The sequence below is a fragment of the Oncorhynchus clarkii genome, chromosome 12 (genome assembly GCF_045791955.1).
Source record: "Oncorhynchus clarkii lewisi isolate Uvic-CL-2024 chromosome 12, UVic_Ocla_1.0, whole genome shotgun sequence".
Lineage (NCBI taxonomy): Eukaryota > Metazoa > Chordata > Actinopteri > Salmoniformes > Salmonidae > Oncorhynchus > Oncorhynchus clarkii.
This window is the reverse complement of record NC_092158.1, coordinates 26,699,792-26,843,660: the sequence shown is the minus strand read 5'-3', so window position 1 is coordinate 26,843,660 and position 143,869 is coordinate 26,699,792. Positions and strand designations below refer to the sequence as shown.

At 41.7% G+C, this 143,869-nt stretch overlaps 8 protein-coding genes across 16 annotated transcripts; 5 read left to right on the top strand and 3 right to left on the bottom strand.

Moving 5' to 3' along the window:
* Nucleotides 1-3,543: 3,543 nt before the first annotated feature.
* On the bottom strand, nt 3,544-5,621 carry LOC139421951 (vacuolar ATPase assembly factor VMA21). The gene is made up of 3 exons (XM_071173089.1): nt 5,460-5,621; nt 4,857-4,966; nt 3,544-4,620 (listed from the first exon to the last, which is right to left on the bottom strand). The coding sequence occupies exons 1-3, from the start codon at nt 5,519-5,521 to the stop codon at nt 4,475-4,477; spliced, it is 318 nt and encodes a 105-aa protein (XP_071029190.1). The 5' UTR covers nt 5,522-5,621; the 3' UTR covers nt 3,544-4,474.
* Nucleotides 5,622-8,594: 2,973 nt separating this feature from the next.
* LOC139422423 (melatonin receptor 1C) lies at nt 8,595-11,763 on the bottom strand. Its single transcript, XM_071173607.1, is given in 5 exon segments — nt 8,595-8,878; nt 8,881-9,045; nt 9,048-9,355; nt 9,357-9,397; nt 11,446-11,763. Coding segments are annotated over 5 exon segments (1,116 nt in total).
* Nucleotides 11,764-23,147: 11,384 nt separating this feature from the next.
* LOC139422937 (uncharacterized) lies at nt 23,148-28,757 on the top strand. Its single transcript, XM_071174429.1, has 6 exons — nt 23,148-23,548; nt 23,750-23,905; nt 23,986-24,084; nt 24,198-24,268; nt 26,187-26,317; nt 26,434-28,757. The coding sequence occupies exons 1-6, from the start codon at nt 23,344-23,346 to the stop codon at nt 26,666-26,668; spliced, it is 897 nt and encodes a 298-aa protein (XP_071030530.1). The 5' UTR covers nt 23,148-23,343; the 3' UTR covers nt 26,669-28,757.
* Nucleotides 28,758-31,604: 2,847 nt separating this feature from the next.
* On the top strand, nt 31,605-36,730 carry LOC139422936 (non-POU domain-containing octamer-binding protein-like). The gene is made up of 10 exons (XM_071174427.1): nt 31,605-31,716; nt 32,394-32,520; nt 32,610-32,803; nt 34,090-34,391; nt 34,501-34,596; nt 34,738-34,934; nt 35,163-35,350; nt 35,569-35,590; nt 35,701-35,801; nt 35,997-36,730. The coding sequence occupies exons 2-10, from the start codon at nt 32,394-32,396 to the stop codon at nt 36,099-36,101; spliced, it is 1,332 nt and encodes a 443-aa protein (XP_071030528.1). The 5' UTR covers nt 31,605-31,716; the 3' UTR covers nt 36,102-36,730.
* A 4,149-nt stretch (nt 36,731-40,879) lies between these two features.
* Nucleotides 40,880-61,903, top strand: LOC139422934 (apoptosis inducing factor mitochondrion associated 1). 7 transcript variants are annotated; one of them, XM_071174419.1, is made up of 22 exons: nt 40,927-41,154; nt 42,234-42,364; nt 43,353-43,461; nt 43,572-43,598; nt 47,898-47,960; nt 48,095-48,145; nt 48,248-48,322; nt 48,438-48,476; nt 48,585-48,650; nt 48,760-48,831; nt 49,294-49,442; nt 49,613-49,743; nt 49,830-49,920; nt 50,291-50,375; nt 50,492-50,568; nt 52,765-52,873; nt 56,673-56,780; nt 56,956-57,185; nt 57,423-57,565; nt 57,658-57,782; nt 58,397-58,590; nt 58,712-60,546. In XM_071174419.1, exons 1-22 carry the CDS (start codon nt 41,067-41,069, stop codon nt 58,781-58,783), a joined length of 2,235 nt encoding a protein of 744 aa, XP_071030520.1. In that variant the 5' UTR covers nt 40,927-41,066; the 3' UTR covers nt 58,784-60,546. The 7 variants fall into 7 exon arrangements, with proteins under 7 accessions (XP_071030526.1, XP_071030520.1, XP_071030521.1 ...); XM_071174420.1 differs by lacking the exon at nt 48,438-48,476 and having other exon boundaries at nt 58,712-60,545; XM_071174422.1 differs by lacking the exons at nt 47,898-47,960; nt 48,095-48,145 and having other exon boundaries at nt 58,712-60,545.
* LOC139422935 (glycine receptor, alpha 4b) lies at nt 61,590-70,847 on the top strand. The gene is made up of 10 exons (XM_071174426.1): nt 61,590-61,648; nt 62,735-62,862; nt 67,560-67,627; nt 67,721-67,944; nt 68,141-68,223; nt 68,430-68,567; nt 68,657-68,871; nt 69,077-69,235; nt 69,734-69,844; nt 70,119-70,847. Exons 1-10 carry the CDS (start codon nt 61,590-61,592, stop codon nt 70,386-70,388), a joined length of 1,455 nt encoding a protein of 484 aa, XP_071030527.1. The 3' UTR covers nt 70,389-70,847.
* A 2,398-nt stretch (nt 70,848-73,245) lies between these two features.
* Nucleotides 73,246-106,245, bottom strand: LOC139422949 (dystrophin-related protein 2-like). Of its 2 annotated transcripts, none has more exons than XM_071174448.1 (24): nt 106,126-106,237; nt 105,784-105,919; nt 85,490-85,670; nt 83,627-83,783; nt 82,374-82,482; nt 81,944-82,197; nt 81,483-81,629; nt 81,198-81,276; nt 80,995-81,055; nt 80,551-80,612; nt 80,382-80,456; nt 80,051-80,273; nt 78,859-78,944; nt 78,599-78,756; nt 77,232-77,398; nt 77,030-77,141; nt 76,797-76,933; nt 76,621-76,686; nt 74,949-74,996; nt 74,692-74,823; nt 74,251-74,485; nt 74,008-74,131; nt 73,798-73,896; nt 73,246-73,600 (listed from the first exon to the last, which is right to left on the bottom strand). In XM_071174448.1, exons 1-24 carry the CDS (start codon nt 106,126-106,128, stop codon nt 73,581-73,583), a joined length of 2,871 nt encoding a protein of 956 aa, XP_071030549.1. In that variant the 5' UTR covers nt 106,129-106,237; the 3' UTR covers nt 73,246-73,580. The 2 variants fall into 2 exon arrangements, with proteins under 2 accessions (XP_071030549.1, XP_071030548.1); XM_071174447.1 differs by having other exon boundaries at nt 73,466-73,600; nt 105,784-105,858; nt 106,126-106,245.
* An 8,527-nt stretch (nt 106,246-114,772) lies between these two features.
* Nucleotides 114,773-125,164, top strand: LOC139422950 (FMR1-interacting protein NUFIP2-like). 2 transcript variants are annotated; one of them, XM_071174450.1, is made up of 4 exons: nt 114,773-114,986; nt 116,564-118,231; nt 119,500-119,532; nt 119,694-125,164. In XM_071174450.1, the coding sequence occupies exons 1-4, from the start codon at nt 114,845-114,847 to the stop codon at nt 119,744-119,746; spliced, it is 1,896 nt and encodes a 631-aa protein (XP_071030551.1). In that variant the 5' UTR covers nt 114,773-114,844; the 3' UTR covers nt 119,747-125,164. The 2 variants fall into 2 exon arrangements, with proteins under 2 accessions (XP_071030551.1, XP_071030552.1); XM_071174451.1 differs by having other exon boundaries at nt 114,784-115,113; nt 119,694-125,159.
* Nucleotides 125,165-143,869: the final 18,705 nt, after the last annotated feature.

Sequence of the window (143,869 nt, the reverse complement as noted above, 5' to 3'; positions counted from 1 at the left end):
TTTCAATAAGCATTTTTCTAAGGCTGGCCATGCTTTCCACCTGGCTACCCCTACCCCGGTCAACAGCCCTGCACTCCCCACAGCAACTTGTCCAAGCCTCCCCCATTGCTCCTTCACCCAAATCCAGATAGCTGATGTTCTGAAAGAGCTGCAAAATCGGGACCCCTACAAATCAGCCGGACTAGACAATCTGGACCCTCTCTTTCTAAAGTTATCTGCCGAAATTGTTACAACACCTATTACTAGCCTGTTCAACCTCTCTTTTGTATCGTCTGAGATTCCCAAAGATTGGAAAGCTGCCGCGATCATCCCCCTCTTCAAAGGGGGAGAAACTCTAGACCCAAACTGCTACAGACATATATCTATCCTACCATGCCTTTCTAAGGCCCTCGAAAGCCAAGTTAACAAACAGATTACCGACCATTTCGAATTCCACCGTACCTTCTCCGCTATAAAATCTGGTTTCAGAGCTGGTCATGGGTGCACCTCAGTCACGCTCAAGGTCCTAAACGATATCATAACCGGCATCGATAAGAGACAGTACTGTGCAGCCGTATTCATCGACCTGGCCAAGGCTTTCGACTCTGTCAATCACCTCATTCTTGTCGGCAGACTCAACAGCCTTGGTTTCTCAAATGACTGCCTCGCCTGGTTCACCAACTACTTCTCTGATAGAGTTCAGTGTGTCAAATTGAAGGGCCTGTTGTCCGGACCTCTGGCAGTCTCTATGGGGGTGCCACAGTGTTCAATTCTTGGGTGGACTCTCTTCTCTGTATACATCAATGATGTCGCTCTTGCTGCTGGTGTTTCTCTGATCCATCTCTACTCAGACGACAGCATTCTGTATATTTCTGGCCCTTCTTTGGACTCTGTGTTAACTAACCTCCAGACGAGCTTCAATGCCATACAACTCTCCTTCCGTGGCCTCCAACTGCCCTTAATGCAAGTAAAACTAAATGCATGCTCTTTAACCGATCGCTGGCCACACCATCCTGCCCGTCCAGCATCACTACTCTGGATGGTTCTGACTTAGAATATGTGGACAACTACAAATACCTAGGTGTCTGGTTAGACTGTAAACTCTCCTTCCAGACTCACATTAAGCTTCTCCAATCCAAAATTAAATCTAGAATCGGCTTCCTATTTCGCAACAAAGCCTCCTTCACTCATGCTGCCAAACATACCCTCGTAAAACTGACCATCCTACCGATCCTCGACTTTGGCGATGTCATTTACAAAATAGCCTCCAACACGCTACTCAACAAATTGGATGCAGTCTATCACAGTGCCATCCATTTTGTCACCAAAGCCCCATATACTACCCACCACTGCGACCTGTACACTCTCGTTGGCTGGCCCTCACTTCATACTCATCACCAAACCCACTGGCTCCAGGTCATCTACAAGTCTTTGCTAGGTAAAGCCCCGCCTTATCTCAGCTCACTGGTCACCATAGTAGCACCCACCCATAGCACGCACTCCAGCAGGTATATTTCACTGGTCACCCCCAAAGCCAATTCCTCCTTTGGCCGCCTTTCCTTCCAGTTCTCTGCTGCAAATGACTGGAACGAACTGCAAAAATTCCTGAAGCTGGAGACTCATATCTCCCTCACTAACTTTAAGCACCAGATGTCAGAGCAGCTCACAGTTAACTGCACCCATCTGTAAGTAGCCCATTCAACTACCTCATCCCCATACTGTATTTATTAATTAATCTTGCTCCTTTGTACCCCAGTATCTCTACTTGCACATTCATCTTCTGCACATCTACCATTCCAGTGTTTAATTGGTATATTGTAATTACTTCACCACCATGGCCTATTTAGTGCCTTACCTCCCTTATCATACCTTATTTGCACACAATGTATTTAGACTTTTTCTACTGTATTATTGACTGTATGTTTGTTTATTCCATGTGTATCTCTGTGTTGTTGTATGTGTCGAACTGCTTTGCAATATCTTGGCCAGGTCGCAGTTGTAAATGAGAACTTGTTCAAAACTAGCCTACCTGGTTAAATAAAGGTGAAATAAATAATATATTAAAAAAAAATTATATGCTGCTGCTACTCTGTTATTATCTATGCATAGTCACTTTAATAACCCTACCTACATGTACATATTACCTCAATTACCTCGACTAACCGTTGCTCCCGCACATTGACTCTATACCCTGTATATAGCCTCGCTATTGTTATTTTACTGTTGCTCTTTAACTATTTGATACTTTTATTTCTAACATTTGTATTTTCTTAAAACTGCATTGTTGGTTAAGGGCTTGTATAAGTAAGCATTTCACCTGTTGTATTCGGCGCATGTGACAAATAAATATGCAAACAGGTTTTTTCCATCACATTCACCACAAATACCAAAGGTATGAATTCTGTTGTGTGCATGTTTTGTTAATCATCTGTATAATTACATTTTTGGGGATAAACAGACTTCACCCTCCCTACATCTCTGATGAATATGACAGGAAACTTGTTCAATCACCATGCACTGCAAAATCATTCTGGCTGTGGATACGGAGAACATCAACACATTAACATCAACACGCCAGAGGATATACCCATTGGACTTGGGGCTCTGCCGGGAGTCTACCTCATATTTCGATTTTTAAATGCTGCTTTGCCATTAAAATCATATACACTGAGAACTAAAATATTGTGTTATTGTTGTTATTCATATTATTATAATTAATAATAACAGGGGAGTTGGGGGTGAGGGGGGTAGTTTAAAAATTAACCCTGAAAGGTTTTTCAAAAGGTTATTTGAGAATCCATTAAAAGGGGTTCTTTGAAGAACCTATAGGGGTTCCCCCACAGTTTCAATTTGAAGAACCCATAAAGGATACTCCAGGAACCGTTTCATTTCTGAGTGTAGGGTGTTGGGACTGCTGTTGGGACTCTGCTGCTGGGACAGCTTTATGCAGGCCCTAACAGTTTGTGGGCAGCGTTATAGTGCAATTAATGTATTGTTTAGTGTTGTGCAGTGGCTTTGCTGGCATGCATCCCAACTTGTTTGTTGTTGTTGTTTGCCCCACCACACTAAAATCACCACTGCTCCAATCCTGACCTGAAACACATGGCTGTCAGTCTTGCTGTGACAAGTTGGTTTCAGAAAAGGTTTGTGTTGTTCGTGTAAGTGCAGTATGTCTACCAAGTACTATTTATTATATGTTCATTACATTTATCTGACGTCTTACATAAATTCAGCCTGAGTTAAATCTGAGGTTTAATGCTAGTTGTGCCTTTTTGTAGGATGCATAGTTTTTATTTGAGGGAATGGTTAGATTTCTAAATCATTGGGCATTTAAGCAGAGCATTACAAAGTTACTAGGCCAATCAGTGGCCTTGGTTTCCATATTTCCTCCATCAGAAGCCAGACATGTTCTCAAGGTTTCCATGATTGTCTTTACTTTCCATGTTTTTAAACTCTTGGTTTGCTGCCTGTCATTAAGTCAAGACCTTCATTCTTTCTTGTTTTTCCAGTAAGTATTTGCTGTGTGAATTGAAAAGATTTTTGTTATAATTCTTGAACCACAAATCAGAGATGAATGCTTTATTGAACAACCCGTTGTTTTCCCCCAATGACTATTCAATTTCATCCAATTGTCAAACCCTGACAGCACACGTTCATGGTGTCAGTTTGAATGTATTTTTTGTTGAGACAAGCTTACAGAAAGAGACCCAGGGTGGAGGTCTCTGCAAGCATGATCAATAAAAACGCCATCATGGGTATTTCACTTATCATTATGAATTGTATCAAATTGGGTGAAAACAAACATTGTCACATGTTGTATTCTGTCAAAAAGAGCCTTGGGAGTTCAACAAACTAGAATGTGCATATCACATTTGAAGGAATCAGTGAGAAAAAAAACATGCATTCTAAAGTTTAAAAAAAAACAGATGAAGTGAAGATAGATTTGTGGTATATGACATTAAGACTTATCATCAGCCATCTATTTGATCCATTATTTTTTATTTTGATACAATCTAACCTCCGATGATGCGAAGCCACAGGTGTTCATATTAGGTTGATACCTACAGATGTTTATCAAGTATTTAGATTCAAAACAATGACTGAATGATGATTGATTACCTTAATGGCATATGGTAATACACCAAAATATAATCCTCTTCCCTTCCCTAAGAAAACCTATCAAAACATGCTTTTGACTCATCCCCAAAGCCCTGTTACCAGGTTAGATTTAATAGGGCCCCATGTCTTAAAAATAGTTGTCCCTAATTTTTTAACTGCTGAAACTGGACAAACTCATTGAGCAATTGCTGCATATTCTTATGTCTGAACACCACATTGCATACTTTCGTGTCTCTCCAAGCATATAAATCCTGAACATCAACCATCCACTATTGCACTGCATCAGTGGGCTCTAGGCTGTAGCCTCACTGTCTTCTCTGTGTGTGGTGGTAGTGATGTGGTCACACTCTTCTGGTCCACACACAGCCTGATCCTCCTAGTCCTGCTTTCCTTCTCTTGTCTGATGTGAGCCGGTGCCCTCATTCCATGCAACATACACAAAGAGGGCCAAGACCACATGGACAGCTATCACTGCCACGATGGCAGCATAGAAATAACTGTCATTGCTGGAATACCCAGAAGCTGAGGAAGCAAGAGAGAAAAAAAATGTTCTTGTATATGACATTAAAACAATATAGGCCTATGGAAAAGCCATCATGATGGCAGAAATGGATGTCTTTAGTAAATGACACCAAAAACAGACATTTTACATACAAATATTCCACTAAACAAAAACAATGTGGCTCCTGCTGTGCATAATTACATTTTTCATTTTTGGTGGGCAAGCGGTGGGCTACACCCTTAGCTATCAAATTTACCTTCAAAAATATATGATTTTGATGTAAAATATAATCCTATTGGCAGGGTTATCATCATGACCGTGAAAAACAGCAATGTCTTCAGTACAGACACCAATGATCCATCATTCCTGAAAGAGAATGAAACAAAGAAAACACCTTTTGTTTTAATTTAGATGATTTGGTGACCACATTTCACAAATCTAACACTTTACTTGTTAGATTCATAAACTGTTTCTTATACAAGGAAACAAAACGGAAATGTATAAGCAAAAAATGTAACTGTGTCAAGTATAATTGCATCATATGCATAACCCCATTATTAATGTGCATGTATAACTGTAGAGTAATTTAGCTAGTTGGTTAACCCTGGACAGAGAGCGCAGTTAGCTATATTTCTTGTCTGGTGATGACTTTGTAGGTGGTCAAATACTATATGCCCATGGTGAGGTACAGTAGCTAACAACAATGCATGTAACCTTGCAGCTACATGCAAGTAGATATAGTATTGCATACATCAAGTTCACAAGCTGGGCTAGCAAGATATCTAGCTAGCTAGCAATCCATCCCGTTAGCTAGCAAGGCTCCAGTTTCACAACCTTTTGCCTATCCGTAATAACTTACCCTCTGAAATCTGGAACAGGACCTGGCATTGAGTTCAAAGATTGCTTATTATAGTTATCCATTTTTGGTTTAACTGAATGGCACAGGCAATATTTTCTAGAAAGGATTACTATGTCGATGGCTCTTGCAGTGTGGCGATGAAAACATAAGACTTCCTGGTAACATCACATGACGTATACATTTTAAAGGAACACGGTATACAGTTGACCAAGTCGAAGGTGCTGACGTTTTTATTTATTTAACTAGGCAAGTCAGTTAAGAACAAATTCTTATTTATAATGACGGCCTACCCCGGCCAAAATCTAACCCAGACGACACTGGGCCAATTGTGCGCCACCCTATGGGACTCCCAATCACAGCCGGTTGTAACACAGCCTGGAATCAAACCAGGATCTGTAGTGACACCTCAAGCACTGAGATGCAGTGCCTTAGACCACTGCAGCACTCGGGAGCCCATGACATGGTATATATTTTTATTTGTGCAGTGTCAATCAGTGTTTTTTGTACCATGTCTATGTTTTTAACAGGAGCATTTTATTCACCAATGTTGTTACTGATGAGGATATTTTTTTTACTATCTCTACAGATGTACTCACTTATTGTGGCTACTTCGCGTGATGTATTGTTTTCTCTACCTTCTTGCTGTTGTCTGTGCCGAGTAATGTTTGTACCATGTTTTGTGCCGCTACCATTGCTGTGTTGATATGTGTTGCTGCCATGCTATGTTGTTGTCTTAGGTCTCTCTTTATGTAGTGTTGTGGTGTCTCTCTTGTCGTGATGTGTGTTTTGTTCTATATTTTTATTTTTAATACCAGTCCCCCTCCCCGCAGTAGGCCTTTTGGTAGGCTGTCTTGGTAAATAAGAATTTGTTCTTAATTAACTGACTTGCCTAATTAAATAAATGACCTGATGCTTAAAATGTCACTTCATAGCCATTCTCCCAGATAAATACATATTCGTGAAATTGTATACAGTAATACTAATTTTAAGACATGAAAAGCATGCTGATCAATGGAAATATGAGTCTATGTAATTGCATTATCTTACCACTAGAGGGTAACATACTATTAGAATCGGCACTAAACTAACGTGACAGACCACGAGGCCAACCTGTTTTACTTTGGTTTTACCAATGGGCGCCTGTGACGTGAATGGGCAAAAGTGGTAAGGGAGGAGCGCCCTTCTCAAATCGAACAGTAATCTGCGTCGCTCCGTCATGTTGTCAACAAGCCAGCATCGTACAGAAACCTATATTTAATATAAATATGTATATATATATTCTCTTCAAAACAGCACCCACTGTTAGTCATCTAGTGTATATAACTGGTTTTTCCTACCAAACTGCAATCTGTAATTTCACATCCGTTTATAAAAAGTCACACATCTCAACCACTTTGCATGCCCCTCAAACTTGGATTTTGTTTTGAACAAAACTTTTTTTTTAAAGTTTGGGTAATGTCACTAATCACCATGATTTTTTTCTCACTATTGTGCAGTACAGTCTTCACTGTATTTTTTTAATATTTTTAACTGAGTAGTAAGGTAAAGGATCCTCAATCCATCAATATGTGTTGCATTTCTTTCTACCAATGTTGATTGACCAGTGCAAGAATCTCTTCATATATGATTGGCCTTGTATAGGAAGTGATTTATATTTTGCTCTTATCATATATTTTAGACTCAGAGGTACTGTATGCAATTACAATAAGGTTTGGTTGCTTTCAATTGCCTTGGCAAAAAAACAGGTGCACCCAGGTCACCATGCAGTTTGACTATTAGAATAAGTACATGACTTGCACTGACTGAGGCAGCAGAACACATGTCTGAAATAAATCAACTTACATCCTTACAGCGAGTGCCCTTTGCCAAAGTATGGAGAGTGAAGTGATTACACAGCTCATAAAGCCACGTATATTGATCAACCAGGTACCCAATGAAAATAAAAACTATTCTTGAAGGGACAAACCATCCAAAGGCAGGCCGGACTTCCAAAACTGGGGCCCAGGGTCACCTACCTACATTTTGGGGGGTAGGGAATACTGCTAGCTTGCTGCAATTCTACACATTTTGCCATGGAGTAGATATTTTTTTTCTTCAGTTTTATAGCTGAAGGGAGGATGGTAAATGTGATCAGCATAACATACCAATACCAATTGACATACCTTTGTATGCCTCCGTCTGTATACCTGTAGACAGAAAGTGAGCAGTTCAGTCATTTGCACCCAATGCAGCTAGCCTTCAATATATTCTTATAGCCTACAGTACATATTCTTACATCTTTGTTGATTGATATCCATTGAATTGTGTACATTTCCTATTTTAGAAAGAATTGCACAAATATGAAAATATACATGGTACTGTATAAAATAAAATAATATAAATTAAGATCATACAAGGGACAAACCTTAACTAAACATTTTAAAGATCTCCTCAATTTAAGGTAAGTGCCTGCACCTGCTGTCCTTTCAAATCGAAATGTTTCAGTTAGGCAGTTAGGTTCCTGCAAAAAAAAAAAAAAAAAAAAAAAAAAAAAAAAACATTAACTAAGGAGGTTCCTCGATGAACCCCCAAAAAAGGGAATAACCTTTTGGGGGCCATTTTCAGTGCCATAAAAGTACTCGGTGCATGTTGAATGTTTAGCAGGACAGGAACATGGTCCAATTTACGCACTTATCAATAGAACACGTGGACATCCCTACTCCCTCTGATCTGGCAGACTCACTAAACACAAATGCATCGTATGTAAATTATGAGTTTTGGAGTGTACCTCTGGCTATCTGTAAATTTTAAAAACAATAAAAGCTGCTTTGCTTAATATAAGGAATTTTAAATTATTTCTACTTTTACATTTTATACTTAAGTATATTTTAGAAATTACATTTACTTTTGATACTTAAGTATATTTAGAATCAAATACTTAAACTTTTACTCAAGTAGTATTTTACTGGGTGACTTTCACTTTTACCTGAGTAACTTTCTATTAAAACAAATCTATACTTTTACTCAAGTATGACAATTTCCCACCACTGTACACAGGTTAAATGTTTAATTTTTTTTAACACATTTATAATTTGATCAAACACATTTCTTGCTCCATTTCATAGTATTTTAAAGGAGTAAGTGAACAGTCATTTGCTATTCACCTACAGGTTCACCCTCGGCCTGATTGCTGTTTGACACTACATGTGACTGTTTACTTGTTCTTATAAATCCCTCAGTCCCACACCTGGAGCCTTCCACAAAAACTGTTAGAGCGGTGCACAGCCACAGGAAGATGCGCTGGTATTCCTTACGAAAGTTCTGATTGAGTAGCCCGTAGATGACAGCATTGAGATACCCTTCCGGGTCAGTGGCCACTGCCAGGTCAATAAAGCTGAGTGGTCCCCAGCACACAGCAAACAATAGGAACACAACATAGTCAAGAAGTTGTGAAGGTCGCTGGGCTTTAGTTTCTGCTTGTCATTTGGTTTCACCCTTTGTTTCACCTGGATGACTAACACCCAGATCCTCAGGTAGCAGTAACAGACCACCGAGAGGGGCACCAGGAAGTGGATGAGCACCACAGAGATGGTGTAGTAGGAGCTGCAGTCTGGGCGAAGGTGCAGGAGTAGATGCATGGGTCGTACTGCAGTGAGCCCACAAAGACGTTGTGCACCGTGACCATGGCAGTGAGCAGCCAGGTGATGCCCAGGTAGCAGCAGGTGTTCCTGGTGCTGAACAGGCGGTTATAGTGCAGGCTGTGACAAATGTAGCAGTAGCGGTTGATGGCAATGACCATGATGTTGAAGATGGAGCCAATGACACTGAGGCCCATGATTAAGCCTCTGAGCTGGCAGTGCACGCCCCCAACTGTCCAGTCATTGTGGAAGATGGCCAGGAGAGCCAGGAGGTTAGGCCACCACCATGTCTGCCACCGACAGACTCACCAAAGATATTCCCTACAAGAGACAATACAATCATTTTAGTAGTCAAACTTACTGAATACAAAACATGCTTCCATATTAAATACACTATATATACACACACAAATGTATGTGGACACCTCTTCAAATTAGTGGATTTGGCTATTTCAGCCACACCCATTGCTGACAGGTGTATAAAATCGAGTACACAGCCATGCAATCAAACAAACATTAACAGTAGAATGAAAGTCACTGAGCTCTTCAGTAAGGCCAACGTGGCACCATCATAGGATAAAACCTTTCCAACAAGTCAGTTCGTCAAATTTCTGCCCTCCTGCTGGGGGGGCATTAAGGTCCATGTGCTTATTGATTGTGACCCGCGGATGCCTTGTTCATCTTGCCCGGGCAGAGACTGAAGTGTGAGTGTTACGGTTTTCTTCCTGGGAAGGAGAGGAGGACCAAAATGCAGCGTGGTTATGGTTGAACATCTTTAATAAAGATGATAACGTGAACAATAATCATATACAAAATAAGAAACCGTGGAAAAACCTAAACAATCCTAACTGGTGCAAAACACAGAGACAGGAACAACCACCCACAAAATACCAAAAGAATATGGCTGCCTAAATATGGTTCCCAATCAGAGACAACGATAAACACCTGCCTCTGATTGAGAATCACTCTAGGCAACCATAGACTTACCTAGAATACTACACTGAACACAACCCCATCAATCTACAAAACCCCTAGACAAGACAAACACATAATCACCCATGTCACACCCTGGCCTAACCACAAATATAAAGAAAACACAGAATACTAAGGCCAGGGCGTGACAGTACCCCCCCCCCCCCCCAAAGGTGCGGACTCCCGGCCGCACACCTAAACCCATAGGGGAGGGTCTGGGTGGGCGTCTGTCCACGGTGGCGGCTCTGGCGCGGGACGTGGAACCCACTCCAACATAGTCTTAGTCCGCTTTCTTAGCGTCCTTAGAGTGGCGACCCTCGCCACCGACCTTGGCCTAAGAACCCTAACAGAGGGCCCCACTGGACTGAGGGGCAGCTCCGGACTGAGAGGAAGCTCAGGCAGGTTGACGGCTCTGGCGGATCCCAGCTGAATGGAGGTTCTGGCGGATCCCGGCGGCTCCGGACAGGCGGGAGACTCTGGCGGCTCCGGACAGGCGGGAGACTCTGGCGGCTCCGGACAGGCGGGAGACGCTGGCGGCTCCGGACAGGCGGGAGACGCTGGCGGCTCCGGACAGGCGGGAGACGCTGGAGGCTCCGGACAGGCGGGAGACGCTGGAGGCTCCGGACAGGCGGGAGGCTCCGGACAGGCGGGAGGCTCCGGACAGGCGGGAGGCTCCGGACAGGCGGGAGGCTCCGGACAGGCGGGAGGCTCCGGAAAGGCGGGAGGCTCCGGACAGGCGGGAGGCTCCGGCGGCTCCGGACAGGCGGGAGATTCTGGCGGCTCCGGACAGGCGGGAGACTCTGGCGGCTCCGGACAGGCGGGAGACTCTGGCGGCTCCGGACAGGCGGGAGACTCTATTAGCGCTGGAGAGGAGGGAGGCTCTGGCAGCGCTGGACAGGCGAAGCGCACTGTAGGCCTGGTGCGTGGTGCTGGCACTGGGCCGAGGACACGCACCTCAGGGCGAGTGCGGGGAGCTGCCACCGGAGGACTGATGCGTGGAGGTGGTACTGGATAGACCGGACCGTGCAGGCGCACTGGAGCTCTTGAGCACCGAGCCTGCCCAACCTTACCTGGTTGAATGCTCCCGGTCGCCCTGCCAGTGCGGCGAGATGGAATAGCCCGCACTGGGCTGTGCAGGCGAACCGGAGACACCATGCGTAAGGCTGGTGCCATGTACACCGGCCCAAGGAGATGCACTGGAGACCAGATGCGTAGAGCCGGTTTCATGGCACCTGGCTCGATGCCCACTCTAGCCCGGCCGATACGAGGAGTTGGTATGTACCGCACCAGGCTATGCACCCGCACTGGGGACACCGTGCGCTCCACAGCATAACACGGTGCCTGCCCGGTCTCGCTAGCCCCCCGGTAAGCACAGGAAGTTGGCGCAGGTCTCATACCTGGCTTCGCCATACTCCCTGTGTGCCCCCCCCAATAAATTTTCGGGGCTGACTCTCTGGCTTCCATCCACGCCGCCGTGCTGCCTCCTCATACCAGCGCCTCTCCAGCTCCTCTTTGGGGCGGCAATATTCTATTGGCTGAACCCAGGGTCCTTTACCGTCCAATTCGTCCCCCCATGTCCATTCCTCTTTGCGCAGCTCCTGCTGCCGCTGCCTGTCCCCATGCCGCTTGGTCCTGTTGTGGTGGGAGATTCTGTTACGGTTTTCTTCCTGGGAAGGAGAGGAGAACCAAAATGCCGCATGGTTATGGTTGAACATCTTTAATAAAGATGATAACGTGAACAATAATCATATACAAAATAAGAAAATGTGGGGAAAAAAAATAAAAATAAAAAAAACAGTCCTAACTGGTGCAAAACACAGAGACAGGAACAATCACCCACGAAATACCCAAAGAATATGGCTGCCTAAATATGGTTCCTGATCAGAGACAACGATAAACACCTGCCTCTGATTGAGAACCACTCTAGGCAACCATAGACTTACCTAGAATACTACACTGAACACAACCCTATCAATCTACAAAACCCCTAGACAAGACAAACACATAATCACCCATGTCACACCCTGGCCTAACCACAAATATAAAGAAAACATAGAATACAAAGGCCAGGGCGTGACAGTGAGCTTGTTTTTCACAGTTATTTTTACATTTTGTTCACGCCCACATGAATATTCATTCTATTTTTTTTATTTTAAAGCATTGTAAACTTTATTTTTGGTCCAGTGGATGGTCGGTCTGTGGCCATGACTGTCTGTGAGTGGTTGCATTTCTCCACCCTTATCCCTTGACTGTTTACAGGAACAATGGTGAGGTGTTTGCTCTGTCCCTGTACTATAGATTACCCTTTAACCTTTGTAGCCTTCTGCCTGGTGTGTTAACTTGTCTAAAGTATGATATCTTTAAAGCTATTGTTTTATTTGTATTTATTTGTATTTTTTTTTTATTTTCTAGTTGAGTTTATTATTTATATTGCTTTGTGTTGTCTTGTCTGTGTGTGTGTGTGTGTGTGTGTGTGTGTGTGTGTGTGTGTGTGTGTGTGTGTGTGTGTGTGTGTGTGTGTGTGTGTGTGTGTGTGTGTGTGTGTGTGTGTGTGAAACTTAATAAACAGAGTTAAAAATTAAAAATTAAAAAAAATTCTGCCCTCCTGAAGCTGCCTTGGTCAACTGTAAGTCCTGTTATTCTGAAGGGGAAATGTCTATGAGCAACAATGGCTCAGCCGCAAAGTGGTAGGCCACACAATCTCACAGAACGGGACCTCCAAGTGCTGAAGCGCGCAGCTCGTAAAAATCTGTCTGTCCTTGGTTGCATCCGTCTGTCCTTGGTTGCAACATTCACTACAGAGTTCCAAACTGCCTCTGGAAGCAACTTCAGCACAATAACTGTTCGTCGGGGGCATCATGAAATAGGTTTCCATGGCCGAGCAGCCACACACAAGCCTCAGATCACCATGTGCAATGCCAAGCATCGGCTGAAGTGATGTAAAGCTCGTTGCCATTGGACTCTGGTGTGATAAATCATGCTTCACCATCTGGTAGTCCGATGGACGAATCTGGGTTAGGCGGATGGCAGGAGAATGTTACCTGCCCCAAATCATAGTGCCAACTGTAAAGTTTGGTGGAGGAGGAATAATGGTCTGGGGTTGTTTTTCAAAGGGTCTGGCTAGGTCCCTTAGTTCCAGTGAAGGGAAATCTTAACGCTACAGCATACAATGACATTCTAGACAATTCTGTGCTTCCAACTTTGTGGCAACAGTTTGGGGAAGGCCCTTTCTTGTTTCAGCATTACAATTCCCCTGTGCACAAAGTGAGGTCCATACAGAAATGGTTTGTTGAGATCGGTGGGGAAGAACTTGACTGACCTGCACAAGCCCTGACTACAACCCTAACGAACACCTTTGGGATGAATTGGATTGCCGACTGCGAGCCAGGTCTAATCACCCAACATCAGTTCCCGACCACACTAATGCTTGTGGCTGAATGGAAGCAAGTCCCCGCAGCAATGTTCCAACATCTAGTGGAAAGCCTTCCCAGAAGAGTGGAGGCTATTATAGCAGCAAAGGGGGGACCAACTACATATTAATGCCCATGATTTTGGAATGAGATGTTTGATAGTGTCCACATACTTTTGGTCATGTAGTGTATGTCTGAGTGTTTCAGTGCATACTAATCTCACGGCCAGCCAGTTCCTACATACTATCCAGAGACACACGTCCAGAGTATGTGAGCAGAGTTGAGTCGTGGAGCTGCTCACATCCATGTCCTTTCTTCTCCACTAAAAACCGCTCCACGCTCACAGAATAACTACTGCTCCAAATTCGCTCCATTCATTAAAATCACAATTGAACCAACACCCATCTATTTTTGTGACTACCTGGACCTACCATTTGGGTTTGAAGTATTGACACCAAACCATTTGCTTGAATGAAAGTATTTTAATAAACATTAAAATATTAATGTAAGAAGCGCTCATCATTTCAAATAGGCTACATGCCATATTAAACAGCATATAAACACTTTAAAATAGGTCAGGAACTAGACAGGGAGCCTGAGAAGGAACATAAATTAACTATTTAGGCTATGTTATTTCAAGGCTATAACCTACAAAGAAATACAATGTGAAGCATTTGCGAGTGCCATTACGCGCTCAACATTTAAACATTTAGTTGTATTAAATCATTAGTCTATCAATTGCGCGTATAGGCTGTGACTTACTTAGAAATAAATACAAAATAAATGAAATTAGGCTCAGTGCACTTGAATACATTTCTTTGAAACACCAGTTTGGCCAGAGTCTGTGGCTTCAGGCTCATGCGATGGTACCTTGAGAGAGAATATCCTCTCCATGTTTGCAGAGCCACTGGGGATACTAAACACCCGTTTGGCCACTCTTGCCAGGATGGTCAGGGATTCAGAGTATTTTTTTCCTCTATAGGTAGGCCTAAATGTTTTTAAATAACCCAATCAACACAAAAAAAAGCTCCTTGAAAGTTGAAATATGCCAGGCCTATTGGGCCAAAATCAAGTATGACCTGTTGTATAAACAATAGAACAAAAATGTAGGAAACTTTTAAGAGATCTGATTTTTTGTTTACAAATACTTTGCTACAATGACCATTAATTAGCTACCCACCTCATTCCTTACTTATAGCATATGCATGCATGAAGTACACCATCTTGCTTTCCGGATATGTGTCTTTTCAGATTCCACAATGATTCTTTCATTGTTTCTTTATAAAAATATTTAGTGAACTCCATGACAGTAGCTAAAGCAAGAGGCTATGAAGTGAGTGCTATGGAAGAGAAGTTGGAGAAGGGCAAGAAAGCCGATGCTCCAGCCTTTGGGAATTTTTAGCAACAAAATACAATATAATCACTTTTTCCCGAGGGGCCTTGCCTGTTTTGCATTTTATTTTGTCATTAATATGTGTCACATATCAGTTTGCAATGAGTAAGGCAGCTCCAAAATGCAGGTGTTTCATCCTAGCTCAGTGCTTTCTATGGTGGTGGGACAAGCCAGTAGAAAATACGGAACATTGCGCCATGATTTGTCTCAGTATTCTGCCACTCATGGGGACACTACGTCACCACCAAGTCTAAGGGTAGAGCTCGAAAATTCAAGCCCCTTTGGTGCTGCAATTAGAAGTACCCATCCAAGGCTCGAGGTCATTGGCCACAGATAAAATGACATCAAATCACATTATATCTACAGTAGCTTTGATTGGATTGATCATGTCAACATCATACATTCAAAATCTTAGCTAGCAGTCATCATGAATCAAGTCAACAATCTATTGGGAAACCCTTTTTAATCCTTGTCAAATGAAAATAGTAATTATAGATAAAGAGTATTGGTGCTCATCGGCTATTGGACATAAACATTACAAAACAAGTTGGAAATCGCAAATTCAACAATAAGTGGTTTGGAAGGAATCAGTGGCTAACTTCAAGCATTGCAAAGCAATCATTAGCCTGCTATTCAGTGGAGTGTCTGTGGTCCCAAGTCTAAGATTAAAGATCTGTTTTCCTAGTTTAAATTATAAACATTCAACATTGGCCATGCTGTCAATGAAACATGATTTGTGCCGTGCTCAAAACAACTGTTAACTCGAAATGGCAAGATCTGACTAGTAAGTTCAAGACAACTGGGAACTCTGGAAAAATGAGCAACGACTGGGAAATTATGTTTTGAACTTTCATCCAATTGTAAATCGGGAACTCGGGCCTCTTTATAGAGCTACAACCTGAAGATGACTGACGTCATTATGATTGAAATATATATATTTTTTTTTCGTTCCCAGTTGTCTTGAAAGCACCATAAATCCAGTGATTGGACTTTAATGACAAAATTTGCCCACAAAGGACCGCCGCACCACCTTTCTGTTCAAATGAGCACAGCACGACAAGGTGAGTCCAACAATGTTTTGTATGCTGCTGCACAAATTATGTAATATACCGGGGAGATATGTATACTGTAGCTAAGAAAGTAATACTAAGTGTATGTTGTGTAGTCAGCTGTTAGTAGCCCATGTGCCTCACCCTCATAACTTAGCCTACTGCTCTGACTTGGTGATGCAAATGTAGCCTATAGCCTGTTTTAGAGAAATGTCATTGAATATTGTAAGAGCTTTAATTGTTTGCTTATATGCCCCCTTTTTATCCTACGGTTCTGACTTGGTGTACAGGGAGAACACTGTAAGAATGGCCCAAGTTCTGAATTCTGTAGCTGTACATTTCAAAAGTGCTGAACAAATAGTTATATTGACTACATCTGTCCTAGGTCGCTCATTAATTTATTAATCTAAATTACGGATTGCCTCTTATCCGCTTGTTGTCCCCTTATGCCATAGTTTGTACATCTCAATTGTCAGTAGAAACCACATTGGTTTAAGCAAGACAGCCATATATTTTTTAAATGCAGTAAATGAGGCTGAATGAACTGTTTCGCTGCCAAACAAAGCTCCGCTGATAGCCAGGTGTAACAGTGGTATAGAGCAATTCATGTATTGTTTAGTGTTGTGTCTATGCTGGCATGCATCACACTTTTTTTTTTGCCCCACCAAGATTTAAATGCTAAAATCGCCACTTCAAGTGTCTGAGACGCATCAGCAAAATAATGTTCTGCTGTGGACTCAATATGTCACCATTTGATTTATGGAGCTTGAGTCCTCCTGACAGGAGTAGAGTCTGTGTACAGCATCTCTCCCTCTGATGACCAAAACCAAGCCAGAGAAACACACACCTCAATTAAGGAATTGTCTGGACTCTGAGGAAATGATCCTCCTAAAGTTAAACCAAAGGCAAAATCCTGGTATTTATTCACATGAAGTGAGAAACACTAGCTTGTGCATTCATTATGAATGATTTCACATGCAAAAATGCACCTTACTTTTGATTTATTTTTACATCTCAAACTGACTTGTTTAGGTTCTGCACAGCTGTTCAGTAGCTTGTTCATAGAATAATAGACAGATGGATTACTACAGCCTTGAACTCACATAATGTCTATATATTTTTCATTGAAGCTGTATCCCAGTCACAGGGAAACAAACAGAACATGTCATGTTAATAAATCTAACTTCTCATCGACAAGCCTGGAGTGATACTGGATCCAAATATTCGTATATAATCTTCACTCAAGAGGGTATCTTGTGATAAAATGTATGGGCAAATACAGTCTTTCATCCTCATGCAATACAATTATCTTATTGATGCTAAGTTGCAGCATGTAAATTTGTTTTAATCGCATACAAACATTAGTAGTGGCAACATCTATCACATCCATCTTGAAAATGTGAGATACTAAGCAAACAAAGAATGAGTTCTCTATCCAGGCTGCAGATAGTGATGAGATGATATACAATATGAAATAGATCAAATGCTAAAATGAACATTCTCCAAGGCAGAAATCCATTGAGATGTTAAGTGATCATGGGGACTAGTTCTGAAACCGCTGCTGTGTTCTGGAACTTTCCATTTTTTTTAAACCTTTATTTAACTAGGCAAGTCAGTTAAGAACAAATTCTTATTTTCAATGACAGCCTGTCAGTGGGTTAACAGCCTGTTCAGGGGCAGAACAACAGCTCAGGGGTTTGAACTTGCAACCTTCTGGTTACTAGTCCAACACTCTAACCACTAGGCTACCGTGCCGAACTTGTTTTCTGGGGCCACGGAATACATTGCACTGGGAGTGGGAACATGATGGGCGGTAGTGCAGGTATAGTATAGGGGCCAACAAGCTGGAGAAACTGGCCAAATCTGGAAAAGGCAGATTAAGCTTTTGATAGGATGCCCTGGTCCAGGGATAGCCACATAAAATTCAAGATACACTACATGACCAAATGTATATGGACATCATTGAACATCATGGGAATTAATATCGAGTTGGTCCCCCCTTTGATGCTATAACAGCCTCCACTCTTCTGTGAAGAAGGCTTTCCACTATATGATGGAACATTGCTGCAGGGACTTGCTTCCATTCAGCCACAAGAGCATTAGTGAGGTCGGACACTGATGTTGGGCGATTAAGACTGGCTCGCAGTCGCCATTCCAATTCATTCCAAAGATGTTCGATGGGTTGAGGTCCGTACAGACAAACCATTTCTGTAGGGACCTCACTTTGTGCACGGGGGCATTGTCATGCTTAAACAGGAAAGGGCCTTCCCCAAACTGTTGCTACAAAGTTGGAAGCACATAATCATGAAAAACAGCCCCGGACCGTTATTCCTTCTCAACCAAACTTTACAGTTGGCAATATGCATTGGGGCAGGTAGCTTCTCCTGGCATCCGCTAAACTCAGATTCGTCCATCAGACTGCCAGATGGTGAAGCGTGATTCATCCAGTGGAGGTCAGTGACAGTTAAAATGGAGGACAATTTTTTTTCTATTACAGCATACTGGATGATATTGGATGACTCATTCATATTCCATTCACCCAGTTCAATGTAACAGCGAGAGGTTTAGGCTACTACATGATATAAAAATGTTCCATATACTCATCATGAGGTTGCTACAACCTAGCCTATGAATGAAAGTTTACAAAGTAGGTGCACACAGGTCGAGAGAAACATTTGAGGTGAAAGACAGTGACACATGGACAGACAGTGACACATTAAATAGTTGCAAATAAGAGTTTATATTGAACAAATTCAGGTATGTTTATTCATGTTTTGTTAAGAAACGCTTTTCAACAGAATCGGCAGAATAAATACACCCTGATCACGCGTAAACAAAGTTCACTTTTATTGCAGACATATTGCATTCCTTCTCTCCTCCTCTCACCTTGTGGACTTCAATGCACAACACATCAGCTGTATGTGACCTGGCGAAAAAAACTTTCCAAGCCAAACCATATCATAACCACTACACACAGCCTTTCATCGTTTGTCACCATATTAGCTAAAGTAACGTCATAGTCAACATACATATAACTAACTCGTTAGTAAACTCACTAGAATCATGCAGTTTAGCTCTAACACCGGCAGGCCCCGGTGGCAATAAATGAGTAAAACCAAAAGCTTACCTGTTGTGTTGGATAGTCATAGCCAGCTAGCTAACATAGCATCCCTCTATTTGAGCAGGGTGTTTGAGTAGGCTAAACTAGCTAGCTGCATTTGCTAGCTAAGTAAGTGAAACTGAAAGCAAAAAAATTAAAAAAGAATTTAAAAAAATAAACTTTCTTCTCTTTCATTTTGGAAGAAATTACTTTTTTCAAAATGGTTAATCTAGTGCCCTGACATACATGGCTTTGAGGTGGGCCTCCATACCCATAAGTTATCACTCTTTGTGGATGACTTTATCTTATTTTTTTATTTTTTATTTTTTATTTTTTATTTTTACCCCTTTTTCTCCCCAATTTCGTGGTATCCAATTGTTGTAGTAGCTACTATCTTGTCTCATCGCTACAACTCCCGTACGGGCTCGGGAGATCCGATACACAACCCAACCAGCCGCACTGCTTCTTAACACAGCGCGCATCCAACCCGGAAGCCAGCCGCACCAATGTGTCGGAGGCTACACCGTGCACCCGGCCCGCCACAGGAGTCGCTGGTGCGCGATGAGACAAGGACATCCCTACCGACCAAGCCCTCCCTAACCCGGACGACGCTAGGCCAATTGTGCGTCGCCCCACGGACCTAACCCGGACTCCCTCTCTCACTTGCAGATCCTTCTACAGTGTTATAGTTCTTTCTCTGGATATAAGGTCAATTTTGATAAAAATCGAAATCTTACTGTTGTCTGTCTTTGACCACCATACCATCAAGCATAAGTTTCCTTTTAGATGGTCGCCTATGGGCTTCACATATTTGGGCATAATGGTGGATGGTAACATGAAGAACCTTTATAAACTCAATCTGGCCAGCTGGTTGCAAAAGGTCGAGGGTGACCTGTGTAAATGGATGGACTTGCCTCTCACTCTACTGGGTATAATCAATGCAATTAAAATGAATGTCCTGCCCAGATTTCTATATCTGTTTCAATCTTTCCCCATCCCTGTTCCTGCAGCATTCTTTTCCTCTCTCGACAAGCAGACCATACGGTTTGACAATGGTCCATCTCCCTCATGGTTGAACATTGAAAAGTTTGAGGTAAATGATGACACTGGGGCAGAATTGTTTTGCAAATGGGACAGGAAATCTATAAAACCCATCACAGACAACCCTTTAATCATACATTCTGTCCTGGCATGGTGCAAACTGCCTGAGCTGTTCAGACGAGGGGGATTCCTTTCCCCTAAAACCCCTTTATGGAACAATAGATTGATCCCTATGTTTTTGCAGAATAGTAACTTTAGACCATGGTCTGATAAGGGTACCACTCTTCTGGAACATTGTTATGAGGAGGGAGTTCTTATGTCTTTTGATCAGCTGAAACAGAAATACCACTTGCCTAACAGGGACTTCTTTAGCTACCTACAACTGCAAAACTGTATTAGGGTGACTCTCAAGGGACAATGGAACCTACCTAAGATGTCACCTATTGAGCAACTATGCCACGCAGACCAACCACTGTTCAAGACCATTTCCCGTGTTTACGATGCTCTTATGTCAGGACTAAGACTGCCTGAGCTAGATAAACCACAATTTAGATGGGGAAAAAGATCTGGGTATTAATCTTGATGAGGGTCTATGTAGTGACCTATGCAGGGATGGTGTTACATCCACATTGAACTCCAGATACAGACTGATCCAGTTTAATTTCCTCCATCAGCTCTATATCACCCCATCTAGACTGCACAAGTTCAACCCTGATATCTCCTCCCTATGTTTAAGATGTGGCTCAGATGAAGGAACATTGCTCCATTCCACTTGGCAGTGTTCAAAACTACACGGTTTCTGGCAGGGGGTATGCGATACCATATCCTCAATTCACGGGGTTGCATTCCCTTTAGACCCGGAGGTCTGTCTATTGGGTAACTTTACCAAACTCCAATCTTAGGCAAAGCCATACTATAAAGCTAACAGAAATATTGTTAGCGATTGCCAAGAAATGCATTGCCTTGAAATGGAAATCGGATTCCCCCTGCCAGTTGCAATGTGGCTATCGGAAGTTAATAGTTGTATCCCACTGGAGAAAATCACTTACTGCTTGAGGAATAAGTTTGAGACATTTTACAGAATTTGGCAACCTTTTGACTATATGGAGAATCTCCCCTCACATCATATTGATTGAATCTCTATATAATCCTCACATAATGTTTCACACGTAATGTATAATATGTAGTTTACGGCAGGTGACCATCTGATTCAATGTCTCATTATTAATATTTTATTCTTTATTATGACTTATTTACTGTATGTTTGTATATATAATTATTATTATTTGTTTTCTAAATTTACGCTTGTCTGTTACTGTCACTTTGTCAATTTGTTGTCTAATATCTTTTCACTTTTGTTATGAATGTTCTTAATCGGAAAATGCAAAAATAAAATATTCAAAATAAAAATTGTTCAACTATTGCCTTTCTGTCTCTTTGAGTAAAGTACTTACCAGCTTTTATGCACTGTAGTGCTAGCTAGCTGTAGCATATGCTTTCAATACTAGATTCATTCTCTGATCCTTTAATTGGGTGGACAGTTCATTTCTCAGAACAAGAACAAACTGACGAGTTTCAGAAGAAAGTTCTTTGTTTCTGGCCATTTTGAGCCTGTAATCTAACCCACAAATGCTGATGCTCCAGATACTCAACTAGTCTAAAGAAAGCCAGTTTAATTGCTTCTTTTATCAGACAACAGTTTTCAGCTGTGCTAGCATAATTGCAAAAGTGTTTTCTAATGATAAATTAACCTTTTAAAATTATAAACTTGGATTAGCTAACACAACGTGCCATTGGAACACAGGAGTGATGGTTTCTGATAATGGGCCTCTGTAAGCTTATGTAGATATTCCATTAAAAATCTGCAATTTCCAGCTACAATAGTCATTTACAACATACACAATGTCTACACTGTATTTCTGATCAATTTGATGTTATTTTAATGGACAAAAATGTGCTTTTCTTTCAAAAACAAGGACATTTCTAAGTGACCCCAAACTCTTGAACGGCAGTATTTATATTATGACACTGTCTTTTTCTCTGAAAATCATTGTAACGTGGTTAACCTCAAAAATCTAAATGAAAATTATTCAAATCTAACAGTTAAAATTCAATCAGAGAGCGCCCTTAGATCAGGGGAAAAGGCTGCACCTGACCGTTGCACTTGAATCATTCCCATGGTGAATGGCTATGCCCGCTATAATATGAAACCACACACATTCTAGAGACTTTGATATGACTGGCCCAATTTATATGGTGAAAACAATGTGTGGGGAGGTAGAGGCACAGAAACTCACATCAATACCTTTGTCAGATAACACTGTGAAATTAAGAATGTATGATATAGCTAGCAATCAAGAGGAAAGTCTGACTGAACGACTCAAAAACTCCCCACCTTATGCTCTCCAAATGGACGTATTTCTGTCTGTAATATAAAGCCCTTTTGTGGGGGAAAACTCATTTTGATTGACTGGGCCTGACACCCCAGTGAGTGGGCCTGGCTGCTAAGTGGGTGGGCCTGTGCCCTCCAAGGCCCACCCATGGATGCACCTCTGCCCAGTCATGTGAAATCTATAGATTTGGACCTAATTTATTTATTTCAATTAACTGATTTCCTTCTATGAACCGTAACTTAGTAAAAATCTTTGAAATTGTTGTATGTTGCGTTTCTATTTTTGTTCAGTATATTTAAGTATGCATTAAGGTGTCTTTAATAGAATACACATGGCAAAAACCAATGTAGACATTAATAAATGCATTTCTATAGATTCCAAAATATTTTTTACAATGATGGGGGTGCAAAGATGGAGTCATGGTGGTTTCAAAACAGCACCAACTGTCAGTTTTCTAAGATATATATAAGTAATTGGTTGGAACCAAAAAATATAAAAACATTTTCCTTAAAGCATCATTTTGAAAACTACTAATGTTACTGTCCCCACTACAACAACAAAAATATGTAAATAAACATATTTTTTGTCCTTGAAACATTCTAGAATTCCATTCATTCCAATGGAAGACTACTTTTCTGAGGAATGCCAATTTGGCGCCTTCAAAGCCTCTCCATGGCCAAAACATAGCATCCGCAATCCAGGGTTAATATGTCATTGATTGGAACGCGTCATCTGACTACGGAGCCTTGGTCGGGGTGCGCTGGCTTGTAAAGCAGGCGCACCCGTAGAATTACATAAACAGTGAGAAGCGCAGTTACTTAACACGATTTTTTCCCCATTCATTCATACTGAGGATACAGTTGAGTCCCACCTTCTTCGCAACAAAACCATTAGGGTTGTGCAACTCCGATGCTTGGTCGTTTTCGATTTATTTCATTTGAACGTTGTCTAGGGCCTACAGGAAGGCACATAACGAGACGAAACATGGAGAGAAGCAGCGGGACAACTTCTACAAAAAGAAAAGCTTCCTCATCTGAGACAAGTCTTCCAGACTGCAAAAAGATGAAATCGAAGGATAGTGGCAAGACTAGCGCAAATAAAGCTCTGAACAAGAGTAAGTCACGGTTTTGAGTAGGTACAACGTGGCTGCATAGAAAATGGCCGTGCTCTAGAGCATCAAAACGACTATCAACAAATCACTTTTCATCATAAATAACGACTCATTATTAGTCAGTCACAATTTAACCACGATACATTGCGGATTTGATCCTCTTGTACACGGCCAATGGTAAAAAATTATTTTACTTTCCCACAGAAAAGTCTAAAATAGAGAAGGACTCGAGCAAGAAAAAACACACATTCTTGGGTAGCTCAGAAGTTTCTCTAAGTTCTAAAGATGCAAGCCAGAAGATGATCCGGGATGGATGCCAAGAGGTTTCAAAGAATGACAAAGGACAACTTGTTTTTAAAGGTATGCCTACATATGCAACTCTGTTTTAACACACGGACATTCATTTCACAGAAGGCTCATTGACAAGTAATTTTTCTTAGACTTCCCACAGTTCCAACCTAACATGTCACCAAAAGAAGTACTTCAAGCTGGCAGCTTTGGTGGTACCTACTTCAGACCAATATACTCAAGTGTCACAAGTGAGTAGCCTATCCCACACGCATCTATAATCATTACTTTGGATGTTATGACGTAATTACTAATGTAGGTTAAGCACTTTACTAATCACACTTTTTTGTTTCTTTCATCATAGAACACAATTGCAAAGATGAATGGAATGAGCTCCCTGAGGATTGGCTGAAAGGTTTGAACATTCCCACACAGGTGATTATACGAAACCAAACCTACTCTACACACTGACTGTGTTTAGGCCTACCAAACTAAATGATAATGATAAAACACCTATGAACACATTCATTGTAATAGAGACACCCAAACAAGACTGAACAATTCAAGCTGATTGGTATAATGCAAAAATAAAGCATTATAAGACTTGCCATAAGCATGCCCACCAATGTTGTTATGATCTCATAATGATCCTGACGAAGTTAGACATTTTGAGTCATTTGGAAATTTGCTGAAATATATGCACCGATATTTTCCTTGCCAAAAAAACAAACCGATACCGATATCCGATATTTAACATTTTAGCTGCCTTTTTAAGCATTCTAGTACAGTTAAATAGTTAACACACACACATGGACGCAGCGCTCTAAGGCACTGCATCTCAGTGCAGGAGGCTTCACTACAGTCCCTGGTTTGAATCCAGGCTGTATCACATCCAGCCATGATTGGGAGTCCCATAGGGCGGCGCACAATTGGCCCAGCGTCGTCCGTGGTAGGCCATCATTGTAAATAAGAATTCTTAACTGACTTGCCTAGTTAAATAAGGGTTTGCACACTGACCAAAAAGTTATTTTGTTGGCATTTACCAGTAAAACATAATCAAAACCTATTTCTTTCACTTACTTGCTGTGCTGTTTCGTTGTTTATTTATTCAGTCGTTTCAGTCTGAACCAGTATTTCTATGGAACGCCGTTTGGGCCTTTGTGTGTCAAAAAGACACAAGTCAAATAACACTATTTGACTAATCAGGACCTGAATATGACTGCACGTCACATAATTTAACGTGTTCATACATTTTTGACGTAGTTATTACACATTGATTACACTATCACTCGTATTTCATATGTCACAACAATTCATCGATACATATGCTATGATGCTGGTGAAGTTGTCTTGCGCACCTACAGTGCTGGTCATTAACAAAAAAGCTAGGTAGCTCATGGATGCAAGCAATGTTCTTCCCCAAAAACATTAGCAAAACAACAATCTGTTTCAGTAGCTATAGTTAGCTGGCTAACTATATAGCTAGCTGTCATCATCTAAAATAACCCTAATTTATAAGACAGTTCTTATTTGATTAATGGTGGTCGGACCCATATGTGTGAAGCTAGCCACAATAAGGATTAGCCACAATAGTGGACTTTGCATCACTGTCAATGACATACTTTTATTTTGAAGGCTAACTGGAATAGATCATGCTAAACGAGGTTGGAATGTTATATAAAATCCAAAATAGTTTGAAATCACACTGGATGTATTATACTTTAGAATTGCATTGAGGGCATACTTATTTCACTGTACAGCCTTCCCTATGGATTGTGGATGAATGACATGGGGTATCAGTCTACTCCGTGACACCCAGAAAACATTAGCGTATTACTGTGTAACTCCGGTAGGTCAAAATCTGAAAAATAGTGCACTTGGTAGTGTGTCCCGGTGCTCGACCAGTCGCGAAAAATCCAACATCACCCACGACAGAGAACGGTTGATTGTCAAGGGCAATGAATTCCATTATCTTGGCTTTAATGGATTTCACCTTTGAGTTGTCTCGCTGAAATTTTCTTACTCTTTCAAATGACTGCCCGACTTGTTGACTGCTCGATCCACACAGCAGACATTGTGGGCTAGGTTAGGAATGCTGTGTTGCAAATAATTTTACGTGGCATCATTACGCCATGTACCTACGTTATATAGGCATGCACGTCAGCTTTGACATCGGTTTTCCACATCGGCATTAAACTAGACATCGGGCCGATACCAATGTTGGCATTTTTAGCTAATATCGTCCGATTCTGATATGTCCACCGATATATCGTGCATCCCTACTAATAAGACATTACAAAGCCAGGCTCACACTGCTTATAATAAATAATGCATTATGTGTTTCCCCATACAGGTGGCCTCATCAACATACAGAGAAAGTGTAAACACATACAAAGTGAAGTGTGGAGGTAGTCTAGAAATGTGGGAAAGCAGTGGATGGATTGTAACCCAGGATCCCTATGGGTGGTTTCAGTGGTACTGCAGGTATTTGCAGAATATATACAGTACATTCAGACTGGGTATAACAAGGCTCCTTTCTAGTCTCTTACATTAGTGTCTTCTTCCTCAGAATCTTACTCTGAAATGTAAATTCCCTACAGGTTTTACCATGGTCGGCGTACTAAGGATGATGAGCGTCAGATCGGGCGATGGTCAAAGTGTGCTGGGGTAAAAGGCCGGTGGAGAAATAATCTGATAACCAAAGTAGTCCGGTCAGGCTGTGGCTTTGACAACCCAACAATCTCTCCTGTGGTCAGACAGACATTACAGCACTGGGGGTACCGACTGACCAAGGAGGACTACAAGGAGGGTGCCAAGAGGGTTAAGCCAAAATAACCGTGCACCCTGCTTGTATTCATTATACTGGTACAGTAGGGAGGCTGGTGGGTGGAGCTATAGGACGGGCTCATTGTAATGGCTGGAAGGAATTTAAATGGAACATTAACAAACAGATCAAACATAAGGAAACGACATTTGATTCCATTTATTTAATTCCAGCCATAACAATGATCCCATCCTCCTATAGCTCCTTCCACCAGTCTACACTGGGGTACAGAAATAAGTGCATGAGTTTGACTGTTTTATTTGCAAACGTGTGTTTGTGGTATTTTTGATACTGTAAATGCAATGTTTAACTTTAATTCGACTTTAAAAAAAAATAGAGATACCTAACTCCCTTTCTTGGAGCTTCTGTCTAATTGTTATTTTCATGCGTCTTTCACCTCTTATGAAGTGGGTATTGTGCGCTGCAAAAAGAATATGAGCTCACCAGCTTGTAGTCCTAAAACCCAGAAATGAGTTACCTCTGGTTTGTTCAGCCATCTCTAAGGGAAGAAAGTATAGGGTTTTGGAATAAAAGCTAAAAAATAAGGTCTGAGGATAACTGACTGAGCATGCTTTTGCGGCACAGTCGATAGCGCGCCGGGCTCAAAGGTCGAGGGTTCAAGACCTGCTCCCTGCTGTTTCATTACATTGGCGATGTTATACATTTTGTTCCGTGATATAATAGCAGTTATGTAAAAAGTACATTTGATTTGAGTTAACATACAAATCCTTTATGAATTATGCAGCGATTTTTAGCATGAAAATCTTGGTGGGGCAAACAATTTAAAAAATGTTTTAATGCATGCCAGCAAAGCCACTACACAACATTAAACAATACATTCATTGCACTATAACGGTGACAAACAGTGCCCACAAACTGGTAGGGCCTACTTTAAGCTGTCTCAACAACAGTCCCAACACCTTACCACTGGGACCTGTTTCAGAAAGCAGGTTTAAACCTGAACTCTGGGTGGACTAATTCTGAGCTCTCAAACTCTGCGTTTTTGGTTTCTGAACAGGTGATAACAATTAGTTAAATCAACTGAATTAAGTTAACCCAGAGTAAAGCATGTGCATGAGGAGATTAAAAGCCCTCATCAATGGAACGCAGATAACATGATTAATCATGGCAACAGGAGATAAAAGGGCTCGAACCTCCTACTTCTCCCTAGTGGAGTTAGAAATATTAATGAATGCGTATGAGTATACACTACCATTAAGTTTAGGGTCACTTAGAAATGTCCTTGTTTTTGAAAGATAAGGAAAAAAATTGTCCAATTTGATCAGAAATAGTATAGACATTGTTAATGTTGTAAATGACTATTGTAGCTGGAAATGGCAGATTTTTTATGGAATATCTACGTAGGCGTACAGAGGCCCATTATCATCAACCATCACTCCTGTGTTCCAATGGCATGTTGTGTAAGCTAATCCAAGTTTATCATTTTAAAGGCTAATTGATCATTAGAAAACCCTTTTGCAATTACATTAGCACAGCTGAAAACTTGTCCTGATTAAAGAAGCAATACAACTGGCCTTCTTTAGACTAGTTGAGTATCTGGAGCATCATCATTTGTGGGTTCGATTACAGGCTCAAAATGGCTAGAAACAAAGAACTTTCTTCTGAAACTCGTCAGTCTATTCTTGTTCCTTGAAATAAAGGCTATTTCATGCGAGAAATTGCCAAGAAACTGAAGATCTCGTACGTTGTACGACTCCCTTCACAGAACAGCGCAAATGTGTGAGTCGTAAAATGTGCGAGTCATGTACAAACCCAGGCCACTTTGCTTCCACAATGCTGATGATGTGGGCTGCTATGATCTTCACAGTGCAGAACAGTAATTAGCTACAGTAACTATTGTAAAGTATCTTTCATTTGGAATGCTGAAGGCTACTATTTAGGCCTACCTGCACATTAATGCTGTGGAAATACTTCCTATTCACATAATCTCCTTCAGTTACTGAAGGAGCTGTGATAGGAATATGAGTGCCATCTATGCAACTAATCACACCTGGAAACCCAAAAATGTATCAAATTAAGTGATTAGTGCTTCAAGTCTCAAAGCTTCATACTAAATAAATAAATGAATGCTGAGACTGACCTGCAATTCTGTGGAATTCTTTGAGTCTTATGGGTCTGTGACTTCGGAACACCACAAAAGTGTACAGTAAACGTTATCATATATTTGCAAAAAAACAAAGTGCAACACAAATCATTTGTTTCCCAAACTGAGAGCATGTATACGATGTGTCATATGAACGATATAAGGGCTGAAAATATTGTGAAGATGAATGATCTATCTGCATTGTGTCCCATCCACCACCACCCTCTTTTACGCTACTGCTACTCTCTGTTCATCATATATGCATATTCACTTTAACCATATCTATATGTACATACTACCTCAATCAGCCTGACTAACCGGTGTCTGTATGTAGCCTTACTACTGTATATGTATACAGATAATCATCAGGGAATGATTAAACATCCAAGCGGGGTCTGATTACCCTCTCCCAAAGGAGATTTCTGTGGAGTATTTGTGCTTCAATATCAACTGGCTCTTCAAGAAAAGGACACGCCATGTCTGACACCTCCTTCAGTCTGCAGGCTTTAGCTAAAGAAGAGGAGAAACTCTGGGTTAGTTGAAGAAAACCTGCCAGCCAGCAGGTTAGCTTCACAGAGTATGTTGCCATAGTAACTGACTCAGAGTTATGCTGAACTGGCTTTGTCAAACCGAAAACCCAGAGTTTCCATCAACTCTGGGTCAACTAACTCTCACTAAACCCGCTTTCTGAAACTGGGCCCTGGCTATCAGCAAAGCCTTGTTTGGCAGCGAAACAGTTCCTTCAGCCTAATTTACTGCCTTTAAAAAAATATAGCTGATATTGCTGACTTGCTTAAACAAAAGTGGTTTCTACTGACAATTGAGCTGTACAAACTATGGCATAAGGAGACAACGAGTGGATAAGAGGCCATCTGTTATTTTGTTTAAGACAATGAGTGGGCTAGGACGGACGTAGTCAATGTAACTATTTGTTCAGCACTTTTGAAATGTCCAGCGACAGAATTGAACATGGGCCGTTATTACCATATTCTCCCTGTACACCAAGTCAGAACCATATGACAAATAAAGGGGGTATATAAGCAGGCAATGAAAGCTCTTACAATATTTGATGGTGACATTTCTCTAAACAGGCTATAGGCTACATGTGCACCGCCAAGTGAGAACAGTAGGCGAAATTAAGAGGGGAAAATGTACCAAATATTTAGGGTGAGGGACAACAGCTTACTACACAACATACACTTAATATTACTTCCTTAGCTACAGTATACATATCTCCCAGGTAAATTACATAATTTATGCAGCAGCATAAAGACATTTTTAGGCTTGCCTTGTTGTGATGTGCTCACTTGAACAGGGAGGTGGTGCGGCGGTCCTTCGTGGGCAAATTTTGTCAAACTTTGTCATCAAAGTCTGGCATTCTCTGGATTTATGGTGCTTTCAAGACAACTGGAAACTTGGAAAAAAACAAGATTGAATCATGATGATGTCAGTGATCTTTAGGTTGGAGCTCTTGAAAGAGGCCAGAATTCCCGACTTGGATGACCGTTCAAAACGTATTATCCCAGCCGGAGCTCTTTTTTTTCTTCAGAATTTCCAGTTGTCTTGAACTCACTGAAGTCAGATTTCTCAGTTCCCGAGTTTCCACTTGTTTTGAGCATGGCAGATGTCATGCTGGATTGACAGCATGGCCAATGTTGAATATTTATCCTTTTAAGCTTGGAAAAGAGACCTTAAACCCAGACTTGGGACCACACCCTGAATAGCAGATCAAGTTTGTATGTGGCTTTATTAACTCAATTATTATTATTATTATTTTTTTTTACATTGTTTGCAAACTGATATGTGGCATGTATTAATGCCAAAATAACATGCAAAACAGGTGTAAGAGCAAAATTGCAAGATGATGTTATAATGTTGTAATTGCATCAAATGGTTGTTTTGAATAAGGGGTTGTTAGAACGCTCATCTGTGTGTGTTCTACTGAGGATGGGACTCTGGAAGATTTACGATGTCTTTGGGTGATACTGCATTCCAGAGCATGAGTTAATGTTTCTGTTCTATAAGGTACCAGGGAGAGATGACTCCAGGGCCATACCTTGGTCTCTACACAAGGTTCATGTCTTTGTCATTCAACCAGAGACGACTAATTTTCATGTTAATTGTTTTTACAGCAGATACTGTCTGCTGTGAATTATAAGTATCTTTCATACAAATCTTAACCCATTCCATACATCGGTTGTTTGTCATGTAGACAGGAGGAGGATGGACTTCGCTATAAAATGTCATGGCTCATACCAGCTCGTTGAGTTCTCAGTGATCACCTCCAGGGGTGATTACCGACCAGCTCCATTAGTGCAGTAATGAAATAATAACGTTTGATTAATTTGAAGAAATCTAAAAGTCTCTCCTTTTAATTACAATAATTCCACCAGACAGGCTATCAAAAATATATATTTTTTAAAAGGTATGTGCTTTATGTGCTTTTTTATAACATCAATCTGTCCAAATTCACAAAAAAGTGACTTTAGCTGATGAAGATTATCTCATAGGACAAAACGTATAAAGTCTGCTAAGCCTGTGTTTACCACATTCCTTATTATGGGTGTTTATCACAAAACCCCATTCATTTCCCTCAGTCTTTTTCCAACAAACCATGGCGGAGTTATTTGTACCTACAAAAGACACAGTTACTATTTATCTTACCCTTTAGCGTCGTACAAACTATAAACGTCATTTCCAGACAAAATCAAAGAACGTTCAAATACAATATGCACCAATCAGATTGTTTAGATATCTTGTTCTCTATATAATTGACGGCAATTGTTCCAATCACTGCATGTCTTCACGATATCCGCCTCCTCTCTGTCAGCAAATCTACTTTCTCATGCGTTATCAAGGTTGTTTGTGAAATCCATTCTCTGTTCTTTGTATAGAGCGATTTTCCCTGCTACGTGCGTTGGAATCGTGTTGACCCAAACATTCATTTTGGTAAAGGTATGAAGTAATGGTTGGATATATAAAAATTGTGCTTTCATCTGAGAAGTATCTTATATTAGTTAGCAATATGTTGGATTAATTTGCTAGAAAAAAACGAGTGTGCTAGCTAGCTATTGTTAGCTAGGAGTGAGGGTGATTAGCTTAGCTAGCTGGAGTTGTTGCTAGCCCGCTTCCCAAATGTATAAGGTAGCTAGCCGCTAGCTATCGGTAGTTATCGAACGTGTGCTACTACGTTTTAGTTCGTTAACTGATTGTTTCAACATCGATGTTCGTTTGCTAGCTGCCAATGCACGCCTTGAACTAGTTAGCTAGCTAATTAGGTGGCTTTCAAATTCGGCTAGTTAGCGTTAACGCGTTAGGTAGTCGCTTTACTCTATCTTGACAACTTAACTAGCCAGCGATGTCGCATTTCATTACTAAGCCGATAGTAACGTTCTCTCAAAACGCCACTCTTTACCATATACTATTTGCTTGTTAAACGTTAATCAAAAATATTTTAGACGGTGAAATTATCAGTTAACGTTATATAACTAACTGAACACTTACATTAGCTAGCTAACGTTATATCGTTCATCTGGCTTTGGAATCTTTATTTTATTTCATAACTAGTTAACCCGATTATGTTTTCTATAATTAATGTAGTGACTGTGTTAATGACTGTCCTTTTTTATTAGATGCAAGGAAACTGGGGCCCCCGTGGTGAACAGCAGAATCATGGCCCATCTAGACACCAGATGGAAAGTCAGAAAAAACCTGGCGATAACAGCAATGGACAGCATGCAGATGAGCAGGAGAGCCCAAGTAAGATGGGATTCATTGCCTCCTGAGCCCTGTATTGGAAGGAAATTAAATCCTCCTGTATTAGATTATAATATTTTGCTTCTCTGTAGATGCTGGGATAACCATAGATCTACAGAACTTCAGGAAACCTGGAGAGAAGACTTACACTCAGCGTAGCCGTCTCTTTGTGGGAAATTTACCAACTGGTGTTACGGAGGCGGAGGTGGAGAAGTTGTTTTCCAAGTATGGCAAGGCAGCTGAGATTTTCATCAACAAGGACAGGGGGTTTGGATTCATTAGACTGGTAAGTTGCTAGTGTAGTGGATGACCAAGTGTATCTACTGCCTTACTGAGATGTATAAATGCTGTCGCCCCTTTAGGCTTTAGAATTGCCTTGGCATTTCCAGGTCAGTGGTATTGACAGTGCCTCGTGTGAGTTGTTACGTTGAGAAGGGTTGTGAGTTCGCACCCTGGTCAGGTGGAATTTCCACTCTGTCGCAGCAGCATATTCAAGTGATGGAAGTTATATTCCTCAATCCTAAATTATATGGAAAACAGACTGGCTGGCTGACCTCACACATGATTTGCGCAACGAGGTGGCTGGAAGGTGTACTTTATGACTCTGAACGGTCAGATAACTAGCAACAATGGGGAATCTTGGCTTCGTTTCAGAACATATCTTATTGATACCATGGAATGTTTTGACTGTCATGTCCGTGCTAATATGGCTAAAATTTGCTAACTAACAACTCTAATGATCTATGTGAGACAAGCGCACATTGTGCAAATGTTTTTGTTTTCAATGAACATTTGGAGACAAAATAGTTTACATGTTGTCAATAGTCTAAAGGCGTCCGCATGCTTCCCAGCCGAAACAGTTAGGAAGAGTTTGTGCATATTTTATGACAACATTTTGTGACCTTTTAGACTTCGGTGAGGGTTTTTTACGCTGTTCGGGCACGCACACTTTTTTTTCTGGAGGCAAGCCAAAGTCTACACACCTTTGTTGTTGTTGTTTGGTCAGTGGTAGAGATGCTTCAATAGTCTTTGTCATTCAACCAGAGATGACTCATTTTCATGTTAATTTTTTCATTGAGAAATACTGCAAACAGATGTGAAATTGCATGACTAAAATCTCATCTTAGATGCAGCTGTCTAAGGCACTCTGTGCTAGAAGTGTCACTACAGACCCTGGTTCGATCCCAGGCTGTACAATTGGCCCAGCGTCGTCTGGGTTAAGGGAGGGTTTGTCCGGGGCAGGCTGTCATTTTAAATAAGAATGAGTTCTTAACTGACTTGCCTAGTTAAATGAAATATCTGACGTTTGAGGAAGTGTATGCTGGCTATGTCATGTCAAAATAGACAAACGGTGCTATTGTAGCGTTTTTTTTCTAGTTTTCAAGCCAAGGTCTTTTAAGGCAGTATGCAAGCTGAGTTCGGTTGGGTGCCAGTCAAACTAATGCATGCTGATGCCTTAAGCCAACCCTGTCTGTTTTGCCCTAAGTGTTGGTTTTTGTTGCTCAATAGCCAACCTTTCTATTTTTGTGATACATTTGGAAATGTTCTAATTTTATAATTTTCTACCAACAGGAGACAAAAACAGTGGCTGAGATTGCTAAAGCCGAACTTGATGAAACCTCATTCAGAGGCAGACAGTTGCGAGTGCGGTTTGCGACACATGGTGCTGCTCTAGCTGTGAAGAATTTGCCACAGTTCATTTCCAATGAGCTCCTGGAAGAGGCTTTCTCCTTCTTTGGCCAGATTGAAAGGGCCATAGTTATAGTGGATGATAGAGGGAGACCCACAGGAAAGGGGATTGTGGAATACACAGCCAAGCCTGCAGCAAGGAAGGCTCTGGATAGGTGTGCAGATGGAGCCTTTCTATTGACTGCGTAAGTATTATGCTGGAAATGTATTAAAACATGTTGATGTTACAAATGCATTTGTTGTGAGGTTTTCAAAATGGCAGAAGTCGTCATGCTGATTGTTTTCTGCTTTCAGATTCCCCAGGCCAGTAACAGTCGAACCAATGGAGCAGTTTGATGAAGATGAGGGACTGCCGGAGAGGATTGTAAACAAAAACCAAGTTTTTCACAAGTGGGTAATACTTTCTCAGAATGCATTGGTCAGAACTGTGTGTACAACAATCTCACACTTTGCTGCTGAAAATAGGTACAATCCATAACTTGAAAATGTTGCGTACTGAGCTGTTTCTCTTATGTAAAATCTCTCCGCCAGGGAGCGGGAGCATCCACCAAGGTTTGCTCAGCCAGGGACATTTGAGTATGAGTATGCCATGCGCTGGAAGGCCCTTTTGGAGATGGAGAAGCAGCAGTATGAGCAGGTCGACAGGAACATAAAGGAGGCTCAGGAGAAGCTGGAACAGGAGATGGAGGCAGCCAGACATGAGCACCAGGTTGTCCTGATGAGACAAGGTATGCATGTATGGTCTCGGTCCACTCTAAACACTCATATCAATACAAAGTTTAGGATACCGATGAACACAACGTGGTGTCTTATGGGAAAAGTGTCCTACCACCAGATTTAGCCTAGAGGTCAATCGCATATCACACCGCTTGAATGTAGTCCTGTTAGCAATTGATTCATATGTTTTAGGTCTTTTGACTGGGTTACTAACAAATGGGATGTTCATCTCATTATAGACCTTCTGAGGCGTCAGGAGGAGCTGAGGAGAATGGAGGAGCTCCATAACCAGGAGATGCAGAAGCGGAAGCAGATGGAATTACGTCAGGAAGAGGAGCATCGCAGGAGGGAGGAGGAGATGAGGATGCACACTGAGGAGAGGATGAGGAGGCAGCAGGAAGGCTTCAAGGGGAACTTCCCTGGAAATGTGAGTCTTTGCTTCTTGACACTACTTAAATGCACAGAAATGAAAGTTGTCTAAAATGTTTCTAATTGTTTTGTTTGTGGTTACTGGTAGTCAGCGATCGGAAAAAGGACAAGTATTCTCTAAAAAACAATTTTGGTTGGGTATTCTGAAAGCTGTTAAATGTATCTGATTTTAAGAAATACCTTTAATGTGTTTTATCTTTTTTTTTGTGGGAGCAGGAGATGCGGATGCACATGCAAGGTAAGTTTTCCATTAGCGGTCAGATCTTCACTGAGTTATCAAGGGCACCATGTTATCTAGTAGATATTGCATTGGTTTGCAGATGTGCTGTCTGTCTTGGTTTGGTGTAGGTCAAGGAATGAACAGAAACTCAATGGGTGGTGTTGAAGGAAAGCCCAGCGGGCCCAACCCTGGAGCTGCCAACATGCCTGCTGAGAACCCCCCCTTAATGGTAATATAAGAGACTACTTAGAATAACAAACCATATATTTGCATACCAAGATGAACTAATTTATTGTGCCAAAGAGAACATAAACAAAAATGTATTTGATCATTTCACCTCTGGTGTCATGTAAATATACCGCTGCAACAGACTTGCTTTCATTTGTGGTTGTCACTCATGTTATGTATTTTCTGTTTTCTCCAGCAGGGGGCAGGAAATGACACCATGCCCGTAGGAGGCCAACCTGGCTTCGCAAGAGGCCCTGGCCAAGGCCCTGCTGACTTTGCCAACAAGCGTCGCAGGTTCTAAAATGGTCAATTACACTTTTTTACTTTTCAAACTGTACTATATTTTAAGTCATACATGGATTATTACATTTTATGTACTGTGAAAAATTGTATGGGTTCTTTTTTTTTAAGTGTCAAGTTGGCATTTTCGTATTTCAGATGAATACTGCTTCTGTATAGACTTTCTTTTTATTCCTCAAAACTAGTGGTGTAGTGGAGGGTAAACGCAAATGCATTGCAAATGTGTGGAGTGTTGCTTTTTTCACCTTGACCGGCGATCAGTTTACCCACCTATTTTTATACCACTACACCACTCCTCAAAACAATGTACTTTTATATAGCAATAGTACATTTGTCACGCTCATTCTCTCTCTAAGCCTTTCTGAACAGCTTTAAATAAAATCTTAATTCCATGTAGGGTTTTTTGGTACTTTGTCATGTTTCAATGTTCATGTTAACTGTGTTAGAATGTTATCCTTTTAAAAGGCTGGTTCAGCGACTGTATAGAAGACATGCATAAGAGGATAATGTAGTTACAAGTATGATTTGAAGACTTGGTCTTTAAAGCATTTAGATTTTTACTAAAGCACTGCTACACATCAATGAAAATCATATGATATAAAAATAGTATAAAGGTATTTGAGTGATGCATACCATTGTTCCTATTGTCTAATGTACAAGTTGGTGTACTGTAAAATAGGGTGTTACTCTTATTGCCATTTTACTCAAGTGTTTGTCTAACAGTTAAACTTTTTGCTAGTCTACAACTCACCACATTGACAAACTGCGCTTGACATTTATTTACAGATCAAAACAAAAGGGTAATTCCCTATTGATTTGACATTCTTCAGGTCTTTCAGTAATACCTTTCTTTTATAGTTGCCGTTAAATGGGGGGGGGGGGGGCAAGCTACGAGGTATTCCATGTTTCCAAAGGCAGCAGGAATGTGGCAAGACATCAGGCTTGAACCCGCAGCATGCTGCTTAGTGCAGACCTTAATTTAGCCATGAGACAGTCTCACGTTAGCTTGACGTGTAGACTTAGCCTGCATGTTAACTACAAGCAACCATCCAAGATCTCAAAGTAGGGATATATCCTAATTGAAGCTTGGACCACATTGGTCTATCTGTAGAGAAAGGGGAACTAATAGAACACTAATATTCTGTATATTTGAGAACTTTAGTTAAGTGTTTCTACCCATCGATGCAATACAAGGTGATCGATTTTGAAATGAGGTAATGCATCAGCAGTTTCTCTTGTCATTGTAGAACGTGAGTTATTTAGAACTTGACAGAAATGTCCAGATCCAGACCATGTCAGCTAATGTTTTTAGCCTGTTGATTTTGCTGTAATGTTTGAGTCATGCATTAGACATTAGCCAACAAGAGGGGACAGTGCATATGGCCATAGACTGCCACATCTATTTCATGAGTGAAAAAGTTTGGGAAGCTCCACAGTAAGCCACTTAAAGGACAACACTAACTCACTGTCAAGTGTTACTTCAAAAGTACTCGTGGATAATACTAGGATGTGTAACCTTTAACTAGTCAAGAACAAATGCTTATTTACAATGACGGCCAAACCTGGGTGACGCTGGGCCAATTGTGCGCCGCCCTATGGGACTCCCAATCACGGCCGGATGTGGAACAGCCTGTATTCAAACCAGGGACTGTAATGATGCCTTTTGCACTGGGATGCAGTGCCTTAGACCCTGTGCCACTCGGGAGCCCATCTCTAAGATGCTGCTGAATGAAAATGTCAGCATGCAGGAAAATATCAGATGTACAATTGTAAACACAATCACATTTTGCCCAAAACCAATTGTCTACTTTGCATTGTTGAAGATGGAGCAAAAAGCTACCGTATTCTGTTGGCTCCATGACCATATTCCGGGAATATCCATTCCAAGTGCAGGGAATAGGTTTTGACCATTACCAATCAGTGATGGACATCATTTTGAAGTACAGTGACTTGTGAAAGTGTCTTCACCACCCTTGGCATTTTTCCTATTTTGTTTCCTTACAACCTGGAATTAAAATAGATTTTGGGGGGTTTGTATCATTTGATTTACACAACATGCCTACCACTTTGAAGATGCAAAATATTTGTGAAACAAGAAATTGGACAGAAAAACAACTTGAGCGTGCGTAACTATAAGTCAATACTTTGTTGAAGAGACACCTTTGCAGCAATTACAGCTGCAAGTCTCTTGGGGTTTGTCTCTTTAAGCTTGGCACATCTAGCCACTGGGATTTTTGCCCATTCTTCAAGGCAAAACTTCCAGCTCCTTCAAGTTGTATAGGTTCTGCTGGTGTACAGCAATCTTTAAGTCATACCACAGATTCTCAATTGGATTGAGGTCTGGGCTTTGACTAGGCCATTCCAAGACATTTAAATGTTTCCCCTTAAACCACTCAAAGGTGTTGCTTTATCAGTAAGTTTAGGGTTATTGTCCTGCTGGAAGGTGAACCTTCGTCTCAAATCTCTGGAAGACAAACCGGTTTCCCTCAAGAATTTCCCTGTATTTAGCACCATCCATCATTCTGACCAATTTCCCAGTCCCTGCTGATGAAAAACATCCCCACAGCATGATGCTGCCACCACCATGCTTCACTGTGGGGATGGTGATGAGAGGTGTTGGGTTTGTGCCAGACATTTTCCTTGATGGCCAAAAAGCTCTATTTTAGTCTCCCACGTGCCTTTTGGCGAACACCAAACGTGTTTGCTTATTTTTCTCTTTAAGCAATGGCATTTTTTCTGGCCACTCTTCCATAAAGCCCAGCTCTGTGGAGTGTACGACTTAAAGCGTCCCTATGGACAGATACTCCAATCTCCACTGTGGAGCTTTGCAGCTCCTTCTTGGTTATCTTTAGTCTCTGTTGCCTCTCTGATTAATGCCCTTCTTGGCAGGTTTGTTCTGGTGCCATATTCTTTCCATTTTTTAATAATGGATTTAATGGTGCTCCATGGGATATGTTTTATAACTCAACCCTGATCCGTACTTCTCCACAACTTTGTCCCTGACCTGTTTGGAGAGCTCCTTGGTCTTCATGGTGCCCCTTGAGTAGTGGTGTTACATACTGTGAGGCCTTTCAGAACAGGTGTATTTTTACTGAGATCATGTGACACTTAGATTGCACACAGGTGGACTTTATTGAACTAATAATGTTACTACTGAAGATAATTGGTTACACTATATCTTATTTAGGGGCTTCATAGCATAGGGGGTGAACCACATATTTTTGCGCACCACTTTTCTGTTTTTTATAATTATTTTAAACAAGTTATTTTTCATTTTACTTCACCAATTTGGACAATTTTCTATGTCCATTACATGAAATCCAAATAAAAATCCACAATGCAGATGAGACACAGATTAGCCAGCTAGATGAAGAATAATGGAAAGGTAAATTCTTCAGAGATACAATTTACTGATAAATAGATGTCATTGGATAGTTCTCCCCCACTATTCTTATGCCAGAGTAAAACTGGCTAATAGATTGAGACAGCTCGTTGTATCCTCAGGAAACACTGTGGAACTCATCTGTACACTATCCTGCAAGGTGAAGTGATGTTTTTACACATTATTGTAATGAAACAGCAAGGAGCAGGTCTCGAACCCTCGACCTTCGAGCCCGAGTTCCGGCGCGTTATCGACTGTGCTGCGAAAGCATACTCGTGTGGCACAGTATAAATCGCGTTAATAAAACCAGGGTCGTTACAAAGAGCGCGTCCCTTCGACGTCCCTCCAGCTAGCTTGCGTCTTACAGGAACGCGCTCACCAGCCAAGCACACGCACTGTCGTGGATGCAAGGTCCGATCACTTCTGACACCAGTATAATGAAACAGCAGGGGAGCAGGTATCGAACCCTCGACCTTCTAGCCCGAGGTCCGGCGCGATATCGACTGTGCCACAAAAGCATGCTCGTCAATTTCCGCGCTTATAAACCCAGGGTCGTTACACTATGTTAATTCAAACTGTTGAAAATAAATTGCTATTAGCTACCAAAAAGTTCAGATCCAGAACCTCACTAGGATGCTCCACATTTGTCAAATGTGCCTGATCTGATCAGGCTGATGGCGTTTAAAGTCAGTGTCCACATTGCTGACAGATTGAGAAGCATCATGATGATAAGAAAATATGTTGCCCAGGTACACATCTCGTAAAGTGACAACAGAGTTTAAAAAAAGTTAAGTAAGTATATAGGCTAGAGTGTATTCTGCCATTTTTCCCCTCTTGCTATCTATCTTGCCAGCTACAGAGCTAACTGGGCAGTTTGTTAGCTAGGTCGAACCGGAATGTACTCAGAAATGTCAGGAATTATAATTTACTTGTAAACTCGAGAACGGTCTGCAGGAACAGCGAGAAGAACAATGGTGGTAAATAGTAAAGCCATAATATTATTATTATGCGCGAATTAATATACACATCCAGTTTGAAATCCCGCCATGACAATATTTTTCTTGAATATTGTTCCAAACAATGTAATAAATAAATGGCACCAACTGATTTTTCAGTGACAGTTATGCTTCTCCAGCTCTGGTTTTAGAATACACTGGGGGTTTTAGCACCAGATCTCAAAGTTTTAAACCATATTTGCTGTAATCATTATTTTGTACAATCTATTTATTAGAGCAAGCCTACTTTCTCAGTCTTGAGCACACCAACTGCGTAAAATTGAAACCAGAGAAATTGTTGATATGCTCGAACACATGAGTGTGAGCCAATGTGCATCGAAAGAACATGCACACATAAAGTAAACCACCAAATGAAATGGTGAGATGGGCGGGCATTGCGTGATGACAAAAAACGCTTTTGAATCAGATGACCTAAAAAAAAAAAATCTGTCTGGCCTTGTAGCTAGTACTAGCCGTTCTAATTATACTTCAGAGGTACTAGCTGTTTGAGTCTCTGGCAAAAGCGAGCCAACGACATTGTTGTACAGATCTAGCTTGTAGCTAGCGGTTTCTCTGTCGTGAACTCGAAATGTGGACGTGTAAAAACCTGTGGAAGAAGTTAGCCCCACTCGCCAGATCCTCTTCAACTTTGTGCCGGCAAAATGCAAGGGGAGTATGTAAGTAACGTTAGCAGCTTGGTGAGCCCTGGATAGCATGTGCAACTTTGAAACGGTGCAGTGGTTAGCCGGTTTCACTGTACACTACACCCCAAGTCAAACATGAACTACTTCAGTCTGATAACTTTGCTAGGGTAGCTAGTCAGTAACGTTAATGTGCAGTAAAATGCACTAACTACAGATGCGGCTAGTTAGCTAGCTAACGTTAATTAAGTGTCATAGGTAGCTAGCTAGCTAACTAGACATACATTTAACGTTGGCTAGCTAGTTACTAACGTTAGATTAGTTAGCAACATTTCGCATGGTGGGTAATGAAACACACAGGTATGTCTGCTAACTAGGATGAAATATTCTCGCGTTTAAACCGACGTGGCCCTCCCTGTCTTATCATAACTGTTGTGGCGCAACCTCCCCATGGCCATGTATTCCGCCAAGGTCGTTGCTAGAAAGCATGTCCACCGTGGCTACGTGGTGGGCACCGTCATCTCAACTTCATTGGACCATCGTGACATATTTTCTGTAGGAAAAAAAGTTCACATCTAGCTCAGCTGGCTTACTGAACTTGAAACGTCAGTAATTTGTTTCTCACATTTTGGGCAATTTTCAAATGTTTGAAGAAATTATATAACTTGGGGGAAGCTTGGCTTGTCTCGGTCTCGGGTGCAAATACACACCGCTTATTTCAGACTGTTTATAATGTCAAACTGGATCATCCATCAGGTGTATATGTATTTTAGGAAGTATTAGTATGATTGAGCCATGCATCATTATCAGCCAGTCAGGTTTTCTTTGCAGATAAGGTCTTATTGAGATGGTGAGACAAAGAACAGATTCAACTGATATGTTAAACTACCTTTATGAAATCACCAGAATGATTGACTAGTGTCATAACTTGTCACATGCAGGCTATTTCTGTTTACTTTATAACCATTAATCCACTGAAAAGTAATGTACTATTTGAGTTAGCCTAATGGAAAACACTACAGCAGGAGTCCTCAACTCTAGTCCTGGACAGCTACTATATGTTCAGGCTTTTGCTCCAGCCCAGCTTACTTAACACACACCTTGATTCATTTCAGTGTTGAACAATGAGAGAAGACTGCCACTGGTTCCACAGGCCCACATGTCCTCAGGAACTCCAGGGAGTGGAGGGGACAACAACTTGTACTACCTCCTAGTGGGAGCAACCTGTGTAGGGGGAGGATTTTATGTAAGTAATAAGTGTCCTGCCCATTTCTTTCAGTAATGCACACTAGTTTCAGTGCATTATTATTTTGTCTAATCACAATGTGAATGCAAAGGATTTTGATTGTAGTACTGTGAATCATGCTTTGTTGTGAAAGTGTACTGTCACGTGCACCTGCTTAGTGCTATAGGCTAGCTTTAAAAAAACAAGTAGGGCAAATATATTGGACACCATAGGTTGTTGACCTTTGTAGCTGATGACCGTTTTAGTTCAGTCAAAATGTCATCAGGGCTTCAAACTGTAAGGTGCTATTTCAAGTCTGGTCTGCATTTGATGTCTTCTGACTTTTGGCCAGAACTGTGTGGGTCACCCTATTAATGATTATGTATGGACTTTATTCAATGGAATTGAACAGTTGTTGTCATTGCCCTCTTGCCTCATTCACCCATTCATTACATGTCTTTTGACAGAGGCCTTTAAATACTGTGTGTTGGACCTTCTGGTTTTAAACTTGGCAAATGTAGTCATTTAAGATTCAACTGAGTTGGAGGGTCAAAAAGGGGCCTAGGTAGTCGGGCCTGTCAGCATGACTGGATTTTAGATAACATTTTAGATGCCCCCATTTTGGCGAAGTAGATTAAAAAAACAAAATATTTAATTAAAAAAATGTTTTTGCTAGTTTCCTGCAATTCTATGCATTTTGCTATGGCTAATGCTGTTATTTTGCTCAAACATAATAACAAAATCAATACTGCTAAATGTATGGTTTTTGTCATTTTCACTTCTCCCTGACTGTCTAGCTTTTATTTTGGTGATTTGTTAGTTCTCAATGATTATATTTAAAAAAACAAATACTGCGTGTTTTTCCATCCTGAAAGCAAATGTATTTTTACACTGTTTGGACATGGGTATCTTGAACAAAAAAAACGTTTAGGCGTCCTGCCCAATGATTTCAATGGCAGAAAAATCCCAGAAAAGAGGTTTAAAGATGTAATGTTTTGTAACTTCACAGGCTTACCGCACCATCAAAGGAGACAAAGAGCGATATCAGGAACGAATTAATGAAATTGCTTCCAGACCAAATAAGGTAGTGCCAGAACAACCAATCACAGAGGCCCCAGGTGAGAAGGTTTGATTCATAACACACATTGGCAGTCTAAAGTCACATTTGCATTTTTTGGTCTTTACATTTAAACAAAATTACTCGTGTGGTGTACATCTTGTCTTTCAGGCGAACAAGCTGCTGAAACTCCACAAGGTGAGAATTTTTAGTTGCTTGTCGATAACAATCCTGTCCCCAACCCTTATGTCATACATGTAGTCTCTCTGTTTTATGTAACAATGTGCATGATGGTATAACATTAGTGGTCAGGTGAGAATCATAAAAGGCTAAATTATGTTGCATAGTTCAGATTAAAGCAAAATTATTCTTCAATTTGACCCGGTGCGTTCTAGCTAGGCATTGAGCCTTTTTTTACGAGAAATTTTATAAACCCTTGTTCAAAACCTGGAATAAAGGATTATTTGTGGACTTTTCTTAAGAGGAAAAACATGTAAGCCTAGTTATACAGTGCATTTGGAAAGTATTCAGACCCCTTCACTTTTTCAAAATTTTGATACCATACAGCCTTATTCTAAAATGGATTCAATTGTGTCCCCCCCACACACACAAGCTACACATAATAATACCCCATAATGACAAAGCAAAAACGGGTTTTTAGAAATGTTTGCGCATTTTGATATATATATATATATATAAAGATTTTACATAAGTATTCAGATCCTTAATTCAGTACCTTTTTGGCAGCGATTACAGCCTCAAGTCTTTGGTATAAAGCTACAAGCTTGGCACACCTGTATTTGTGGAGTTTCTCCCATTCTCTGCAGATCCTCTCAAGCTCTGTCAGGTTGGATGGGGAGCGTTGCTGCACAGCTATTTTCAGGTCTCTCTAGACATGTTCGATAGGGTTTGGGCTCTGGCTAGGGCACTCAAGGACATACAGAGATTTGTCCCGAAGCCACTCCTGAGTTGTCTTGGCTGTGTGCTAAGTGTCGTTGTCTTGTTTGAAGGTGAACCTTTGCCCCAGTCTGAGGTCCTGAGCACTCGAAAGCAGGTTTTCATCCAGGATCTCTCTGTTCATCTTTCCCTCAATCCTGAATATTCAGTCGTGGTTACATCAGACCAGAGAATCTTGTTTCTCATGGTCTGAGTGTCCTTTAGGTGCCTTTTGGCAAACTCCGAAGTGGGCTGTCATGTGTCTTCCGTCTGGCCACTCTACCTTAAAGGCGTGATTGGTGGAGTGCTGCAGAGATTGTCGTCCTTCTGGAAGGTTCTCAACAGAGGAGCTCTGTCTGTCAGTACCATCGGGTTCTTGTTCACCCCCCTGACCAAGGTCCTTCTCCCATGATTGCTCGGTTTGGCCGGGCAGACAGCTCTAGGAAGAGTCTTGGTGGTTCCAAACTTCTTCCATTTAAGAATGCTGGAGGACACTTTGTTCTTGGGGATCTTCAATGCTGCAGAAATGTTTTGGTACCTTCCCCAGATATGTGCCTCAACACAATCCTGTCTCTGATGTCTACTGTCAATTTCTTCCACCTCATGGCTTGGTTTTTGCTCTGAGATACACTGTCAACTGTGGGACCAGATATAGACAGGTGTGTGCCTTTTTTCCAAATCATGTCACCACAGGTGGACTCCAAGTTGTAGAAACATCTTAAGGATAACACAACAGTGGCAAGCCTGATCACTGTCAACGATGAGACAGCCTATAGGGAGGAGGTCAAAGACCTATCAGTGTGGTGCCAGGCCAACAACCTCTCCCTCAATGTGAGCAAGACAAAGGAGATAATCGTGGACTACAGGAAAAGGAGGGGCGAACAAACCCCCATTAACATCGATGGGGCTGAAGTGGAGCGGGTCGAGAGTTTCAAGTTCTTTGGTGTCCCCATCACCAACAAATTATCATGGTGCAAACACACCAAGGCAGTTGTGAAGAGGGCACGACAACACCTTTTCCCCCTCAGGAGACTGAAAAGATTTAGCATGGGTCTCCAGATCCCAAAAAGTTGTACAGCTGCACCATCGCAAGCATCCTGACCGGTTGCATCACCGCCTGGTATGGCAACTGCTCGGTATCTTGACCGTAAGGCGCTACAGAGGGTAGTGCGAACGGCCCAGTACAACACTGGGGTCAAGCTTCCTGCCATCTAGGACCTATATACCAGGTGGTGTCAGGAAGGCCCCAAAAATTGTCAGACTCCAGTCACCCAAGTCATAGACTTCTCTCTGCTACCGCACGGCAAGCGGTACCGGAATGCCAGGTGTTGGTCCAAAAGGCCCCTTAACAGCTTCTACCCCCAAGCTATAAGTCTGCAGAACAGCTAATCAAATGGCCACCCCCCCTTTGTTTTTACACTGCTGTTACTCGCTGTTTACCATGTATGCATAGTCACTTTACCCCCACCTACATTTACAAACTATCTCGATTAACCTGTGCCCCTGCACATTTACTCTGTACCGGGCTCCCTGTATATAGCCTTGTTAATGTTATGTAGTTCTACTGTTACTTTTTATTTTATTTATTCAATATTTTCTTAACTATTTCTTGAACTTCACTGTTGGTTAAGGGCTTGTAAAGTAAGCATTTCACCTGTTGTATTTGGCGCATGTGACAAATAACATTTGATTTGAGGATCAATGGCAACTGGATGCACCTGAGCTCAATTTAGAGTCTCATGGCAAAGGGTCTGCATACTTATGTAAATAAGGTATTTCTGTTTTTCATTTTGAATACATGAGCTACATGAGCTAACAACCTGTTATCGCTTTGTCTTTATGGGTATTGTGTGTAGATTGATGAGAACATATTCTAAAATTGAATAAATACAATAAGGCTGTAACGTAACAAAATGTGTAAAATGTCAAGGGGACTGAATACTTTCCGAATGTACTGTATATTTCATATTTAGATGTTTATTGTCAAACTCTGGAAAAGCACCACTAGGGGGCATGGATTCTTATGTTGGATATTGTTTTAATTTACATGGATGGTTCGGTTTTTATTTGTGACTTTTCAGATTTTAAAGTTTGGTGGGCAGAGCAAGATTTCACTGAAAACATGAATACTCTATAAAGCAGTTACCCCTGGCATCACACCAATGTCACTTCTGTTTGCAACACTAATTTGGCTGTTATTAATAGTTTGTAAATTGTGTTCAAAGTAAAGCTAACACATGAAAACCTATAGTTTTGTCTACCAACCTACCATGCTTCTGCTTTCCATTTGTTCAACCTCGTCATTGTCTATCATCTTGCACTTACCAGGCTGCCTTTAGCTTTGCTGAGCTTGATCCTTTAAGTTTGGTAAATTATATGTCCCTTAACTGTTGCAGCAGGGTAGAAGGCCTTTAGCTATACATATATGTGTTGAGTTTGCATGTGATCTCTCACCATGAAGAGACCTCTGTGCAGGGTTCGGTCTCTGAGCCTATAGCGGCTGAGAGCGAGGAGAGCTCTGAGCCTATAGCGGCTGAGAGCGAGGAGAGCTCTGAGCCTATAGCGGCTGAGAGCGAGGTGTCACTTTCAGCTATGGAGGAGAGCTCCCCACCTCCAGAGGAACCCGCTCCCTGTGAAACAACGGAACTATCTACAAGTTCTATAGAATAGATAGCTATTTATATACTTATATTCCTCCGTCACGTCTGGAACTTCCAAACGCATTCACACCCCATTATGTGTATAGCGATGCTTAAGTTCAGAGACTGAGAACTAGTAGTTGCCTGTCCTGAGTGCTGCATGGGGACGGTTTCTGGTCAAACATCTTCTATCTGTGGCATGTGACAATTTCTCTGTTTTAACGCCCTCTTCAAGTGGCTCACCTCCCGTCAGCACATTTCCCTGTTGTCTACTTTGTTCCTATTCTGCAAATGTTTTTGTCTTCTCAAACTTGGATCAACTGTCTGGGTGCAATGTGTACTCATCCAATCTTGTTTTGTGACAACACATGTGTTCTGGAACTACACTCACATGCCCCACCATACCATGTCCTTGAATGTAATGTGTACTATTTCAAACGTATAGCTAGGATGTGGTAATTGGTTGGGACATGTTGGTGGGGGCATCGTCATTGGAGTTTGTTGGTTGACAATACCTAGCCCACAGGTCCATGATTATGAATGGATCTACTGCTGTCTCACATTTTCTGTGTCAATCAAACTTTAATAAGTTTGATTTGAATAGTTTACCATCTTGACTAACACCACAGCCTTTCCAATCTCTGCTTCTTTTCCCGTAATAACTACTAGATGTTATGTGAATGTTCTGTTTTTTATTTTTATTACATATTGTTGTGTGTTATTGCATTATGTTTTGCCTTAATGTTCTGGTTGTGTTAATTGAAGGAGGCAGATCCCACCTTTACAGTTTACTCCTCTATGAAGTCCGTTAAGCTGCCTACGTCATATCAACTGGAGAAGAGCTAAAACCAGTGCAGCACATTTTCAAGCGTTGTGTTTTTGTACCACTCCCCTTAACCTTTACGGTCATGCCTACTAACAGAGATTGCACCTGTTACGGAAGATGCTCCTGTGGAAACTCCGGAAGTAACCCCTATTGTTGAAGGTGAGGGTGATGGCTTAAAGTTGCTAGAAGAATACTCCCCATTTTAGTCAAATCAATGCTTGGCCTGTAAGTATCATAGACCCCCAGAACTTTTTTAAAGAATGTTGGTCAAATACACAAAGTGTCCCCTGAAGTTGCTGCAGTGGAACAAGAGGATCCTCCCACCACACCAGAGGCTGAGATTGGTAAGGCATGGTTGCATGGATGAAGAAAGCAGGCCTTCCACTCCTGTAGGTTTTTGATGTGGAGTTCACCCATAATCATGGACTATGGATTACCCTCAACAGCACCTGAATCGGTGGTAGAACCAGCTCCTGAAGAATCAGTAGGGACGCCTGATGCTGATCCAGTAGTTAAGAGTGGTAAGATCTGACTTCCTGGAATAAATCATTGTTCATTTTTATTTTAGTTGAAATAGAGTTAATAATAATAATTTAGGACCCATGCTAACAGAAGCAGCACTTGTATCTGTCTCAGAAGAAGCAGTGGAGCAGCCAAGTGCACAGGCTCTGATTGGTAAGAGCTTTGGCCAATGAAGATGAAGTCTTTATTTATTTTTTGTGAAGTCACTACTAGCATAATGAATAAGCCGTTACATTTTTAAAATGCCATTGTGCTAAACAGAACCTTCAGTGGAACCGTCCCCCGTAGAGGTTACAGAAGAGCCTCCTGCTCCCATTGTGAAGAGTGGTAAGCACTCAGACCAGTGTATGGGAAAATGATCCCATATTTTTCAATGATCAAAATAGATTTTTCAGATTTTTTTCCCAATTGCCTAACGCTTCGGTTATACTAACAGAACCAACACCAGTAGCAGGAAGCCTTCCTGCAGAAACAGCGGAGCCGCAAACTACGACAGAGACAGAGAGTGGTAAGACCTGAGTCCAACCTCTGCTGGAGTGGGGGGGGGGCAGACAGACAACACAGCACTATGGGTTTTTCTGTAAACACGATATGGTTACTTCCAACACATCTCCTTTTTATTTCTTTATTCATTTTCTGTTTATGGTTACGTTTTCATTTTCTCCTTCCCCGTTAAGGTTACTCGTTGTCTATGTTTGGGTCCTGTTTATGCTAAGTGATAAAGCTCTCACATGGATGGATAACAATTTAACTTTTTTTGTTTTTCCTTAACTCCATTTGAATCTCCTTTCCTTTTTAAGGTTACTTGTGCAATGGTCATTGTACGGCTAAATGATAATCTCCTACACATGGTTCTGGTGTTTTTAGACTTGAGGTTTTCTATTGTACAGCAGGATGGAGCATGCTTGGGGTCTACCTCTGAGTCCACAGTATCAGACCAGGCAGTGATTTTACCTATTTGCTGTCCCAGCTGCGGAACCTGCAACTGTTGCACCTGCTGAGGTCCCTGCACCTACCCCTGTAGAGTTTCCCTCACACGCCCCCTACCTCTTGATTGGCGGAGGCACGGCCTCCTTCGCTGCAGCACGCTCCATCAGGGCCAGGGACCCAGGAGCCAGGGTTAGTGGGCCTCTCTGTTGTTGATCTATGGAGTGACCAAGAACTTAGCAAGCTGTGTTATGATAGCAGGCTCATTATGGTATACGTTTTGCAGAGTAATTGCAGTCCTACCTCATGTTGATTTCTTTAGACCATAACTAATCTATTTTTCTTTTGATATCTGTCCACAGGTGTTGATTATCACTGATGAACCAGACCTTCCATACATGAGGCCTCCTCTCTCCAAGGAGCTGTGGTTCTCTGATGACCCCAGTGTGGTTGACACCCTGCGCTTCAAACAGTGGAATGGCAAGGAGAGGAGGTGTGTGTGTGTGCTCACATGTTAACAGAACACAATCAACATGTGCAATATTCTTGTATTAATGCATGTTTATTTCTGGTTTTCAGCATCTACTTCCAGCCTCCCTCATTCTATGTTAGTCCTCAGGATTTGGAGAAAGTGGAGAATGGAGGAGTGGCTGTGCTCACTGGGAAAAAGGTTGGTGCTTGTTTGTTTTTATAGCATTCTGGTCTTGAGCTATATTCTATATAATTGAAGAATTTGCTTACATTTCATTAGTTATACTATCTTTTCCAAACTTATTCCGATTTAGTAAAAGGATTTATCAAACCTTCTTGGAGATTGCAATGGACAGCACTCCAAGGATAATCTTTAATAATTAAATTATTGGTGAATGATTTATTGGTGAATAAATTATTAAACCGTATCCTTAGAGTGCTGTCCATTTCACTCAATGTATTTTACTAATGCGAATCCAGCACCCAACCTCCATGAAGAATAATCTGTGAGTGATGAGCATGTTGTCCTAATATCACATTTTTATCAAACCTTCCCTAATCTTCTTCAGGTGGTGCACATGGACGTGAGGGGCAACAAAGTGACACTGAGTGACGACACAGAGATCTCCTATGATAAGTGCCTGATTGCCACAGGTAAACCATGGTGAAAATCCAGTTTATTGAGCGCATCCTGTTTAGCTTCTGACTTGGGTGCGATATTCACAACAGGCTAGGACTGAGCAGTAATTAATATGAGCTTTTTTCTTAAGGTGGAATCCCAAGGAATCTGCAAGTGATTGAGCGAGCTGGAGAAGAGGTGACAAAGAGGACTACACTGTTTAGAAAGGTAAACACATTGCCTAAAGAATCAATGTTTTAAAAGGTGTGGGCAGAAGCCACAAGATGATGATTCATTAATTTGGTGTTTGGTACCATTGACATGACAACAAAACATGCTGAAGCTAGGTCCTTTACAATGTTAGGAAAGGGCAATTATTTTAGTCATCTTCAGGGACTTCCAAGTCATAACTTAGACATGTTCCATCTGTAAGGAGAGCCACCAGGGAGAGCCTTTGTGCTTGATTGATGCGATCTTGTGTTAATGCATCACAAGCCTGGGGGCTCTATTTTTCGGACTGGAGTTAAGGTGGCGCTAGTGTCAAACGCACGTTAGTTTTTCCATGACGAAATTGCAAACAGTTGCGCTGGCATTTTCCAGCCTTCACGCCAGGTTTGGCAATTTACCTGTCTTATATTAGCTCAGTTGGGCAGGGTGAAAATATGAGCGGTGTCCTTAAGTGCTAATTTCAGGCAGTACTGATGGGGATATTTAAGACCTACCAAATGCTGTTTTTTTATTGATAACGCAGTTGGTTATGGCATGAATTTTGACCTCAAACGCAGCCTATCTAGCCAAGAAGCACACTGCCCATATGAACATGGAACAAGAGTAGGCTAATGTGCTTTTGGTGCCTCTGTATACTTTGTATTTAGAAATACAAAGTAGTCAAGACTGTCGATAAAGGGTTTGGCTTCTGAGACAGCTTGGAAATAAATCTTCATCATCAAAGCTTTCTTAAAATATCAAGTTTGAGAGGAGTAAAACTGAGCTGACATTACCTTTTTATCTATGCATTGTAGGCAGGCCCACATTATTTTAGTCATGTAGGTCCCGTTTTGGACGTGCGTAAAACCCCCTCCATGATGCAGGCTACATGTCTATGCCTGTCATGAAACGAGAGATGAGAACCTTGGTGAATACCGGTGAACCTCGTATTTAGAAGTTATCTGTAACCTGTAAAAAGGGCTTGTTTCCCGTTTCATACGTTAAAAACCCAAGCCCTCCCTTAGGCCTGCTATAATGAAGGCTGGTTCAACAGCAATGCCTGTATTTTTTACCTGTTGATTTTATGATATCTTTACATTTATTGTTTAAAAAAACAACATATTGCTTTTTCATTTAATTTTATTACAACCAAACTTGTTAGAATAATTGACCTTCCTGGTTTTATGTTGACCATGTCCATAGCGCTCTTGTAATGCAACTTCTGGAGATCTGACCTGTAAGATGGTTCCGATTATGGTCATTAAAAAAACAGGTATATTTGGGAGCAGTATAATGACATTATCCTTTGCTATTTATATTGGATCTTTGTCCAGCTACTGTGAAAAGGATAAGTGTTAAACTCTCTATAGTCTGTCATTTTAATATTATATGCCCACAAGGAGAAATGATGGTGCCTGTAAGTGACAGCCTATTTAAAACAGGTTGTTTTGTTTAGAACTTGTTTAGAATTATTCCTTCTCTATTTAGGCCTTTATCAATAATGAATTTACAGTAGGCCTAGCCCCTATATCAGTGTGAATGTAATTTACAGTAGGCCCGGCCCCTGTATCAGTGTGAATGTAATTTACAGTAGGCCCGGCCCCTGTATCAGTGTGAATGTAATTTACAGTAGGCCCGGCCCCTGTATCAGTAATTTACAGTAGGCCCGGCCCCTGTATCAGTGTGAATGTAATTTACAGTAGGCCCGGCCCCTGTATCAGTGTGAATGCTATTGAAGCCATGCAATTACTTAGAACAATGGACTGTAAATGGGTTCAAGTTAACCTATTTATCAAAGATGGGTCTACATTTAACAAACTATAACGGACTAACATTGGAGTTGATTCCAAGGCAATACAGAACTTGAAGCAACCACGTATCGCCACACCCACAAATAGTTTTATTCATCAAAACCTAGCCCTTTCGCGCCAACGCCAGCAAGTGCACCGATAACTGTGATGGTGAAATTAGTAAAAATATTTCTGACACCCCTGAACCTATAGCGCTACCCTGCACTTCGATTTACCATTGCGTTAGGTTTGTTACAATGGAGCCCTGAGTTATGTCATGTACTTCCTGTTTTGCGTAAAACTATAGTGATGTCGATCATTCAAAATAAAATGGTTTAAGATAAGTGCCAGCAAGTATGTTTTTTTGACAGGGAATACTTGTAGTTACTTGCTATCATTGACAGGGAATACTTGATATCATCCCTAGGTTGAAGATTTCAAAGCTTTGGATAAGGTCTCCAGAGACACCAAATCCATCACCATCATTGGAGGAGGTTTCTTGGGGAGTGAGCTGGCCTGTGCCCTGGGCAGGAGATGTAAGTTAAGTAGGGCTGACCCCATTTTGTCCACTGCTCGATTGTTTGGTTGATAGGCTATTGGTCGACCAAGATTTCATAGTGTACAAGGCACCTGTCACAGTGGACTTATCCATTGGGGAGACCGTGGAGATGGCACAATCCATCAGTCTCATACATGTGAAACTAAAATTGTATATGGTGGTTATATTATGTGAGAATGTTGGTGCAACACAAATAAAATATAATTTTATAACAAATGCGCTTTCTCCTGCGTTGGATAGTGGTCGCTGTCCGCAATTCTGAAACACATTAGTGCGCTGTTGAATTGGCGCCATTTCCTAGACCATGTTTCTATGTGCATAATAACAAAGTTAACCAGCATATTGATGTTGAGGACAATGCAGCAGCAGAGTTGGGAGATGAGAAAACAGCCCTTGTCTTAAGAAAAGTGAGGAGAGAGGAAAACACAATTTAATTAGTTTTATAATCAATTGCCTAACTGTTAAATGTGCCGTGTTTTACAAATCATTTCTATATACAGTATTCCTACCCCTTTTTCCACATTGTTACTTTACAGCCTTGTTCTAAAATTGATTAAATATTTGTTTTCTCATTACAATACCTCATAATGACAAAGCAAAAACAGGTTTTTAGAAATGTTGCAAATGTCAAAAATAAATAAATATTTAAATATCATATTGAGACCCTTTGCTATAAGACTCGAAATTGAGCTCAGGTGCATCCTGTTTCCATTGATCACCCTTGAAATGTTTCTACAACTTGATTGGAGTCCACCAGCAATACATTTAATTGATTGGACATGATTTGGACAGGCACAGACCTGTCCCTCAGTTGACCATGAATGTCAAAACAAAAACGAAGTCATGAGGTCGAAGAAATTGTCCGTAAAGCGCGGAGATGGGATTGTGTCGAGGCACAGATCTGGGGAGGTAACAAAAAATGTCTACAGTGTTGAAGGTCCCCAAGAACACAGTGACCTCCTCCATTCTTAAATGGAAGAAATTTGGAACCACCAAGACTCTTCCTATAGCTGGCCACCCAGCCAAACTGAGCAATCGAGGGAGAAGGGCCTTGGTCAGAGAGGTGATTAAGACGTTCCTCTGTGGAGATTGGAGACCCTTCCAGAAGGACAACCATCTCTGCAGCACTCAACCAGTCATGTCTTTATGGTAGTGGCCAGACTGAAGCCACTCCTCAGTAAAAGGTCTGATGAAACCAAGATTGAACCTTTGGCCTGAATGCAAAGCGTTATGTCTGGAGGAAAGCTGGCACCATCCCTACGGTCAAGCATGGTGCTGTGGGGATGTTTTGCAGGGACTGGGAGACTAGTCAGGATCGAGGGACAGATGAACGGAGTACAGACATCCTTGATGAAAACCTACTCCAGAGCGCTCAGGACCTCAGACTGTGGCAAAGGTTCACCTTCCACGAGGACAATGACCCTAAGCACACAGCCAAGACAACAAAGGAGTGGCTTTGGGACAAGTCTCTGAATGTCCTTGAGTGGCCCAGCTAAGAGCCCGGACTTGAACCCGATCGAACATCTCTGGAGAGACCTGAAAATAGCTGTGCAGCAAGCTCCCCATCCAACCTGATAGCGCTTGAGAGGATCTGCAGAGAAGAATGGGAGAAACTCCCCAAATACAGGTGTGCCAAGCTTTCGGTATTATATGGGGTGGCAGGTAGCCTAGTGGTTAGAGCACTGGGCCAGTAACCGAAAGGTTGCTAGATCGAATCCCTGAGCTGACAAGGTAAAAATCTGTCATTCTGAACAATGCAGTTAACCCACTGTTCCTAGGCCGTCATTGTAAATAATAATTTGTTCTTTAACTGACTTGCCTGGTTAAATAAAGGTTAAAAAAAACATATTAAAAAAACAAGACTCGAGGCTGTAATCATGTCCAAAGGTGCTTCAACAAAGTACTGAGTGGTCTGAATACGTAAGGAAATGTGATATTTCAGTTTTAGTATTTTTTTTAAGTAAATGTGCAAGTGTTTTTAAACCTGTAAACCTGTTTTTGCTTTGTCATTATGAGGTGTGTAGATTGATGAAGAAATAAAACGATTTAATACATTTTAGAATAAGGCTGTAACAAAATGTCAAAAGTAAAGGGGTCTGAATACTTCCTGAATGCCCTGTATCTACAGAAATAAGACGCATCCTGTTTGGGTGCTTGTTTATAATAGCCTACTGATTCCGTGAGCACCAAGCCTCATGCAACAATTTCACAAATGTGGCTGTTTTTTAAATTTTGCTATGCTGTAATAAAGGCTTTATACTTTTTTTCGTTGGACCATGGTATTATTGTTATTTAGTGTTTACGCTGTTCCAAATGGTCAAATTATGTTTATTATGATAACCCTCCTTTTTCCTTGATCTCCTTATTGTTATTATTACTATTATGATGATCAATAAGTAATGTTATTACTAGGTTTACTAGCATTGTATTCCATCATCGAGCTATAGCCTAAGAGCGCGTCTTGTTTAGTCTTAATAGCTTTATTTTATTTTTTCATTTCAGCTTTATTTAACCAGGTAGGCAAGTTGAGAACAAGTTCTCATTTGCAACTGCGACCTGGCCAAGATAAAGCATAGCAGTTCGACACATACAACAACACAGAGTTACACATGGAATGAACAAAACATAGTCAATAATACAGTAGGGAAAAAAGTATATATACAGTGAGTGCAAATAAGGTCAAATAAGGGAGTTAAGGCAAAAATAGGCCATGGCGGCGAAGTAATTACAATATGGCAATTAAACACCTTTCAATACTTTTATATAGGCTACTGAATCAATCATTAATTTGTTCATGTCATCACACAGCATCGGAGTCATTCATGATATGAAATGAAATCAAGCATTTTGTTTAAAAATAAAATAACAAAGCAACCATTGAATAATTAGCATGAACAATAAATAGGCCTAAACCGTTCCATTTCGGAAATTGCGTTAACAGATGAATGTGACTGTTTTTAGTATTTTCTGTTATAAAGGCTTTATAAAATGCAAAACTAAAATTACAACAGACTCTCAAGTACACTTACAATTTTTGTGTTTATGTGGTTCCAAACGGTCAGGAAAAAATATTGTAATCTAACAGCACTTGTTTCGTGCACGTAATATCCACGCAGCTCTTGCTCCATACCTTCTTTTTCTTGATATCCAGTATTTTCCACAACTAGTAAAATGTTTTCCACTCTTCAGACTTCCCCTTTACCTCCTGAGCAACCAGTAAACATTCCCCGTTGCGAGTTTATTTGTCACGTCCTCTGCATCCATTTTGTTGTTACGGTGTTCAGAGTTTGTTTATAACCAATTTATTGATGTGCTAATAATATTCTATTGGTCACGTGCATTCGATAGGGAATGTTTGTCAAAGACAAATGAGAGATTTCAGTAACACGACAGTACAAGGCACACAGTTGATGTTTTGTGGTGGTCGCTGCAGCAGGGAGGACAGAGAGAGAACGGATGCTAGTCACACAGTCCCTCGCCGTCTTTAAAAAAAAAATTTAACACAGCAAGTCTGTGCCAGGCCAGGCACATTCAAATAAATGTTGGTCGAACTCCCTCTTCATTTGTGTGACTTAATTATTTCATCAACAGTTCACTTAAAGTATCAGACAAGCTCAGTGCATATAGTTGATTTGATTAAAACACATAGGATGTGTCTATGGCCCAAATTTTCAAACATGTGTTTTTCCAATTAATTTGACACTATTACTGAACCAACATTCACCACAGTGAAATGCCCCTTTTTTGTAATGTGTCTCTGTCCATCCTTCTCCCAGCTGCTGATTCTGACCTGGAGGTAATCCAGATGTTCCCTGAGAAGGGCAACATGGGAAAGGTGCTGCCGGAGTATCTAAGCAACTGGACAACAGCCAAAGTCAAGAGCGGTAAGAAGGGGAAACCTCTTTAATCTCTATTACTTGTATGTTTCACTAATGGACTGTATATGGCAGTTTCTTCTCCCCTGTGGAAATGACTGAGGCAGCCATTGCCAACCTTGCCTGGTTGATACTTCTTTTAAGTAAGTTATTTATACCGAAATTCATCTTTCACCTTTTACAGAGGGAGTGGCGGTCATCACAGAAGCGTTGGTAAAAGCTGTGAGCTTCAAAGATGGTAAAGTGGAGATCAAACTGAAGGATGGTCGTGTGGTGAAGACGGACCATATTGTTGCAGCTGTTGGGCTGGAGCCCAGCGTAGAGCTGGCCAAGTCAGCAGGTCTAGAGGTAGACTCTGACTTTGGGGGCTTTCGGGTCAACGCAGAACTGCAGGCTAGGTCCAATATATGGGTGGTAAGTGCAAATTCAAGTGGTTGTCTTCGGCTCCTACTTCATTTTCTTCTGAAAGGTCAATTCTCAGTAAAGAAGAGCTCCCCCATTGAAAGATTGAGAACATCTCATAAGATATGCATCCTTTACTCTCATTCTCAAGCACAAGGAAACTATAAATTAAAAAGTGTGGTCATTTATTACCGATGTATCATGACTATGTAGGCCACTGTTGTGATCCTTTGTGTCCTCTGTTTACAGGCAGGTGATGCAGCGTGCTTCTATGACATCAGACTGGGCCGCAGGCGAGTGGAGCACCATGACCATGCAGTCGTGAGTGGCCGGCTGGCCGGAGAGAACATGACGGGAGCCAATAAGCCCTACTGGCATCAGTCCATGTTCTGGTACGAGTCATATCATTCAGTTTCCTTGTCACTAGTCGTCAGTGGCTCCCTCTCCTCTAACCTTGTATCTCATGTCCTATTTTGTCCCACAGGAGTGACCTGGGGCCTGATGTAGGCTATGAGGCCATTGGGATAGTAGACAGTAGCCTTCCAACGGTTGGAGTATTTGCCAAAGCCACTGCTAAGGACACCCCCAAAGCTGCCACAGAGAAGTCAGGTATAACCATCCACATTATACTGATTTACAGTCAACATAATTGTCAGATTCCAGCCACCCAAGTTATAGACTGTTTTCTCTGCTACTACACTGCAAGTGGTACCGATGCACCAAGTCTGGAACCAACAGAACCCTGAAGAGCTTCTACCCCCAAGCCATAAGACAGCTAAATAGTTAGTTAAATAGCTACCCGGACTATCTGCATTGACCCTTTTTGCATTAACTCTTTTGACTCATAACATACGTTGTTGCTACTGTTTATTATCTATCCTGTTGCCTAGTCACTTTACACCTACCTATATGTACATATCTACCTCTTACCTTGCACAATGACTCGGTACTATTACCCTGTGTATATAGCCAAGTTATCGTTGCTCATTGTGTAATCATTCCTCGCGGTATCATTTTTTAATTTTTTCATCTCTGCATTGTTGGGAAGGGCCTGTAAGTAAGCATTTCACTGTTAGTCTACACCTGTTGTTTACAAAGCATGTGCCGACAACTATTTGATTCTACAGAAGGACCTCTGTTTTACAAATCAACTCAACTTTTAAACCCCCCCCCCCAACAATTGTTTTAAAGACATAGACTGAGCGTCTTTCCTATCCCGATAGGAACTGGAATCCGTTCGGAGAGTGAGACTGAGGGGACGGCCAGTAGCCCTGTAGCCTCCTCCACCCCTGAACCCCCTCCAGTACTCGAGCAGAAGGACAACTACGGGAAAGGAGTGATCTTCTATCTGCGAGACAAAGTGGTGGTGGGCATTATCCTGTGGAACGTGTTCAACAGAATGCCCGTTGCAAGGAAGGTGTGAACTGTCACAAATATCAGAGGATACATATTTTCTCTGTTCTTTAACCCGCTCCATGTCACTTAAGTGATGTTGAACGCAGTTAAATATAGACTGCTTTGCATTCTTGTCTTTGCAGATCATCAAAGATGGAGAGGAACATGCCGATCTGAATGAAGTGGCTAAGCTCTTCAACATTCACGACGACTGAGTCTTCTCTCCTCTGGGGAGGCTGAGCCTATGCTGGGAGAGACGTGTGCTGTCACTACTCATAAAGGCTTTGAACTTTCACAGTCATCGCCAGGCTTTGGCAGACCCCACTATGATGGTGCACTTGAAAAGGGAGAATCTCTGGACACAAATCTACTCTGTACATTTTAATGTCGCTGGAATATTGTCATGTTTGTAATTTCTATCACATGCATGTTTTTTTCTTGTTTTCTATTCAAGATAGTGAGTAGAAATATTCCCAATGTCGATCAGTCTAATCATTCTATATAGAATGAATGCCGCCCCCATATCTCCAGATCTATTCTGTTGCGTTTTGTGATCAAGGTGAAATTGTCCATCCCGGGAATACAGGTGACGGTGTGCAAGCCTGACAACATACTGGTACATAGAGGTTGTTTTTCAGTGTGATCAGAGCAGCTCCTATTGTTAAAGGCTGCAATAAACATGTTTTTAAATTGAAATTATCCTACCATTTGCATTTTTATTTCCTAAGATGTTATCACTCCGTTAGGAGAACTGGTTCTGATATGGACTGTAAGCACTAAAGTCCCTTGATACATTTCCAAGAGAACTTGTATTATAACATGGTTTCACATTGTTTAAATGTTGGTAATTAAATCACACAAGCTCAAATATGGAGTCTCTTATGCAGTGGCTTACCATGTTGAGACTGTTTTGTTTAACAAAAGATCCATTCCCAACAGTCACTGCTCACCTGCCTGCACTGCTCCCACAGACTGTTCCTGTCCTGGGAGCTCTCAGGTTAGTGCCATGGCTCTCCTCAGAGTGGATGGGAACAGGCAGTCCTGCTCCAAGGGCGCCTGACCTGTGGGCTACAGCATACAGAACCACTCACTGGGAAAGTAGGTCTGCAGTATAACTTTATACTCTACAGAAGGCTGCCACATTAAAATTAAAGCTGGCCTACTTAACCACTATGGAACTGGAACTGTTTTTACATGCAGAAAACTTGCATGATTTTAAATAAAAAAAAATTCTCTCCCAATCTGCTGACACTGGCTCTTAAACACCTCCCTGTGGGAAGGCGGGAAAGTTTTTACAGATGTGAAGGAACTGTCTTAACACGTGTGAGGTACAGCTAGCATCGCTTTTGCTAAGATAGTCTGCCATAGGCGTAATTATTAAAGTAATGTGTGAAATGTATTGCCGCTTTATGTCTGACTGTTACTACTGAGTTCCTCCAAAGGTGTGATAATTTATCTAGGTGTTGAAAGAGACAAGTAATTAACCTGTGAACAGAAAACGTATCCCTTCGAGGGATAGTTTAATTAACTAGTCGAGAGAACTTCTCATGAGAAAGAAATATACAAAATGTCTTTCCCTTTTGTATTGTACACTTTGAAAGTACTTTCCTTTTGATAACAATGTTGTGCCCTTTATTCTTTAATTTGTCTGCTTAACTGCCTTGAGTGCCCCTCTTCATTCTTGAATATTTCAAAATCCTTTTACCAATTAATGTTTATTTAATACATTCTTGAAATTAATTATTTTAATAATGGAGGTAGACTTGTATCTAGAAATATACTTAATAAAAATATAAATGCAATAATTTCAAAGATTTTACTGAGTTACAGTTCATATAAGGAAATCAGTCAATTGAAATAAATGAATTAGGCCCTAATCTATGGATTTCACATGACTGGGCAGGGATGCAGCCATTGGTGGACCTTGGAGGGCATAGGCCCACCCACTGGGGAGCCAGGCACAGCCAATCAGAAGGAGTGTTTCCCCATAAAAGGGTTTTATTACAGACACAAATACTCCTCAGAAATACCCCCCATGTGGTCTGCGGTTGTGAGGCCGTTTGTACGTATTGCCAAATTCTCTAAAATGACGTTGGAGGGGGCTTATGGTAGAGAAATTAACATTCAATTCTCTAGCAACAGCTCTTGTTGACATTCCTTCAGTCAGCATGCCAATTACACGCTCCCTTAACTTAAGATCTGTGGCATTGTGTTGTGTGGAAAAACTGCACCTCTTAAAGTGGCAATTTATTGTCCCCCAGCACAAGGTGCACCTATGTAATGGCCATGCTGTTTAATCAGCTTCTTGATATGCCACACCTATCAAGGTCGATGGATTATCTTGGCAAAGGAGAAATGCTCACTAACAGGGATGTAAACAAATTTGTGCACAACATTTGAGAGAAATATGCGCATATGGAACATTTCTGGGATTTATTTTTTCAGCTCATGAAACATGGGACCAACACTACATGTTGCGTTTAAATTTTGTTCAGTGAATATATATTTGGGGAATGTATGTCCATGTTCTCTGTTACTGTGTTTTTCTTTTTAGGTGAAAAAAGGTATTTATTTAATAGAAAATGCCTTGACTGTGGATCCAAACTGTTTATGAAAGTCTAAAGCCATCATAAGATTAAGTCTCAAAATATTGGAACTTTAAAGACTCACTGACTAAAAAATTTATAAAAAAGAGGTCTCAAATGCTGCCGTCTCTTTAAATATTCCTGCTGTAATTCCTGGAGCATGCATTTGGCTATGAAAAAGACATAAAGCTTGTGGGTCTTCAACACAAAAAAATCACATGGCAAAACTTCCCCAGACCTTGAATTATAGACCAGCATCATCTTGGATGTTACACCTGCAGAGAGCCGGAGGCTCAGAGGGCTCAATATGGATTTGTCTGGGTAGAGGAGCAACACCATGTTTCTCAGCCTAGATTCACAGACTCTTCACTGAGTTATATGCCTCTAAACATTTCTTCATCCATTTGTATTTTATACATAGAGCTGTTAGCAGAGAATGATTTCACTAGTCCTGTGGATGGTATGGGTTTCCTCGGTCTGCTTTCTACAATGCAGGTAAGATACATAATTGTCTTGCCTTTTGGCTTAGTAAGTACTTATTGTTTTATTATAGCCTGTGGTTGTTTGAGTAAAACTGAAAGGAGACTAAGAAAAATGAAAATTTTGTTTCAATGTGCATTTGTGCAAACTGAAGAAATAGAGATCTGCTACTTTTGAAGTGAGAAGTTGTTCCATGGGAAATGTACAATGTTTTCCCAAATATATGAAAATCACAGAGAAATAAAATCATTTTTTTCACCTTGAAAGGTTCATATGTTCTACAATATATTATTTTTTTAAATGTGCCTAAAAATAATACATGTATAATAGATATTAAATTGATTTTGATGTGCTAATCATGTTTTACATTGCATTTTGTAAAATAATTACCAATAACTGTAGGATATTTATTTGGACTGTATACTAAAAGGTATATGACGTAGTTATTCCTCCAAATTTTGCAGACTTTTACCCTGTATTAAATATTTATTCATAAACAACTCTACATTTAGCTTAACAAATTTATACGATTCTGCTGTTAGTCTAATGCATTGGGACTAGACCGTAGAAGTCCTACACTTAAAGTAGGATCATCTATGAAAGAAAACCGCTGATAGAGGGAGAAAGGTGATTTGGAATGTTGGGAAAGACACAGTGGAGAGATGATTTTGTCCAGGGATTAGATATACGCAGTCTACATAAAGGAGAAAGCTACATGACCTGTGTGTGTACTAAAATCAATATAAATGATCACACCAACTCAAATACCATCTCTTAATTGTAATACATTAATATTCCAATTTTATTACAAAAAATAGTCACTACTTTACTGCTTGTGGCTGATTACAAAGAAATAGTAATTACAAAAAGCATATATCGTCCCTACCATTCTTATTCCCACCTTATATTTTCAAAGAAATATGTTTTTGCAGCATCTCACTTGTTGAGCAGAGTATGTAACTCTTCACCTTTTATGAATCAAATTATTTCTATCACATCCATTTATTATGACTGTCTGAAACTGTAGTTGCCCATCAGTTCCAGATAATACTACTCCTGACATTCCTCTCACAGTTTGCTCCTCTTCCTCCCCTCTGGCAGGCCTGGGTCCTGTAAGGAGATGAAGCTACCTAGCAGGGTAGGGAAGGCCCCTTCCCCATCTGACTTTCTGGATAAACTCATGGGAAGGACATCTGGGTATGACGCCCGCATTAGACCCAACTTCAAAGGTATAATGCAGTACATTGTAGATTATAAAACAATACATATACAGTTATACACATTATGATACAGTACAGTAAAGCCTAAACAGGTGGCTGTAGTACAGTAGCTTTAAATAATATATTTAAGATACAATTGGATATAAATCTGAAAGATTTCCACTTTCATATTATAATGATTTATTTTGATACTTAAAGCCGGAATTACTCAGAGCATTTGTTTTTGGTTAGAAAAGTGTCATTTTGCGTGTATGTTAACACACAGACCTTGGGCTCTATTAAATCCGCATCGCAGAAGTTCAGCCTTAAAGTGTGATTGAAATGTAAAGGCAATATTCCCGCTTTAGCGGAGACTGCATTCACAGTATATGCTGCATGTCAGCTCAATCGGAAATTACCTTAAAATGTTATCTCGGGATCAGAATGAATAGAGCCCCTAGTTCAGTCTGTTTCTCCACAGCCAGCGAAGCCAGCAGATTCCCTCTGACATAGTTCCTCTTTATTTCTCAAGGGTCAAATCTCATCATATATATTTTATACTTGCTGCACATCACTGAAATATGCCAGTGAATGCAATGCAAAGTAACTCCATGCTGATTGTCTATAAATACACAAATTTAATTAAAGTAGAATCAATAAATTATACCCTCTTAGGAAATTAGATTATTAAATATTTATGATGTCAGTAGTTGAGAGATGCAATGTACTAATGGGAGCATATTGGAAACGACAACCATTTTATCCTGGATGTTTGTGATTACTCAATCTAATACAAGACAGCTTGCCACATTATAAACTGTGTAAACACATCCACCGCTGTGCAGTCAATCATCTCTAAAATGAAAGGCCACCACCTTCTCCCTACATCCCTACTCAAAACCTGCTCATCAATCCTGCTTATGTTTCTCATCACCCTGATCAACAAGTCCCTGCTGACTGGAGAGGTACAGTACCACCAATCTTCAAAACAGCTGCAGTCACCCCGTTACTGAAGAAACCCAACCTTGACCAGCACATCCTATCCAACTACAGGCCCATCTTCAACCTCCCCTTCCTATCAAAAGTACTGGAGAAAGTGGTTGCAAACCAACTTCAATCTCATCTGTCCTCTAATCAGTTGTAAAAGTTTTTCCAATCTGACTTCTGGCCCTTGCACAGCACCGGAACAGCTCTGATTAAAGTTACTAATGACCTGCTGATGGCTGCTGATTCTGGATCTCCTAGCATCCTCCTCCTCTTACATCTCAGTGCTGCTTTTGACTCTGTACACCACATCATCCTCCTGTGGCATCTCAGAGAACACACTGCTGTCTCTGGAACAGCTCTGAACTGGTTCTCCTCTGACCTCTTCCAATAGGTTATACCATCACTCTCCCAGACAGATGCATAGAAATTCATCCACGCCTTCTTCTCTCAGAATGACTACGGCAATGCGCTGTTTGGGGGCTTCCTAGCCAAATCACTACAGGGGATCCAACTAATCCAGAACAGTGCTGCCCAGGGTCCTGACCAGGACCAAGAAGTCAGACCATATCACCCCGATCCTGGTCCAACTCCACTGACTACCGGTCAACTACAGGATTGACTTCAAAATGGTCATGCTTGTATTTAAAGCCCAGCGACCTCATCTCAATCAGCGAGCCACCTTGCACTCTCTGCTCCAGCCACTCCCTACTGCTTCAAGTCCTCAAGACACGTCTCCGAACTATGGGGGACCGACCCTTCTGGTCCCTTGCCCCTCGCCTATTGAATGCTCTCCCTGGCCATCTGAGAGTTGCACCATCACTCTGAACTTTTAAAACGGGCCTTAAAACCTGAATTAAAGACTGAATTTTTGATAGTCCTAGTCCCAATGTAAAATGTATTTAGCACCCAGCACACTATTCCTGTTTTATCTGCCTTGATTCTAAATGCATGTTGTTTTTATTGTATATATACAGTATACAGTATCAAAAATAACTCTAATGAAAAGCTTTATACAAATGTATTATTATTATACTGAACAAAAATATAAACGCAACAATTTCAAAAATGTTATAGTTACAATTCATATAAGGAATTCAGTCAATTGAAATTAATTAATTATTTAGCCCCTAATCGATGGATTTCACATGAATGGGCAGGGGCACAGCCATAGGTGGGCCTGGGAGGGCATAGGCCCATTCACTTGGGAGCCAGGCCCACCCACTGGGGAGCCAGGCCCAGCCAATCAGAATGAGTTTTTCCCCCACAAAAGGGCTTTATTAACAACAGAAATACTCCTCAGTTTCATCAGCTGTCCGAGTGGCTGGTCTCAGACGATCCTGCAGGTGAACAAGCTGGATGTAGAGGTCCTGGGCTGGCGTGGTTACACGTGGTCTGCAGTTGTGAGGCCAGTTGAACGTACTGCCAAATTCTCTAAAATGACATTGGGGATGAGGTAGGTAGATTGGGTGGGCTATTTACAGATGTGCTATGTACAGCTGCAGCGATCGGTCAGCTGCTCAGATAGCTGATGTTTAAAGTTAGTGAGGGAAATATAAGTCTCCAGCTACAGCGAGTTTTGCAATTCGTTCCAGTCATTGGCAGCAGAGAACTGGAAGGAAAGGCGGCCAAATGAGGTGTTGCTTTACCTAGCATAGACTTATAGATGACCTGGAGCCAGTGGGTCTGGCGACGAATATGTAGCGAGGGCCAGCTGACTAGAGCATACAGGTCGCAGTGGTGGGTGGTATAAGGGGCTTTGGTGACAAAACGGATGGCACTGTGATAACTGGATGCAGTGCCATCCATCTTTCTGAGAAGTCGAGGATCGGTAGGATAGTCAGTTTTACGAGGGTGGCGTCAGTGAAGGAGGCTTTGTTGCAAAATAGGAAGCCGATTCTAGATTTAATTTAGGATTGGAGATGTTTAATACGAGTCTGGAAGGAGAGTTTACAGTCTAGCCAGACACCTAGTTATTTGTAGTTGTCCACATATTCTAAGTCAGAACCGTTGAAAAGCATGCATTTGGTTTTATTAGCGTTTAAGAGCAGTTGGAGGCCACTGAAGGAGAATTGTATGGCATTGAAGCTTGTTTGGAGGTTAGTTAACACAGTGTCCAAAGAAGGGCTAGATGTATACAGAATGGTGTCGTCTACGTAGAGGTGGATCAGGGAATCACCCGCAAGAGCAACATTGTTGATATATACAGAGAAAATAGTCGGCCCAAGAATTGAACCCTGTGGTACCCCCATAGAGACTGCCAGAGGTACGGACAACAGGCCCTCCGATTTGACACACTTAACGCTGTCTGAGAAGTAGTTGGTGAACCAAGCGAGGCAGTCATTTGAGAAACCAAGGCTGTTGAGTCTGCCGATAAGAATACGGCGATTGACAGAGTCGAAAGCCCCGGCCAGGTCGATGAAGACAGCTGCACAGTACTGTCTTATCGATCGCGGTTATGATTTATTTTAGTACCTTGAGCGTGGCTGAGGTGCACCCGTGACCAGCTCGAAAATCGGATTGCACAGCGGAGATGGTACGGTGCGATTCGAAATGGTCAGTGATCTGTTTATTAATTTTGCTTTCGAAGACTTGGATGGATATAGGATGGATATAGGTCTATAGCAGTTTTGGTCTAGAGTGTCACCTCCTTTGAAGAGGGGGATGACCGCGGCAGCTTTCCAATCTTTAGGGATCTCGGACGATACGAAAGAGAGGTTGAACAGATTGGTAATGGGGGTTGCAACAATGGCGGAGGATAATTTTAGAAAGAGAGGGTCCAGATTGTCTAGCCCAGCTGATTTGTACGGGTCCAGGTTTTGCAGCTCTTTCAGAACATCTGCTATCTGGATTTGGCTGAAGGAGAAGCTAGGGAGGCTTGGGCAAGTAACTGCGGGGGGGGGGTGAGCTGTTGGCTGGGGTTGTGGTAGCCAGGAGGAAAGCATGGCCAGACATAGGGAATTGCTTATTGAAATTCTCGATTATCGTGGATTTATTGTTGTTGACAGTGTTACCTGGCCTCAGTGCAGTGGGCATCTGGGAGGAGGTGCTCTTATTCTCCATGGACTTTTTGGAGTTAGAGCTACAGGATGCAAATTTCTGTTTGAAAAAGCTAGCCTTTGCTTTCCTGACTGACTGCGTGTATTGGTTCCTGACTTCCCTAAAAAGTTGCATATCGCGGGGACTAATCGATGCTAGTGCAGTCTGCCACAGGTGGCCTTTTATTATCCCCAGGTTCTTGATATGCCACACCTATCATGTGGATGGGTTATCTTGGCAAATGAGAAATGCTCACTAACAGGGATGTAAACAAATTTGTGCACAAAATTTGAGAAAAATTAGCTTTTTGTGCTTATGGAAAATGTCTGGGATATTTTATTTCACCTCATGAAACATGGGACCAACACTTTACATGTTGCGTTTATATTTTTGTTCAGTATATACAGTAAAATAGTTCTTATTCCATTGTGGGCTGGAATACAATATTATCCCGTCATTAAATAGACCTGACAATGTTTTCAGATCCGTTTTTATTTGCCACAGATGCTCTGCCACAGATATTTTCCTTGAAATATGAATAAATATGTATGAATGATGAATGAACATGTACTGTATGAGTAATGCATTTTACAGTACAGGTTAAGCAATGAAAAAATTGTCTGTTTCAGAAAATAGTATAGTGAAACACATTAAATTATAATGCAGTATAGATGAGTAGCTGTGTCTCATGGACTATTTTTCAGGTCCTCCTGTGAATGTCACCATCAACCTGTTCATCAACAGCTTTGGGTCCATCACAGAAACCACTATGGTGAGGGCTTTTTCTTCTCATCCACCTTTCCTCCAAACAGCGGCTGTTCGCTCACTTTAATAGACTGTCTCTTTTCTACTATAACTACCATAGGACTATCGGCTTAATGTGTTTCTACGGCAACAATGGAATGACCCACGACTGGCCTATAAGGAGTACCCTGATGACTCTCTGGACCTGGATCCTTCCATGTTGGACTCCATCTGGAAACCTGACCTTTTCTTTGCCAATGAAAAAGGGGCAAACTTTCACGAAGTCACCACAGACAACAAACTGCTGCGGATATTCCAAAATGGGAATGTCCTCTACAGTATCAGGTGACCGGTGTCTCTAAAACAGTAGTGTCTCCTCATAATGATATATAAGAGTACAATTGTGTTATTTATAACATGTGATCAGTAACAATAATTATCAACGCTCAATTTGAGGCCACAAGTAATATTAGTGTACAAAGCTCCCCATACCTGTCTTCTATTCACCCTCTCACTATGTGCTTCTGGTTCTGTGAGTCAGGTTAACTCTGATCCTGTCCTGCCCTATGGATCTGATGAACTTCCCTATGGACATTCAGACATGCTCTATGCAGCTGGAAAGCTGTGAGTTTTCTATTACCTCTTTTTTTAATCCATTCTTTGCACTCGGCTAGTTTCACTTCCTGGTGCCTCTTTTCCCCCATTCTCTACACTTGACTAGACAGGCTTTTGATGTTGACAACTTTATAAATAAACTTGCCTCTCCCTCTGTAGCAGGCTAGATCATGAATAAAAGAAACCCGTGTTCTCCCTTCTCCTCTGTGCTCTAGTTGGCTACACCATGAATGACCTGTGTTTCCAGTGGCTGGACATTGGCCCTGTGCAGGTGGCTGATGACCTGATGCTTCCTCAGTTTGTGTTGAAGGAGGAGAAAGACTTGGGCTACTGCACCAAACACTACAACACAGGTAGATTCTGGGCTCTCAATGGAATGTTATTGCCACAGTTTGCTTAATGACAATGTCTTCATCTGTAACCATCTGGCATCTGCTGGCAGGTAAATTCGCCTGCATCGAGGTAAAGTTCCACCTGGAGAGACAGATGGGTTACTACCTGATCCAGATGTACATCCCCAGCCTGCTAACTGTCATCCTCTCCTGGGTATCCTTCTGGATCAACATGGATGCGGCCCCAGCTAGAGTGGGCCTTGGTATCACCACAGTGCTCACCATGACAACACAAAGCTCTGGGTCCAGGGCATCCTTGCCTAAGGTAAGAGAGGAAATGTTTGATATTTTATTTTGCTCAGGTGTTCTAGCTGGACAAGCTACATACATTCAATCAAAATTGATTTCAAAAGATGATTTAATTCAGAAAATGCCAGTTATCAGTTTTCTACTTAATACCTAACCATCACAGGTTATTTCAGTTGTTTACCTGCATGTTGAAGTTCTAACACGTATTAATCTGTTTGTAGGTGTCTTATGTGAAGGCCATTGATATCTGGATGGCTGTGTGTCTTCTTTTTGTGTTTGCTGCACTGCTCGAGTATGCAGCAGTGAACTTTGTCTCACGACAGCACAAAGAGTTCTTCAGACTGAGGAAAAAGATCAAAGAACAACAGCGGCAGAGAACTGTGAGTACGAGACCCTGTGCAGCCCACTCCCTCAGGCTGCTGTCACCTGCTATTCCCTCTATGCCCTGTTATGCAGCAGCAACACAGTTCAGCTGGCTGTTGTATCATGCTGGGAGATCCACAGATCTGTTCTAAATTCAAGTCATTTTCTTCCTTCTTCTAGCCATTATTGCTCTACTCAACAGCTTGGCTTTCCGTTTCACTTTGGACCTCAACATAAACAAGTAACCCAAAAGTTAGCCTTCCACTGTATTATGAAAATTCCCAATACTTTTCCCTGACACCTCCATCTAGATCAGTTCCAGGGACCAGGTAGTCTACTGTTTTACCTAAGTCTCATCTTATTTTGAAACCTTTACACATTCAGTTGGTATTTCTCAGACTCTGTTAACATACTTGAATGTCATCAGTAATGTGTCACTGCTTGTTGTTTGTTTAGATTGAATCACAGTATTCCCGTATGCCTGCTAAACCTCCATGTTGCTCTGGCTCTATCAGCAGGGAAGTGGAACTGGTGAGAGCAGCAAAGTGAAAGGTAACAACGTGCCAGGCAACAACACCTGCCAGGGGACCTTGTCTGGCCCTCAGCAGTGCAGTGTCTGTGCCAGGGTAAAAACTCCTACTTTTCTCACATTGACTGGAGTCTAGTTTAATGGGGATAGTCCACTGTTTGTTCACTTAGAAAAACAAAATGGTAGATCTCACAGTGATACAGTTGTCATCGCTATCTGTTTAATCTCTCTCATGTGAAATGTATTCATCACAAAATCCTTTTTTACTTTGCCACACTTGAATAATTATAATACGGCAATAAATGTGGAGAAAATGTTTCAGGTTGAGGGTGACAGACATATTTGACCCTTTTCCTTGTGTTCTTTCCTAGGAGCAGGAACTGGCAGAGCAGAGTCAGGCCTATTTTCTCCATAGTTATGGAGCAGCAGAAGATGCACCACCAGAGATGGACGCCCCAATCTTTCAGGCCTTACCTCCTGGGTTTCCACTGTATGACATCCGCAGGCGGTTTGTAGATCGGGCAAAAAGGATTGACACTATATCCAGGGCTGTGTTCCCTCTGACTTTCCTTTGCTTCAATGTTTTCTATTGGCTCACGTACAAAGTGCTACGGAATGAAGCCATCCGAGCTACTCTGTGACAAACCAACATCTGTGGACTGAATTATAGCACTAGAATCTAGTCTTCCACAGAACACTTTGAGACGGTGTTAGAGATCCATCAGCTGTGCCAATGGATAAATAACTGACTGCATGTCCAGTTCCATTCATTTTTTTATGAAAGTAAGCAAACTTGATGTCTCTTCGAAGTGTCATCCTTCAAAGTTTTTTTTACAATTCCAATGGAACACACTAATGGCATATAAGCCTTCTTGCACTATGGATACTTTCAATGTCACCCCCATGGAGGGCACAAGTCCAGATATTGAAGCAGGACTGCATGGAAAAATATATATTTTTTAGTATTTCAGAATTGTATTTATTTTGTACTCTTGTGGATTGCCACATTACCGTATTGGCAAATCATAAACCCCTACAAATATATTGATTTCAACATATGGTACACTTTATGTAATTGTACATTATTGGTACAGAAGTGAATGCTGGACATATTGAATTGTCTAGTTAGGCAATGTCCTTGATTATCATACTGTGTCAAGTATTGACTTTGTCATCCTCAATTAAACAAATCAAAAAGCCAAATTAATGATTAGTGTGAAAATGAATGACTGCTGTTGTCACTGTCTCAGTGATGCTCCTAAACTTGTGTCCATTCTGAAAGAAAACATACATAAGAGGGGGAACGGAAGTTCAGGATACAGCGTACACCTTAAGGATTATTAAATCCACAGCTAATCCATTACAAACACTGAATAATACATAGGGATTATCTAGTTTGTTTTCTGAGGAGTATTTAACAACTAGAACCTACATTCTGCTCACATTTGATAGTCAATTAGGGGGGGAAGGCATCATCCAAACTTCACTACAGATCAAAATAAAATTGTATTGGTCACATACACATGGTTAGCAGATGTTAATGCGAGTGTAACGAAATGCTTGTGCTTCTAGTTCCGACAATGCAGTAATATCTAACAATTTCACAACAACTACTACCTTTCACACACAAGTGTAAAGGAATGAATAAGAATATGTACATATAAATATATGGATGAGCGATGGCCGAACGGCATAGGCAAGCTGCATTAGATGGTATAGAGGACAGTATATACATATGAGATGAGTAATGTAGGGCATGTAACCATTATATAAAGTGGCATTGCTTAAAGTGACTAGTGATACATTTATTACATTCAATTTTTTATTATTAAAGTGGCTAGAGATTTGAGTAAGTATGTTGGCTGTTTAACAGTCTGATGGCCTTGAGATAGAAGCTGTTTTTCAGGCACTCGGTCCCAGCTTTGATGCACCTGATGCATCGCCTTCTGGATGATAGTGGGGTGAACAGGCAGTGGCTCGGGTGGTTGTTGTCCTTGATGATCTTTTTTTGCCTTCCTGTGACATCGGGTGGTGTAAGTGTCCTGGAGGGCAGGTAGTTTTCCCCCGGTGATGCGTTGTGCAGACCTCACTACCCTCTGGAGAGCCTTGCGGTTGTGGGCGGAGAAGTTGCCATACCAGGCGGTGATACAGCCCGACAGGATGCTCTTGATTGTGCATCTGTAAAAGTTTGTGAATGTTTTTAGTGACAAGCCAAATTTCTTCAGCCTCCTGAGGTTGAAGAGGCGCTGTTGTGCCTTCACCACGCTATGTGTGGGTGGACCATTTGTTTGTCTGTGATGTGTACGCTGAGGAACTTAAAACTTTCCACCTTCTCCACTACTGTCCCGTCGATGTGGATAGGGGGCGTGCTCCATCTGCTGTTTCCTGAAGTCCACAATCATTTCCTTTGTTTTGTTGACGTTAAGTGTGAGATTATTTTTCTGACACCACACTCCGAGGGCCATCACCTCCTCCTTCCTTGATGATTGAGTTGGAGGTGTGCATGGCCCGCAGTCATGGGTGAACAGGGAGTACAGGAAAGGGGCTGAGAGCGCACCCTTGTGGAGCCCCAGTGTTGAGGATCAGCGGGGTGGAGATGTTTCCTGCCCTCACCACCTGGGGGCGTCCCATCAGAAAGTCCAGGACCCAGTTGCACATGGCGGGGTCGAGACCCAGGGTCTCAAGCTTAATGACGAGTTTGGAGGGTACTATGGTGTTAAATGCTGAGCTGTAGTCGATGAACAGCATTCTTACATAGGTATTCCTCTTGTCCAGATGGGTTAGGGCAGTGTGATTGCGTTGTGTGGCCCTATTGGGGCGGTAAGCAAATTGGAGTGGGTCTAGGGTGTCAGGTAGGGTGGAGGTGATATGATCCTTGATTAATCTCTCAAAGCACTTCATGATGACAGAAGTGAGTGCTACGGGGCAATAGTCATTTAGCTCAGTTACCTTCGCTTTCTTGGGAAGAGGAACAATTGTGGCCCTCTTGAAGCATGTGGGAACAGCAGACTGGGACAGGGATTGATTGAATATGTCTGTAAACTCACCAGCCAGCTGGTCTGCGCATGCTCCAAGGACGCGGCTAGGGATGCCATCTGGACGGGCAGCTTTGCGAGGGTTAACAAGTTTAAATGTTTTACTCATGTTGGCTGCGGTGAGGAAGAGCCCGCAGGTTTTGATAGCGGGCTGTGTTGGTGGCACTGTATTGTCCTCAAGGCGAGCAAAGAAGTTTAGTTTGTCTGGGAGTCACTTCGATATAGTGGCGTGAAAATTGTGCCGTCCTGTCGATTAAGTCCATTTACCAGAAGAGAATATCCTTGCATGGAAAGTACTGATAAGTGATTTGTATGGCTGTTCCCTCTGTGGGCCTACATTGTGACAATGAAATATAACTTTTTCATATATTTAAAATATTACTGAGAGAAAGAATATTGAATACTGACATGAATGTGGACATGTACTTTTGTGCAAAATAATTAAACGGTTAGAGAGAAACATTGAATTATGAATTTATTAATTCTTGAAAATGTAAAAAATATCAACATCATGAAATACTACACATAGACAAAGATGGGCCTGACACCATAAAACAACACATCATATTCCCATCCAGTGGTACATTTGGCCACTGGACATCCATAATGTACACTTATTTTGTAAAACGTATTCATTATCAGCCTGTTTGTTCATTTCAATGTGTATTAAGCTGGATAAAACACACATGGATCATAGTAGTGATATGTGCTTGATCATAGTGAGAGGAATCTTGAAGGCTATCCGTTAACGATAGGTGTTGTTAGGTTCACAGTCTGGTCTCTGGAATGGCAAACAAGTCAAAAAGGTGATGCAACACCTGTGGGGCCAAAAAGAAAAAGAACAGACATTTACATGTACTAAGTACACACTATTAGAGAATATCCAGAGACGGTCAAAGAAGGCTGGCATACTTTTGAGATATTTTTCTGATGTAATAAGGATTATGCAGTGGGGATATCCCATTGATCAGAAGAATGCAGCCTTTGTGCCAGGTTATCACCCCTTTGAACTTACTGTTCTCTCTGGTCTCTAAGGGGAAGACGTTCTTCAGTTGCTCTATGACCTGTTGAAGGTGATCGGCTGTAACACCCTGCTCTGGCTCCAAGGCAGGCCCTGATTACACATAGGGAAAACAAAGGCATGAGGGCTCCCTTTTAGACAAGCCCCTAATGGCAACATGTCTTTGATAGTTAATCCTCATATCAAACTAGCGTAGTATGTTACCTGGGGGTTCTGTGTTGGAGGCTCCTGAGCTTAGCTGTCTCCCCAGCTGGTCTCTTCGTGACACAGGAGAGTACACAGATGATGGTGTTCCAGTCGATACATTGTCCTCTGAACCCTCTCTGTTCTGTTGGACTCACAAAACATATTCTAAAATCACAAGGAAATAAAAGGATGCACTTTCATGTGGACAGGACTGTGCATTCGAGGCATCCCCCTATTTGCTAACCTCTGGCTGAGACTCACTTGTTGTAGAATCTCCCTGAGCCGGTGAAGCTGGGACTCTAGCTCCTTGTTGTGGTCCTCCAGGATCTGCATGCGGGTTTCCAGCCTGCCCTTATGGTGCCTCAGGCCTTTGGCCTCAGCCAGCAAGGCCTGGTCCTGGTAGTCCTCCTGGTCCACAGAGCCCTCCCTCAGGTGTGGACATGCCTGGGCCTCAGCGTGCTGCCACTTCAAACGTCGGTACTCCCCCTGGAGCACCCTGGGGGAAATTACACCTTTGTGACCCCAGGCACTCATTTGTGTGTTTATGTTTTCATCTATGCTCTTATGGCAGATCAGAGGTAAACTAATGATGATTAGATATGATTCGATACCCTGATGGCAGAAATATTTTGATTTGGACGTGATTGGACTGACCTCACCACTCATGAAATGATAAGGACATGAGCGTTAGTGAACTCTCACCTGTTCTCATTCTCCAGCATGGCCAGTGTCCTCTGCAGCTCATCCTGGGTCTCACAGCCTGTATAACCCAGGTAATGATGACAGGAGGCCTGGGAGTCCTGCTCCAGACGGTCAAGATACTGATCCTCATCCCTGGCCATTAACAGAGGGAAGGACAGAATGAACTATGCGGACATGTAAGAAAGATAATGTAATGTTCATCTTGGACACAGTCTCATTTTGTATCATTAAGTAAGAGCTTTATATGATAAACTTACAAGCTCTCATTGAAGAAGGAGCAGTTCTGGTCCTCCATGTCAGCGAGTCTTGAACAGAGGCAGACAGTAAAAACATACAGTACCAGTCAAAAGTTTGGACACACCTACTCATTGAAGGGTTTTTCTTTATTTTTACTTCTTTCTACATTGTAGAATAAAAGTGAAGACAACAACACTATGAAATAACACACAATATGGAATCACGTAGTAACCCCTAAATATATTTTAGATATTTTATTCTTTAAAGTAGCCACCTTTGCCTTGATGACAGCTTTGCACACTCTTGGCATTCTCTCAACCAGATTCACGAGGTAGTCTCCTGGAATGTATTTCACTTAACAGGTGTGCCTTGTTAAAAGTTAATTTGTGGAATTTATTTCCTTCTTAATGAGTTTTAGCAATCAGTTATGTTGTGACAAGGTAGGGGAGGTATGCAGAAGAGAGCCCTATTTGGTAAAAGACCAAGTTCATATTATGGCAAGAACAGCTCAAATAGACAAAGAGAAATGACAGTCCATCATTACTTTAAGACATGAAGATCAGTCAATCCAGAAAATGTCAAGAACTTTGAAAGTTTCTTAAAGTGCAGTCGCAAAAACCATCAAGCAATATGATGAAACTGACTCTGAGGACCGCCACAGGAAAGGAAGACCCCGAGTTACCTCTGCTGTAGAGGATAAGTTCATTAGAGTTAACTGCACCTCAGATTAAAGCCCAAATAAATGCTTCACAGAATTCAAGTAGCAAACAAATCTCAACATCAACTGTTCAGATGACACTGCGTGAATCAGGCCTTCATGCTCGAATTGCTGCAAAGAAACCACTACTAAAGGACACCAATCATAAGAAGAGACTTGCTTAGGCCAAGAAACACGAGCAATGGACATTAGACTGGTGGAAATCCATTCTTTGGTCTGATGAGTCAAAATGTGAGATTTTTGGTTCCAACCGACATGTCTTTGTGAGATGCGGAGTAGGTGAACGGATGTGTGGTTCCCACCGTGAAGCATGGAGGAGGAGGTGTGATGGTGCTTTGCTGGTGACACTGTCAGTGATTTATTTAGAATTCAAGGCACACTTAACCAGCATGGCTGCCACAGCATTCTGCAGCGATATACCATCCCATCTGATTGCGTTTAGTGGGACTGTCATTTGTTTTTCCACAGGACAATGACCCAACACACCTCCAGGCTGTGTAAGGGCTATTTTACCGAAGTTTGTGCAAAGCGGTCATCAAGGCAAAGAGTGCCTACTTTGTTTAACTTTTTTTGGTTACTACATGATTGTTTTGATGTCTTCACTATTATTCCACAATGTAGAGATATCTTCACTGACATTGAAGTAAAGAAACTGACAAATGTGTGTCTGACATAATAGTTGCTTTGTTGAAGTAAACACAGTGGTGCTGGGGAACACGTAGTGTTCAGCAGGCTGCTGATCTTAGACCAGCTGTTACAAATATAGGCTGCAGGAGTTATTGCCTGAGAAACTGGATTATAAGGTTCTGTGGACACTGCTAACCTTCAGCGTGCTCTCCTCCTGGCCCTAGTGCTGGTAGGCTTCAGGCCCACTTTTCTGACTCAGCCTGACCCAACACCCCCAGGGTGAAGTCCACCCAGCTAATGGGCAGCAGCAGGTGGCTGATACTATATTAGGATTTCTTGACTCATACCTGCAGGCATAGTGCTCAATCCTGGAGTGTGTGTCCGAGTGGGGAAGCCTCGGGGACGAGCTGGGCCTAAAGGAAGCACAGAGATGTCAAAGTCAGGAGTCAATCTGTGCTCACAGTCTCCGGATGTGCCATCACATAAAACCTCCCAGGCTTTAGAACTAATTCTGTGGACTCACGTCTCCTCACTCCCTGACCTCAAGACAGACTGTACAGGCAGGTAGCCCCTCTGGGGATGCTTGCTGAAGTACTGCTTTGATCTGAACTTGTTCTTCAGTGTTTTGGCAAAATCACGCATCCTCTCCCCTGAAGTGGTCTGTCAGAGATCAGAAAATAATGTACATTGCAATTCCATGGGAATATTCTTGTAGCCATGCTTGGGTGTAGTATGGCATAATAAAATGAGTCTTACTGGGGTGTAATACTCCATGATGGGGTAAATTAAAGCCTTGGCCTTGGTAGTACGCCCGGACAGGAAGCAACTCTGACAAATGTCCACATTAAACTGCTTGAGGCTTCTGTATCTGGGGGAAAATGAGTTAAAAAGCCTAAATATTATTGACATTCTCTATATGGTTGAAATGTTGTTCCCCTGTCGAGGCCCTATGGTTCACCTGAAGCCTTTGATGGGACACTGTTTGCAGATGGAGCACTTTGCCTGGTGTTGGGCGTTCTCTGCCTGGACCACTCGCTGCAGCACGGGCAGCCACACAATGGACTGGGGCTCCAGGCTCATCCACTCCAGGAAGTGGGACAGCTGGATGGAGGTCTTCCCAGGAGCCTGCAGCCACACGGTGGGGAGGAGAAGAGGACCATGAGACCACCAGAGATCCCAAAGGCAGGGCCTGTGCTCTCTGGCACCCTGAGGGCAGCTGGTCCCCTTCAGAGACTGACTAAGTAGAGCTGTAGCAAATTACTGGCGCTTCACAGTCATTCATTGCCAGAAATAATTAATGACATTGATGATAAGAAATGTTAAAGAAAAGCCTCATGAGTCACTAATGTTCATTACTGGACTAAATTCTCATTAAAAAGGGTTTGAAAGGCACTCCATGTTACATTTCTTGAGGGCCTTGATTAGAGAAATTGCATAATTAAATTGTCATTGCCGTTTTGGTTCCAGTGGTGTGCTCTAATCCAGCTGTGAAGCCTGATAAAGCCTGTCTACTATAGTAGCATCCCGATGCCATTGGAGTGAAGGACTGCTGAGTATCTATCATGGGGACATACCAGAGGACAAATTACATATTTACTACACAAACAGACATGCATGTGGACATACAAATATACACAACGTACACAAATACACCAGTGTACACATATGTACCTCCATAAAGCCCACACAAACAAGCTGACAGACAGCAAAAGGTCAGAGCGACAGAGCCTGTGGTAATTAGCCCTTTCAGATAAGTTAACACAGCCTGTTAAAATGCCATGACCCCTTTGACATAGTTGACTGTTTACTAATCTCACTCAGATATGTCAAGATGAAACAGATGCAGCAGATATATGACTGGCTGATCTAAAAGAGTCTATCAGAGGCGTTGATGTCTCAGTATTTATCATGAACGTTTGACATGAGCTTTTAACATGATACAGTTTGAGTTAGCATAACTGTTATCATAGATGGTTAGTTGAATAGGGCTCACAGTGTTTAATCAGGCATATGCATCTCTCCTCCATGGTCTCAAAGCTACTCAAAGACATATAAACAGCCTCAAATCCTCTTTGATATTAGTCTGCTGCTCACATTATTTGTTATAGATTACACCTTACAAATTAATAAAGAATGTTCAAAATCCCCTTTGATAATCAACATCACATATCAAGATTGGAGATACTCTAATGACAAGTATCAGTTTTTAACACAGAATGGATTTTACTTATTGTAATCTCACACAATAACAGGGAATTAGATGGGGAAAACCTTAGCTATACTTAACAGTAGTAGCTAGTTTGACCAATGTAAATCCTAGCTCACCATGCGAAAGCAGCTGGCCACGCTTGGCTCCACATTGCTCCCTCCAAAGGCAGCCACCTCTCCTAGCTGCCATGGGATCTGGATTATCTCCTGAAGCAGGGCATTGAGGTGCTGCTGGTCAGCACATCCACCAGGCCCAGACACCTGCCAGAACAGATCTGACATACCCTCTCCTCAGACAGGACATATAGGACACAACGTACACTTCTCTGTACGATTGATTGGAAATGCATCATATACAGTAACAAAGCACATCTTACATTTGCATTTCTCCTGAATGTCAGCATTGCATAGACACACCAGTCCTGTCTTGAAGGATAGGATTCTCAGCTGCCCATTACGGCCACTAGAGGGTGCAGAGAGAGAAAAAGAAGAAGTCTCAGTGTTTGACTGCCGCACAGTATGGAGTGAGGTGGATGTTTTTTCACAATGGTATACATTCTTACTCAACAGAGTCAACTGCCATCTAAGCATGATATAATGCAGTAATACACCCTCACTATCTCTTTCCTTCTCACACACAAATGCAAATGCACAAATGCATCTATATATATATATATATATATATATATATATATATATATATATATATATATATATATATATATATATACACACACATATGCATCTATATATATATATATATATACACACACACACACACACACACACAGCTAACCTTGTGGGGGGACACAATTCAGTCACATTCAAAATCCTATTTTACCTAACCCTAACCTGTACTCTTACCTTAACCTTAACCCTAACCCAAAGACCCAACCTTAACCCTAAACCAAACACTAGCTCCTAACCCTAATCCTAAAACCAACCCTAGCACTTTAGCCTAATTCTAAGATTAACACTAACTCTAACCTTAAACCTAAACCCGCTAGAAATAGCATTTGACCTTGTGGGGACTATCAAAATGTCCCCAGTTGGTCAAATGTTTGTTTGTTTACTACTCTTGTGGGGACTTCTGATCCCCACAAGAAGTTAAACACGTCCACACAGTCTTCACACACACACATACAATCACCCAGGGACAAATGCACGCTATCCAAAGAGCGTAAAGGCCGCAGTATAAAACACACACACACAAACTGAGCGCTGTCACGCATCATTGGATATTTATTTGATACTTGGTTGGTGATGTTGCCCTGGGGAATATTGTTCACTAAACTGAATGGCTAATCCAAGGAGCCCTGCTAAGAGTGATGTACTGTAGCTAAATTATCTAAGAGATAGAGAGAGCAACCCCTATGTGGGACTGACCTAGGATGTCTCTTAGAGGAAGAGAGGAAGATGCAGAGAGAGATGGAGGGAAAATATTTAAGGGAAAGAGTGGAGAGAGTGACATGTTATGGAATAGATAGAGATTGGGAATAGAAAGGCTAAAGGATAGACAAAAAGGGGAATAAACTGTAGAAAATTAAGAAGATGTTCCATTAGGCAGACCTGTTGTATACGTTGAGCAGCCAGTTGAGACACATGTCCACACAGAGCGGGATGTCGAGCAAGACGCCATGTTTCTCCTCCAGCTGCTCGTACAGGCTGGTCAGAGCATGGATGACCTCCAGGACATCCATAACCTCAACAGCGTCCGTCACGGGGTCCTCATACCCCGACCCCAGGCCCTGGAAAACCGCTGCCGCAACACAGCCAAGGCTCAGCTTGTCCACTTTGGGTAGAGGGGAAAGGGAGAAGGGCGTTAGCTGTGACACTACTGCTGTGGTGATTGAGTGGGGCAATTAATATGACAGGCCACTGGGCACAGTAACACACTCACATCTCAAGGCCTGTTGTACACGTCGCAGCTTCATGGCTGTTCGGTAGGCAGAGAACCTGATATTGTTCAGATCAGCTGGGGAAAGATGGTAAATAATGGCATCTTTAGATCAACACCATAATAGGAAGCATCCTTGCAATCATATGGCGATCCTTTTCTTCAGTCTTACCAAGTGCCTGGTAGAGCTCTTTCATTTGTGGATGATCCCAACAAGTGGTCTGGGTTTGATGGCTGTAGCAAGAGAGAGTAACATGTAGAGAGACTTAGAGGGACAGGGGTCACAGTAAATATTGAGGTCACAGTAAACAAACTGGGACACGGGTCACAAAAAGAGGGAAACTGTTGTGACATGCTACAGTGGTTCTTCCCTTAAAAGTTACGGCCTTATTACAGCACAGCTTGCGGAGTGTCGCATAATTATATGGCGCATTATTTGTCAGCTATTGTTGCCAGAATGACACAATTTACCCCAATCTGCCACCATCTACCACAAACGGTTACGGCATAAGCTCTAAACTTTTAAAGGAAGAACCACTGCATGCTGCTAGACTTGTATTTGTGCTGGAAGGCTGATGTTTTTTCACACTGGTTTTGTGTTTTTATTTATGCTTACTTAATGTAGTATGGCACTTTGTTGGGCGATATGGCACGTTCCCATGGAATCTGCACTGAACCTAAAATGAACACAATGTAAATCAAGCAAGCACAACAATGTAGCATGGAAAACGTAACCAGAAGAGCAAGGGCACACAGCATGGCAAATGTAACCAGTGTTCTGAGGGGGTTCTCCAGCAGAGAGAGAGAGAAGCAGCTTACCAGAGAGGAAATGCTGGGACCTGGGCCCAAAGTCTCTGTGGGCATCCTGCAGATGCCTCAGCCTCTTCTCAGTGGACTCCTGCAACAGGGAAACACACACACTACAGCACACACATCTCTAAGCCTGCTACAGCACATTCCCAGGGACAGAGTAACATACTACACGTGAACAAGAGGCTTTAGAAGAGTGATGGGAAAAATGAGACTGCTGGAGAACATTGTTGCAGGGGAAGATCAGGATTGTAAAATCTCATATAGGACTTTAGTCTCTCCCTTTTTTTGTACCTCCAGCAGTTTCCACCTGGTGTTGAGTTGCTGCAGACCCTGGGTGTTGTCCTCTGATAGGGGGACACTGGAGATGGTCAGCTGGTGGACTAGCTGGTTGACATGCTTCATGCCCTCCTGACCCTGAGTCAGCTCCTCCTGGAACAACTACAACAGAGAGGCCATGCCAGTCACTAACACGGCAACCATTTGCCAATCATAACACAACATCCTGGTATGTAGGGTCTTTGACCAAATACGCTGTATCTGCTGGTATAGCAATCTAGAATAAATCAAACTATACAATGTGCAGAGAATAGCTGCTAATTTAGTTATTCTATGCCTATGCACACGGATTAAGCATTTGGAGCATATCAGCTCACTGTCAATGTTAGTCTAAGTAGTCACTATATAATGGAAAATAAAAATGGACCTTGGTAGTGGAAAACAAAAATGGTTGTATGTTGCTGATTCCTGCATACCTTGGTGGCATCGATGTGGTCCTGCAGTGAGTCAATGAGGAGGTCTCCTATGGGCCCCCAGGCCTCCTGCACCCCCTCAGCCTGCTCCATGTCCAGGCACAGCTCCTCCACAGCCCCTTGTAGCTCTGTGAGGCGCTCCAGAGTACACTGCATGTGTTTGTGGCGCTGAACACTGCGTGACATCACCCTCTCCCACAGGTCTCCGGCCACTGCGGCCTGCCTCCACACCCCACTCTGCTGTCGAGTACTCACGTCTACAGACAGGAGATGCAGAGTAACAGAAAGGGCAGATCTCACTGGAGAGACAATGACAAATCATGATTCAGCTTATTATGAAATAAACATTTTCTTCCTAACCAGGAACACATAACTAACTTCTTAACTTATTGGTCTGATAATTGGGTTTGCCATATCTTGTTGACTTCCCCACCTTTGCTGTCATCTGGATCCACAGTGGCACATTGTGACAGAAAGGCCTGAGCGGACTCCAACACCGAGTAAATAAAGGGTCCCCGAGACTTTAACTCCTCAACGAAAACCTAAAGAAGAGATCAACAGAACATCCGTGCCATCGTCATTCCATCTGCTCTGGGTTAAGTGCTGCACATAGCAGCATAACAAGACTTAACGTTAACAAAACCACAGAACTGGAGTATGCACAAGACACTGGATATCTTGTTTTTTTCATCCTTGTAACTGAATTAGATAACAGACCTCTGTGGACTTGCAATTATAGCCAGGAGCAAACAAGAGAAGAAAGGCTTCAGACTGAATCTGTGTTGATTTCCAATGACAATACATTCAGACTACATCATAATGTGGGTTGAAGTACTCTCTCTCTATTTAGAATTTCACTTGGACTACATTTCATACATTGCATGTGTTGGGAATTTGCGATTCATGACAACAGACAGACGTCAAAGACTGTAGAGATGATTTTGCACGGGCATATAAAGATCATCAAAACCATTCCAATAAACAATGGCTTAATGTGAAATAACTGTACAAGGCCATTTTTATGCTCATATTTTATTTAGATACGGCACATATGTATTGTGTACATATCCTGCAAAAAAAATTGACAATAAAAGTCAAACAAATAAAATGTTCACCACTGTTCAAAAGTTTGGGGTCACTTAGAAATGCCCTTGTTTTTGAAAGAAAAACACATTTTTTGTCTATTAAAATAACATCAAATTTGATCAGAAATACAGTGTAGACATTGTTAATGTTGTAAATGACTATTGTAGCTGGAATCGGCAGATTTTCTATGGAATGTCTACATAGGTGTCCAGAGGCCCATTATCAACAACCATCACTCCTGTGTTCCAATGGCACTTTGTGTTAGCTAATCCAAGTTTATCATTTGAAAAGGCTAATTGATCATTAGAAAACCCTTTGCAATTATGTTAGCATAGCTGAAAACTGTTGTCTGATTGAAGAAGCAATAAAACAAATGGGATAACGGGCCTCTGTACGCCTATGTAGATATTCCATTAAAAATAAATCTGCCGTTTCCAGCTACAATAGTCATTTACAACATTAACAATGTCTACACTGTATTTCTGATCAAATGTATGTTATTTTAATGGACAAAAAAAAATCTTTCAAAAACAAGGACATTTCTAAGTGACCCCAAACTTTTGAACAGTAGTGTATATCTTATAGATTGTTTTGGCCTACCTGATGTATCTCACTCTGATGTTTGTAGCTTGTTATATCGCCATGTAAAGGCAAACTGTCAGATAGCTCCTCATCCTTCACAGATAGCCAATCAATGATGCCCTGTAGCGAACGCTGAAGCCTCTCATTAATGTCTGAGAGAGTCTCCAGTCCTACACTGTGTGGATTGGAAATATATTTTGAAACACAGACAAACACGAATCGTACATACATTGTTAAATGTTGAGTAAATACAGCAATTTTCTCACAAATCATTCCAAAATATGTGAAAAGTTTGAAAGTGGGTAATCTATATGTGTGGTTAAGAATTTCAAACACATTAATGGATGTATTTGAAATGTACTGTAATGACTTCCTCAGAAAACCGCGCCAGACCATGCTCTCCATCTAGGCCTATCAGCACAGTGCGAGAATCTCAATTGGACAAACCTCACATCCTCTCTCCTCACCTCCTTCTCAAAACCTATTGGATGAGAAAGCCAGAGGTGAACTTCTCCAAATGAGTTTTGAGAAGGAGGCGAGGGGAGAGGATGTGAGGAGTATGCAATTGAGATTCTTCCAAAGATGCCCTAGAGTTCAACAGTGACCCATGACCTGACCTAAACTTCAAGAGTCAATCAATGTCCTGCCAGAGGCCACTTCTGAGCCGAGCAGTCTGAATGAGGGAACCCTCAAACGCACAATCCAACATGGTACTGACAAGTAACATTCTTGCAGGGCATGTTCCCCTCTGTGTTATCTATGATTCAGAGCAACGTCTACTTTCTGTCAGTTCAATGTCAACACCAGCAATTAAAATGCTACATCCAGCCTGTCTATTAAGTGCTGTGAGAGTCAGTGGGGGGTCCCTTCATGGTTTATGTGCTAATTAAAGCCTGGGAGATAAGCTCTGGGTTAGCACTAATTTACCCAGCTCTCCATAGAATTCTCCCTGGTTCAATAAGTTCCACTTTCCTCGGCAGTGACAAAAACAACACGGCACACAAGTAGCAATTTACCAAAACTGTAAACGGTAACCAAACAGGAAAATATAGAATTGACAAAACAGAGCCACAGACACTGGTCCAGAAAGTCAGGGGCTAAATGAACAGATGGCAGATGATAAGTAGCATGATATAAATACATCTGGGAGGGCACATCGCAACATATTTGGTAAAGAAAACACACCACAGTTAAGGATATTGTGGAATAAATATCTATTATAATAATGATAATAATTTATTGAACTTTTATAGCGCTTTTCATTACAGACAGAATATTAAACCGCTTGTTATTAAGCAAAATAAACAACAAGCAATTTAAAAATGATTATGTGATTTTACCATCACACAAATGCATGCTTCAAACTACCAGGGTTGTGTTTGACTTCTACTGGCATCACAGTAAAAATAAAAATGGGTTGTTCTGTATGAAAGCTGAAAGCTACTGCCCGGGGAAATGCAGGGTTGCATCTCTCTTCTTTCGCTTGACTGGTTTACCTTGTGTAATAATTAACCCAGAAACATCAGCCCTCACATCAGCGTACACAAGACATACACACATGGACAGGCATAACACACCCTCACATACTGTACACACACACTGCACAAATAAACATGCTCTTCGTAGACTCATGCTCATATTAAGACTCAACTTATACATAATGTTATGAAAACACATTCATGCACATTACATACATTAATACATATATTACATACAAAGATCATACTAAGTATGTGTGGTTTCTGCAGATCCAAGGCTAACGATAACATTTCAGACATGGCCCATCAACAGAAATACATATTTCTGCCCAGTGCTATACACTTCTCTCTAAGCATTAGGAATAATGCATTATACACAAATCCTGCCTCTGCAGAGTCCTACCTGGTGTTATGAGGATTGTGTTGGACTCCCCTACACCACAGACACATCTCACAGTCTTCACACTGCCCTCCCTGCTGGCTGCCTGATCGTCTGCCGTCTCTGGCCCATTCCTGGTCCCTCGGAACCCCAGGGTGTGGCTGTGGCTCACACTGACACTGTGGCATGGAGAGGCGTCCCCGAGCTAGATTAGACACAAGCAGGTACACATGACAGATGGCCATTACAATACAAACAAATAAACAGCAAACATAGACAAGAATCGGACTAAATCTTTAAGTGATTTATTCCTGCAAACTATATACTGTATCTGTTTTCATCTTTAAGTATGGTTGTGATCCTGACTGAGCCACTGTACATACTACAGTAAAATGTGTCACTGCAAATAAGGCAACCATTCTGTGTCTTGTGCCAAATCTATGAGACTAGGCATTACTGCATACTGGGAGTCATGCTCTCTAACACTACATACAGTGGGGAGAACAAGTATTTGATACACTGCCGATTTTGCAGGTTTTCCTATTTACAAACCATGTTAATTTTTATCATAGGGACACTTCGACTGTGAGAGACGGAATCTAAAACAAAAATCCAGAAAATCACATTGTATGATTTTTAAGTAATTAATTTGCATTATATTGCATGACATACTGTAAGTATTTGATCACCTACCAACCAGTAAGAATTCCGGCTCTCACAGACCTGTTAGTTTTTCTTTAAGAAGCCCTCCTGTTCTCCACTCATTACCTGTATTAACTGCACCTGTTTGAACTCGTTACCTGTATAAAAGACACCTGTCCACACACTCAATCAAACAGACTCCAACCTCTCCACAATGGCCAAGACCAGAGAGCTGTGTAAGGACATCAGGGATAAAATTGTAGACCTGCACAAGGCTGGGATGGGCTACAGGACAATAGGCAAGCAGTTTGGTGAGAAGGCAACAACTGTTGGTGCAATTATTAGAAAATGGAAGAAGTTCAAGATGACGGTCAATCACCCTCGGTCTGGGTATCCATGCAAGATCTCACCTCGTGGGGCATCAATGATCATGAGGAAGGTGAGGGATCAGCCCAGAACTACACGGCAGGACCTGGTCAATGACCTGAAGAGAGCTGGGACCACAGTCTCAAAGAAAACCATTAGTAACACACTACGCCGTCATGGATTAAAATCCTGCAGAGCACGCAAGGTCCCCCTACTCAAGCCAGCGCATGTCCAGGCCCGTCTGAAGTTTGCCAATGACCATCTGGATGATCCAGAGGAGGAATGGGAGAAGGTCATGTGGTCTGATGAGACAAAAATAGAGCTTTTTGGTCTAAAGTCCACTCGCCGTGTTTGGAGGAAAAAGAAGGATGAGTACAACCCCAGAACACCATACCAACTGTGAAGCATGGAGGTGGAAACATCATTCTTTGGGGATACTTTTCTGCAAAGGGGACAGGACGACTGCACCGCATTGAGGGAAGGATGGATGGGGCCATGTATCGTGAGATCTTGGCCAACAACCTCCTTCCCTCAGTAAGAGCATTGAAGATGGGTTGTGGTTGGGTCTTCCAGCATGAAAACTACCCGAAACACACAGCCAGGGCAACTAAGGAGTGGCTCTGTAAGAAGCATCTCAAGGTCCTGGAGTGGCCTAGCCAGTCTCCAGACCTGAACCCAATAGAACATCTTTGGAGGGAGCTGAAAGTCCGTATTGCCCAGCAACAGACCCGAAACCTGAAGGATCTGGAGAAGGTCTGTATGGAGGAGTGGGCCAAAATCCCTGCTGCAGTGTGTGCAAACCTGGTCAAGAACTACAGGAAACGTATGATCTCTGTAATTGCAAACAAAGGTTTCTGTAGCAAATATTATGTTCTGCTTTTCTGACGTATCAAATACTTATGTCATGCAAAAGAATGCAAATTAATTACTTAAAAATCATACAATGTGATTTTCTGGATTTTTGTTTTAGATTCCGTCTTTCACAGTTGAAGTGTACCTATGATAAAAATGACAGACCTCTACATGCTTTGTAAGTAGGAAACACTGCTGATTTAGCAGGTTATCAAATGTGTATGTAGGATCTTAATTTGACCTATATTGTCACATCAAAATAGTCCTGCAGCAACAGGATTTGAACGGTTAGTCCATAATGTTGCTTGATCGATGGTTAGGCTATTAGATGGCCAAACGTCGACTACATGAAAAGTGCAATACTGTTAATATGTGTGTTAGTGTGGGCTTTCAGTGTATTTATGCAAATCACAAAACTCATCTGCATTTCCTAGGGTGCAGGAAGATTCTCAGCAACAATAGAGTGCTCAAATTAAGATCCTACAGCCACATCATTGCCAGGAAAAACATAAAATGCATGTGACAGACATAACTTGCAGGGCAGAGTCATTTGGCAAAAGAGCCCATTATCACACATAATACAGTTATTGTATGTCACAATATCTCAGTAAAACAGGACTAAACAGAAATGGTTTCCTTATCATTTAGGGCCCTCTCACTATCTTAAAAATATAATTTTGGTGAGAAGTGAGGACCTTGCCTATGTTTGCGATTAGAGTGATGTTTCCAAAGGAACTTGGGTATTAGCTGGGGAGGAGTAGTGCAGTTTCGCGGCCCCCGAAAACGTTAGAGTAAGCCCCTCACCCCCCTTTTACTTCAGGATTAATTTTTTCTTCCATGGGGCAGAAAGAAAAATGTGCAGTATTTATAGCGAATCTCATACGGTTTGACACATTTTGTCATGAGGCTGGGAGAAAATGTTGCTGTTTTAGAGCTCAGTACCTTGACACAAGGCGAGACCCAGATGCAGACACAGAAGGCATATGGTTGGAGTCTTACAATATTTATTAATACAATAGGAGAAGGCAAGAGAATGGTCGTGGACAGGCAAAAAAGGTCAAAACCAGTTCAGAGTCCAAAAGGTACCGAAGGGCAGGCAGAATCAAGGTCAGGGCAGGCCGGATGATCAGGCAGGTGGGAAAGTAGTCCAGAGTCAGGCAGGGTTCAAAACCAGGAAGACTAACAAAAAGATAAAAGCAAAAGGAGTACGGGAAAAATACACTGGTTGACTTGACTAACATACAAGGCAAACTGGCACAGAGAGACAGGAAACACAGGGATAAATACACTGGGGAGGTTTACGTGTTGCTGTGTGTTGTTGCCAACCTTACTTTGCTTCCTGACAACTTTACGGTTTTTGCTTTTTAATTACCGTTTATATTTTTGTTTTTTCCCTCACTCAACTTTTTTTCATTCAACTTTTTCACTCCGGACGCTTTATCTGGACGTGGTTCGTCAGGACTTCCAACAGCCGAAGCTAAGTAGTAACATTAACATGATGCCTTCTAATTGCAGTCGCTGTACTCATAATATACAGGAGAACGATCGCCTTACGGCGAGGATAGCTGTGTTGCAAGCCCAGCTTCAGACGCAATCGTTAGGCAAGGGCAATTTCAGTGTAGGAAAGGATTAAACAGCGTCTGTGCCAGCAGTAAGTACAGATAGTAACGTTAGTATAAATCCCCTTGCAACCGGTGTTCCCCATTAAGCAGCTAGTCGAGTCTGAGGGCGAGCCTTCTCTTGTCTCTACTCCTCCCAAATCAAATCAATCAAATCAAATTTTATTTGTCACATACACATGGTTAGCAGATGTTAATGCGAGTGTAGCGAAATGCTTGTGCTTCTAGTTCCGACAATGCAGTAATAACAAGTAATCTAACTAACAATTCCAAAACTACTGTCTTGTACACAGTGTAAGGGGATAAAGAATATGTACATAAGGATATATGAATGAGTGATGGTACAGAGCAGCATAGGCAAGATACAGTAGATGGTATCGAGTACAGTATGTACAAATGAGATGAGTATGTAAACAAAGTGGCATAGTTTAAAGTGGCTAGTGATATATGTATTACATAAGGATACAGTCGATGATATAGAGTACAGTATATACGTATGCATATGAGATGAATAATGTAGGGTAAGTAACATTATATAAGGTAGCATTGTTTAAAGTGGCTAGTGATATATTTACATCATTTCCCATCAATTCCCATTATTAAAGTGGCTGGAGTTGAGTCAGTGTCAGTGTGTTGGCAGCAGCCACTCAGTGTTAGTGGTGGCTGTTTAACAGTCTGATGGCCTTGAGATAGAAGCTGTTTTTCAGTCTCTCGGTCCCAGCTTTGATGCACCTGTACTGACCTCGCCTTCTGGATGATAGCGGGGTGAACAGGCAGTGGCTCGGGTGGTTGATGTCCTTGATGATCTTTATGGCCTTCCTGTGACATCGGGTGGTGTAGGTGTCCTGGAGGGCAGGTAGTTTGCCAGGTAGTGATGCGTTGTGCAGACCTCACTACCCTCTGGAGAGCCTTACGGTTGAGGGCGGTGCAGTTGCCATACCAGGCGGTGATACAGCCCGCCAGGATGCTCTCGATTGTGCATCTGTAGAAGTTTGTGAGTGCTTTTGGTGACAAGCCAAATTTCTTCAGCCTCCTGAGGTTGAAGAGGCGCTGCTGCGCCTTCTTCATGATGCTGTCTGTGTGAGTGGACCAATTCAGTTTGTCTGTGATGTGTATGCCGAGGAACTTAAAACTTGCTACCCTCTCCACTACTGTTCCATCGATGTGGATAGGGGGGTGTTCCCTCTGCTGTTTCCTGAAGTCCACAATCATCTCCTTAGTTTTGTTGACGTTGAGTGTGAGGTTATTTTCCTGACACCACACTCCGAGGGCCCTCACCTCCTCCCTGTAGGCTGTCTCGTCGTTGTTGGTAATCAAGCCTACCACTGTTGTGTCGTCCGCAAACTTGATGATTGAGTTGGAGGCGTGCGTGGCCACGCAGTCGTGGGTGAACAGGGAGTACAGGAGAGGGCTCAGAACGCACCCTTGTGGGGCCCCAGTGTTGAGGATCAGCGGGGAGGAGATGTTGTTGCCTACCCTCACCACCTGGGGGCGGCCCGTCAGGAAGTCCAGTACCCAGTTGCACAGGGCGGGGTCGAGACCCAGGGTCTCGAGCTTGATGACGAGCTTGGAGGGTACTATGGTGTTGAATGCCGAGCTGTAGTCGATGAACAGCATTCTCACATAGGTATTCCTCTTGTCCAGATGGGTTAGGGCAGTGTGCAGTGTGGTTGAGATTGCATCGTCTGTGGACCTATTTGGGCGGTAAGCAAATTGGAGTGGGTCTAGGGTGTCAGGTAGGGTGGAGGTGATATGGTCCTTGACTAGTCTCTCAAAGCACTTCATGATGACGGATGTGAGTGCTACGGGGCGGTAGTCGTTTAGCTCAGTTACCTTAGCTTTCTTGGGAACAGGAACAATGGTGGCCCTCTTGAAGCATGTGGGAACAGCAGACTGGTATAGGGATTGATTGAATATGTCCGTAAACACACCGGCCAGCTGGTCTGCGCATGCTCCAAGGGCGCGGCTGGGGATGCCGTCTGGGCCTGCAGCCTTGCGAGGGTTAACACGTTTAAATGTCTTACTCACCTCGGCTGCAGTGAAGGAGAGACCGCATGTTTTCGTTGCAGGCCGTGTCAGTGGCACTGTATTGTCCTCAAAGCGGGCAAAAAAGTTATTTAGTCTGCCTGGGAGCAAGACATCCTGGTCCGTGACTGGGCTGGATTTCTTCCTGTAGTCCGTGATTGACTGTAGACCCTGCCACATGCCTCTTGTGTCTGAGCCGTTGAATTGAGATTCTACTTTGTCTCTGTACTGGCGCTTAGCTTGTTTGATAGCCTTGCGGAGGGAATAGCTGCACTGTTTGTATTCGGTCATGTTACCAGACACCTTGCCCTGATTAAAAGCAGTGGTTCACGCTTTCAGTTTCACACGAATGCTGCCATCAATCCACGGTTTCTGGTTAGGGAATGTTTTAATCGTTGCTATGGGAACGACATCTTCAACGCACGTTCTAATGAACTCGCACACCGAATCAGCGTATTCGTCAATGTTGTTATCTGACGCAATACGAAACATCTCCCAGTCCACGTGATGGAAGCAGTCTTGGAGTGTGGAGTCAGCTTGGTCGGACCAGCGTTGGACAGACCTCAGCGTGGGAGCCTCTTGTTTTAGTTTCTGTCTGTAGGCAGGGATCAACAAAATGGAGTCGTGGTCAGCTTTTCCGAAAGGGGGGCGGGGCAGGGCCTTATATGCGTCGCGGAAGTTAGAGTAACAATGATCCAAGGTCTTTCCACCCCTGGTTGCGCAATCGATATGCTGATAAAATTTAGGGAGTCTTGTTTCCAGATTAGCCTTGTTAAAATCCCCAGCTACAATGAATGCAGCCTCCGGATAAATCGTTTCCAGTTTGCAGAGAGTTAAATAAAGTTCGTTCAGAGCCATCGATGTGTCTGCTTGGGGGGGATATATACGGCTGTGATTATAATCGAAGAGAATTCTCTTGGTAGATAATGCGGTCTACATTTGATTGTGAGGAATTCTAAATCAGGTGAACAGAAGGATTTGAGTTCCTGTATGTTTCTTTCATCACACCATGTCACGTTGGCCATGAGGCATACGCCCCCGCCCCTCTTCTTACCAGAAAGATGTTTGTTTCTGTCAGCGCGATGCGTGGAGAAACCCGTTGGCTGCACCGCTTCGGATAGAGTCTCTCCAGTGAGCCATGTTTCAGTGAAGCAAAGGACGTTACAGTCTCTGATGTCCCTCTGGAATGCTACCCTTGCTCGGATTTCATCAACCTTGTTGTCAAGAGACTGGACATTGGCAAGAAGAATGCTAGGGAGTGGTGCACGGTGTGTCCGTCTCCGGAGTCTGACCAGAAGACCGCCTCGTTTCCCTCTCTTTCGGAGTCGTTTTTTTGGGTCGCTGCATAGGATCCACTCCGTTGTCCTGTTTGTAAGGCAGAACACAGGATCCGCGTCGCGAAAAACATATTCTTGGTCGTACTGATGGTGAGTTGACGCTGATCTTATATTCAGTAGTTCTTCTCGACTGTATGTAATGAAACCTAAGATGACCTGGGGTACTAATGTAAGAAATAACACGTAAAAAAACAAAAAACTGCATAGTTTCCTAGGAACGCGAAGCGAGGCGGCCATCTCTGTCGGCGCCGGAAGAGTTACGGGGTCTGAGACGCCGAAGCTTCCCACCATTAGCTCTGACAAATTGAAAACCCTAGTCATTGGCGACTCCATTACCCACAGTATTAGACTTAAAATGAATCATCCAGCGATCATACACTGTTTATCAGGGGGCAGGGCTACCGACGTTAAGGCTAATCTGAAGATGGTGCTGGCTAAAGCTAAAACTTGCGAGTGTAGAGAGTATAGAGACATTGTTATCCATGTCGGCACCAACGATGTTAGGATGAAACAGTCAGAGGTCACCAAGTGCAACATTATCTTCAGCGTGTAAATCAGCTAGAAAGATGTCGGCATCGAGTAATTGTCTCTGGCCCCCTCCCAGTTAGGGGGAGTGATGAGCTCTGCAGCAGAGTCTCACAACTCAATCGCTGGTTGAAAACTCTTTTCTGCCCCTCCCAAAAGATAGAATTTGTAGATAATTGTCCCTCTTTCTGGGACTCACCCACAAACAGGACCAAGCCTGGCCTGCTGAGGAGTGACGGACTCCATCCTAGCTGGAGGGGTGCTCTTATCTTATCTACCAACATAGACAGGGCTCGAACTCCTCTAGCTCCACAATGAAATAGGGTGCAGGCCAGGCAGCAGGCTGTTAGCCAGCCTGCCAGCTTAGTGGAGTCTGCCACTAGCACAGTCAGTGTAGTCAGCTCAGCTATTCCTATTCAGACCGTGTCTGTGCCTCGACCTGGGTTGGGCAAAACTAAACATGGCGGTGTTCGCCTTAGCAATCTCACTAGGAGAAAGACCTCCTCCATTCCTGTCATTATTGAAAGAGATCGTGATACCTCACATCTCAAAATAGGGCTACTTAATGTTAGATCCCTTACTTCAAAGGCAATTATAGTCAAGGAACTAATCACTGACCATAATCTTGATGTGATTGGCCTGACTGAAACATTGCTTAAGCCTGATGAATTTACTGTGTTAAATGAGGCCTCACCTCCTGGTTACACTAGTGACCATATCCCCCGTGTATCCCGCAAAGGCTGAGGTGTTGCTAACATTTACGAAAGCAAATTTCAATTTACAAAAAAAAAAATGATGTTTTTGTTTTTTGAGCTTCTAGTCATGAAATCTATGCAGCCTACTCAATCACTTTTTATAGCTACTGTTTACATGCCTCCTGGGCCATATACAGCGTTCCTCATTGAGTTCCCTGAATTCCTATTGGACCTTGTAGTCATAGCAGATATTATTCAAATTTTTGGTGACTTTAATATTCACATGGAAAAGTCCACAGACCCACTCCAAAAGGCTTTCGGAGCCATCATCGACTCAGTGGGTTTTGTCCAACATGTCTCTGGACCTACTCACTGTCACAGTCATACTCTGGACTTAGTTTTGTCACATGGAATACATTTTGTGGATCTTAATGTTTTTTCTCATAATCCTGGACTATCGGACCACCATTTTATTACGTTTGCAATTGCAACAAATAATCTGCTCAGACCCCAACCAAGGAGCATCAAAAGTCGTGCTATAAATTCACAAACAACACAAAGATTCCTTGATGCCCTTCCAGACTCCCTCTGCCTACCCAAGGACATCAGAGAACAAAAATCAGTTAACCACCTAACTGAGGAACTCAATTTAACCTTGCGCAATACCCTAGATGCAGTTGCACCCCTAAAAAATTAAAACATTTATCATAAGAAACTAGCTCCCTGGTATACAGAAAATACCCAAGCTCTGAAGCAAGCTTCCAGAAAATTGGAACGGAAATGTCGCCACACCAAACTGGAAGTCTTCCGACTAGCTTGGAAAGACAGTACCGTGCAGTATCGAAGAGCCCTTACTGCTGCTCGACCATCCTATTTTTCCAACTTAATTGAGGAAAATAAGTACAATCCGAAATTTCTTTTTGATACTGTCGCAAAGCTAACTAAAAAGCAGCATTCCCCAAGTGAGGATGGCTTTCACTTCAGCAGTAATAAATTCATGAACTTCTTTGAGGAAAAAATCATGATTATTAGAATGCAAATTACGGACTCCTCTTTAAATCTGCGTATTCCTTCAAAGCTCAGTTGTCCTGAGTCGGCACAACTCTGCCAGGACCTAGGATCAAGAGAGACACTCAAGTGTTTTAGTACTATATCTCTTTACACAATGATGAAAATAATCATGGCCTCTAATCCTTCAAGCTGCATACTGGACTCTATTCCAACTAAACTACTGAAAGAGCTGCTTCCTGTGCTTGGCCCTCCTATGTTGAACATAATAAACGGCTCTCTATCTACCGGATGTGTACCAAACTCACTAAAAGTGGCAGTAATAAAGCCTCTCTTGAAAAAGTCTAACCTTGACCCAGAAAATATAAAAAACTATCGGCCTATATCGAATCTTCCATTCCTCTCAAAAATTTTAGAAAAGGCTGTTGCGTAGCAACTCATTGCCTTCCTGAAGACAAACAATGTATACGAAATGCTTCAGTCTGGTTTTAGACCCCATCATAGCACTGAGACTGCACTTGTGAAGGTGGTAAATGACCTTTTAATGGCATCAGACCGAGGCTCTGCATCTGTCCTCGTGCTCCTAGACCTTAGTGCTGCTTTTGATACCATCGATCACCACATTCTTTTGGAGAGATTGGAAACCCAAATTGGTCTACATGGACAAGTTCTGGCCTGGTTTAGATCTTATCTATCGGAAAGATATCAGTTTGTCTCTGTGAATGGTTTGTCCTCTGACAAATCAACTGTAAATTTCGGTGTTCCTCAAGGTTCCGTTTTAGGACCACTATTGTTATCACTATAGGTCCCAAGAAACAAAGAGATCTTCTGTTGAATCTGACAATTAATCTTAATGGTTGTATAGTCGTCTTAAATAAAACTGTGAAGGACCTCAGCGTTACTCTGGACCCTGATCTCTCTTTTGACGAACATATCAAGACTGTTTCAAGGACAGCTTTTTTCCATCTACGTAACATTGCAAAAATCAGAAACTTTCTGTCCAAAAATTATGCAGAAAAATTAATCCATGCTTTTGTTACTTCTAAATTAGACTACTGCAATGCTCTACTTTCCGGCTACCTGGATAAAGCACTAAATAAACTTCAGTTAGTGCTAAATACGGCTGCTAGAATCCTGACTAGAACCAAAATATTTGATCATATTACTCCAGTGCTAGCCTCCCTACACTGGCTTCAAATCAAATCAAATCAAATCAAATTTTATTTGTCACATACACATAGCAGATGTTAATGCGAGTGTAGCGAAATGCTTGTGCTTCTAGTTCCGACAATGCAGTAATAACAAGTAATCTAACTAACAATTCCAAAACTACTGTCTTGTACACAGTGTAAGGGGATAAAGAATATGTACATAAGGATATATGAATGAGTGATGGTACAGAGCAGCATAGGCAAGATACAGTAGATGGTATCGAGTACAGTATGTACAAATGAGATGAGTATGTAAACAAAGTGGCATAGTTTAAAGTGGCTAGTGATACATGTATTACATAAGGATACAGTCGATGATATAGAGTACAGTATATACGTATGCATATGAGATGAATAATGTAGGGTAAGTAACATTATATAAGGTAGCATTGTTTAAAGTGGCTAGTGATATATTTACATCATTTCCCATCAATTCCCATTATTAAAGTGGCTGGAGTTGAGTCAGTGTCAGTGTGTTGGCAGCAGCCACCCAGTGTTAGTGGTGGCTGTTTAACAGTCTGATGGCCTTGAGATAGAAGCTGTTTTTCAGTCTCTCGGTCCCAGCTTTGATGCACCTGTACTGACCTCGCCTTCTGGATGATAGCGGGGTGAACAGGCAGTGGCTCGGGTGGTTGATGTCCTTGATGATCTTTATGGCCTTCCTGTGACATCGGGTGGTGTAGGTGTCCTGGAGGGTAGGTAGTTTGCCCCCGGTGATGCGTTGTGCAGACCTCACTACCCTCTGGAGAGCCTTACGGTTGAGGGCGGTGCAGTTGCCATACCAGGCGGTGATACAGCCCGCCAGGATGCTCTCGATTGTGCATCTGTAGAAGTTTGTGAGTGCTTTTGGTGACAAGCCGAATTTCTTCAGCCTCCTGAGGTTGAAGAGGCGCTGCTGCGCCTTCTTCACGATGCTGTCTGTGTGAGTGGACCAATTCAGTTTGTCTGTGATGTGTATGCCGAGGAACTTAAAACTTGCTACCCTCTCCACTACTGTTCCATCTATGTGGATAGGGGGGTGTTCCCTCTGCTGTTTCCTGAAGTCCACAATCATCTCCTTAGTTTTGTTGACGTTGAGTGTGAGGTTATTTTCCTGACACCACACTCCGAGGGCCCTCACCTCCTTCCTGTCAAGGCAAGGGCTGATTTCACTGCTTTTTTACTGCTAACCTACAAAGCATTACATGGATTTGCTCCTACCTATCTCTCTGATTTGGTCCTGCCGTACATACTTACACGTACGCTGCGGTCACAAGACACAGGCCTCCTAATTGTCCTTAGAATTTCTAAGCAAACAGCTGGAGACAGGGCTTTCTCCTATAGAGCTCCATTTTTATGGAAGGTCTGCCTACCCATGTGAGAGACGCAAACTCGGTCTCAACCTTTAAGTCTTACTGAAGACTCATCTCTTCAGTGGGTCATATGATTGAGTGTAGTCTGGCCCAGGAGTGTGAAGGTGAACGGAAAGGCTCTGGAGCAACGAACCGCCCTTGCTGTCTCTGCCTGGCCGGTTCCCCTCTTTCCACTGGGATTCTCTGCCTCTAACCCTATTACAGGGTCTCAGTCACTGGCTTACTGGTGCTCTTTCATGCCGTCCCTAGGAGGGGTGCGTCACTTGAGTGGGTTGAGTCCCTGATGTGATCTTCCTGTCTGGGTTGGCGCCCCCCCTTGGGTTGTGCCGTGGCGGAGATCTTTGTGGGCTATACTCGGCCTTGTCTCAGGATGGTAAGTTGGTGGTTGAAGATATCCCTTTAGTGGTGTGGGGGCTGTGCTTTGGCAAAGTGGGTGAGGTTATATCCTTCCTGTTTGGCCCTGTCCGGGGGTATCATCGGATGGGGCCACAGTGTCTCCTGATCCCTCCTGTCTCAGCCTCCAGTATTTATGCTGCAGTAGTTTATGTGTCGGGGGGCTAGGGTCAGTTTGTTATATCTGGAGTACTTCTCCTGTCTTATCCGGTGTCCTGTGTGAATTTAAGTATGCTCTCTCTAATTCTCTCTTTCTCTCTTTCTTTCTCTCTCTCGGAGGACCTGAGCCCTAGGACCATGCCACATGTCTACCTGGCATGATGACTCCTTGCTGTCCCCAGTCCACCTGGCTGTGCTGCTGCTCCAGTTTCAACTGTTCTGCCTGTGGCTATGGAATCCTGACCTGTTCACCGGACGTGCTACCTGTCCCAGACCTATTATTTGACCATGCTGGTCATTTATGAACATTTGAACATCTTGGCCATGTTCTGTTATAATCTCCACCCGGCACAGCCAGAAGAGGACTGGCCACCCCTCATAGCCTGGTTCATCTCTAGGTTTCTTCCTAGGTTTGGCCTTTCTAGGGAGTTTTTCCTAGCCAACGTGCTTCAAACAGCAAGCATTGCTGTTTGGGGTTTTAGGCTGGGTTTCTGTCCAGCACTTTGAGATATCAGCTGATGTACGAAGGGCTATATAAATACATTTTATTTGTTTTTATTTGAGAATAAGTGACACCTGGAGTGGGTGGAGACAATCACAAGGACAGGTGAAACAGATCAGGGCCTGACATTCAGAGATTTTTGAAAGATGGGGCAATCTAAAAAAATAAAAATAAAACATATTTACATTTATCTTAATATTAACAACATTTAAAGATATACACTGAACAAAAATATAAACACAACATCAAGTTCTTGCAAACTCAAAACAAGATTTTAAAGTTACAGTTTATAAGGAAATCAGTCAGTTGAAATAAATAAAGGCCTTAATCTATGAATTTCACATGACTGGGAATACAGATATGCATCTGTTGGTCACAGATACCTTAAAAAAAGGTACAGTTGAAGTCGGAAGTTTACATACACTTAGGTTGGAGTCATTAAAACTCGTTTTTCAACCACTACAAATTTCTTGTTAACAAACTATGTTTTTGGAAAGTCGGTTAGGACATCTACTGTGTGCATGACATAAGTAATTTTTCCAACAATTGTTTACAGACAGATTATTTCACTTATAATTCACTGTATCACAATTCCAGTGGGTCAGAAGTTTACATAAACTAAGTTGACTGTGCTTTTAAACAGCTTGGAAAATTCCAGAAAATTACGTCATGGCTTTAGAAGCTTTAGAAGCTCATGAAATTACATAATTTGAGTCAACTGGAGGTGAACCTGTGGATGTATTTCAAGGCCTACCTTCAAACGCTGTGCCTCTTTGCTTGACATTATGGGAAAATCAAAAGAAATCAGCCAAGACCTCAGAAAAAAGATTGTAGACCTCCACAAGTCTGGTTCATCCTTGGGAGCAATTTCCAAATGTCTGAAGGTACCACGTTCATCTGTACAAGCAATAGTACGCAAGTATAAACACCATATGACCACGCAGCTGTCATACCACTCAGGAAGGAGACACGTTCTGTCTCCTAGCGATGAACATGCTTTGGTGCAAAAAGTGCCAATCAATCCCAGAACAACAGGACCTTGTAAATATGCTGAAGGAAACAGGTACAAAAATATCTATATCCACAGTAAAACGAGTCCTACATCAACATAACATGAAAGGCCGCTCAGCAAGGAAGAAGCCACTGCTCCAAAACCGCCATAAAAAGGCAGACTACGGTTTGCAACTGCACATGGGAACAAAGATCATACTTTTTGGAGAAATGTCCTCTGGTCTGATGAAACAAAAATAGAACTGTTTGGCCATATTGACCATCGTTATGTTTGGAGGTAAAAGGGGGGGGGCTTGCTAGCCAAAGAACACCATCCCAACTGTGAAGCACGGGGGTGGCAGCATCATGTTGTGGGAGTGCTTTGCTGCAGGAGGGACTGGTGCACTTCACAAAATAGATGGCATCATGAGGAAGTAAAATTATGTGGATATATTAAAGCTACATCTCAAGACATCAGTCAAGTTAAAGCTTGATCGCAAATGGGTCTTCCAAATGGACAATGACCAAGCATACTTCCAAAGTTGTAGCAAAATGGCTTAAGGACAACAAAGTCAAGGTATTGGAGTAGCCATCACAAAGCCCTGACCTCAACCGTAGAGAAAATTTGTGGGCAGAACTGAAAAAGTGTGTGCGAGCAAGGAGGTCTACAAACCTGACTCAGTTACACCAGCTCTGTCAGGAGGAAGGGGCCAAAATTCACCCAACTTATTGTGGGAAGCTTGTGGAAACGTTTGCTCCAAGTTAAACAATTTAAAGGCAATGCTACCAAATACTAATTGAGTGTATGTAAACTTCTGACCAACTGGGAATGTGATGAAAGAAATTAAAGCTGAAATAAATCACCTGTAAAATATAGAAAATAAATATAAACTAGACTAAAACCCCATGTCACACCCTGACCTACTCTACCATAGAAGGCTTTCTATGGTCAGGACGTGACAGCTCTTTGATACGTGATCTGATATAAGCCTTTTAGATTCAATTTCTGGCTTAGGACCAGAGCTTTTGAATCAGTGAAGTTCCCTTAAAAAATAATGAACTAAAAAAACATGTTGACACTTACAACTGTGGCCTAAGGAATTACATGATAGAAAAAAAAGTGTATATGCATGTCCGCTGCTGTAAAGAAGTACTCATCATTATTTGTTGATGAGCACACAACTCAATACATCAAATTCCCTGAGTGAGATCTGAGTGGTGGTGGTCAACTAGTCTTTTTTCTACCTCCCAGCAGGCTCAACAGCCTGGTCTCAGAGGCTAAACGGTATATAGTATATGTGGTGGTGTGTGTGTCTATTTGTCAATAACAGCTTGTGCGTGATGTCTAATATTAAGGAAGTCTCGAGGTATTGCTCACCTGAGGTAGAGTACCTCATGATAAGCTGTAGACCACACTACCTACCAAGAGAGTTTGCATCTATATTTTCCATAGCAGTCTATTTACCATCACAAACTGATGCTGACACTAAGACCACACTCAACGAGCTGTATAAAGCCATAAGCAAACAATAAAGTGCTCATCCAGAAGCAGCACTCCAGTGGCTGGGGAACCTTAAATCCATTTTACCGAATTTCTACAAGCATGTCACATGTGAAACTCTAGACCACCTTTGAGGCGGCGCACAATTGGCCCCTGCATCTTCTGGGTTAGGGGATTGTTTGGTTGGCCGGGTTGTCTTTGTCCTGTTGTCCTTGTCCCACAAATACAATTTTATCTGATTTGATTTAAATCCGGGACACTCAAATTAGTAAGACATTAAGTTTGATATTGTTACATAAGACAGATGGTTACTTAAGGCAAAAATGAAAGTAGGGTGGTTAGTTGGGGTGGATGGCTAGGTGTATAACGTGAATGTCTAGCAACCCAAAGGTTACGAGTTCTAATCTCTTCATGGACAACTTTAGCATTTTAGCTAATTAGCCATTTTTCAGCTACTTACCAGTTTTTTAGCTACTTTGTAACTACTTAGCATGTTAGCTAACCCTTCCCCTAACCCTATACCTTAACCCTTTAACCTAATTCCTAAACTTAACCCTAACGCCTAACCCTAATACCTAGCCGAGCTAACGTTAGCCACCTAGCCACCTAGCTAGAATTCGCAACATATTGTACGTTTTGCAAATTCATGGGAATCCACAAATTAATACATTCCATAGAAACATAACATATCATACTAAATGGAATGTCTTGGAGAATACGAATAATTCAAAAAATTCAACAACTCAATCAACTGTTGCACTTATTTTACTTTTAGCCTCACCACTAGAAAGCCTCAGACAGCCTCACTACAGCCCCAGACAGTCTGCAGTCTTCATCAGACCTGTTGACCTGTAAACCTATTACATTGGCTGTGTAGAACAGGAGTTAGAGGCCTTTTTAAATCAAACTAAGATCCTAAGGCATGGATCGCCAAGAAAAAGATATGGTGCATATGACAGACATAACTTGCAGGGCAGAGGGGGGGGGGGGGGGGGGGGGGGGGGGGGGGGGGCGCATCCCCGAGCTGACAAGGTTATAATCTGTTGTTCTGCCCCTGAACAAGGCAGTTAACCCATTGTTCCTAGGCCATCATTGAAAATAAGAATTTGTTTTTAACTGACTTGCCTAGTTAAATAAAGGTTAAAAAAAATATATAAAAAATTTGATCTTATATCTGTACGCTAGACAGACCTTTTCATTAGGCCATTCCAAGACATTTAAATGTTTCCCCTTAAACCACTCTAGTGTTGCTTTAGCAGTATGCTTAGGGTCATTGTCCTGCTGGAAGGTGAACCTCCGTCCCATTCTCAAATTTCTGGAAGACTGAAACAGGTTTCCTTCAAGAATTTCCCTGTATTTAGCGCCATCCATCATTCCTTCAATTCTGACCAGTTTCCCAGTCCCTGCCGATGAAAAACATCCCCACAGCATGATGCTGCCACCACCATGCTTCACTGTGGGGATGGTATTCCCGGGGTTATGGAAAGTGTTGGGTTTGCACTAGACATAGCGTTTTCCTTGATGGCCAAAAAGCTCAATTTTAGTCTCATCTGACCAGAGTACCTTCTTCCATATGTTTGGGGAGTCTCCCACATCCCTTTTGGCGAACACCAAACGTGTTTGCTTATTTTTTTCTTTAAGCAATGACTTTTTTCTGGCTACTCTTCTGAAAAGCCCAGCTTTGTGGAGTGTACGGCTTAAAGTGGTCCTATGGACAGATACTCCAATCTCTGCTGTGGAGCTTTGCAGCTCCTTCAGGGTTATCTTTGGTCTCTTTTTTGCCTCTCTGATTAATGCCCTCCTTGCCTGGTGTGTGAGTTTTGGCGGGCGGCTCTCTCTTGGCAGGTTTGTTGTGGTGCCATATTTTTTCCATTTTTTTATAATGGTTTTAATGTTGCCCGTGGGATGTTCAAAGTTTTGGATATTTTTTATAACCCAACCCTGATCTTTACTTCTCCACAACTTTGTCCCTGACCTGTTTGGAGAGCTTCTTGGTCTTCATAGTGTTGCTTGGTTGGTGGTGCGCCTTGCTTATTGGTGTTGCAGACTCTGGGGCTTTTCAGAACAGGTGTATACAGTGGGGCAAAAAGTATTTAGTCAGCCACCAATTGTGCAAGTTCTACCACTTAAAAAGATGAGAGAGAACTGTAATTTTCATCATAGGTACACTTCTTCTTTAAGAGGCTCCTCTGTCCTCCACTCGTTACCTGTATTAATGGCACCTGTTTGAACTTGTTATCAGTATAAAAGACCTGTCCACAACCTCAAACAGTCACACTCCAAACTCCACTATGGCCAAGACCAAAGAGCTGTCAAAGGACACCAGAAACAAAATTGTAGACCTGCACCAGGCTGGGAAGACTGAATCTGCAATAGGTAAGCAGCTTGGTTTGAAGAAATCAACTGTGGGAGCAATTATTAGGAAATGGAAGACATACAAGACCACTGATAATCTCCCTCGATCTGGGGCTCCACGCAAGATCTCACCCCGTGGGGTCAAAATGATCACAAGAACGGTGAGCAAAACTCCCAGAACTACACGGGGGGACCTAGTGAATGACCTGCAGAGAGCTGGGACCAAAGTAACAAAGCCTACCATCAGTAACACACTACGCCGCCAGGGACTCAAATCCTGCAGTGCCAGAGGTGTCCCCCTGCTTAAGCCAGTACATGTCCAGGCCCGTCTGAAGTTTGCTAGAGAGCATTTGGATGATCCCGAAGAAGATTGGGAGAATATCATATGGTCAGATGAAACCAAAATATAACTTTTTGGTAAAAACTCAACTCGTCGTGCTTGGAGGACAAAGAATGCTGAGTTGCATCCAAAGAACACCATACCTACGGTGAAGCATGGGGGTGGAAACATTATGCTTTGGGGCTGTTTTTCTGCAAAGGGACCAGAACGACTGATCCGTGTAAAGGAAAGAATGAATGGGACCATGTATTGTGAGATTTTGAGTGAAAACCTCCTTCCATCAGCAAGGGCATTGAAGATGAAACGTGGCTGGGTCTTTCAGCATGACAATGATCCCAAACACACCGCCCGGGCAACGAAGGAGTGGCTTCGTAAGAAGCATTTCAAGGTCCTGGAGTGGCCTAGCCAGTCTCCAGATCTCAACCCCATAGAAAATCTTTGGAGGGAGATGAAAGTCCGTGTTGCCCAGCAACAGCCCCAAAATATGCTCTAGAGGAGATCTGCATGGAGGAAGGGGCCAAAATACCAGCAACAGTGTGTGAAAACCTTGTGAGGACTTTGACGTTTGACCTCTGTCATTTGAAGTTTGACCTCTGTCATTGCCAACAAAGGGTATATAACAAAGTATTGAGATAAACTTTTGTTATTGACCAAATGCTTATTTTCCACCATAATTTGCATATAAATTCATTAAAAATCTTACAGTGTGATTTTGTCTGTCACAGTTGAAGTATACCTATGATCAAAATTATAGACCTCTCTCATCGTTTTAAGTGGGAGAACTTGCACAATTGGTGGCTGACCAAATACTTTTTTGCCCCACTGTATATACTGAGATCATGTGACAGATCATGTGACACTTAGATTGCACACAGGTAGACTTTATTTAACTAATTATGTGACTTCTGAATGTAATTGGTTGCACCAGATCTTTTTTAGGGGCTTCATAGCAAGGGGAGTGACTACATATGCACGCACCACTTTTCCGTTTTTAATTTTTTCAAATGTTTTTTTTTTTTCATTTCACTTCACCAATTTGGACTATTCTGTGTGTGTCCATTGCATGAAATCGAAGTAAAAATCAATTTAAATTACAGGTTGTAATGCAACAAAATAGGAAAAAACGCCAAGGGGGTGAATACTTTTGCCAGGTAGTGCATAACAGTAAAAGTAACTATCATTTTCAACCCAGCAAGCCTTAGAAATCCATGTTAAAGGTTTCGACATTCTCATCCTACCACAGAGAAAATCCTTTAAATAAACAGTTAAATGAATTCACTCCTCAGGCCTTCAAATTATTTCATGAGCACTCTTTTTGAAGACAAGTCTCTGAAATAATGAACTGCACAATGCAGAGAAATAAAATGGTTAATACGCTTAGCTGAGCAGAAAATCTAATTAATCTGGTGTTTTCAGCCAGAGAGGAAAACAAGTCAACACCTCTGTCTCTGCAAACTAACACGGACACACATACGGGATAAACGAACAAAGCAAACATTCAAAGTAAATCAACGTCATACGTAAATATCAATATTTGTCTATTGTGCAAAGACATGGCTTTTCCCCACAATAGCATTCAAGCTGTGGCAATTTGGCACCAGCATAAACAAGCACTTTGGAATAAAAAAAATAAACAAACCCCTGCTTTGAACCCATTTTAAGCCGACCTCAGGGTTCCAGCAGCACTATATTAGTATAGTTATAGTATGGTTACTGCCTTTTATTTGTTTAACCTTTATTTAACTAGGCAAGTCAGTTAAGAACAAATTCTTATTTACAATGGCGGCCTACCAAAACGCAAAAGGCCTCATGCGGGGACGGGGGCCTGGGATTCAAAATAAAAAATAAAAACAATATCAATTTAGGACAAAACACAAATCACAACAAGAGAGACAACGCAACACTACATAAAGAGAGACCTAAGACAACAACATACTGTAACAAGGCAGCAACACATGACAACACAGCATTGTTGCAACACAACATGGTAGCAGCACAAAACATGGTACAAACATTATTGGGCACAGATAACAGCACAAAGGGAAAGAAGGTAGAGACATCACACAAAGCAGCCACAACTGTCAGTAAGAGTGTCATGATTGAGTTTTTTAATGAAGAGATTGAGATAAAACTGTCCAGTTTGAGTGTTTGTTGCAGCTCGTTCCAGTCGCTAGCTGCAGCGAACTGAAAAGAGGAGCGACCCAGAGATATGTGTGCTTTGGGGACCTTTAACAGAATGTGACTGACAGACGGGTGTTGTATGTGGAGGATGAGGGCTGCTTTAAAAGAGTCTGGCACATGCACTTTAGTACAGACACTTTAGTAAAGAAGGCAAGTGCCTTCACATCCCTCTATGTTGCCTGAGTGAGTGAAAACCAAAGACACTTTAATAAAAGATTACAATTTCAGAGTAATGCACATGCTTGACTGTTGTATTTCTACTTACGGTCAATGTCCCTGGTCAGGTTGGTGGTCATCCAGTCACAGAGCCCTGATTCCATTCCATTGGAGTGACTGTGGTCTGGAGGACATAGCATAATGTGCTGCTGTTTCACATGGATCTCCTCATGCAGTCTGTGAGTCTTTAACATACAATGACAGCATAACAATCTCAGACTGCTTACGACTTCACATTAGTTAAATTGCACTTCTGGGCAAATTGTGTAATGCAACTCTTGATTGGTATGAAGGAAAATACATAACTTACAAACTATTATCAACTACATAGAAATGAATTACTCGAGATATCATCACACACAGACAAAAGTGATTCACAGCTGAATCTTACCATTGCGCTCAATCGTTCCACAGACTAGACAATGTTCCGAGGACAACCAAAAGTCTCTGTGGTTCCTGAGAGAAAGGACGTCCACAATCTGCTCACTGCCACACCCGTCCTGCTGCATCACCCACAGCGCCAAAAGGAGAAGAGAAATTGAAAAGCAAATGAAAGCCAGCTGCCAGCAGCAACGGAGCCGATGAGGATAATGCCACATTAACTCATCCTCATCTTCAGTGCACTCAAGTAGACTTCCAGAGGACAACACATGCACAGGGACCTCCAGCGCCTCAAAGAGCAGGCTGAGGGGGGAAGGGAAGGGTGACCCTCCTCAGGGGGGGGCTGAATCACTGGAACTGGCAGTGTCTAGGTTCTCTATGGGGAAGGATTCTCTTTTGATGTCCAATATTACATATCTTCTGTGATGAGATGTCTAGTAGTGGTGCCTTATGGTAATCAATAAGTATATGGGAAATAGCAGAGTTATCTTCATGCTATAATGAAAGCTATACACAGTTCAAGGTTATTTCTTATTATGGCATGGTAGTACCCTTAGGACATATACAAGGATTAATATCAGTATGTGCTTATAAAGGCCAAATTCAGGGTCGCTCTCAGTGGTCAAACATTCCTTGACGACCAGCATTTAAAGTGTATGAAATCTATGGGATGAAATCTATAAACTATGAAATGGCACCACCTGGTGCCTGGATAGCAATTTACAGTAGCTCAAACAGGGGAAGAGCTGTCCACCGGAAGTGTAAACTACTTAAGTAAAAATACTTTAAAGTACTACTTAAGTTGTTTTTTGGGGTATCTGTACTTTACTTTACTATTTCTATTTTTTACAACTTATAATTTTACATCACTACATTCCAAAAGAAAATATTATACTTTTTAATCCATACATTTCCCTGACAACCCAAAGTACTAGTTACATGTTGAATGCTTAGCAGAACAGGAAAATTGTGAAATTCACACATTTATCAAGATAACACATGGTCATCCCTACTGCCTATGTTCTGGGGGACTCACTAAACACACACACATCTTTTGTAAATAATGTCTGTGTTGGTGTGTGCCCCTGGCTATCCGGAAATGTTAAAAACAAGACAAGTCTGCTTTGCTTAATATAAGTAATATTAAATTATTTATACTTTTACTTTTGATACTTAAGTATATTTTAGCAATTGCATTTACTTTTGATACTTAAGTATATTTAAAACCAAATACTTTAAAAACTTCTATTCAAGTACTATTTTACTGGGTGACTTTCACTTGAGTAACTTTCTAATAAGGTATCTATCTATACTTTTACTCAACGATGACAATTGGGTTATTTTTCCACCACTGCTGTCCACCACACACCACACCCCACTCAATAAATGTCAGATGGCTACAACAACACATTTTTTTAAATTCTAAATTTTGTTCAACAATATTATCTAATTGGTATGCTTTTCACACAGACAGTTAAGTATGTTGATTAAATTATATCCTGTGTGAGTTGAATACCAGCTAGAATGGAGCACATTACAGAATTACAAATTTGTAAAACCATTCTGCTGTGCAGTTAGTACCACACATTGTGTGTCAGCCATAGAGATAGATAGAGGACTATAGATGGATATAACCAACGATGTATATACACTAAATGACTAACAATGGGCACTGTTTTGAAATCACCGCGCCTCCATCTTAGCTCTCCCCCACCAGTCTAAAAAATATTTTATTAATGTATACATTTGTTTTTTCCATGTTTATTCTATTACAGACACCTTAATTCATACTTTTAAATTATATGTGATAAACAAAAAAAAAAAAAAAAAAAACGAAAGTTCTAATGTTACTGTACCCACTACAACAATGAAATACTTAAATATATGTAATTTTGTCTTTGAAACGTTTCACTGAAATACTGTAGAATTCCATTCATTCCTATGGAGGAATGCTCCTTCAAAGCCTCTCACTGGCCAATACATAGTATCAGCAATTCAGGGTTTATATACATCGCTATGTATAACTCGTTTTAATTTCGACATTGCCATTGAGGGCTTCTACCATTTTAAAGTAGTCAACTGGGTGGGGATTCCCTGGGGTTGGGAGCAATGACTGTATATATGAATGGACAAAGCTATCGATCACGTGACACCATTCATTCCTATGTGAAGACTCAATAGTGCATTGAAGCCGAATGAAGTCAGTTAAGATGGTGTCTCATGGAGACATAACATGCGCAGTTTGAGCTATTCTAGGAAGTGACGTTGCAGGTTAGCTCAGTGCTCCGTCTCTCATTGAGTAACGAAAAGTTGAAGGCCTACCAGGCTACTGCAGGCTGCCATTAGCAACTAAATTATACTTAATTTCTTCTGTGGGTGATTTTAAAATAATTGGTTCAAGGACATACAGTGAGTGCATTCAAAAAGTATTCAGGTCCCTTGACTTTTTCCACATTTTGTTACATTACAGCCTTATTCTAAAATGTATAAAATTGTTTTTCCCCTTATTAATTTACACACAATACCCCACAATGACAAAGCAAAAAATGTTTTAGACATTTTTGCAAATTTCTAAAATAAAAAAACTGAAATATCAACATTTACATAAGTATTCAGACCCTTTACTCAGTACTTTGTTGAAGCACCTTTAGCAGCGATTATAGTCTTGAGTCTTCTTGGGTATTGTCACGTCTGTGTCTGCGTCTGCGTCTGCTCCTGCTTCTCCCCTCCGGCGTTCAACGTCGCCAGAGTACTAACCACTGCTCCTGGGATTCATTATTACGCACACCTGGAACTCATCATTACGTGCACGTGTCAATCATTACACCTGGACTGCATTACCTTCATTTCCTCCCCTTTATATGTCTCGCTTCTCAAGCCGGTGGTTTCTGGTCCCCTAGCTGATGCTGTCCCCTACGACACACCTCCACCCCTGGACATCGAGGAGAGCCCGGCGTACGCTGTCAGATCCCTACTGAACTCCCAAAGTTGTGGGGGTCGGCTCCAGAATCTGGTGGACTGGGAGGAGTGTGGCCCAGAGGAGCGGTGTTGGGTTCGGGTGGAGGACATTCTGGACCCAAACATCATCCGTGATTTCCACCTTCGCCGCCTGGACCGACCCCCTCCTCGTCCTCAGTGTCGTCCTGAGGATGGAGCTGCACATCAGAGGGAAGGGGATACTGTCACGTCTGCTCCTGCTTCTCCCCTCAGGCGTACAACGTCGCCAGAGTACTCACCACCGGTCCTGGGATTCCTTGATTCATACCTGGACCCCATTACCTTAATTTCCTCCCCTTTGTATGTCACTCGCCCAGGTTCCCTCACCAGTTGGTATTGTTCTTGTGTATCGGCATACTGCCTTATGTTAGTGTCGTGGTCTTCTTGTTTTATTAAAGCGTTTCACCTGCACCTGCTTCCGACTCACCGCCCCATCATTACAGGTATGAGACTACAGGCTTGGCGCATATTTGGGGAGTTTCTCCTATTCTTCTCTGCAGATCCTCTCAAGCTCTGTCAGTTTGGATGAGGAGCATTGTTGCACAGCTATTTTCAGGTCTCTCCAGAGATGTTCGATTGGGTTCAAGTCCGGGCCACTGAAGGACATTCAGAGTCTTGTCCCTTCGCCCCAGTCTGAGGTCCTGAGCACAATGGAGCAGGTTTTCATCAAGGATCTCTGTCTATACTTTGCTTAGTTCATCCTCCCCTCAATCCTGACTAGTCTCCCAGTCACTGCTGCCGAAAAACCCAGCCACAGCATGATGCTGCCATCACCATGCTTCACCGTAGGGATGGTGCCAGGTTCACTCTAGACGTGACGCTTAGAATTCAGGCCAAAGAGTTCAATCTTGGTTTCATCAGACCAGATAATCTTGTTTCTCATGGTCTGATTTGTCCTTTAGGTGCCTTTTGGCAAACTCCAAGCGGGCTGTCATGTGCCTTTTACTGAGGAGTGGCTTCCGTCTGGCCACTCTACCATAAAGGCCTGATTGGTGGAGGGATGTAGAGATGGTTGTCCTTCTAGAAGGTTCTCCCATCTCCACAGAGGAACTCTGGAGCTCTGTCAGAGTTATTGGGTTCTTGGTCACCTTCCTGACCAAGGCCCTTCTCGCCCGATTGTTCAGTTTGGCCGGTGGCCAGCTCTAGAAAGTCTTGGTGGTTCCAAACTTCTTCCATTGAAGAATGATGCAGAAATGTTTTGGTACCCTTGCCAAGATCTGTGCCTTGACACAATCCTGTCTGAGCGCTACGGACATTTCCTTCGACCTCATGTCTTGGTTTTTTGCTCTTATATGCACTGTCAACTGTGGGACATTATTTAGACAGGTGTGCCTTTCCAAATCATGTCCAATTAATTGAATTAACCATAGGTGGACTCCAATCAAGTTGTAGAATCATCTCAAGGATGATCAATAGAAACAGGATGCACCTGAGCTCAATTTCGAATCTCTAAGCAAAGGGTCTAAATACTTATGTAAATACGGTATTTCTGTTTTATTATTTTTTATAAATTTGCAAAAAGCTCTAAACTTGTTTTCACTTTGTCATTATGGAGTGTGTAGATTGATGAGGAAAAACATGAATTTAATACATTTTAGAACAAGGCTGTAACAAAATATGGAAAAAGGTTAGGGATCTGAATACTTTCTGAAAGCACTGTACATCTGCTGTATTAGAAGCAATTATTGGTACAATGATTGTCTTTGAAGAAAAATGTATTTATTTGTAAAAAAATATTTACACAAAGATTACCTCCATTCACTATAATGGAGGATCCTGTTTTTTCCTGACAATGCCTTTCATACCAGGGTCTTGAATTTCAATGAGGGGGAAAGTCCTTCTCCTCTGGTCAGGAGCAAGGGGCCAGGGTTCCGGTCTAGAAACACAGTTTCATCTGCTCCTATAGTTTTGCTTCTGTACCTCGGTTTAACTGACATCCGGGCCCTGAAAGACAATTTCCATAGACGGCCACATAGAAAAGAGATTAAAAAATTCCTGTCGTCATTATTGGGGATTATGTTTTTCTGGACCCTGCAGGGTTGAAGTTCACCCCTCCCCCTTTAAAAAATTTAATTGAATGTGTCAGCCAGACAGCCACTCACAAAGAATAGACCATAGATCATTGTGCATGGTGCTGAAATTGCGACATGTCTATGCGGCTGCATACCTATTGAATCAATTATAGGCTCTCTGTGGAGCCAGGGCATGTATAGCTTTGCTTTGGCTAATGGATAAATGTTTATTGGTAGGTGTATTTGGTTGTCATTTTCTCATGTTGAAACTTGTTATGGCTGCAATCCCGTTAACCTCTTGAAGCTAGGGGGCACTATTTTTATGTTTGGAAAAAAAACGTTCCCAAAGTAAACGGCCTATTTCTCAGGACCAAATGCTAGAATATGCATATAATTGACCGATTCGGATAGAAAACACTCTAAAGTTTCCGAAACTGTCAAAATATTGTCTGTGAGTATAACAGAACTGATATTGCAGGCGAAACCCTGAGAAAAATCAAACCAGGAAGTGGCCTCTATTTTGAAAAATTAGCCAGAAAGATAACATCGCGTCAGGTGGTCACATGAGTTTTGCTTGCGCAACAGAGTTCGGACAGCCATTTCCTTTCCCTCTCCTACTGAAAAAGACCATTGCGGTTGATATATTATCGATTATATATTTTAAAAATAACCTGAGGGTTGATTATAAAAAACGTTTGACATGTTTCTGTGGACATTACGGATATTACGCATACAAAACGCTGCTGGCACCCGGCCATACAATGACGCGATGTTATCGTTCTCGCTCATTTTCAAAATAAAAGCCTGAAACTATGTCTAAAGACTGTTGACACATTGAGGAAGCGATAGGAAAAGGAATCTGGTTGATATCCCTTTAAATGGAGCAAAGGCAGGCTATGGAACATGGAGTTTTCAAAATAGAAGCCACTTCCGGGTTTGATTTTCCTCAGGGTTTCGCCTGCAATATCCGTTCTGTTATACTCACAGACAATATTTTTGACAGTTTTGGAAACTTTAGAGTGTTTTCTATCCAATACTAATAATAATATGCATATATTAGCAACTGAGACTGAGGAGCAGGCCGTTTAGTTTGGGCAACTTATTCATCCAAGCTACTCAATACTGCCCCCCAGCCATAAGAAGTTAAGCCTAACATTTCAAGAAGCCATACACGGTGTTGCAATGCTATCAGTTTGAGACTTCTAGCTGGTGGCAATAAATACATTACTTGTTCAGTAATTAAAGTTGGAAATTCAAACATTGCCTATTGTAAAATATATATATTTTGAATATACAACTGTCCTGAGTAGGATACCTGAATGACATGAGCCATCCTTGCGCTCTCTCCCAGCTTGGATAGAAAGTTGTTGTGCATAAATGTCACAATAATTTTCAATCCCAATGATGATAACTCAACTATTTTATAACTTTGACCAATTCCCAGAGGTTTGTAAGACCCTGGGTTTAATAATAATCAGGCAAAGTATCAGATTCTGCAAAAGGTTAATTCTTTAAGTCAAAAAAGCAAACACAGTCATTTTATAACTCCCACCCCCACCTACCTACATACACACACACACACACACACACACACACACACACACACACACACACACACACAGTTTATCACTTTTCTACCAGCCTGGCAGTTTATAGCCGTTCCTCTCCTCCCTAGAATTGAGGGGCCTTGGAAGGGCCCTCTTTCCTGTTGTCAGTTTTCAGAGTTATAACCAGGTCATGTGTAGTTCAGTTGTCCTTTGTTTTCTCAACTATACCCAGCTCATATTGCGAAATAGTAACACAATGGTCTAGTCACACACATTATTAAATTATGACTCTAACACATTTCATACAATTATATGATTTCAGGGTGGAATACTTTAATCATTACTTTAAACATATACATTCCTTTATCAATAAAACCAATCAAATAATACAGTCAGTTCAACCTCAAAACACTAGCCTACTAGGGATTGTTTCATTATGCAGTGTACTATCTATAGCTTATACCATATTTAGCAGCTATTTAAAAGCGTTTTATTAAAATGACATCAAATATCCAAACAATTAGGGGGAAAAAGTAGTCAGCTCGAGGATAAATGCAGCCACTATTTATTGTTGAACTCTGCGAGGTTTGTATGGCTAATAGCCTACACAAATGGGCTGCAATATTCTAAGTAAATTAAATCAAATCCAACTTGAGAGACTCCCCTGGTCTTCTGAAGTCCTCTTTCTTTTGTGTGCAAATGTTTTCACCACGGCCTTTAGGTCCAGGTTGCGGGCCAGACTATTTATATACTGAGTATTGCCAACCCAGACTTTCCTGAGAAATAGTGGATTATCTGTCCATTGCGCTACACACAGTTTTAATTTATTGGCTGTCCAGTATTCAGACAACCTGTCCACAGAGCTTCCTATACAGTTACTATCTTTCCGTAACATGTTAAGGCCGGCAACTGAGGAGAATAAGGGGGTCAAATTAAAGATGTTGCAGAACTGCTGTAGTTGAAGTACCACTCCCTTTTGCCCAGTTTTCCTGATGTTGCCACGGCAATCAAGCTGTTTTTACCATCCCTGTAACTGTCGCTTCTGTGGAGAGATCGTTTTCTAAGCTAAAACTCATAAAGAACTACCTAAGAAGCATTAGGCTCTTGGTCTGAAATGCGCTTTTGAACACCTGAATAAACTCCACTCAATGCCCCGGCACCGTCGTAGCCTTGACCACACTCATTGCACTGGCACCGTCGTAGCCTTGACCACACATTTGTTCACCAATATACTTTCAATCAGTTAAAAATATATATATATATATTTGCGGAGGCTGCTGGGGTGTCCGGTACGCCAGTGTGATGTCATCGCTGCTTGCACTGCTCCCTGTGAGCACTGAGTGCTAGTGTGCATGTGAAATTGGTCTGTATAAACCGGATGCAACTCGGATAAGGACAGTCCATGAATCGGACATCTTGGATATTTCAGTGGTAGGGAGCTATCAGACAATTGTCAGAGCATTGTCTTCTTCAAATTTGAATGCCTTTGGTTTGTAAATGGATTTTTAGCTATATCACCACCATCTAGTGGCCACAATAAATGAATGACATGCAAGATTTGGTTCAGTTCACCAGCACTGCAGGTGGCGGGCAGGTAAATCATGAATATAGCCTCAATGGCGCTGCCCATGCTGTCACAGATGCCATAATAGCCCAGATATGAAGATGAGTCCTCTATCTATCTCTATGGTCTCAGCAGATCTCAAAGGTCGTGAAGACCACTTGTGGCATTTCACATTTGCTTGAATTCTATATAATCTCGCATAAACTATTATTTTGTTCAACCTGTATTTATATGTATTTACAATACCTCTGTTTGCAATGATGGTGGGGAACCACCAAAAATAGTAGACTTTGATACTTTTTAGACATACTGCTGACGTTCACAGAGGCCTCGAATAGCTTCCGTTTGTCAGTCGTGTTGATTGGAAAGGAGACTGTGGGAAGATCTTAATTTGAATTCTCCTCGCGTCCTCTCTCCTTCTCAAAACCCATTGTATGAGAAAGCCAGAGGTACCGCCCCTCTGATCTTCTCCTCCAATGGGTTTTGAGAAGGAGACGAGGAGAAAGGACGCGAGGCCTCACAATTGAGATGGTCCCTGTTTCTGCTTCACTTGCCCAGTGAGCTACGGCGCACACTGGTAGGACTCGGATATTCTATTCTAACACTTCAATGGAGGAACAGCCCAAAGATCGGGCACAAGATAGACGATATCACCACTATGGAGAAGAAAGAAATCATATTCAATACAAATCATCTCTAAAAAATGATCAGATCTACTTCCAGTACCAGGAAACGCAGACGAAGAAAACAGGTTGGGCCATCCGGAAAAGTTAGCCAGCTAATACAAATTACTTAACTAGCTAGATAGCCACATTATTACCGACGTCAATGTAGCGTGCTAGCTCGCAAGACAGTCATAGCAGGATGGTAGCGAGCTGGTAAATATCAATTTAACGTATTAGTTAGCTGTGACTAGAGTTGAGTATGGCTAGTTTAGGGATAGTTAAACGTCGCGTGACAGCTGTCGCTGGTGGTTTGACAGAGGGGATTGACCTTGTGCGCCGGTTTTACCACCCTTTTCTACATTTATGGTACTCTGACAATTCCCCTGTGTGACTAATTAGTCATTTTGTAGTTAAATTATTTTGTGACGTGAATACGTTGAGTTTACCCCACAAAGTAAGGGCTAATTTGGTATGAATTCCGTGAAATATTTTGTTAACAAAAACAAGCCGGCTCCACTGGAATGTTCTGAATTGCCATTTCCTGTCGGCCATGTTAGAAAATGCAAGCGGGGAAGCTAACGAGCTAACTGGCTAATCCTAATAACGAGAGAGAGAGCATAAAATACGTTTCAATGTTATTTTGTTTACAAATTACCATTTGGCTACAATCAGGGCTACAAAAGCAAGATGACTAGTTACTTACCTTAATCTTGAGACTTTCCAGTGATTTTAAATAACTACTGGAGCTAGTGCCAGACATTTTAAACTTACGCAGCTGCGGCTTGGTCGGGCCTGTTGCGTCTATCTAACTAGCCATGAAGCCACGCAAACATGTTAGCCTGGGTAGATGACCTGTGGAGTGTTAACACAGTTGTCTTTCTAGTTAGCTGATTGATGCGTAGGATTTAGATTTTTAATAAACAATTCTGAAACAATTGCTTACTGATGTTTTAGCTACATTATTTGAAATGTAATTGTAGCATCGCCAGTTTATTTAGACTAGTTTAGACTTGATGGTATGCATACAAACAATTGTGCATACATTGAACCCTCGCTTCAGTTCAGATAAGGAAAATAAAACGCTTAACACAATTTGTTATTCTATAACATTAATTAAGATGTTTAACTCATATTGTATACAGATATCTTAGGAGCAAGATGGCAAATCATTAATTTAGTTGAAAGCTTTGTCTTTAGACGCTAGTGTGGTAAATACTGTTGAATTAGCTAGCAAAGTCAGGCTCGGTCACACTGACAACCACCTTCCGGTTACTAAAAGTTCTTGGACTGTAGGTAATGGCTATTTCTACATACAGCACACGTTTTTCTGAAGTGACTTAAGTATGGTATCTGTTAACAAGTAGGCTATGGGACTACTATGTTCAAGGGAATCTGATCTGGGCACTGGCATGGTTGCTTGCTACCAGCTGACCTATTCAGTCTAAATTGCCATGATACAGCAGCGTCTTATAAAGGCCTCACCATGTTTCCTGCAAAAGGAGCTTCGAGGTTGTAGGTATTGTAAACAGATTAGGGCTGTTAGTCCCTTTTGATATAGAGAGGTGGTAGGGAATTATGGAATTTCCTTGGACTTATGCTTGTGTGTCTGTTCACATGTTATTCTATCACTGGCAGTGCAATTTTATTTTGTTTCCATTTACAGGCAATGGGAAAATAAACACCAGTGACGTGGAGGGGGAGAAGATACTGTCTGCAAATTATTTTTTTTGTATCCCTCGTCCCACCAACAGCAATGGTAACAGACATTTGATAAACACTAATGTAAAACGGAAGTCAACACGAAAGGTTTATACCACATTTTCAAAAAGGGACAGCAAAGAAGGTTTTGATCACAAGAAGAATATGGACAGCGACAAGGACTTGGATTTCACTAATGACTATGAGGGCAAGCTGTTGGACAAGGATTCTGCTTTGCTTCTGAATGGGGTGGTAAACTCTGCTCATATTACCAATGGTTACTCCAGCAAGTCACCCCCTGACAACGATTGCAGTGGCTCAGAAAGTGGATATACTACTCCTAAGAAACGCAAGGCCAGACGCAACAGCATCAAGAACACAGAGCATGTGACAGGTGAAAAGGAGAGAGCCATGCAGCAGGGTAATGCTACACAGGAGCCAGAAGCTTCTGGACTTGAACCAATGGAGAAAGCGGTGAACTCGAGACTTGTCCATAAAGCAGATGCCCAGACAGCAGTCAGGCAGATGGGGGCCCCAGAAGTGGCTATGTGCGAGTTGCAGAGGAAAAATTCAGACAGTAAAACTGCTGCAGTTGCCTTTGGTAAAAAGTTTGAGGATAGGCCCAAAGCCAAGCTCTCAACCTCTACAAAAGAGGACTCTTGGACTTTATTTAAGCCCCCTCCCGTATTTCCTGTGGACAACAGTAGAGCTAAAATAGTGCCCAAGATCAGTTATGCAAGTAAAGTTAAAGAGAACCTCCACAAAGCAGCCCAAGCTGGAGGAGAGATGCATCCTCCTCAGTTGCCTGATAGATTATCACAGGTCCCCATGTCTGCTATGAAAACCATCACCTCAGCTAGAATTACTAATGGTCCTGTTTCTGGAGATGGAAATTGTTATCCCTCCGTTGGTACCTTCTTCACTCCTGCTGCTAGTAGTATTCCACCAGCCCCCTCTCTCCCATGCGGGGAGAACGTAGCATCCTTTTTGGACAATGACTGTAGTTCTTCAACCAACCTTACAGCAGATCTGAGAAAGTGTACTCTTTTCATTTACCCCCTAAACCCTTTAAATATGCAACCTGCGCTCCCGAGTGCTCGCCAAGTGGACACCCCGGCTGCTCAGACAAATCAGAAAGCCCTGGGGGACATCTTCCAGAATCAGTGGGGGCTGTCCTTCATCAATGAGCCAAATGTGGGGCCAGAAGGTGGAAGCGGGCCGGTAGCTGCTGTGGAGGGAAAGGCTACGGTGGTCACATTTCAAGGGGAGCCATGCCCTGCTGTTCCAGCTGAGCCAGGCCTTGACGCTAGCCTATCAATCCCCGAGCCTTTCCTTCTCACTTTGGCTCAAGACTCAGAGAAAAGGACTAGTGCCCCAGCTTGCCCCCCTGCTACAATAAAGGGTGATGATGGGGCAAAGGCTCAGCTGTCTGGACTGGATGAGACAAAGGTTGAGGTGAAGGGTCTAGGTGCAGTTGTGGCCTCTGGTAAAGACATTAGTGATGAGCCTGCACAGGCCCCCCTGACCAACCTGGTGTTGGGTCCATCTAAAGAGCAGACCCACTCTAAGAGCCTGGACAGAGGTAGCTGTGGGTTGTTTGATCTGAAAGCTGCTGTTACTTATCACACTAAAGGTAAGTTCTCTTGCTCTGCTGTGTCATTTCTATAAACACATGGTAGTACCAGTGCTTGACTTGGGAAGAAAGTGATGCAGGTCCATTAGACCATGTTCACAAATGTACATTATGCTATATCTGATTATTCACTGTTAAGGGTTCATACACATTTTGACTGATGGAATTTCATGACTTCTAACCAAATTTCCATGATTAGTGGTGTCTCCTACATGAAAAAGTCTGCATAAATGTGGTATTGACATTAGAAGGCTGCTGGTCTGGTCTTTTCTATATGAGCAGCTGATGTTTAGGATACAATGTGGTGTTTTAGAGCGGGGCTTGAACAAAAGCCTGCACACCCAGTAGCTCTCCTATAGGATGGTTGGCCACCCTTATAAGGTTAAATATCTATGCACGGCATAGAAGTTGTTTGTCGTTTAGGCTATTAGAATATTTTTTTAATTACATGGCTAGGCTACTGTTTCAATAGAGGAATCCCAGCTTTCCAATAATGGTATCAGATTTATTTCTCAACCGTGCTGGTGGAAAGGCATCAACATTAATGCTTATAGCTAAATGGTTAAGTAGCGAGAGAGCTTGTTGTAGTATGACTAGTTATGTTTTGAATTGGCTATATAGTTAGTCTATCATTATTTTATAGGCTACCTCTGGCAACGGCCCACTGGCACACACGCAAATGATGCACAGCACACAGAGACACGCTGAAGGTTAGCCCTAATTCTGATCATGGCTGATAGATTGATAATATACTGTATTTAGGAAAATGCAATATTAAAATTCCATGACTTTCCCTTATTTGACAACTTGGAAAAGCGCATTCAGGCATGGCGCATTCTCAATCTGCGCATTCTCAAACTCAGTCTACTGGTACGCATATACCGGATTCACAGACTAGTGGCAAATAAACCTGAACAAAGTGGAATCTAAATATGAATGCCCACTCTCCATTGCTATTCAATTCATGTCCCACCTTCATTCCGCTTTGATCAACCTTTTTTTTTGACGCTGTGTGTGAATCCGGGCCGGCGATAGGCAACTTTGTTTCATAGAGGAGCCGGTATGCAGTTCTCAAAAAATTGGAGGTGCCGGTACAGCACTTCAGACAGCTCTGGCCCATGTCGAGCACTGGTTATTACACATTGGTAGCTTTAACCTACTATTTCACTTGCACCAAAAGCTTTTAATCCTTTAGCATCACATTATTGTGTGTAAAAATATATTATGCACCTGGAGGTATTAATCGATCTTTGTTTTTTTCTATACAGAAATGGAATATGTTTTCACTTTGCAAAAACAAGGTAAAGGTCTCTCTTCTGTATAGTGTTTTCAAAGTTGTGAAATTGGGTTTTCTATTTGATGTTCAAACGGTATAAAGCTGAAGTTTGAATAATATACATTATGAATTGCTAACTACGTTCCACAGGGCCTACACACTGAAACATTTCTGTCCTTCCCCCAGATCCAAAAAGAGTAGTCTTCTATGACAAGACCAAGGATGGACCTGATCAGTGAGGTAGTGAATGTCTGTCAACACTAACCTTCTCCCTACCTGGGTGCTGCAGTTATCTTTTTTGGCGGTTATAATCCCCTTGGAAAAACAAAATCGAGACAACTGTGATATTGGGACTGACGGATGAGTGTCCTGTGACAGACTTTCATTGGAAATATAGAATGGCATAATGGGGACACATTTTTTGCCGGGGGGTGGGGGGCATCGCCACAGAGGAGAGAAAGACGATGGGAAGGGTAATGTGAGGACATATAAATCCAAGTATTGGAATTAATTTGAGCACAGAAGCTTCTGCTGACGCTCTGGACTACACAAAGACGCAAACACTTGAAAGAGATGCTGGGTGCCTCAGACTCCCATGTGAACGGACACTTGTGACACTTTCTGCTGTGTTAGACATTGGTCTCATAGCGCCTTCCTCTGGGTGTTGAGGAGAAATAAGATGAAGGCCCAAACTGCACCTCCCAAGCCTTTATCCTGTTGCCCATTGAACTATATGGCGAGTATCGGTCTTACAGTAAGATGCCTCAATCATTTTATGTCCTCATGCATTCAAATTATTCCAATATATGTATATCTGTGCTATGATTTATACATACACATCAGTATATGTGCAAATTTGAATTCATTTTGAAATAAAATGAACTATAAGCTCAGATAAGAATGCCTTGAAACTGAAAGATAACGAGAAGACTGTTAGGCTGCAGGTTAAATGATAAATACATTTGAGGGAAAGCATTTGTCTTAATTACTTTAGTGAAATAACTATGCCCAGCAAAGAACTGACTGCTGGGTATCTCTTGACACCTATTTTGTTTTGTATGGTTTAGCGATTTCAGATGTGATCTACAGTAGGAACAAACTCCCAGAGCACAGATGGGTTCATTCTAATCTTGTGGTTCGGTTCTCACTTTTAGGTAGGCATGCTAATCAGTTGAAAAAACTGTTTTATTATATAATTGTCTTCATCTGAGTTTTGCTTTTATGTTTATTATTTTGACTCTTCTTAAGCCCTTGCAGTTGTCAGTCCACATATTTAATTCATTTCAAATTAAGATGGATGTAGGCTGTTCCTTAGTTTGTAGTTTCTCTTGAGCTATTCACCTGATTGTGGGAGTTTTATGAAAGATGAGAAGTGACTTATTGTGGCACAAGGGCTATGTATGTGATGTTTTTTTGTTTTGGTGTATTTGATCCATAAGAGGCTCAAGATGTCAGTAATTCATTAGACCTACCTAGGCTATATTTGCTGATACTACATGGAGAAATGGCTCATTTCCTTATTTTCTTGCTCAAGCAATTTGCTTTTTATTTGCTTTGTGCTTTTTCAGCTTTTGGTCTTTTAATCTCTCTAGTTATGACAATGTATTTCTTGCACAGAGTATTGGTGTGGATGAGACTTGAAAAGTCGCAGTTGAATATAACCAAGAAAAGATGACAGAACCATCGCAATACTAATTATTTCATGTCGCAGACCAGCCACTTTGTTATACTGTTTGTAGAGATGTGATAATTTCATAATACAGTTTCATCCAGTCAGTGTCTTTGATCAAAGTGGTTGTGTCAAGAGGCCTATACATGGCAAGGCAGGCCACATTTGGTAATACAATGAGTGGACAGCCACAATGTCATTGGAACTACCATCTCTCTCCTTTTTTTCTCTTTTTTTGGGGCTAAGGGAGGAAGTGTCTTATTTTCTCTAGTATAAGTGATTTGGTTGTGTGGATTAATAGCACTTTATGTAACACTTTTTTTAGAAATATATTTTAATTACTACAGATACACATACTATATGAAATACTAACTTCTTTTAAGAATGGCTTTGGACTGTTGTTCTTTTTAAGACAAATAAATGAATAAATACCGAAATATCACTCAGGTAGTATTGGTAAAGCCATGACAAAGTTGGATAATATTGTGTTCTGACAAATGGTTCAGAAAAAGATCCTCGTATTGTGCTCAAATATGAATTGGAGTGATATTTAATAATGAACTACAGAGCTGTGATTTAAAATACCAAAACATTTTGCTTGCAGAAAACACTGACATGGCTTGCAATCAGCTGTCATCGCTATGTAGGCTTCGAACCTTTAAGGTCTCTGTTCAGGCAATTTCACTTTAAGCACACTGATTTCCACCGGTTTCCACCTGTAATAGGACAGTGTGATCTTACTGTCCCTGATTTTTGATTTGATTTTTTATTTTTTATTTTTTTACCTCTTCATGGGCTGAAGCATTTCTGAGTGTACCTACTGCTGAATCCCAGTCCAGGTTATATGCAAAGGCAGGAATCTATGCCTGAGATTCCTAGTCCAGCCCTCTCTTGGGGTTCCTGGTAACCTCTTGGTTTATTCTTGCAGACAAAGGGAACTACAAGATGGTCAAACACACCCCTGTTGTGTACAAAACTGTGTCTCACACACTAAGTTACTTCACTGTGGAATTCTAAGCAAAGGATAGACCTCTGGGACGTGGTATTTAAAACCTTTTGTTTTGCTTCCATTCTATGCCGTGTGTTGAAGTATTATCAGATTAGATCAGCTTCAATCAAGAGCACAATAATATCTTATTTTGCTAATGCTGCACAACAGCGAAATTATCACTTATTTTGACTTGATTGGCAGCGGAAATTATTTTTGTGCGATGGACAACCCAGTTTGCAATGGTGGACAATAGCGGCAAAAACTGTTTTGGATTTTTGTGCTTTAATTGTTTATGCACAGTTGATGTAACTTTACTGGGTTCCCTAAATATTGGAATAGGAAACAGCAGATCATACCATGAGGTAAAAAAGCCAAAACAAGTTGTGTTTTTCATAACTCTAACCCCTTTTTTACATTTGATCCTGAGTGGAAGAACAAGAAGCCCTATGCTTCTTTGTAAAACAGGGGGAGCAGTCTCTTGCGTGGGTGTGTAGAAGTGTGCTAACAGTCCAAAGTACTTCATCTGTTCATTGTTTTTGAGTCAGACATGTCCCCTTATGTTGAATTTGATTCTTAAAGCCCCTGTGCAGTCAAATGTAATTTCCTGTGTTTTATATATTTCCACACTGAGGTTGTAATAATGTTCTGAAAATGATGATAATGACCAGAAATTTCAGCCTGTGTTGGTGGGGTGGAGTTTTGGCCTGCCTGGTGACATCACTACGTGGTAAATTAGTTAATAGACCAATAAGAAAGAGTTCCAAACCTCTCTGCCAGTAACAGCTAGGCAAGTTTTCAGTTTTTCCCCCTCCCTACTCAGGCCACTCACAGACAGTCCTAGCAATTATTTTGTTGAGAAATTGTTCTTTGCTAAGCTTTTTTTCCCCAATTAAATCAGTCAAAAAGAATCACACTAAGGTACCTATTGTTCCCAGAAATGATTTGATCTTTAGGTAACAGTTGCATTGGACCTTTTTTCTAGGGATCAGTGATCTCCAGGGAAATATTGCAAAAGTCTTCAAGCACTTAAGCAAAATGGGTGTTTTTTATTTTTCTTGTACATGCATTTCAGAAAAACATATAGCTAGCTATATTACTTAACAATAGTGTTGTAGCCTGTAAACCAAAAACCGGTTCTTAATGGAGATTGTTTAATGAGCACTCTGCTGGGCAAGTGAGTGAGTTGGTGTGATGAAAGAAAAGCATGAAAGTGACGATTCTCTGTATTTTCAACCCCCTTAGGAGGTGCAAGCACCTCAAGGATACTCACACAGGCCTCTGAGTTCTGAATGATTGGTTAGGCCACTTTGCCTAGCTGTTTGGTGTGTGAAAGTGAGTTCTTCCAATTATATGCAAGTGTCCCGTTTTTTTTTTTTCAAGACCTCATGTTCAGGTGCCTGTGTGAAAAGTATGCTTTTACAGTAATTTTAAGAATATTTTTGTTGTGTGTTTTGAAAATTGTTACTAAAAGTGATGTGCCATTTTCTTTGTCCAATATTTCTTTCTACAACATTTTGCAATGCTGTTGAACATTTCTTACAGCTTCCTTTCACTGACATGGAAGAAGCTGAAAGCAATGTGTGTTTTAGCTGTTTTGAATGAATTTCACAGCTCTCAATCATATGACCTGCAAATAATTGTTCAGTGGGCTTGCGTTTGAATAAACTGCTTGCTGGTATATTCTAGTCAGTCCGTTGTTATGGTCTGAAGTAGAGCAACGTTGACTTTTACTTTTCAATTGATCTAACACATGTTTAATAAGCTGTTTTATTTTTGAATTTTCACATTTTATTTGTAGTTGCACAACCTGAGCGAAACTACTTTGCTTCAAAGGAAAATGGGGAGAATTAGGCTAAGGTGTCTCATTTGATCATAACACGTACCTACTTTTTTAAAGACCATTTACGTTACTGTACATTGAAGCTGAATTCTCAATTTTATATAAAGCCCCAATGTTCGGATCCTTGTGGCTGAAAACAATGTTAAGCCTACTCCTTGCTTAGTTTTGCTATTTTTCAGAGTACACATGATTTATGTTCAATGCATTTCCTCAAATAGTAATGGTGGCGATGTGAGCACTGAACACCAAGTGTTCTTGATAAGAATTTCTCCCTGATGTTCATCACGTGTTAAAGGGGAGCGACGTAAAGGAGATAGATGTACTGTTTGATAACCATCTTATTTCAAGTTTGCCAAAGGTACAGTACACAACTCAAATATTCAGCTACTGTATGGTCCATGCACTTAGATTGGAAAGACTGATGGTTTAAGCCTAAGCCACCTGTTGTCTGAGCCAGTCAGGTTTGGGTGGGACCACAGCAGCTGAATGCCATTGTGGGAGTATGTCTTTCCCCCACCCCCCAAAAAACCCATAAATAGAAATAATAACAAATACCAAAAGTGCTGCTTCTTCCAGTTATCGATTGTCTGTAATGGGAAATGCTGGACTTAGTGTTTTGTGCTCCATTTTCATCCTGTCTCCCACTTCTTGCTGTCCATGCCTGCTGTTAAAACGTTTTTATATGGGGGGGGAGTGGGCGGGCGCACGCATGTTTACTCTCTATGGCACCTGAGATATTTGTAGACACACACATCACTATGTTAACGACAAAGAAGAAGTGTTATTTCTGGGGCTCCACAGTGCTACTGCTTCTTTTGAAAGGTGGTGTGGTCATACGGAATATGTGTCTGAAGATTACAGCTGTGTGGTGCCAAGTCCATCTCTGTACCAGTTCTCACTGTCATATCTTGTTGTGCCTGTTGATGAGTTATCAATCTGCTCCAAGTAAATTGACCCCTCAGAATTTGAGGCAACAGCAGAAAGTGTATTTTGTTTTATAATTTGACATTTAAGTGTTAATGTGACATCAGAAATGGTTTAACAAATGCATCACATTATGAGAACCTAAATGTATTTTTTATTTTTAAAGCATGATAATATCCCTTAAATTCCAAACCAATGTAATAAATTAAAGAAATTCAGTGTTCACAATTTCAGTTTCCATTAGTGTTCCATTTCCTTTTAAAGTTGTTTTCTTCTCCCTCACCCTAACATTTTCAATTGAAATGTCATCGCATGGAAATAAAGGATTTCACAGTAGGTCTGGGACAAGACTTGGAAAATTGAAGAAGTGCGCCTGATTCCACAGGAGGCTGCTGAGGGGAGGATGGCTCATAATAATGGCTGGACCAGAAACCATGTATTTGAGTTCGATTCCATTTATTCTGTTCCAGCCATTACCATGACCCTGTCCTCACCAATTAAGGTGCCACCAACCTCCTGTGCCTGAAACGACAATAGAGCCCCACAGTAGTGTCATAATACCCATAAACTCTAGTGGTGTTTCCAATTGTTTTTCCACCATTCATTTTTACCACAAGGTTTTTTAGAAACACTTAAAATAAAGGGCTGTGTTTCTCATCGGCTTACCTGCCGTGATGTTTCAATAACCATAAATCTCTCCCAGACAAGGTGACTTACCAATATATTTGGCTCTATTTACTCTGATTTTAAAATGCAAATTACCATCAAAGTAGTCATGCAAGACTACAAATCCCTGCAAGCTCCTGCACGTCATCTCTAGCTGACACCTTTGTTAACAGGCATTGTGTCGATTTAAAACTTGCACAAGACAGTTCACAGAATTGTCCATTTAAAGAAATGTAGCCAATTTATTCATTACTACATTTAACATAGTTAATCCTGAGATTCGGCAGGTGCCCACTCCAACCCTCAGACAATTTACAAACAAAGCATTTGTGTTTAGTGGGTCCGTCAGAAGCAGTAGAGATAACCAAGGATGCTCTCTTGATAAGTGTGTGAATTGGACCATTTTTCTGTCCTGCTCAGCATTGAAAATGTATGGAGTAAGAAGTATATTTTATTTAGGAATGTAGGGAACCAAAATATAAATAGTAAAGGACAGAGACCCCCAAAAAACGACTTAAGTAGTACTTTATAACGTATTTTTACTGAAGTACTTAACACCACTGGAAACCCTGTGGGCAAATGAGGAACAACAAGTACCCAAAGAAGAGGCAATATTAGGTTACCCATTCATAAAAATTTGAGGCTACTTTAGATAGCAGAAAAACATTCATTTGTCTGTCTGAAAATAAACATGAGTGGTAAAGTGCTGTCCCAGTTACCCTGACAACACCCCCATCTCCTGGTGGTCCTGAAACACTGCAGTATAGCTATTCATATTGTGGCAAGCAGCACTTCTTGGGATTGGGTTTGCTGTTAGCTAGAATGAAGCTGTGTAAAGCTGATGGCTGTGTGTCTGTCTTTGTTTTTGTGTGTCCGTACTTTCTGCTTCTCTCAGGTCTCAGGTGCTGAGTAGCAGATCTAAATTGTTTTCTGATCTAGTTTGACTGATCTGCCTCGCTCAGTGGCGTACATCTGCAAAGCCCAGCTGGAGTGTTACGCGATTATGATTTTTCAGCGCCGATACCGATTATTGGAGGACCAAAAAAAGCCGATACCGATTAATTGGACGATTTTTAAAAATGTATTTGTAATAATGACAATTACAACAATACTGAATGAACACTTATTTTAACTTAATATAATACATCAAAATCAATTTAGCCTCAAATAAATAATGAAATGTTCAATTTGGTTTAAATAATGCAAAAACAAAGTGTTAGAGAAGAAAGTAAAAGTGCAATATGTGCCGTGTAAGAAAGCTAACGTTTAAGTTCCTTGCTCAGAACATGAGAACATATGAAAGCTGGTGGTTCCTTTTAACATGAGTCTTCAATATTCCCAGGTAAGAAGTTTTAGGTTGTAGTTATTATAGGAATTATAGGACTATTTATTCTTCTTGCTTATGAGCCTGCTGCTGCCTACCATTGCTCAGTCAGACTGCTCTATCAAATCATAGACTTAGTTATAACATGATAACACACAGAAATACGAGCCTTAGGTCATTAATATGGCCGAATCCGGAAACTATCATCTCGAAATCAAGACCTTTATTCGTTCCGTATTTTATCTAACGGGTGGCATCCATAAGTCTAAATATTCCTGTTACATTGCACAGCCTTCAATGTTATGTCATAATTAAGTAAAATTCGGGCAAATTAGGCAGCCCAAACTGTTGCATATACACTGACTCTGCATGCAATGAACGCAAGAGAAGTGACACAATTTCACCTGGTTAATATTGCCTGCTAACCTGGATTTCTTTTAGCTAAATATGCAGGATTAAAAATATATACTTCTGTGTATTGATTTTAAGAAAGGCATTGATGTTTATGGTTAGGTACACATTGGAGCAACGATACGCACCTCATCAATTATATGCAACGCAGGACATTAGATAAACTAGTGATATCATCAACCATGTGTAGTTAACTAGTGATTATGATTGATTGATTGTTTTTATAAGATAAGTTTAATGCTAGCTAGCAACTTACCTTGGCTCCTTGCTGCACTCGCATAACAGGCAGTCTCCTCGTGGAGTGCAATGTAATCAGGTGGTTAGAGCGTTGGACTAGTTAACTGTTAGGTTGCAAGATTGAATCCCCCGAACTGACAAGGTAAAAATCTGTCGTTCTGCCCCTGAACGAGACAGTTAACCCACCATTCCTAGGCCGTCATTGAAAATAAGAATGTGTTCTTAACTGACTTGCCTGGTTAAATAAAGGTGTAAAAACATTATTTTTTTTTAATCGGCCAAATCGGTGTCCAAAAATACCGATTTCCGATTGTTATAAAAACTTGAAATTGGCCCTAATTAATCGCCCATTCCGATTAATCAGTCGACCTATAATTTGAACCTCCACTCCTGAAGCCAGAACATCAACCCACTTGTTCAATATTGTTCTTCTCTCGTTGTTTCATCCATTTCCTTTCCTATGCATCTGTTAACCTTAGTTTAGTGTTCTACTATTTATTTATGCATGTGTATTATATGTTTGTAGCTGGTTAAGGTTCCCACATCTCTTATCAGATTAATCCTCTTCCAGGCTCACAGCCCCAACCAACAAGTATGGCTGTTAAAACAGTGTAGACTTGATATTTATCTAAGAAGCATAAGGCAATGTATGAATAAATCAGTATACACATCACTTTTCAATAGTGTATGAACTATGTACTGTGTGAATACTTTCCAGTAATAGCCGTGTTATTTTATATTAGTGCTGAAGTTTGATTTGGGAAAACGTTTGATTCTAATAATATCCTGCAGTTCTGGCTGCGCCTTGCTCTCCCTCTCCCATCCTTCCCTGTTCACTGCCACTGAACCTGCCTCAGCTGTTTTTCTTTTTTTTGCTTCCTCTCTGTCATGAGGTGTTTTTTCACCGACACAACTTGCTTGTTTAACCCATAGTGTTATACATGTACTCTTTACTGATCTCCTTTTTGTGCTTAGTGACAAAAGGCCTCAGAATATTGTTGTTGATTTCTGTCTGCAGGAAGTTGACCTGCTATGTAAGGCTGCTGGAAAACATGTGGCAACCATGCATTTTCCCCAGCACTTTTCAATTTTGATGCATTTATATGTTGATGGTGCATTTATATTTTTGTTCAGTATATAGGATGAGCTAAAAACATCGTAAAGTATTATTTTTAGAAGTTCCAATGTTAGTCCCCACTACAACTACCCAATACTGTAACACTTCACAATAAGGTTCCATTTGTAAGGGGTTTATAAAAGGGTTATAATTGTTAATGATTATTTAATTATTTATAAATGCATTAAACCATTAATAAATGGTTATTTCATTGGTCAAAATAGTGCAATAACTGGTCAGTGTTTGCCAAGTAGTGAGCCAATATTTACCTCCAGTTATTAACAATTTATAAATGCACTTCCAAATGCTTATAATATTGAACCCTTATGTATCATCATGCAACCTTATTTTCAAAACTTTGTTCTGGTCTTTTGTGGGAGTTAAATCTGCGATTAAGTGAATAGTTATTTTCTCACTTTTGGGTGTGATGCATTGGTGCTCTGTCCCAGGACTTGGCACACCTTCTTGGCCCACCAGAACATTATTTCTCCTCCACCAAACTTTGCAGTTTGCACTATGTATTCGTGCAGATAGCCTTCTCCTGGCATCCGCCAAAGCCAGATTTGTCCGTCGGACTACCAGATGGTGAAGCATGATTCATCACTCCAGAGAACACGCTTTTACTGCTCCAGAGTCCAATTGCGGTGAGCTTTACACCACTCCAGCTGACGCTTGGCATTGAGTATGGTGAGCTTAGGCTTGTGTGCGGCTGCTTGGCCATGGAAACCCATTTCATGAAGCTCCCGACGAACAGTTATTGTGCAGAAGGTGCTTCCAGAGGCAGTTTGGAGCTTGGTAGGTAATGATGCAACCTAGGACAGACGATTTTACGTGCTTCAGCACTTGACGGGCCCGTTCTGTGAGTTTGTGTGGCCTACCACTTTGCGGCTGAACCGTTGTTGCTCCTAGATGTTTGAACTTCACAATAACTGCACTTACAGTTGACCGGGGCGGCTCTAGCAGGGCAGAAATGTGATGAACTGACTTGTTGGAAAGTTGGCATCCTGTGCCGGTGCCACTTTGAAAGTCACTGAGCTCTTCAGTAAGGCCACTCCACTGCCAATGTTTGTATATGGAGATTGAATGGCTGTGTGCTCGATTTTATTCACCTGTCAGCAACGGGTATGGCTGAAATAGCCAAATTCACTCATTTGAAGGGGTGTCCATATACTTTTGTATATTTTGTGTATGTGGAGATATGGGATTAGAGCATGACAATGTTCTATTTCCCACGAGGCTTGGTGGTTGTCGAGGGGAGTGTTGGAAAGAGAGGAACTGTTGTCATTTGCGATGGATGTAAAAAACAGACTTGGCTTTCTGTGTAATGAAAAGTAACAGACACAATATTTGGGGAAACTGAACTAACCAAACGCGAGCATGCTGGGGAAATACAAAAAAAATAATTTGACTATAATCCTGGCTCAGTTGACATGCCGGTATGTGAAATCGAACAGCTGATCGAGTGGTCATGTGACCGAATGCTACAGACAACGCATTTCCAGGTCACTATGGAGGAGTTTTGGTCCCTGACTTTACTTGGCTCATCGCGCTCTAGCGACTCCTTGTGGAAGGCCGGGCGCCTACAGGCTGACTCAGTTGTCAGTTGAACGATGTTTCATCAGACACATTGGTGCAGATGGTTTTTGGGTTAAGCAAGTGGGTGTTAAGAAGCGCGGTTTGGCGGGTCATGTTTCACTCGACCTTCGCCTCTCCCAAGCCCGTTGGGGAGTTGCAACGACGAGGTGGTAAAAATTACAACAACTAGGTGAGTTGAGAATACAATTAGAAATACTGTTTGAATGTTTTGCAATTGACTGCCATAACTATTGACCCAATTAAAAAAATAAACATTGGCTGTTAATTTCATGTATTTTCTTTCACATGGTTGAGTCTTGAGAATTTTCAGATATCAAAATGGGGTTGTTGGCCAAACATTTTTGGGAGCCCCTGTACTAAATGGAGTGTCTCGGATTTAAGTAAATGCTCTGAGATCTGGTTGTTAACATTGTAACCAGTAGTGTGCTGACAAAGGATGCTAGCTAGCTAACTAACCAGTTACCTAGCTAGAGACAGTACCTGAGTTCAAAGATTAGGTAACTAGCTAGCTGGCATGCTAATCCAAGCTAGCTAGCTAAAGAAATTGCATGCAAATTCTGTTATGTTGATGTTAGCTAGCTAGCTGGCAGCAAACGTCTAGCCAGCAAACATGATCTACTTAGCTATTTAACTATATCATGCCAAAGATTGTTATCTTGTGAACATTGTTTCTTTCACGGCACTCTTCTGTCTTCTTCTTTAAAGATTAACTGAAATGCTAAAACAAAGCATGATATCATGTTCTCATATATATTTAATAATATACCGTGAAAAAAAAAGGTTAATATTAGACTTCATAAGTACTTGGAAAAATGTAGGTCACCGGCATAGGTCACCGGTTGGAATGACATCGGAATGGTAACGTGAATGGTAACGTGATATTCTTCTTCTATGGTATATTTGTGATTGCCCAATTTAATGTGCATTCCACCACCTACTGTGCGGGATGGAAACAGTATTCCCAAAAATGTCACTACATACCAAAACAACTACCAAACTACCCCAAAAAAATCTAGATAAACTAAACTAAATCAAACAACTTTTCTTTTAAAAATAAAACAGATGTGATCCCTACACAGGCTCAAGGGGAACCTGGGAGGGCGGGTCTTCTGGTGCAAGGAACCCTTGCAAGTCTTCAGATGTAAAATCCTTAAGACCCAAAAACCTTCCTGCTGCAGCCACAATAATGTCCAGTTTCTTAGATTTCTTTGAAACTTGTGCCGTATCGTTTATAACTGTGGCAATGAAATACAGGGCACTCCAGGAACTCAGGATCATGATCCCCACGACAATTGCAACACCATCGTCCTTCTACACACCGTTCTTCAATATACTCTGTCCGTCTGCACATACTTGAAAAATGGCCAAATCCTTTGCAATTCTTGCACTGCAATGATTTGGGAACGAAAGCTCTTACAGCGTATCTTACATAACCAAAGAATCCAGACAACAGAAGTTTTGAACTATGGATTAGAGCACCAGTCAAAGGAGTCATCTCAGGTGTGACAACGGATGTTCAGGTTGAATCCCTGAAGATAATTCCTGGTGTGATTGGTGCCCAGCGTCTGACCCGCTGGGTGTATGGAGAAAAATAGGAAAGTCTGTCAGTCCTGTTGTTTTTTTGATAAAGAGCAAATACCTACGAATGTGAAGCTTGGTTATGTAAGATACGCTGTAAGAGTTTTTGTTCCCAAACCATTGCAGTGTAAGAATTGTAAATGATTTGGCCATTTTTCAAGTATGTGCAGACGGACAGAGTATATTGAAGAACGGTGTGTGGAAGAGGCTCACTGCAATCTTCCTCTGTTCTGCAGAAATACAATCAAATCAAAATAAGACCACTCCTGGTCACTCTGACAGACTCCACTTTTCCCAGCGCATACTTCACCATTTCCACACCACAGGGGTCTCCCACATATGTGTCCTTACTCAAACGCATCCCAACAAGAAGTGATTCATTATCATTCATACAAGTGTGCTCCATTCCAATTTTAGACAATTAGCTTTTTCTTACAGTTTTCGATACAACTGTTTATGGTGAAGACTAATGTCCATTCAGAACATTGGTCTTCACCAACTTTGCTCGACACTCTACTTGATTCGAACTGTTCGTCCACTTCCGCCATCTTTTGTAGCGTGAGATTGCATCTCAGCCACGCACATTAACACACTGTGGTAAATAAAAAAAATGGTGGAAGACCGACCCATCCAAGCAATACTTGGAAGAAGTTGGGGAAGGTGCACGGAAGGGGAGATGGCGGAAGCAGGAGTGTCATTTGAAGCTGAAAGCACGTTGAGTACAGTTAGCAAGAAAGACGAGTGGACAACAGTGAGGTTCAACAATGGAACAAAAAGGGCTAAAATTGTTGTGGAAAACGAGTCTGATGAATCATTGTTTGTTGGAGTAGGTTTTTTGGAAAATGATATTTATTTGGGAAACCCTTTTGAAGTCACGAGGATGGTGAAGAAGGCGTTGGGGAAAGTATCCAAGACTGGTATGGTGCTGATAACGTCTGTATCTATAGAGCAAAAGGAGCGTGCATTGTGGCTTGCGGAATTATCTATGCATGAAGTGAACAGCTTTGATTTTCAGAGCAGTACACATTGATAATAAATATCTTAGGCAAAAAATTACAGGAGTAGTTAATGCACGTCACTTAACCCGTCTGGCGAATGGGAAAAAGGAGCATCTTTTATCTGTATTACTGATGTTTGATGAGTATTTACCACCCTATGTAAAGTCGGGATATATAAGGTATGTCGTAAGATCGTTCATGCAAAACATGATGGAATGCAAGAAGTGTAAAAAGTTTGGCCATATGTCAAGTGTTTGCAGACAGAAGGAATATGTTATTTCAGAGTCAATGTAAAATGTTGCAACTGTAGTGGGGGATCATATTTCTGAATTCCCTGAGTTCTCTGTTAGGGTGAAAGAGGTTGAGTTATCAATGTACAGCAAATCTTCTATGTGGAGGCGCTGAAGAGCGTTGAAGGGGAAAGATGCCACAGTTGTGAAGAAGATATGGAGGTGGATGCACCACAACCAGTTCCAAATCTTATACGTCAATCAAGTGATCTGGATACTCTTATTGTAAAGAAGGTGAATTTTGTTGCATTTATAGCCACAGTTATTAATTGTACTGCACAAGTGTCCAAGAAGCTGGACATCATTATATCTGCAGCCGATACGTTTTTGGGCCTTAAAAGATTTAACAGCAGAAGCACTGCAAGGACTACTGTCGCCAGGAAATGTTCCGCCATCACAGGATCCTTCTGAGCCTGTGTAGGAAACTGATTAAAACAGAAAAGCAGGCAATTTTAGTTTAATTAACATTTTGTTACAGATAGTTTGTATGGATTTTTTATTTATTTTTACTCCGCATTTTTTCCTTTTTGGATCATTATTATCCACCTGTACAGTAGGTGGCGGAATGTACAAATAATTGTTGCGAACACCATTAAACCAAAGAAGAAGACTCATCCAAACTGTCCCTGTTCATCCCCTGGCATATGCCTTTGAACCTGTTCGTCGTTGTTCCCTAGTAGTACCTTCAAGTCATTTTGAGCAAGATAATGTAGTTGTAGACAGATTAAACCGCAGGCTGAACAATTGTGAGTAGTGCGCTTGTGGTACAACTGTACTACGATGCCCACAGTCACAGGACAACTACATTGTATTGTAATGACTTGGCTAGATCATAAATTAACAAAATTTCCAGACAAGAGGATTGCGTTTACGAATTCACGGTTTATTAACCAAATGTAACACATGCTACTGTTTGGTCATAGCCCACGCCAAATAAACCAAGGAGAACAGTATCAAACAACGGTGACCCATCTCTTGTTAAGACCAGACATAAAGAGAGAGAACAATGGCTAAGCATGGTCTTACATTTGCGGTGCTGCACCCCCTGCCAAAACCTCCGCCACTCCACCAACCACAAGGATGCAGTGATGCCAACTCCTTAGTAAGGAAAGTAGCTATTGGCTGTCCTAAAAGTAGCTAGAAGTCGCTAAATGACGTCATCGCCTTACTTGCATAATTGGCCATGTGCATGTAATTGTGATGGACGCTGAAGGAGAGGGAATAACGTCGTGGGAGAGACAAAAAGTGAGTAAAAAACACCCTAAATATGTTTAGAACTACAAATGAGCAAGCTGCAGAGAGTGGCACACAGAGAGAATAAGAACCAGATATTTGAGCCCATACTCCTCCTTCAGCACTTTATGGACCCCATTGTTAATCCCCATCATAAGAGGCATTGTCAGTCCCTATCCCCAGGAGTTTCTCTTTTTTAAGACAACACTTCTCGTGGAACTCCACAACAGCACGGGCTATAGATTTGGCATCTCCTCCCTCCAACTCAACAAGCCCCAGAAATGTTGATACAATTGTCTGCTTGGTGTCACTAAAGTACCTTATCACAACCCCCAGGTACTTAGAAACACTTACATTCGTGCACTCATCGAGGAGGAGGCTGAAACGCTGGTCACCCACATCTGCGACCAACTTCTTCAGAAAGTATGGTGCTAGAACACCATTAATCATTTCTGTGAACTTTGTCCTGTGCATTTTGAAGTGGGTAGCAGCAGTGGAGTCTGAGAAAGCAGCTCTACATGCTTCTCCAATGTGATCACATGCCAGCATGGAACAGTGTTCAGCGATAGCTAATGTCATGGTGGCCTCAGCCTTTTTTGCAGAGTAATTTTTTTAAACCATAAATGACAGCTTGTTTTGGGTGGACCTGTTAAGGCTTTGCCTTTTTTGAGTATTTGAGTTGTCATGTGTTTTTTTACATCACTAAATTTGGTGTAGAAATCAGCCTTACAATACAGGCAGTATGCCCGTGAATCATCTCCAATAAACGGCTTCAACCAGCCTTTGAATTCAGGGTTTGATTCCCACTCCTTTCTGTATTTTTGAGTGTACAGTTTAGACTGAGACATGATGAGCAAGCCAGCTAGATGTTTAGCTTATGTCACAGAGAGGCACACACACAGTGGGCCAGGTGAGTAAGTGACTGAGGCTGTGTGAGTCAAATGCAGTGATTTATTTTTGTGAGGTGATTTATTTTAGACAAAGAACATTTTACATTTACATCCCGCCCTGAATGATGGGTGGGATCAGCCAGTGTCGGCTTCCCGCATGCACGATTCATTTGCAGTCTGGATGTGGAGGGGTGAACATCTCGTGCTCTGACTGCAGCTGCACGAGGACTGGGCAGCCTGTGAGTACTTTCGGACGTGGGTGGGGCCCGGGTGGGGCCTGGTTGGGGCCAACGGCAGCACCCGCTGCTCGTTGAGAAGAGTAAGAACGATACGTGCTTTCACGTCAGTCTCTCCAAAATTATCCAATAACAGGAACTAGCTAGCTAGCTATTCACAGATTATCCTGTGTCACTGCCCTGTTTGATCGTATTGATTGGGTGAAAGTGGAGATGTCATCAATGTCAATGAATGTAAACAAAACCTAATCAGAGGCAGTGTGTTTGTTTGCTAGGAAAGCTAGCTAGCAAAATAACTAAGTGAAGTCTGGTGAATTGTGTCGCCCCACAAGTTGCCAAGATAGTTAGCTAGTTGTTTACAACCACTTTTAGCTGGCTACTGTAATGACAGGTGCGTTTGTTGACATTTTACAGATCGTAATGCAATCCACTTTCAATGCCTATTATTTGTAGGCTCCCTTGAATCCATTCCAAAATTGCGCACAATCTATAATTATATATTTTCTTATTACCATACTTCTGATTGCTGTTACAATCATAAGCATTCTATTTTTTAAGGACCTCATTTATTTCTTACAATAAGGGCGCACTTAATAATCAGTATACATGTTTCAGTCTTTACAGATTGACTGCCTATAGGCAATTCACCCTGAGGGCACTTGGGGAAGAGGAACTGGATGCCTATACCTGCCTCTGGTCCATGCAATATGATCGCAATTACTACGGATTTGAAAAGGCTTTTTATGATGGAAACATTAGACCTCCTCATATGCAGTCTATTTTACATGTTGTTTATCCTTCATATATTTGATGCTGCCTACTGTAGGAAATGGTGTAATGAATAACAAAATGGCAATTACATATTAATTTCTCCATGCCAAATGTCTTTATGCAATTTAATGTATACCACCACCAAATTGTTCCCTATAGAGTATATATACGAAAGACAGCCTCTCGAGCTCTTCTCAATCTAGGTATGTTGTCTCTCCCTGCACAATGCGCATGTGAGAACCTTCTATTCACACTCCTGGTCAATGCCAGGGCAAGTTCAGTTATTGAAAAGAACTAATGGTGTTTCAAGTGCTTTTCAACTGAGAACTCAGATAAAAAAAAACTAGTTCAGATCATGACGTCAGTGATCTTTAGGTCGGAAAGTATAGAAAGATGCCAAAGTTTCCAACTTCGAATTCCAAGTTGGATGACCTTTCAAAACTATTTTTCCCCGAGTTTCCAGTTGTCTTGAACACACTGAAGTCAGAGATTTCAGAGTTCCCAGTTTTGCTGTCAGCGAGACATGAACACACTATCACTGCTAGCTGTCAGTGAGAGGTGACCATGCAGATGACGTCACCAACTTGACGTTTTCAAGATGGCCGTGCCCTGTGGGTCAGTGAGAACATTTACAAAGTTTTTATTTACATATGCACATTTTTGCAATTTTAGGGGTTGAGACATGCTTTGTGATCGTATTAGGTTATTGAAACGACCATTCATAAATCGTTTCAGTTCCACTGTAAAGTTTTATGGCAGACGACACCTATTGGTGTATTGCTGCCACCTACAGTACGGGGTATTGAAACAAAACAAAAATAATATATTCCGTTGCGGGTTGGGGGGTGCCCGAGATAATACAAGAATGAATCAAAGCAACTATCCCTCTCCTTCAGTCACAGTCCAACCACATCCCTACACAGGCTTAGATGCCTCTGAGGATGGAGCATTCATCGACAGGATTCCTTGTAATGCCTCTGCAGAAAAGTTCCCCAAAAACGCTCAGCCGCACTCATAATGCCTATTTTCTCAGATTTCCTCTGTTTGCACTGTGAAGTTGATAATCAAAGTAATAAACGCTACAGATTGTTAGATTACTTGTTAGATATTGCTGCACTGTCAGAACTAGAAGCACAAGCATTTCACTACACTCACAGTAACATCTGCTAACCATGTGTATGTGACCAATAAAATTGGATTTGAATGGAACTGCCGTAAAATTAGTGGGAGTATTAGTTGGTTAGATAGCCGTGTTCGATGGATTATGAATTTTGTGAAGCATGGATATGATATTCCTTTTTCCTGGATTTTTGTGAACTACGTAATGGTGCTTTTTCACTTAACTGCAAACAACTGGTATGTTGTTATCTTGTTCTGAATCAGCTAGGCATGTTCTTTTATTCCAAAGCTTTTTTGTGCATCCCCTCAAGTCTGGAATGGCTTGAAGGCAGATAAGCATCAGAAAAGCCTAACTCTGTTTTGTTGTGGTTCCTTAAGCATCCTCAGGTCTGAGAGAAAGTCTGGCAGCTGCAGGGTAGACAGGATGTGTGGAGGAGAGGACTAAGATGAAAGGAAAGCCAACTAGGTCCCACACTGCCTGCCTGTGTCTGTGTCTCTTTCCATGTCTGTCATTCAAAGTGTTGCTATCATTTCTCTTCAGCTCTCTCACTCTTCTCTTACTCTCTCTAACCCTTTTTACTTTTCTGAAGTTGGCGAGGTAAAGGGGGTCAACAGATGAGAAGGAAAGTGAGAGAGAAGATGAATCAAATAAAAAAATATTGAATCAAATTTAGTTAGCTTGCCCCCGGTGATGCGTTGTGCAGACCGCACCACCCTCTGGAGAGCCTTGCAGTTGTGGGCAGTGCTGTTGCCGTACCAGTCAGTCAATTCCGCCATCTATCCACAGTTTCTGGTTAGGGTAGGTTTTAAAAGTCACATAAAAAAAATAGTGTCCAACCTAACCTCTGGAATGCGTCGCAAGGTTACAGATCTCCTATACACTTCCTTTTAAACTCATTCACTGAATCAGCGTATACGTCGATATTATTCTGAGGCTACCCGGAACATGTCCCAGTCCGCGTGATAAAAACAATCTTGAAGCATGGATGCCCGATTTGTCAGACCAGCATTGAATAGTCCTTAGCACAGGTACATCCTGTTTGAGTTTCTGCCTATAGGAAGGGAGGAGAAAAATGGAGTCATGGTCAGATTTGCCGAAAGGATGGCGTGGGGTGGGAAGTTAGAGTAACAGTGATCCAGTTTTTTTTCAGCGTGAGTGCTACAGTCAATATGCTGATAGAATTTAGGTAGCCTTGTTCTCAAATTTGCAGAGCAAGGGGAACAACCACTCCAAGTCTCAGAGCGAGTGACGTTTGAAACGCTATTAGCGCGCACCCCGCTAACTAGCTAGCCAAATCATAATCGGTCGACATCTAGTATGTAATTACACTTAAGATTTTCTGGGCTAACAATTTAAGAAATAATACATTTAAAAACAATACTGCAAAGTTTCTTAAGGACTAGAAGCGAGGCAGCCCTCTCTGTCAGTGCCATCTTGGGGGTACCCTTCTTGAAGGGTCACAGGAGAGGTGCAGTGTGAAGCTGGGGTGAGGCTCGAAGGGGACATTGGCGGTACAGATGAGGCCTCTCAAGATGTCGTCTCAGAAGTTCGAGACTTCAAGAGACTTCTTGACTGTACAGTTCACACAGCGCTGAAACGTACCCAGCCCACTTGGGGGACAACAATTACGTACCCAGCCCATTCGGGGGACAACAATTATGGCAGATGTCATTCAAGGGTCTGGCTCATTTTGAATTGCTGCGGCTGTAAGCCGCCTTTCTCATGAACAGCCGCTGCCAGTCCAAAACCTTTTCAGTGCATTCCTCTTGTCAGTGGGTGGATGAGTTGGTATAGCAGAGCTACTGTACCTATGAGGGTCTGTTTTAATGACGTGGCTTTGGAAGGAAAGCAAGCCATCACCTCACGAGTGCAGCCTGGACTTTACTATAAATCGGGCTGCTCATGAAAAAACAATCAAAAGGGAGAAATTATAATTGAAGCTAATTTTCAAACCCCACTGGGAGGATGTGTAGAGAGAAATGGGAAGGATTGAAATGGCCATGCAGTGCATTATACAACAACTCATGTGGGAAGTCATTCGATATGTATTTGAGTGAATGGTTGATGATAATGTTGATGTTTCTTTGGCTGGCTCAATAGTGGGGTTTTCCCCATCATAGCTATCACATTATATCCTCTTCTGCTTTTCCAACTAGGCCTCTCTTGAGGGCTGATCACCTGTGTTGGATATTTTGGCTTGGCCTCTACCAGCTAGGTCTACACCTGCCTCTGAGCTTGTCACTGCTTATAAGTTATTTGATGGCATGATAATTACCTGTCTGCTGTCCTGCAGGTCAAAGGTCATCCACAACCTAACATGTTCAATGTGACTCTCTTGCTCTCCTCCCCTTCCTGGTTAGTGGTTCAGACTGCTGTTGGGCAACTGCTCTGAGCCCTCCGGTGCCTCACCTCCCATGTGAGCTTATGGCGCCACATCAGTCAGTGTTTATGACACTGATCCATTCCTGAGGCTATTACTCTGCTGATAGTAATAATTCTTCCATCATGGCACTGGTGAAATCCCCCAACGGACGTGTGCTCCTGTAATGGACTGTCATCCTGTGCCATGGCCTTGAATCTCTGTAGGCCTAGTCTGTCAGCAGATATTAGAAAGGCTGTCGGCTTAAGCAGACCTTCTCCCAAAATAAACTGGGCTTCCTTCCTCTATTTCCCTGGGCGTTATCTCCACCAGGGGATTAGCTTGGCTTCTGGTAGCCAACTGTTTGCTAACATAAATCCCTGGTATAGTGCATATCATAACTATTCACCCTCCTTGGATTTCGTCAAATTTGACTATGTTACAAAGTGCTATTAAAATGGATTTGTCATTTTTTTTTGTCAACGATCTACACAAAACTCTAATGTAAAAGTGGAAGAAAAAGTCATCAAAAAAGATATATTACAGAAAAGGAATACACTTGTCTTGATTAGATAAGTATTCACCCGAGTCAATACAGTACATGTTAGAAACACCTTTGTCAGCGATTACAGCTGTGAGTCTTTTTGAGTAAAATGGTCCGATTTCAAATTTAGGGAATTTACACCTTTCTTACTCACTTCTCAGTAGTTGGTATTGACAACCCTTACCGCCCCCACTTAAATTACGTTCAGCCTATAAAGCCTTCAGAATGCCTTCATAAACACTACATGAATGTGTAAAGCATAACCATATGTCATGCTTTATAAAGGGCTCATTAATGTGGCATAACTGTGTGACAATCGCCAATGTCAAATGTGGCCTAAACCACTATGTCAAATATGATATAAACGTGCTTTATGAAGGGTGACCTGTCTGCTGAAGGGTGGCACAAGTTCTAAAGTGAAGTCATGTTTGTCACATTACACCTCATCTGGTTCCCAGACACTTACGTGTGTCTGGTGGACCAATGCATAAAGCTTGGCCTTCATTAGTTTGGGTTAAAATACAATTTTAAGAGGATAAATTATGGAAATGAAAAGAGTTTAGCCATAATTGTGACTTTGTGGCTGTGTTAACTAGTGACGACAAGGGGGAATGTTTTTGCTAGTAAAGGACATAGCCTGATGACAAATGTTTTACTCAGTAAGGTCAGTCCCATAGAATTCTATGGTCACTCCCACTAAGGCCAACTTTGAATGGTCGATATCTCAGGCTTATATGTGCTGTGTGCACAATAGCCTGGACACAACGTTACAACACTTGATGAAAGCCTCCAACATAAGGACACTTTAAAGTGGCTTTCTTATGGAACCAAGTTGTTACATGTTCCTCAGTACACAAACATGCACACAACACTTTAACGAGCGATACCGCCCAGTCAGGTCTTTGACACATTCACCCACTCCCCTGCTGAAAGATCAGCCACAAAATGTTGTCACCATTGTAACAGGTTGTAATCAAGCCCTGGTCTCCAGCATGGGAACAAAAGAGGAATAACTGGTGGGGTAGTCTCAGGTTGAACTACTCTAAATTATCTTGGCTCTGACACACACACAGAGTTTTGTAGGTCCATCAACCCATTTAGACACCGCTCACACCCTACAGTAACCTGTGGATCATGAGAGAATTGTCATAAATCAGCAGAACGTTAATGACCTATTTATTAAGACTTTGTGAAGTGTCCTGAAGTGAGACACCGTCGGTCAATCATAACACATTCGTAAAGACTCTATCGCATGACACTGTACTTTAAAGTCAGACCCCTTTGGTCATGTATAACACATACAGAAATGCCTTGTATCATATGACGCTATAATTACTATGAAGTCAGACACCTTTGGTCATTCATAACGCATAAAGGGCCTTCGGAAAGTATTCAGACGCCTACACTTTTCCACATTTTGTTACTTTACAGCCTTATTCTAAAATGGGTTAAATAAATACAAATCCTCAATCTACACACACTACCCCATAATGACAAATCCAAAACAGGTTTTTAGAAATGTTTTCAAAAATATTAAATATTAAAAACAGATATCTTATTACATAAGTATTCAGACCCTTTGCTATGAGACTCGAAATTGAGCTCCGGTGCATCCTGTTTCCATTGATCATCCTTGAGATGTTTCTACAACTTGATCGGAGTCCACCTGTGGTAAATTAAATTGATTGGACATGATTTGGAAGGCACACACCTGCCTATAAAATGGTCCCACAGTTGACAGTGCCTTTCAACGCAAAAACCAAGCTATGAGGTCGAAGGAATTGTTCGTAGATTTCCAAGACCGGATTGTGTTGAGGCACAGATCTGGGGAAGGGTCCGGAAACATTTCTGAAGCATTGAAGGTCCCCAAGAACATAGAAAGAGGAATTACGACCAAGACTCTGAGCTGGACGCCTGGCCAAACTGAGCAATCGGGGGTGTAGGGCCTTGGTCAGGGAGGTCACCAAGAACCCAATGGTCTAGAGTTCTTCTGTGGAGATGGGAGAATCATCCAGAAGGACATCCATCTCTACAGCACTCCACCAATCAGGCCTTTTATTGTAGAGTGGCCAGACGGAAGCCACTCCTCAGTAAAAGGCACTGACAGCCTGCTTGGAGTTTGCCAGAACGCACCAAAAGACTCTCAGACCATGAGAAACCAAGATTCCCTGGTCTGATGAAACCAAGATTGAACTCTTGGCACCATCCCTATGGTGAAGCGTGGTGGTGGCAGCATCATGCTGTGGGTATGTTTTTCAGCAGCAGGGACTGGAAGACTAGGATTGAGGCAAAGATGAACGGAGCAAAGTGCAGAGATCCTTTATGAAAACCTGCTCCGGAGCGCTCAGAACCTCTGACTGGGGTGAAAGTTCACCTTCCAACAGGACAATGACCCTACACACACAGCCAAAAGACAACACAGGAGTGGCTTCGGGACAAGTCTCTGGATGTCCTTGTGTGGCCCAGCCAGAGCCCTGACTTGAACCCAATCGAACATCTCTGGAGAGACCTGAAAATAGCTGTGCGTTAATGTTCCCCATACAACCTGAAAGAGCTTGAGAGGATCTGCAGAGAAGAATGGGAGAACCTCCACCAAATACAGGTGTGCCAAGCTTGTAGCGTTATACCCAAGAAGACATGAGGCTATAATCGCTGCCAAAGGTGCTTCAACAAAGTACTGAGTAAAGGTTCTGAATACTTGTGTAAATGTATTATTTCAGTTTATTCTTAAAACATTTGCAAATTTCTCAAATCCAGTTTTTGCTTTGACATTATGGGGTATTGTGTGTAGATTGAGTTGGGGGGAAACAATTTAATAAACATTTTGGCTGTAACCTACCAAAATGTGGAAAAAGTCAAGGGGTCTGAATACTTTCCGAAGGCACTGTACATAAAGACTTAATGATGTAAACAAAAATGCATTAACACTTAATAAATTATCACTAACAGCTAAAACAAATAAACACTAAAAGACATGTTCAAAAAATAATTTTTCTTTTATTTTTACATAAGTTAATACAAATACATTTAACTTTAATGGAATTGCATTGATGGACTTTTTAAACATTACACAGGGCTGTGAATAGCGTAGCTTGTCCCTGAGCTGGAGGAATAGTGGTTCTTGCTTCTCTGCCTGCTGGAGGTACTGCGTGTTGGTTCCATTCTTCAAAGTAACAACAAAGAAAGTTATCAGCTCTGTTAGGAAATGCCTTTGTCACACCATCTGGATAAGGGCATTTCTGTGCTGCACCAGAAATGGGTATATGGAAAACTCAATTTGATTTGTATTATAATCCTCTTTCATTTACAAATCCCATGACGTGACTGAGACGTGGCTATATCTAGGAGGATTTTTATTTAGCTGAGCCTGCTAGCTAGCTAAATTTTGTTAGCTAGCAATTGCTGTGACATCACAAAAGTATTTGAAATAACGATTGAGGTAGCTATGTGATCGAATGCAACACTTGAACTAATACAAATGAATTGAAATTATAATAAATTAAGGTTAACTTGTCCAGTGGCACCACAAGTGTGCATTTGATTTGCTAACTTATCACATGTGCACTTA

Bases quoted from the DNA above. Each gene is read 5' to 3' on its own strand.
- LOC139422934 (XM_071174419.1), top strand. From the start codon at position 41,067: ATGTGGACGTGTAAAAACCTGTGGAAGAAGTTAGCCCCACTCGCCAGA. The intron at 48,146-48,247 runs GTAAGGCATGGT...TACCCTCAACAG, and splicing joins CACACCAGAGGCTGAGATTG to CACCTGAATCGGTGGTAGAA. The intron at 49,744-49,829 runs GTGTGTGTGTGT...TCTGGTTTTCAG, and splicing joins TGGAATGGCAAGGAGAGGAG to CATCTACTTCCAGCCTCCCT.
- LOC139422937 (XM_071174429.1), top strand. From the start codon at position 23,344: ATGCTTGGTCGTTTTCGATTTATTTCATTTGAACGTTGTCTAGGGCCT. The intron at 24,085-24,197 runs GTGAGTAGCCTA...CTTTCATCATAG, and splicing joins AATATACTCAAGTGTCACAA to AACACAATTGCAAAGATGAA. The intron at 26,318-26,433 runs GTATTTGCAGAA...AATTCCCTACAG, and splicing joins TGGTTTCAGTGGTACTGCAG to GTTTTACCATGGTCGGCGTA.
- LOC139422950 (XM_071174450.1), top strand. From the start codon at position 114,845: ATGGAGGAACAGCCCAAAGATCGGGCACAAGATAGACGATATCACCAC. The intron at 118,232-119,499 runs GTAAGTTCTCTT...TTTTCTATACAG, and splicing joins TGTTACTTATCACACTAAAG to AAATGGAATATGTTTTCACT. The intron at 119,533-119,693 runs GTAAAGGTCTCT...TCCTTCCCCCAG, and splicing joins TTTCACTTTGCAAAAACAAG to ATCCAAAAAGAGTAGTCTTC.
- LOC139421951 (XM_071173089.1), bottom strand. From the start codon at position 5,521: ATGGATAACTATAATAAGCAATCTTTGAACTCAATGCCAGGTCCTGTT. The intron at 4,967-5,459 runs GTAAGTTATTAC...ATTCTCTTTCAG, and splicing joins CCTGTTCCAGATTTCAGAGG to GAATGATGGATCATTGGTGT. The intron at 4,621-4,856 runs GTAAATTTGATA...TTGCTTCCTCAG, and splicing joins AAAATCATATATTTTTGAAG to CTTCTGGGTATTCCAGCAAT.
- LOC139422949 (XM_071174447.1), bottom strand. From the start codon at position 106,243: ATGCAGCAGGACGGGTGTGGCAGTGAGCAGATTGTGGACGTCCTTTCT. The intron at 82,198-82,373 runs GTGGGGAAGTCA...TCCTGTCTGTAG, and splicing joins GGATCCAGATGACAGCAAAG to ACGTGAGTACTCGACAGCAG. The intron at 76,934-77,029 runs GTAAGACTCATT...GATCTCTGACAG, and splicing joins TCATGGAGTATTACACCCCA to ACCACTTCAGGGGAGAGGAT.
- LOC139422935 (XM_071174426.1), top strand. From the start codon at position 61,590: ATGATTTCACTAGTCCTGTGGATGGTATGGGTTTCCTCGGTCTGCTTT. The intron at 68,224-68,429 runs GTGAGTTTTCTA...TCTGTGCTCTAG, and splicing joins CTCTATGCAGCTGGAAAGCT to TTGGCTACACCATGAATGAC. The intron at 69,845-70,118 runs GTAAAAACTCCT...GTTCTTTCCTAG, and splicing joins AGTGCAGTGTCTGTGCCAGG to GAGCAGGAACTGGCAGAGCA.
- LOC139422936 (XM_071174427.1), top strand. From the start codon at position 32,394: ATGCAAGGAAACTGGGGCCCCCGTGGTGAACAGCAGAATCATGGCCCA. The intron at 32,804-34,089 runs GTAAGTTGCTAG...TTCTACCAACAG, and splicing joins GGTTTGGATTCATTAGACTG to GAGACAAAAACAGTGGCTGA. The intron at 35,351-35,568 runs GTGAGTCTTTGC...TTGTGGGAGCAG, and splicing joins AGGGGAACTTCCCTGGAAAT to GAGATGCGGATGCACATGCA.